The 123,529-nt window shown below is 39.4% G+C and overlaps 8 protein-coding genes across 16 annotated transcripts; 7 read left to right on the forward strand and 1 right to left on the reverse strand.

The window, feature by feature from the left end:
• The first annotated feature begins 13,639 nt into the window (after positions 1–13,639).
• zfpl1 (zinc finger protein-like 1) lies at positions 13,640–17,734 on the forward strand. 5 transcript variants are annotated; one of them, XM_044222195.1, is made up of 8 exons: positions 13,640–13,823; positions 15,082–15,194; positions 15,288–15,399; positions 15,571–15,764; positions 15,944–16,022; positions 16,254–16,364; positions 16,525–16,648; positions 16,755–17,734. In XM_044222195.1, the coding sequence occupies exons 2-8, from the start codon at positions 15,093–15,095 to the stop codon at positions 16,939–16,941; spliced, it is 909 nt and encodes a 302-aa protein (XP_044078130.1). In that variant the 5' UTR covers positions 13,640–13,823; positions 15,082–15,092; the 3' UTR covers positions 16,942–17,734. The 5 variants fall into 5 exon arrangements, with proteins under 5 accessions (XP_044078130.1, XP_044078127.1, XP_044078129.1 ...); XM_044222192.1 differs by having other exon boundaries at positions 13,642–13,823; positions 15,087–15,194; positions 16,176–16,364; XM_044222194.1 differs by having other exon boundaries at positions 13,642–13,814; positions 15,087–15,194; positions 16,176–16,364.
• A 3,480-nt stretch (positions 17,735–21,214) lies between these two features.
• On the forward strand, positions 21,215–29,855 carry si:dkey-273o13.3 (filaggrin). 2 transcript variants are annotated; one of them, XM_044222196.1, is made up of 8 exons: positions 21,215–21,296; positions 21,817–22,085; positions 22,561–25,174; positions 25,538–25,566; positions 25,825–25,986; positions 26,651–26,717; positions 27,708–27,812; positions 28,074–29,855. In XM_044222196.1, exons 2-8 carry the CDS (start codon positions 21,937–21,939, stop codon positions 28,878–28,880), a joined length of 3,933 nt encoding a protein of 1,310 aa, XP_044078131.1. In that variant the 5' UTR covers positions 21,215–21,296; positions 21,817–21,936; the 3' UTR covers positions 28,881–29,855. The 2 variants fall into 2 exon arrangements, with proteins under 2 accessions (XP_044078131.1, XP_044078132.1); XM_044222197.1 differs by having other exon boundaries at positions 28,167–29,855.
• A 2,985-nt stretch (positions 29,856–32,840) lies between these two features.
• Positions 32,841–38,057, forward strand: rom1a (retinal outer segment membrane protein 1a). The gene is made up of 5 exons (XM_044222204.1): positions 32,841–32,987; positions 33,260–33,493; positions 35,434–35,864; positions 36,009–36,255; positions 36,746–38,057. The coding sequence occupies exons 2-5, from the start codon at positions 33,344–33,346 to the stop codon at positions 36,953–36,955; spliced, it is 1,038 nt and encodes a 345-aa protein (XP_044078139.1). The 5' UTR covers positions 32,841–32,987; positions 33,260–33,343; the 3' UTR covers positions 36,956–38,057.
• Positions 38,058–38,781: 724 nt separating this feature from the next.
• frmd8 (FERM domain containing 8) lies at positions 38,782–50,385 on the forward strand. Its single transcript, XM_044222200.1, has 11 exons — positions 38,782–39,190; positions 40,302–40,399; positions 40,569–40,736; positions 41,260–41,361; positions 42,930–42,988; positions 43,215–43,381; positions 45,781–45,996; positions 46,124–46,247; positions 46,412–46,561; positions 47,272–47,497; positions 47,621–50,385. Exons 2-11 carry the CDS (start codon positions 40,309–40,311, stop codon positions 47,731–47,733), a joined length of 1,416 nt encoding a protein of 471 aa, XP_044078135.1. The 5' UTR covers positions 38,782–39,190; positions 40,302–40,308; the 3' UTR covers positions 47,734–50,385.
• Positions 50,386–51,548: 1,163 nt separating this feature from the next.
• Positions 51,549–58,150, forward strand: vps51 (VPS51 subunit of GARP complex). 2 transcript variants are annotated; one of them, XM_044222198.1, is made up of 12 exons: positions 51,549–51,616; positions 51,907–52,114; positions 53,362–53,491; positions 53,598–53,744; positions 53,841–54,060; positions 54,398–55,313; positions 55,524–55,739; positions 55,961–56,044; positions 56,155–56,289; positions 56,408–56,529; positions 56,994–57,081; positions 57,171–58,150. In XM_044222198.1, the coding sequence occupies exons 1-12, from the start codon at positions 51,564–51,566 to the stop codon at positions 57,429–57,431; spliced, it is 2,580 nt and encodes an 859-aa protein (XP_044078133.1). In that variant the 5' UTR covers positions 51,549–51,563; the 3' UTR covers positions 57,432–58,150. The 2 variants fall into 2 exon arrangements, with proteins under 2 accessions (XP_044078133.1, XP_044078134.1); XM_044222199.1 differs by lacking the exon at positions 51,549–51,616 and adding an exon at positions 51,637–51,694.
• Positions 58,151–58,290: 140 nt separating this feature from the next.
• tm7sf2 (transmembrane 7 superfamily member 2) lies at positions 58,291–70,447 on the forward strand. 2 transcript variants are annotated; one of them, XM_044222201.1, is made up of 11 exons: positions 58,291–58,727; positions 59,732–59,814; positions 60,559–60,755; positions 62,512–62,566; positions 63,039–63,233; positions 64,708–64,811; positions 66,779–66,898; positions 67,107–67,275; positions 67,369–67,449; positions 67,686–67,808; positions 69,819–70,447. In XM_044222201.1, the coding sequence occupies exons 2-11, from the start codon at positions 59,742–59,744 to the stop codon at positions 69,977–69,979; spliced, it is 1,278 nt and encodes a 425-aa protein (XP_044078136.1). In that variant the 5' UTR covers positions 58,291–58,727; positions 59,732–59,741; the 3' UTR covers positions 69,980–70,447. The 2 variants fall into 2 exon arrangements, with proteins under 2 accessions (XP_044078136.1, XP_044078138.1); XM_044222203.1 differs by having other exon boundaries at positions 58,291–58,515.
• A 4,289-nt stretch (positions 70,448–74,736) lies between these two features.
• Positions 74,737–87,442, reverse strand: cnih2 (cornichon family AMPA receptor auxiliary protein 2). Its single transcript, XM_044222205.1, has 6 exons — positions 85,758–87,442; positions 83,610–83,678; positions 80,413–80,460; positions 78,785–78,897; positions 78,563–78,706; positions 74,737–78,394 (listed from the first exon to the last, which is right to left on the reverse strand). Exons 1-6 carry the CDS (start codon positions 85,836–85,838, stop codon positions 78,367–78,369), a joined length of 483 nt encoding a protein of 160 aa, XP_044078140.1. The 5' UTR covers positions 85,839–87,442; the 3' UTR covers positions 74,737–78,366.
• Positions 87,443–95,450: 8,008 nt separating this feature from the next.
• slc8a4a (solute carrier family 8 member 4a) lies at positions 95,451–116,669 on the forward strand. Of its 2 annotated transcripts, none has more exons than XM_044222207.1 (9): positions 95,451–95,750; positions 96,782–96,857; positions 99,011–100,429; positions 100,576–101,093; positions 109,683–109,789; positions 110,019–110,137; positions 111,110–111,209; positions 112,157–112,429; positions 114,818–116,669. In XM_044222207.1, the coding sequence occupies exons 3-9, from the start codon at positions 99,086–99,088 to the stop codon at positions 115,195–115,197; spliced, it is 2,841 nt and encodes a 946-aa protein (XP_044078142.1). In that variant the 5' UTR covers positions 95,451–95,750; positions 96,782–96,857; positions 99,011–99,085; the 3' UTR covers positions 115,198–116,669. The 2 variants fall into 2 exon arrangements, with proteins under 2 accessions (XP_044078142.1, XP_044078141.1); XM_044222206.1 differs by lacking the exon at positions 95,451–95,750 and adding an exon at positions 95,757–96,442.
• The last annotated feature ends 6,860 nt before the right edge of the window (positions 116,670–123,529 follow it).

Consider the following 123,529-nt stretch of genomic DNA (forward strand, 5'->3'; position numbering starts at 1 on the left):
AAATCAACATCTATTGGGTTGAAATTTCAGTTCCATTGTGCATCAACTGGATAGCCTTCTGTTACCTTTGAATTTCATCCACTTATGACAAAGTAACTTCCTAATTTAGTAAAGTTGTTGCATTTGCAATACAAGTGAGTACGAGTCAGTTAATTAAAGACTGACTGATGCTGGCTTTTAAGAGTAACTCACAGTAACGCCAGCTTGAAAAGCAATGTTTCACTGCCCTCTCTGACTGAACGTTTCAAGTCTGTGTCACTTCTGACCACATTCAGCATCACTGAAGGGTGTGGTTGGGTGTGGTCAGAAGTGTGCTCTGTTGCACATGTTACCACACCTAACAACCCAACTGCAGCAAGGTGAGAAGTTAAACCACTGGTCAGAATAAAAAAGGACTTTCACAATACTAATGTGTTGTGAAAGTGGTACTGTCACAATTTATTCTCTGCTATTGAGCATGACAAGAAGCGAAACATTTGTCAGTTACATTACTGCAAGCTGTAGACACAGAAACAACCCCTCACATTTAACTCCTTTGCTTGTAAACAGTGAACATTGATTGAGTAGAAATTTAGAATCCATTGGCAGCCTTTGTGTACCCACAGTCATGTTGTGTTTGGCTGTGTCAGAGGAAAGCTTATTTCTAACTCCTATGGTCTAAATAATAGAATTACTGGGTGTTGGACTGAAAAGGCACAAGAGAACCACCAACTGTTAACTTGAGGTACAAAATATTGAAACTCCAGAGGAAATCAGCCTCCTTTTGTTGCTTTACTGCCACTGTTTTGTTTTTGTTTTATTTTCCTTCTTCAATGCAACTTAAATTTCTTGCTGTCACACATTTGATTGCCATAGAACTGCAATGTGCTGCCATACTGTCTATGCCCATGGGAGTGTGGTAGGTCTGTGAGAGATTTAAAGTGGATCACCATGGATCAACAATGTAACTGCTGTTGCAAAGGCACACAGTTTGGTGAACAGTTTGTAACAGCAGTTGAATCCCCCATGCAGTAAAGTAAATGGAAAAGCACACGACTGCATTTATAATCTGCAGGTATCACCTCCTATTTGACCAGTTTGGTCTGGTTTCAAAGGGGAACTCAACAGATTTTATTCATCAAAGTATGTTTACAGGTCTTAAGGAGTACTACTGCATATGTGAAAAACGTTGAATAAAGCCTTTTGCGAAGCTGCGTGAAGTCTGCTAAATGTCAAGTGATGTCAACTGAGTCAGCGTCAGATGGGGCTGAAGACTACAAGTTTGAAAGTGAAAGATATCTGGAGGTGTGGAGTTAGAAAGAAGTGAGCTTACCAGACCTCTGCAGCCCGCTCCTCATCTCTACTCGAGACTAGCAGCCCGAGGCTATGTTGGTCGCTACTAGCATTACACACTCAAATCTCCAACCGAATTGTCAGCAGGCAAGTTGCATTGTGGGTAATGTAGGCACCAGGTTTTGACAAGAAAGAACAATGCATGGAATAAGTAGATATAAGTAGATATAAGTAGTGGACGTTTAAGTCATAAAAACCTGAATAAGGATAGTCATAGTCACTAAAAGAGAATTTATTGTTGAAAAAAGTTTAAAAAAAAATAAGAAGAGGCTTATGAAGAGCAACGTCACTTTGGAGATAACACGCTTCCATCAGAAATCAGTGGCATTAAAGTCAATGATCAGTGTGGAGAGTATGTAAACTGGGATTGCATCAAGAAAGATGGTTAAGAAAGATCCTTCTTTGCCCATTGCAGCCTTTGTCTAAAGGTTTAGCCCTATCTGGCCTCATGGTCACCAAGGAAGGCTTCACTGCCAGCGGTACATATGTCTCTGCTGGTCTTGGACAGTGCACTCCCCCTCTCGAGCACCTTTTGTGCTCACAGAAATGAAAGAGTATCCTATTGTCATGGTCAGCTGGATCACAACTCAAATAACTGTGACCTGAAGGTTGGGCAGTAACCTATTTCTTGCCTCACTCCTGGACGATTTAAGGCAGTCCTCTGATAAAAGGTGAGGGGAATGAAATATGAGAAATACGATATTGGAAATGAGGCCAAAGGGTTGATATTGCAAAGAAAGAGATCGTGGAGATGTTGGCAAGGAGGAGTCTCACAGCAGATGGGCTTGCTTGGTTTCTAACGCAGATGGCTTAATAATATTTTTCCAAGATTTCAATAGTTAAGGGGTTGATAAGCTGGCAGTCTGATAATCTTGGATAAGCGTAATATAATACTGCATGGATTTGGGAAGGAACACGTTGTCTGAGCCCTTAAGAAGGAGACTGCAGTGGCTACACTCACAACATAAATGCTAAAAGTAGAGAGACAAACTGCATTGGTGGCTCTCTGCAGGGTAAGCAACATAGTCATCCCACACTCAGTATTAAGTTTTCCTTTTTGAGAAGTGGTAATAGAGCAACCCTGGACCTGGAAAGACCAGTCATGACAATGGCACTGGAAAGCCTGCAATGTTACTCTCTTGGATTGCCATTTCACTCTTGACACTAACCATGCACCAACGGCCTTGGGACGTGCAAACAAACAACTGCAGATTGGCAGCTGGACACAATCCCTGTCCTCGAGAGAAGTAGCTGAGCTTGTTAGCTGGAGCTCACTGGTTTGACTGTGGCATGAAGTGGACCTCAGTGCTATGTATTGGAATTACAGCATGTGTTCTTGAACATGTCTTGGCTTCAACTGAGCTCTAATTACTAAATGTGATGTGTTTATAAAAAAGTAAAAACTTTAGTTTTAAAGGTCTCACAGTATGTATTTTATTCATCTATTTTAGCCTGTGATTTTACTGTCTTTAAGCGATATCTCAACATTTATCTGCCAGGATTTCTTGCCTTCAGACATTTTATTACTGCACAATGATTCTACAGTAATACTATACCAGCCCACTCCTGTTATTATTGTCTGTTCCAATGTCTCAGAGACTGTCTGTGGCAAAGATTCTCAGAAATATGTTCAGCTTTAACCTGCAGATGTACTGTGTTGTTTTCTTGATTTGCTACTATTAAGCTTGCATTCTTTTTTTAATTAGTTAATGTAGGAGAGAAATACTGGAGACAGAATATTCGTGTAAGTGTGAGAGATTTTCTCCAAGAGTGGACTGAAGCAGAGTATTACCAAAGACAAGTTTACTGCAGAACAAATCTACTGTAGGTTGCCTGACATCTGTATGAAGTGTGCTATTTATTCTGAAGTGGTAGTAATCACAGTGATGTGGCTCAAATTACTGAGGTGGTGCACCAGACTGGAATAAAATTACATTTTGGAAAACCAATTTAGCCTAGCTGTTTTACAATTAGATCAGGGGGAAATTACTGACACAGTTGTTCTGGATGGGTTCAGACAGTAAATACATTCTACAGAAGTCACTTAATAAAACTCATACCCTTAAGAACCACCTTATATCTATCGATCAAGCCAGATGAAACTAACCAGTTAGCTAAACTTCAAGCATGCCTTAAGGACATAAAGACCTGGATGACCTGCAATGTTCTAATGTTAAACTCAGACAAAACTGAAGTTATTGTACTTGGCCCCAAACACCTCCGAGACACATTATCTAAAGATATAGTTACTCTAGATGGCATTGCCCTGGCCTCCAGCACCACCGTAAGGAACCTCGGAGTTATCTTTGATCAGGATTTATCCTTTAACTCCCACATGAAACAAACTTCAAGGACTGCCTTTTTTCACCTACGCAAAGTTGCAAAAATCAGGCACATCCTGTCTCAAAATGATGCCAAAAAAGTAGGATGGATTATTGCAATTCCTTATTATCCAGCTGCCTGAATAAGTTCCTTAAGACTCTCCAGTTGATCCAGAATGCTGCGGCACGTGTACTGACAAGCACTAGGAAAAAAGATCATATTTCTCCAATATTAGCTTCTCTGCACTGGCTCTCTGTAAAATCCAGAATAGAATGTTCCTCACCTACAAAGCTCTTAATGGTCTGGCACCATCGTATCGTAAAGATCTCATAATACCATATTACCCAACTAGAACACTGCGCTCCCAGGATGCAGGGTTACTTGTGGTTCCTAGAGTCTCCAAAAGTAGACTGGGAGCCAGAGCCTTCAGTTTTCAAGCTCCTCTCCTGTGGAATCAGGTCCCAGTTTGGGTTTGGGAGGCAGACACCATCTCCACATTTAAGAGTAGGTTTAAGACTTTCCTCTTTGATAAAGCTTATAGTTGTAGAGCTGGCTTGGGTGAGTCCTGAACCATCCCTTAGTTATGCTGCTATAGGCCTAGACTGCCAGGAGACTTCCCATGATGCACCTGTTTCCTCTCTCGTTCTCTCCCTCTTCACCTGTATGCATTTTTATCCCATTAATGCATGTTACTAACTCGACATCTTCTCTCTCCCGTAGTTCTGTGCTTTCTCGTTTCTCTCCTCTCTCCTTCTGTGGCTTTCAGCAGGTATTTCTGCCTCTGGAGCTGCAGAGTCTGGATCTGGCGTTGTGGGCCACCTGCTGCCCCTGTGTCCCTGCTCGACAACTGCTACCAGAGTTGCTGTTATTGGCTCTGTTACTAATACTGACATTATTTTTCCTATATCTGTCATTCCTATTATTATTAATTTATTAATATTAAAACTACAATTACATTTCTACTATTTTAAAAATTCTAGGTGGTATTTGCATTGTGCCTCCCCCCTCCCAAAACCTCTTTCTAAACCTCTCTCTCTCTCAAAACCTAACACGGCAGCGGCGGATGGCCGCCCACCATTGAGTCTGGTTCTGTCCAAGGTTTCTGCCTCTTAAAGGAAGTTTTTTCTTGCCACTGTCGCCAAATGCTTGCTCATGGTGGGATTTGTTGGGTCCATGTAAATAATAATATAAAGAGTACGGTCTAGACCTGCTCTATAGGAAAAGTACAATGAGATAACTTCTGTTATGAATTAGTGCTATATAAATAAAATTTTATTTAATTGAATAGAATTAAGAAAAAGCTTATGTGCATGCTGGCAGAATTTGGACAACTTGACCACTTGAAGTTCTTAGTATTTCTGTACAAATCACCTGCTGTTACAATCACAGGGATTGGACCAGCAGTTAGCAGGTGTGGTGGTCTGTGTGTGTGTGTATTCATGCGCAAACTTGGTCTGGATAAAAAAAAATATTAGAGAGCACAAATGAACCATGCTTCTGGAATCTGTTTCTTAATATTCTGTCAAGATTTCTAGGAAAACTGTGCTCATCAGTGTTATCATCACATCTTCCCACTGCCAAACCGGCATGAGTGTAATTTCAGCTTTCAGTCAGACAGACAGCTTTTCAAACAGGATTATCTGTTTTTCTTCAAACTTAGAAAAACTATTATCAGGACATAATAATTTTGTCTTTTTTGTCTAACCATATTTAATTTGTGTGTTTTTGTAAATGACTGCCTCTGAATGATCACGCTCTTCCTTTGTTGGACACTGAGGGGAAAAGAAATATTTTGTAGAATGGATGAGTCGTTGCTGTGTGATTAAATGTGAGCTGGTGGATGGAAGGAAAAGTTAACTTTGGTTCCTTAACAAGATGGCTTTTTATTATTGTAAAGTTACTTGAAATTCAGCACTCAAAGTTTAGCACTGATGAAATTCAACATGTATAATTCTATTATACAGCTATTGGTTTTCAGTCATTCTTTAAAGCTGTCAGTAGTCAGTTTGGGTCTAAGGATGTTGGTCTGTTGGTTGGTCCAGACATTCATGTCCCTCGCAGGATTATTTGTAATTACTTTCCTCTGACTTTCATATAGTGTCATCATCAGTTTAAAATTTCAATTTGTCCAATACTTTGGTTTATGACTAAATACCTGCAAAACTCCCATCAGCCTCAGCTGTTTAATTAGCAAATGTTAGCATGCTAACAAGCTAAACTAAGATGATGAACATGGTAATACCTACTCATGCTATACATCAGCATGTTAGCATTTGTCGTGTTTAATAACAGAAATTTGATTCAGTTTATTATACAGAAATATATGCTCAATATAGCAACCTGTTGTTTTGTAAGTAGCTTTATGATCAACATGTTCTCTTAGGATGCACTGAATGAATTTAGGATGTTTTAGTCTTTGCAAAGATGAATTGCTGAAAAGAAAATACTGGAAGCACCCTGGATGCGTGTAGAGGAACCGTTGATTTCCATTGCTACAGTCTCCCTTCCCTCCAACATTTACACACCAGCCCAGCTGCTGACATCATTCTAACTCCCACAACCCCTCCACCACCACATTCAAATATAATTACCCCCCTTCTCATACACTTGTCTTGCTACATTCACAATGTGCTGTACACATTTTCATACACTAAAATTCTAATCAGATTGTTTCTAACCAGTCCAATTAAAACTCAACAATAGAAGGAGTGGCTGCTGAAAAATGTTGGCAGTAGGTGTTTGTAAGGCAGCAAAGAGAGTAACAGTATAACAACTCTTTAGTGACTGGCCCACTTTGTGCAATCCAAATGGTCTGTCTCACTGACTCTCATGTAGGTCTGTCTTTCAACAGATTTATTTTTTTAAAAATCTCAGTGGATAAACTGATGACAGGCCATGAGTCAGAGAAATATATGACAAATTCACAGTGACTGCTCATCTTTATATCAAGAGTTGTTTTCTCTCTACTACAGATCCAGTGGAGTGTTCACTTTTAATAATTTGAGACTTGAGCGGTGCTCTGATATTGTCGACAAAACCATCGTGATCAAACACCTCAAAGGTAGGTGGTGCTGACACATCACTTTAATGGTTCATCTCCCTGCGCTCTGACTGAACAATTCCATTACACTGATCAAATCATTGTCATCAGCTGTGCTAAAAACAACTGTATTTCCATGGTTTTGGCTCCCATCCTTTTCTCTCTACACTTCCCATGAAGGAGCAGAATGTGTGGTGGACATACAGTATCTAAACAAATAAACAGGGTTTTAGCATGATAGATGTCTTTGGTGTTAACGGTACTTTGACATTGAACGGTCATGTGCAATTTAAGCTTGGTTAAGCAAGGCCTACCAGAGCCACTGGGTGAGGCGAGTCACAGATGGCTCACTAACTCTCAGACAGCTGCTGGACATTACATCAAACCAGAGAGTTCACAGATCATAGCCAGCAAAGCTGTGCATTTCCCCCTGTCCTATATAGGAAGATAAACAACAGCGCTATCAGTGTAATAACCATGGATCAATAGAATCTACCACTATTCTTAATCTTCACACATAGGCAGCAATTGTGGTGAGGGATCTGCTAAACAGGGCTCAAACTGTTCGTCAGCAGTGTTTCAGAGGCAGAAACAGCCAGCAGTGGGCCGAGGATGCTGATAGGTCAGGATCTGATTTTATCTGGTTTCCAGAGAGTGAGTCAGTACACACCTTGAACAACAGCATAGTAAGACTTCTCTGTCTTATTCTGTCTCTGTGAAACAAAAAACAATCTTTGGAAACAATGATTGGCTTCCATACCACTGTACTTGCAAAGTTAAGAAGCTTTCAAGTTCAGTGCTCAGCAGCTAGATACAGAGATAGAAAATGTGATTCATCTGGCCTAATAAACGCTAACACAGCAGCAAATACAATGTTCTTTTTGGTGAGCTTCAGGAAATCCTGCGTGCATGTTAGCATGCTGATGTTAGCATTTAGCTCAAAGCATCACTGTGTCTACAGCCTTAGCTGCTAGCGTGGCTTGTTATTATGACCTCAGTGACTAGATGACAATGGTTGGAGAGTCACTGATGATGCCCTGCACCAGATCAAAGTGTCTCACCCAACTGTTCTTATTGTGTTTTATTTATGTTCTATTCTGTCAATCAATTACAGTTGGCGTGGACCCCACTCTGTGACACCCTACCCAAGGTTTCTAACATTTCTTTGTCCATCATGAGAGCTTCAAGGGAGCTTTATCTCATACTCACTGAGGATCTCCGCACACATTCACTCCCAGAGCACTTGACCAGAGCACTTGATCCTTGCCTGCATGTCTTCACAGGTGAAGCTCCACTGTAAACACCAGGTGTCCCCTGTCTTTATTTCACAGAAAGGACGGGGACAAAATTTCTCTTCTTTTTTTTTTTTTACCTGCAGAGCTGTATCTTCACTTTCTGTCTGTCATTACAAGAAATCTGGATAACTGAACGTTACTCGATCTGGTCACTATGCGCTTTGGATTTGAATAAAGCCATGCTGGGGCTTCTTCCTAAATGGCTGAAGATGTTTATGGGATTTTTTTCAGTCTTAAACGGCAGGAGGACCGAATAATAAGGCTGATAGGGAGTGAATCCTAGGTGGAATATAACACATTTTAGCTGATTAATACAAACTTTGCGGAATTCTCTGCTGGGAAAATGCGCTGCTCAGAGTAATAGTATACAGCAGGCATCTGTCAAAGAAATTATTCCTTAGAAAATGCTGGTGTCTTTTCTCTGTCAGCCAATCAATGTCTGTGTATGAGTGAGTGGGAGAGAGAGTCTGGTAGTCAGACAAAAAGCACCTCACCACCAACCATTCATTTTTATTCTTTGTTAATAATTTTCTGTGAAAATGCAGCTCTGTCTATTTGTTACACCAAATGAAACACAAGGAAAGAATTTTGCACAAATACACTTTATATGCAGACCTGAGATATGACATTTGTGCAGCATTGATGTTTTCTGTTTTTTCTCCCACTTTCCTGACCGAGCTCAGTGACGAGGACAGTCTAAGTGCTCCAGACCTCTCAGTCTTTTATAGAATTACAGGGTCCAAAATTAAATAGAGGCATGTGCAAAGGTTGGAAGGCCAGGGAGGAGTCACACAGGGCTGAGGTAATGTCACTGTGTTTCTGATCTTTATTGGAAACGACACAGACTATGTAGCAAGTACAAGTACACAAACACACACTGTTACACACACACACACACACACACACACACACACACACACACACACGCAAGTGCATTTCCTTGTATTGATTAGTTGAGAAAAAAGGGTTGAGGTCAGCAGGCATATGTCTGAATTTCTTTCTCTCTGTCTCTCACACTCCATTTATCTCTGTCTGATTCAATACTCTCCTTCCCCCATCAGGGGGCCATACTTCATCCATATATCTGCGACTCCCCTCCCCTGACCGGCTCTCACACTCTGGGTTTTTTTTTTGTCTGTCTCTTTGCCCTTCACTTGACATACATAAATCAATCAGTCAGTCCAATTTCATTCAGAGCAAAACCTGATGGATTTGCTTCTGAGCCACCGTCCTGATAAAGTAACAGGATCCACAGTGTAATTACATTCCAAATGAAATGATGTGGTTATGACCATGGATTTGATTTTGCTTCATTTTCAGTTATCACACACAAAAGTACAAGAGGAACAACAAATACAGTCAGAAAGAAAAACGTAGCTGAAGCACACCCTTGAAATGGGGTAACCACAGTAGCGTGCATCCTGGAGACTGGGACCCCTAGAGGGGTGCTAGATTGTTTCAGGTACTCGAGATGATTATGGAACAAGAATAAAACACACTTCTAATTTATAAATGTATTGTACATTTTATTTTTTTCAGATATTTCCTCTCAGATAAATGCTGATTGTTTTCACTGGTTCAAAACTCTTCACACAGCAGTACAACAGGGCTTTATGTGCACCAAACAATTAATTATTTTTTCCATTGTTTTGACTCTAAAATGCATTCAGCTCATTCAAATGAGTTCACTCAACAATATTTGCATTCTCTCTTTTTAAAAATAGATGCACATCAGCTCAAATCCAAGCCTTGAAAAAGCTTTTCAATTGCATTGACATAGTATGGCTGTACCATTCCTAGTGTTCCTGTCTGTCTGTCCCCTATTGGTCTCTTTGTGTGTGTGTGTGTGTGTGTGTGTGTGTGCTGTGGGGCGCGGCCTCCGAGGTACTGCCAATCAGCAACTGACACACCTGCAAACCATCTACTGCTGCTCACCTGTTCCCCATCCACAATCACACCTGACAGTATATCTTCCCGGCTCTTCTCACCAGTCTTCGCCTGATCGTCTGTTTACTTCAGGGATATAACGTGTCGGCTCTTGTCGGGCCCTGCTAAGTAATTACCTGCATGCTATCAGAACGTCTGATTAACCTGTTTAACTTCCTGTCACCTGCCTCCGCATTGCCCACCGGCTTTCCCGGAGGAAAAGCGCTCACCACAGCGCTCACCTGCCTTGCTTCGGACCGCGTTCCTGCCTCAGCCTGCCTGCTCTCCTCAGCCTCGTGGCGGTCTGCTGACTGCCTCCAGTCCACCGGCTTCCAGCCTTACCTCCACACTCCTGGTTCCTCATTGTGTGTTCTTCTAAATAAACGGAACCTACTACTGTACACTCGCTGTCCTGGTCATGCTTTTGGGCCCAGCCCCGGTATACCATAACATGCATGTCCATCTATAAAAGAAGGGACATCTTTTGAGTGATTTTATTCGTTTTTATTTGCTCTATGTGGCATGTCCATGATTTGTTCTTGTTCCATATACTCTGATATTCTACACACGGAAGATGTGCCATTATGTTTTGTAATGGAAAGTTTGTTGAAAGACACTTTTAATGCTATCAACAATAAAATCACCATTCATCATTAGCATAAACATGAACTGTAACAAAGTGTGTTTTACATGAAATTAACTGGTGTGCAAAACTGGTGTAGACAGTAGCAAAAACAATTTTGGAAACAAGAACTGGTTATTGTAAAATTAAACAAATTTAACTGAAACCTCAGTTTAAAATCCAATAATTTTTACACGTTTTACACACCAAAGTAACCCAAGTAAGCAACAGCCACCACAGACTGGATTTTCAGCGCCCCTCTGATTTAGGGCCATTCCCTTTACAGTAACATCAGTTAACCGTTTCATTATACAAGCCATGCCTGTATCTTAACGGTTTCCCTCACAGATAGAGCTGATCAATAGTTACCAGACTCAATCAATTAATGCCCCCCCGCCCAACCCGACAACCTCTCCGGTCACTTCAGACCCAGCTGCCTCAGCTCCAGGGCTGATTAATTCTCCATTGCCTCTGTCATTTGTCTTTAGATTTCCCTTCCATCTGATAGCTCCAGTGCTTTTCCAATGCCCTTTCCACATGTCCTTACCTCCTGTCAGTGATTTATATGTGTCCCTGGTCGTCACTGAGGACAAGTCCATGCTCATTTGCACAGTCATTTTAGTCTCATATTTATTTTTTCTCAAAGAAGTCGAACAACTTGCCACTGAGAGGATCCCACATTGAGTTGTTTAAGTGCTGTTTAAATAATTGCCTATACACAGAAATGTCTTGTAACAAGGGGGGATGAGACTGATTTGCTCTTGCACTAATGCAAGCAAATTAATTGTTAAATATAACTTTATTAAAAGAATTTGAGCAAGTTAATTAATTTGTAAATGTGAGGAAGGATTTTTACACTCAATGCTGCATTTAACAACTTTTTATTTCATTTCATGCAGCATAATTAGATTCAGCGCTTTAGATCTAGTAAGAGGTACAGAACATCTCTGACTCCTTCCTTTGTAGCTGTTTTTTCTTCGGCTTTTTCGTTTTCTCATTTTACTCTCATTGCTTTCCTCCACAGGCAATTCACATGTGCAGTGAACTGTGAAGCAAAAGATTTGTACTCTCATTCTCAAATACATGCATGGTCATTTGCACACTCAAGCATACATGCATACTGTAAAGACAAAAAGTCATTATTATGCATGAAAAGGCAGCAGCATGCACCTCGATGTCATTACCATGCATTTAAAAATTGCTTGTCAAAGCAGGATTGAGAGCTATTGTGGCTGCCATGTGCAAGCTGGGAAGTCCCAACTTTTTAAAGCAGCGGCTCTGAATTATTGTAACACTGTTGATATCTGTCAGGGATTTTTATGCCAAGGTTTTCATGACAGTCGTTTCCTACATTTACAGTCCCTTACTATCTATCTCTTTGCATCCATTTAGATTTACATTTATGACATTTGGTGGACATTCTGCACCAGACCGACTCAAAATGCTGCTCATTATAAAGACAACACCAAAAGATAAAATGAAGACACAGATTTTGCTGCAATCAAATCATCCCAGTGATCTGCTGATTAAAAGTGCAAGAAAAACTACACTGCTCCTCTATGACATCTGTTCTTCTTCTTTGTTCTTTTACTACTTTTGATTAAGTCATTGCAGTAATTCACAAGCTTATGATCATAGGCCCTTGCGATCATTGATCATCTATAAGATCCACACATACACATAGAAGATCAATAATCTATATCTGCAATAACTACATTTTGGTGTCTGTTCTGCTGATGAAAGGTTGATATCTTTATCTGCACAGCCATTGCTGACTGGTGAATGATTGAACCCAGCATTCTGTGTACTTTTGGTAATAGCCAACACTTTATTGGCTGTCAGTTTGTACACCATCTGCTGACCAAATACACTAACTGCAATGTGACTCAAGCAAAACAGGGCGCTTTTTTTGCTGCTGTCTTGCATGGCAAAAATGTTTACGTGCGACACTGAATAAAAAACTGAAAAGCATGACAGTTTTATCACTTTGATGCCTCTCCTCCACACTACTGCACATAGATGTTATTTGCTACCTTGGATGAATACACAAAAATATATATATATTCATTCTTCATGTTACATATTATATATAGTAGATGCTCATAAATTTAAAAAATCTGGTTTTGAAGGTTACTTACCTATACCATGCATCTGTTCTTATACTTACTTTTGCCCGTGTGATCACTCATTAAGTTTATCTTATTTACATTCATTTGATCAAATGTTTTCAAAATAAAGAGAGGCTTTAGGTTATCGTTATTAAATCCAGCTTTGCTGAAACTTCACAGCAAAAAGGGACCAGGAATACCAGATATACAAAGTAGCTTTAAAGAAAAGTCAACTAGTTTTAGTTTTAATATCTGTGTTGGATTATAATTTAATTATAGAATTATCTTTATGTCTATGGTTGTCAAATGTGCCTAAAGTCTAGATGTAAAGTATGTTTTATGCAAAGTAATGAACATTTAAATGTGTGTAAATCATAAGGTAGCTCCCACTAGAATCATGGAGTGAGAATCTGATACAAGAGAGACATGTTGTGTGGTGGATAAAGAAGTAGGCTGTTCCTTGTAAATAGACCACCTTTTAGTCCTAAATCTCTCTCTGGATACACAATGTACAAAAGATTGAAGGTTGTGATTCTAGGAGAAACTGGAGCACATACTGTATATATGAGGTCACATATTATGTTAATTCATATAATTCACATGTCAGAGTATGTCTTGCACAGACAGTTTGGATGCTATTAGGCACCTGTGTATGTAAAATAAAAAAGAGCCTCCTCCATTACAGCATGAAGCGGCATACTTTTGCCTTTTTCACACTGATTTGGGATATGCAGTTAACAAGAGAAGAAGAAAAAAATAAAATGGCGGCGTGAAGATGATAAACAAACAGCTACTTGCCTACATTACACATTTAGCTAAATCGTGCGCCATATGTCTAATGAGTATTTTTTTTATAGTTGTCACTTGTATACATATACTACGAATTACCTAAATTTAAAAAAATCGGCGATTATAAAAAGGAATCTAAAGGGACGTGCACTCCGGCTCAGTAGATGGCAGAACGCTCCTGTCGGTTTTCTTATAAAAACACACGAAGAAGACGCAGAAGCGGAAGAGACGTGGCACATAAACAGAGAGAGGACGGAACCAGCTAGCTGCAGTCAAGTTTACTGATGACAGCTCCTGGGGTGAATTGACAAGGAAGCTTAAATGACAGTTGTGCAACATTACCTGAAACGAACGGGACTTGAGTAAAGTCTGTTTGACAGGTAACACAGGTATTTATTATTTGCGTTGTAACTTCCTCAAGTCCACCAGCTAGCTAAATTAGCTTGCTAACGTTACCTTACCTGATAACTTCCAGCTAGGGTAGCAGCTAATGTTAGCTCAGATAAATGTGGGGTGCAAAAAGTGCCAAAAGGTGATATCGCTGACAAAACGTGTTAGTCGGTGTTGAAACATGAAGTTAGAGCGGAGAAACTGACTCATGACTTCCCGAAATGTGTACGATAACTTAGGTCAAGTTCGCAAAAACCAAAACAGTCGATGTGCTGCCAGTTACAGTTAAAGAAGTAACCTTAAAAAAATCACGTCCACAGACAATATGAGTAGCATCTAGTGCTGGGGGCCATTGGTAACCAGCTAAGTCAATTATATTAAAGGTTAACCCAATAGCCTGTCGATATCGATAATGTGGCGATGATTTGACTGTCAAAATTGCTGCTCTTACAACATTAAAATTGACTAGTGCTGTTAGCCTCGTTTGGCTTATAAGTGCTCCACCCACTATTTGTGCCTGTGACATGACAATGGGGTAACATTAGTATAGTAGATATGATGAACACGCATGAAAAGGCCTTCGTAATTAATTTCACCTAGCTAGAACAAAAACTAGCAAACAGAAAATGTCACTTAAGTGGGGGTAAGATGATTTTCCTGAGCTTATTTAATTCTGTAAGCTCAGGAAAAGACAATATACTGTATACCATATCACAATGAACAAAATCCCAGGAGGTAGTAACATTGGAGTGAGCAATATGGCTAAAATCCTCAGCACAGTATATGTAATTTTGAAATCGCAATATTGCAGTATAACAAGATGAGGTCAGTTCTTTGGAAAAATCAATTGAGAAACTGTTAATTGGATAAAATAGCCAGACATGAATGCCAGTATTTGGCTAAACCAGCAAATGAAATACATGACAAAAAATAAAGATACCTTATCACACTGATTCATTCAGAATATAAGGAAAGTGAGGAAGCTCACAACAACAACAACAACAACTATTGTGTTGCTCTAGTCTAAATTCAAGAGAACATTAGCCACACGATACATAGATGTAAGGCAAACCTTTTAATGTCACATGCTTTTGCTTGTAAATTTTAAGACATATTCTTCTTGCTTCAAGCTTCTGCTCATACCAAACAGACGGGCTATAATTAACAGAATGATGAGAACTAGGATGCTCAGTCTGAGGAATTTTTGTTGTACAGATCCGTAACAAACCTGCATTTGTTTGTGTGTCCCCAACACAGCGCAGGTGGCTATGGGTCTCTGCAAGTGTCCGAAGAGAAAAGTGACCAATTTATTCTGCTTTGAGCATCGTGTAAATGTGTGCGAGCATTGCCTTGTCTCCAACCACAACAAGGTCAGTGGGTGAACAAGTATCACATAATTTATGTATGTACACAACTTATTAACATCACATTAAGATTCTGTATTTCCACTTGCTGCCCTTCAGTGTATTGTGCAGTCGTATCTGCAATGGCTTCAGGACAGTGATTACAACCCCAACTGTACTCTGTGTAATAATCTACTGACTGCTCAAGACACTGTCCGACTAGTCTGCTATGGTAAGATTATCAAGTTTTTGTTTATTATAAACTCATTGGGAATAAATTTTTGTAACCAAATTACAAAAAAACATATTTTTCCACTTACCCCTAGTTATAGCTAGAAATGCAAAACAAGGAGACAAATGGAATTTTGTTGCTGTGACATGAAACTGTTTTTTGTTTCCACAGATGTGTTTCACTGGTCCTGTCTTAATAACTTGGCATCTCAGCTGCCCCTCCATACGGCTCCAGCGGGATACCAGTGTCCCACCTGTCAGGGTCCAGTGTTTCCCCCTTCCAACCTTGCCAGCCCAATTGCTGATGTGCTGAAAGAACAGCTGTCATCTGTTAACTGGGCTAGAGCTGGTTTAGGGCTGCCGCTGGTAAGGGCCTATTGTTGTTAAATCCCTTGTTTGGTGATCTCACAGACAGCCTTCCTGAAAACAAATCAAGTGCGAAGAAAATACGCATTCAGAACTGCATTTTCTGGTCGTACTGAAAAAGCAAATTGTACAGATGTAATGTTCTAAGATATTAATAAAATTTCATCTTTGACTGACAGATTGAAGAGCCCATTGGGGTCCTTGAGGAGACCACAGCTAATGATGTCACTGATTATACTGACTGGTCAACATTTGATGGTGAGCCTTAATGTTTACTTTTCAGTAATATACAACATGTGCATATTTATTAAGGACTGTTATGTAGGTGTGTACACAGTATTATTTAAGTGGTTTCATCAGAATCTTTTTTTTTTTTTTTTTTTTTTTTTTTTTTTTTTTTTCTTTCCACAGCACAAGAACAAAGTAACATTTACCCCAGCCACTCTTACACCAGCCTCAGCCCACCACCAAATTCTGTCTCTCCTCCAGCACAGGAAGACCTTGGAGGTCCTCGTAAAAATGGGGATCCAAATATGCAGGAGCACTCTGTGATCAGCTTAACTACTGCCACTACCTGTGACACAATTACAATACACACAGGTAAAGCAATGGAAAGCCCTCTGAATCTACTCTCTCCGACTGCTTTGCAGCTTTGTCTGTCCTTAAGTTTTTTATGTTTTGTGCACATACTGAACATTTAACATAGTGTGTTGCTTTCCGTGTTGAAAGATTAACACACCTATTTGTTGTTATTCTCCAGCATCGTCACCAAGAAAGATCTACAACACACGGGACATTGGACACAGCTCTGTCACACAGATTGACATTGATGACGACAAGTACCGGCGACGACCAGCGTTAAGTTGGTTTGCTCAAATTCTCAAGTTAGTATCATGATCTGCTGTGGAACTGGAGCTCTCTTTTATTACTTTGTCACTAGGAGTAACTTACTATACAAATATCGTTGTGATCTCTGTTTTATCTCTTCAGAAATCGCACAGGTGGAAAACGGACATCTCTGTCCTGGAAACAGCGGGTCTTCATGCTTCTTCTGGTCGGCGTTCTGGGATTCTTTACGTTGATAATCATCATGGCGAAAGTTGGACGTGCCTCCGCTGGCTCAGACCCCAATTTAGATCCTCTTCTTAACCCCAACATCCGAGTGGGGAAAAACTGATAACAAGCATTGATTTCTTCTCTTACATTCTGTGTTACACAATATAAGCCTGTGTATAACAAGCTGAAATGGGACTTTCCAATACATGGTTAGCCCAACAGAGGGAGCCGTTTACTCAACTTGAATGGAAAAGAGAAAGAGACGCTGCACCTCTTTAGAATGGAGGCAATCTCTGGCTCCATTCATTTACATCAGGCAGTAGGAACGTGCCAGGGCCCTTCACAGACCATAAAAAAATCTCACAACATTTAGGAGCTTTCCTGTGATCCAAGCAAAGCAACCCACAAACTCCAAAGGTGACCAAGGCCTGGTGCATATAGAGGAATGATCCAGTAATTATTGCTTTGAAAAGCTAATGATGAAGAGGGGGTATTTATATTTACAATTCCAGCTAACATTTGTCAGTGATCTCTTAAGTTGATTTTTTTTTTTTTTTTAAGTTCAGTAGAAACTAAATAAACACTGTCGATGTTGGAAAAAAAACATATTTTGCTGGCAGACAAGTCAAAATGTATATAATCAGCAATGAAACATTCAACATTCACGTTTATAAACTGATTCCACTTGTTGATTTGATTTGAGTGGACTTTCACAGTGCATTTCTCCTGTAGAGAAGATGTGGCCTTCAGAACTGAAATCAAATATACCCCAAACATAATTAATACATAACTATTTATGGATGTCTGCATTACTTCTGAAATTGAGTGCATTGCTTTTAGATTTGCCATACATAATGTATGTACATTTTCCTGATGTTTTTTGACTGTCTATTAAATGGGGATAAGTATTATAATGTTTTTGTGTTTTTGAAGTCAATGACCATTATCTACTGCTCTGCATAGGCAAAATTTAAGAGTGAAGAATTTCTGAAAAGTCACTTGTGTTATGCATTTTCAATGAGAATGAATAATATGTCTTTAAACATTAAAATATATATTACTATTGCACATGTGAGTGCAGAAGCGCAGACAAAAATGTTATTCCATCGCCCAGTTCTCATGAAGCAGCATATTGATGCTATCACAGACCAGTGATAAGAGTAAATAAGATCCCAGACAATAGATGCAGTGTTGGGCTCTCTGTGTCCTACACTGCAAGTTGTTGCACTTCTTTTCGAAGTAATATTTGCACCAAAGTGACAACATTTATGAATAATTTAAAAAAACAGAACAGAAGGGGAGACAGCAAATAACCACTCACTTTCCATTACAGTTTCTCACTGTGGCAAGACACCACGTGTATGTCTTCAAAAATAGTTTACTTTCAAAGATAATTCAGTTTGTAACTTATTTAAACAAGTGGCAGGTAAAAGTAAAGGTTTCACACTGATGCATTAAGCTCAGACCACCTTTGAATAACTACAATGCTGTGCTGTAAATACGAGCTCATACAGTCAGGTGTTGTGGTGGGATACATTTCATAATGATCAATTTGTTGTCAAGTTCTGTTTATTTTGTGAAAGGGCAGCCCCACTTGCATTTCAGACTTCATCAAAATGTTTTTTTTAGAAAATTCAGATTGCCGACATTGTCAAAAGATGCAGTGGTGAAATTCAGAAGGCAAAGGGGAAAATAAGATAAAAGCCTGTTTTTTGTGCAGACAACAAACTTCATTGAAAGTTTATTTTGTGCATAATGTCATTGTGTATCCTAGATGTAAACAATTCTTGCGCAAATGGTGAGAAATGGACTCTAAATAAAGAAAAATGTCTCATGTCCAATTATTTTTTGGAGGAGAAATTGGATATTAGATACTCCAACCTTGTGCTGAACATCATGTACTTGGACTCTGAGGAAGAGCAGGCAGACCTACCCCTTGGATAAACCCTGATAAATGGACTCACTGTGGTGAGCAGCCACGTCACTACTCTTAAAATATTTTGCACACTACTCCCCCTCGTGGTGCATCCAGCTCAGGACTTCCCCAGTAATGTCTTGTGGCAGTCAGTGAGCTCAGTGATAGGACAGAGACCAGGGTCCTGTCTGTGGACAGGCTGTTTTCAGAACTATCGCTGCTGCTTCAGTGCCTTTGAAGGGCTGCGGTTCCCAGTGAGATTCTATACTCTGCACTACACACATAAAAACGTATTCATATTAAACTTCCGTTGATGACATTGATTTCATTGTTTGTCAATTAGAACTTACAATGGCTATATACTGTGCTTATACTAAGATAATTAGGTCAGGAGTTGGGCCTTTAAATTAGCAGCCAAAATTATATTTTACTAATTATTCACTAATTCTTCGTCTTATACTGTATTCATTCTATTAGAAATAGAATAATCTTTCTGCATACTACTCAACATGCATGAGTTAGCTCTCCAGAAAAACAATCTTTCTTGTGGTTGAGTTTTAGATTTTATTTTTGTGTTTTTATTCATAGTCATTGCCCATTAGTTTTTTCTCTTTTGCTTGGTGTTTTCTGCCTTCTTTTTGTAATATAGTATTGGTTGGTATGTTTTGGTGACACATGGAAAACTGGCATTTAAAACCTCACAGGTCAACAAATTAATAGCATTACCTTACCTTAAACCCTTTACTACTTCAGTCAATTTACAATTTAAATTCAAATTCACTATGGAAAGTTTGTGGTTTTTAGCGGTGTATGGGTCTGTACTGCATGTATGACGCACTACAGCAGAGGGGGGCTGCGTGTTGATCTGTTCAAAAGTCTTGTCATCACATCACAGTTCTCAATGACTCAATGAGTGACGCTGGATTGTCCAGATCTGACGTACCAAGTGAACTTCCTGAAAGTAAAGCGGTGAGGAGGTGATGTTCCTTCACCTGGAACAGAGTTGGTGTTCATGTAGAGGTCATATTTCCTCCTCACAAAGTTTAAGTTATACTGAAAGCTATAACAATTAGTTGCATGTGAAAAATGCATTCAGTGAATAATTCCACAGGACAATAGCAGTGTGTCAGTGTTTCAGCATTATTGGGCCTATGATGACATCTTGTGTAATGTAACTTTGTCACATGCTGTCCTTGGGAATCCTCGTAATAACCCTGCCAAGTGTAGATATCGTTGTTATAAATATTCACCAATCACGTGTTTGCATGTGAGCATTAGTTGCCTCGTCTAACTTTCCATTGTGTTTGCCAAACAGTCACAGCAGTGTAGGTTTGCCATTGATTGTCAGTGGATCTGAGCCGTGTTACATTGATTCAGGGAAAGCTGCCGGCGGCAATGAGGATACATGCTGAAAAATTACAACGAGGATGACAGATCTGGCACTTGTATTCACCACAAAGCTGTGGTTTGTATTGTCTGTCATATTTCTTGACACATGAAAATGGCAGTAAAGTCCTGAGTGGTTTAATATAATGTCCTGATGTCTTGTGATGTGTAATTGCCTTTGTCGCTCTATTGGAGTTCAATGTATTTCTCAGTAACTGAGTTATTAGATTGCCCATTGCACTGACATAATAAGGACATCCTGATCAATAACTTGACACTTTGTAGTTAACATGCATACTGTAAGCAGCACAGTTTTCTGTAACCCTGCTCATGAGAGAGTATTTTAGAGTATGTGAATATTCTAAAAACTTAAGTAATATAAGAATATAGTGGGTGACATCTGACCCCCACCCACCACCATACAGGCTCATTTCAACAGCAGAGTTTACCTCTGCCATTTTTTCATCTGCTGTTACTACCTTTGATGTTTCACACTGAAGGGACCCCTGTACAGTTTGAGGATTGAATGCTACAAGCTAGTGTGTTTTGGCTGGTACAGTGACTCAGATCCTAAGACATCCATATATCACTATGTGGTCGGGGCATCTCCAAATATAAATATCACTGAGATGTGCTGAGATACTCTGGAAAGCCAAACTGCAAAAAACAAAAAACAAAAACAAAAACAAAAAAAACTGTTATTACATTAATGTTTGGCAGTTTGATAGTTGAATATCTTAAAATATTCTTGAGTGGATTTGATTAAATATTTGGGATAACTATTACTTTGATGTCTTTAATCTTGCTACCATTGTCAGAAAAGCGATGAAAAGAAATCCAAATTGTTTTTGTTTTTTTATTGATCATCTGTTGTGTTTGAAGTTCTACTGTATATGTACAGTATAGTATGTTACTCATTCATGCTGGTATCTTTGAAATACATGCATAAGTCATCACATACAGAATAGTATAAAGTTTAATAGTTAATACAGTTCAAAGTAGCTGCGTGCAACAACTGGCCCTTCTGTCATTGGATGGCACAGGAGTATATATTGATGTGTGAGTGTGTGTGGGTTTTGCATGTGCTTCACAGTTCAATTAGAAGGTGCATCACTGAGAGAGAGTCATTGTGTTTCAATGAACACACTGCCTGAGTCCTGAGCTTCTTTGAGAACGTAAGTACAGATTTTGACTGTATAGTAGATTACAGACAAATATTTGAATTAACTTCACTGTAGCAGCTCTCTGAATTACAGTTAACTTGCATTAGAAACCTAGAACTTGTTTTATAATTTAATGTTTTAGAGTGTTACCTGTAACTTTGTATATATATATATATATAAATAGAAAACGTATTTATATATATATATATATATATATATATATATAAAAATACGTTTTCTATTTATACTTACGTAGTTAGCAGTTTGGAAATGATGTGCATAAAACTGATCAGCAATGTTACTTCTGTAGTAAACCAGTATAGTTTAGTAAGTAGTAATTATTAATCAAATAATATGTAATGACATTTTCATCATAACCATGTTTTTTCAAATTTACTGCAATAATACTATGAATTAAAATTAAAACAACATTTTCTATTTTTGTGGGAATTTTGTAAATGGATATTAAAATAATAGTCACTGCACACTGAATTATGTAACAAAGTTGTAAAAAAGGAAAATATTTCCCCAGGGATTACCATTGCCAGTTTCTAAGGATGACTCTCAGCTGCAGCACCAGTTGATGAAAAACTATTTCAGACCTTAACATCTTCGTCAGAACACCAGAGGCATCAAAGATCATAAGTTTGAAATGTGTGATCCTCAAGAAAAAGACCACAAGCACAGAAAGACTGCTAACTCAAAATCTCATCAAATGAAGCACCATCACCAAAACCAAGGCCATCTTCATCACCATGACCAGCAAAAGTTACATCAGTCAGATGACAATGATAGTCATGAGTAAGTTTAGACATTGTTTCCACAGTTACATGCCTGTTCTTATGTATGGAGTCTGTGCTTAATTTTAAAATATATTGTTTGTTGTAATATGTTTAACAAAGTACTACTAATTAGAACTAAACCAAAGTACAGCTTAGGCTGATGGGAATGTCTTTAGTTTCGCAGGTATTTGGTCATTAATCACTGTATTGGACAAATTTTATATTTTGACCTGATGACACCGCTAGATGAAAAGTTATTACAATTTGATAACAATCCATCTAATAGTTGTCGAGACATTTCACTGAAAATCACAAATGTCAACCTCAAAGTCACAGAATCACCAAAGTCAGTAGGCTTTATCCTCCAGGGAACATGAATGTCAATGGAATTTTGATTCATAAATTTGCTCTGCTATTACAAAAGTAATTATCATTATCATTAGCTTGTATTGGTATCCAGTGTGTCTTTAACACCTATTTTCTTTTTAAAATAGCACCAATTCAACAGCGGAGGACAGTATTTTCAGCGATCATCACCCCGACCATCGACATCAGTGTGATAATGACAAGACTCATCATTCCCACTGTCACCATTACCATCGCAAGCAAAACCATGTTTCTCATCCCAAAACTCCCTTGAGTGATTCAACTGGTTCCTCTTCATCCTCCTCTTCTTCTTCATCCTCTTCATCAACATCCTCCTCCTCTACCTCTTCCTCCTCCTCTTCCTTTTCTTCCTCCTCTTCAACGTCTTCCTCTAGCCTGTCCTCTGAGACCAGCAGTGAGTGTTTAGATAGTGTTCCACTTAAGAAGCCCCAGCATTCACAGTCCTGTACTGACATTTCCAGGAAACATAGATACTTTGAAGAAGGAGACGACACAGCCCCTTTGATAGATAAAAAGGGTTATCTAAACAGGCTCCCTGCCAAACAGGAACGAGAGAAAGGCAAGTCCTCCCACAGGGGCCCTACTCAGGGCACCCTGAAGAACACACAGAGGATTACAAGAGGCTCGGGAAATGATGGAAATTTCCGCAAAGCCAAATCAATGGAGGCTCTCACTAGACCCAAAGAAAGTGAATGGCATGGAAATGAAGATGAAAATGAATCAGAGAGGAGCAAAGGGGAAGCCAGGAAGAATTTAATGAAGGAAAAAATGAAGTTCTCTGCCTTCCTTAATGAGATCACTCGGCAGGTGCTCAGCCCGATGAGACTCACCACTCTTGGGGTTACAGAGGCTCAAAGACCCTGCAGTCCAGGGCAGGCCTCTGTTAGATCCAGTAAAGTAGACAGCAGCACTGAGAAACTCAGACAGCAGAGGAGTCGGCCTGCCAGTGCAGACTCAATTAGCTCCAGCAAGTACTCCCATACCAGCAAGCACTCTTCTCAACTTTCTCACTCTAAATCTTTCCACCACCATCATAGCCACTGTTCTGCAGACTCACCCCATCACATGTATCACAGGCCCAGAAGCAGCACTGATGTTAGCTGTTTGAAAAGAGGTCACTCCCATTCGCCTTCTCATAAGCACCATCACCACCGTCACCAAGGAGACCATCGCACTTTTAGTCGTCATCATCACCATGGTGACCGCAACAGCCCAAGGAATCTCCATCACCACAGAGACCACCACAGTCCTGTCTATCATCATGGAGGTCACAATAGCCCCACTTATTCCCATGGTGACCAACACAACATTTCTCATCACCACAGAGACCATGACAGCACAACCCATCAAGATCACTATGGAGACTATCATCGTGGAGACCAATGCAGCCCAACTCACCACCATGGAGAGCACTGCAGTGAAACTCATCATCATCACCATGGAGACTATCATAGCCCTGCTCGTCACCATCACCATGGAGAGCACCATGGCCATGCTCATCACCATCGTCATGGAGACCACCATGGCCATGCTTATCACCATCGTCATGGAGACCACCATGGCCATGCTCATCACCATAGGGATCATCCTATTACAACTCATCATCACCATGGAGACCACCACAACCCAACTCACCATTGTGAAGGTCAACACACCCCAACACATCACCATGGAGACCATCACAGTTCAGGTCACCACCGCCATAGCACACACCCAAACATTGAACGCCCTACTACACCACGTCACCATGGACTCCACAGCCTAACCAATGACTGTGGAGATCACCAAAGCCCAACAATTCATCATCACCATAGTGACCACCACAACCCAACACATCACCATCACCATGGAGACCACCACAGTCCAGGCCATCACCATCACCATGGAGACCACCATAGTCCAGGCCATCGCCATCACCATGGAGACCACCACAGTGAATCTCATCAGCATCACCATGGAGACCACCACAGTCCAGACCATCACCATCATCATGGAGACCACCACAGTGAATCTCATCAGCATCGCCATGGAGACCACCACAGTCCAGACCATCAGCATCACCATGGAGACCACCACAGTCCAGACCCTCAGCATCACCATGGAGACCACCAATGTGAATCGCATCAGCATCATCATAAAGACCACAACAGTGAATCGCATCAGCATCATCATAAAGACCACCACAGTGAATCTCATCAGCAGCAGCATGGAGACCACCACAGCAAAGCTCATCGGCATCACCATGGAGACCACCACAGTGAATCACAACATCATCAGCATGGAGACCACCACAGTCCAAGCCATGAGCAACGCCATGGAGACCACCACAGTCCAGGACATCAGCACCAACATGGAGACCACCACAGTATAGCTCATCGGCATCACCATGGAGACCACCACAGTGAATCTCAACATCATCAGCATGGAGATCACCACAGTTCAGACCATCAGCATCACCACAGAGATTACTATAGTACATGTCATCACAAAGGACATCACCCTGAATCACAGCTCAACCAGCCCCACTCCAAAAACAATGATATTGACCATGATGACATTGATGACCACAACACTAATTTAAAGGGGTATTCTGCTGGCAGTCCGCCTTCACACAGGAAGCTGGAGTCTCTTTCCAACAAGGCAGATTCACCCAGGAACACCAGCAGCTCCTCCAGTCAGGAAGAGGAACATACAAGCTTCACTGGCTCATCATTACATAAAGTATGAGATTTCTCTTGGGGGATTCATTCATGAAATTCTGTATTACAGTATGTCCATAAAGTAATTATTGGCAAGTCAATAGTTGCCTGTGTTATACATGCTTGATTAATTGGTTATGTAATAATGTTCCACTAATTTGCTTGCCTATTGATTTGGGCACCAATGTGCATGTCACTGTGGACACTAGATTAGTTATTATAGAACAATAGATTAGTTATCATGCACAAACTAATGGTAATCAAATTGACATTTGAAATTGTTCTTTGTTCTTCTTTGTTCTTGTACTTTATTCTTTGGGCATCATTAATATTATTTCTGAATGTCATTTTTCTTGTCAAAGTAATTTTGTTTGCTTTAATACAGGAAAAGCCACATGAGCTGGGTAGAATCATGTAAGTGTGATTTGGGTTTGTTAACTGATAAAAGTTATAATCCAAGTGACAACCATGGCCGTGATATTGTATATAGATTAATTAGTTTCACACTCTAATTATTGTGAATGTCATAGAAAACACTGACCTGTGTAATTTTACACCCAATGTGTAACATGAGAGTAATGAGAGTGATGACAGAATGTGTTCTTAAATAAATTCATCAAACGCTCATGTACTTTGACTCACTCAATTTCATTTCTCTGTCTATCCTGACAGGATACTACAGGAGCAGAATGAAGGTCTGCATCAAAGTTTGCTGAAGACAGCAGTGAGGATGGAGTGTTTAGGAGAGGAGTTCATGAGCAGCCAAAAGCTTTTGGAGGCAGAACTCCAGAGGACACGTGTGGAGCTTAGCAACCTCACAGAGAGGTTTAAGAGGTAAAGAATGCACAGAAAGCACTTTTTGTTTAACCTCCTCCTCCTCCTCCAATATGCTCAAAGCTTGTGAGCCAAAAGCTTGACTCAGAAAATGAAGCTGCATAAAAAAGATTACATCAAATTCCTTTTATGTTTTAATAGGGGAATATCAACTTATGCTCTTTAATAGACAGTTTAGGATTCCACATGCTATACTTACTAGCCTGTCAAATTAATTTATTCCTCAATCAATTAACCTGTTAAACATAAAGTTGGGCTCATGCAACGTAAACGTTTTTCAACGTGCAGTTAGTCAGGAAATGTAACACAATGGGTACTATGGGTTTGATACCTATGTTTGATAGGCACTGAAAGCAAGTGAATGAAATGCACTGCAACTCTCTGTGATGTATTGTTGTTGTACCTGAATGTATTTATCTATACAATGGAAATATATACAATTTCAGAGATCTGAAAGTTGTCCTCAGAAATAGCTTTGAAATGAGATTTGATCTCTGTTTTTACTATCTGTCTCAAGTTTTAGACCTGAGATGATAGTTGTGAATGATGCATAGCTACTGTATATTACTTAATCTCAAACAATGTGGGATATTGCATGTATACTGCAATGCATTGTACTATTGTTGAGTAACTTCTCTCTCTCTCTCTCTCTGCCATATTTTAGACTACACGACAAGTGCTCCTCCACACAACAGACTAATAATTTTCTAGAGCACAAGCTTCATTCAGTGGTGAGATTGGAAGCATTTCTATGTTATTTGTGCTTAACCCTAAATTATTAGAAACTTGGTTATAAATGGTTATAACAGACTGAGCAGTTATTTAAACTCTTGGGAGGGGATACCGTGACATAAGTTCGCCACTTACTGAAGGTCAGTGATGGAATGTAACTAGTACTATACTCAAGTACAAATTTGAGGTACTCGTACTTTACGTGAGTATTTCCATTTTATGCTACTTTATACTTCTGCTCCACTACATCTCAGAGGCAAATATTGTACTTTTTACTTCATTACATTTGTCTGACAGCTTTGGTTACTAGATACTTTTCAGCTTACAAATCTTCATACCCTTCCTGTCCAATGAAAACCATGTATCTCCAAATTTGGTGATTTTAAATTAGAATTTTTCTGATGAACTGAAGGATGAAGTGTTCCTTTATGGGTTGAGAAAATTCGCATGCTTAGTTAAATAAACTATTTAAACCCCCCGTTGGATTAGCTGGAAAATGAGGCTGTTTTTCTGAACTCATGAAAAGTTGACTTTTTAGAGATACATGATTCTCACAGGACAGTGACGCTACAAACATATGATGATCTTATAGAATGTGATGCATTATTGTAGATTAAACTACCCAACAGTATATAAAGTTGTTAAAATTAGCTCAACCTTAAACATCTACAGCAGTAAAATGCAACATACACATTAATTCAGCAGTAATAATAATCCCAAAACATCATATATAATAGTAAAACACTGACAGGGAACATTTACTGCAGAATGAGTACTTTTAATTTTGATACTTTAAGTACATTTAACTAACAATACTTACATATTTACACTTAAGTACAATTTTGAATGCATTACTTTTACTTGTAGTGGGAGTATTTTTACAGTGTTATATTAATACTTTTACTTAAGTAAAGGATCTGAATACTTCTTCTGCCACTGCTGAAGGTTTATTTGTTATTATTTTGTGCTCCCGGTGCTTTCTGTGTCAGGCTCAGAGTATGGAAGACGAACGTGAGAGGTTGAACCGGCGTATTTCAGCACTGACGGAGAAGCTTGCTGATGCAAAATTTGCCAACAGTCTGGAAACATTCAATGTAAGATCTTTACCTCCCTCTTAAATTCTAGGCAGACAGTGGCAAACACATTGAGAGGCAGGGGAGGAAAACTGGAAAAGGGCAACGCCACAATGACTGAAAAATATTCTGGTATTCCTCATGATTCCTATTACGGGCAAGAAAAGACAGGCCAAGAAATACAAATGAAATACTCATAAGCCTCTGTGAAATTGTTTAGTGCACATGCAGCATTCAGCACGCTTTTTTTATTCATACAAAAACCTCTACTTACTACTGTAGGTAACATCAGTGCTACACAGAACCGACCTCCATTTTCAGTCAGATGATGCCATTAATCAGGTGGTTCTCCCCATCACTCCCCCTCCGGCTCAGTTCATGGACGGGCAAAACTATGGAAAGTCCAAAGCCGGCGGGCAGGAGCAACCTCTAGGGTCAGTTCCAGAGGAGGAGGAATCTGACTGGTCAGAGATGGGAGAAGAGACCCCACGATTTATACTGACAGGATCAGACAGAGGTCAAGCGTGGAGACACCGGGAAGGAGACGTGGACAAAGACAGCGAGTCAGGGGTCGAGGAAATTGTCAGACGACACTCTCCACGCGCCCCCCAGATACCTCATCTCCAGTTCACCATTCACAATGAGAATCTGTCTGATGGCATGAGAGGTGAGGGCACTTACAGGATCACCACAAGTCCAAGCCTTGGCTCGGCCACCCTCATCCGGTCAGCTAGCCTGGAGGAAATCCCTCTAGCACGCCATCACATGCAGAAGGAGCTAAGAGGCACAGAGGCCATGATGGACCTCCACCACCAAGGGGACGAAGCTATTGAGGATTTAGATAATGAGATCATTCATCACTGGAGAACAAGCAACGCCAGGGATGCAGCTATTGGGAGGCCGATAGAAAGCAGGACGTCAGAGACAGATAGCAGCCTGACCAGCCTGCAGTCAGCTGAGCTGATGCTAAACCACTTCATATGTGAACCGCAGCCGGGTGAAGGAAAAGGTCAGGGCAGGGCTGAGGTGCACGGCTGGACAGGAGGGATTCCAGACAAGGTGTTGAGAGGGGAGCGAACACAGCTGTGAGAGAAACAAGTGCACTGTTCACTGTGTCTGAAATCATAATTTACTGTGAGCTTTATTTACTCGGAAAAGTTCAATGGAGCTCTTTTTCAGTGGCTCAGTGGTTCAGCCTCAGTACTTAACATGTGGTTTGAGGAGACTTTGAATTCAAACTGTAAGACTTACTGGATTTACTTGCCTGTCTCTAACTGACACTTTTCAGACAGCACATTGGGCTCCCTCATTTGTTTCTTAATAAAAATCTACACTTAAATAAATAATCATATTACATGCATTCAACACACGTTTGCAGTTTTAACCAAGCCTATAAAAAATGAGATCAATACACTTAACATTTGCCAAGTGGAATTGGAGACAGATGAATAATATATGTATTTAAACATAAACTATATTTTTCTGTACCTTGAAACATCCTCTACGGCTTAGATTTGGTCATTTAATGGTAAAATGTAGATGTGTATTTTTGTTATAAATGCAGATATAGCCATTTCCTTTTTCTGTTCTTTCATCTCTGTGAAATACAAAAGGTAGTTATTCTGTTTATCTGTTTGCTTTATTGCATGAAACATCATATATTCATATAAGGTGTACTTCTTGAGTAGGTAGCCACAATTATGCATTGTTGAATGCATGGTTTAATGCCATATACTGCAATCTAAAAACATCCTAAAATATTTTTTTTTCAGTGTTTTCCTGTTAATCAATTTACCTGTTAGTCTTAGTAGGCATATACTATATAACATAATGAATACTTACAGTCACAATACAGTTTTGAAATAGCTTTAAATATGTTTATAATGAAAAACTATTGTCCTGTCTCTGTGTAAAACATTTATTTCCTCTGGTTGCAATAATTATCCTGCCAAAGTAAATGCTTACTTACTATTGAACAAATTTCCCAAGCTTGTGTAAATACCATCCATGTAACTCTGTCTTTGTAACAATTAATAAACCAAATGAAGAAACAATGAGACATAACTCCAACTGTCTACATTTGTTTTATTACTGATCAGCTTTCCTTCAAAAGGAATAGATACAGATGAAGACAGATAACAATGATAATAATAACTGCTAACTAGCACCTTTCAAAACAAAGTTACAAAGTGCTTTACAATAAAAGCATATTATAAAAGCAAATAAGATCCAGAACTTAAGATATAAACATGATAAAATAATTTAAATAATTACAACAAATACCATCAGATTGAGAAAAAGCCATACGATAAAAGTGAGTCTTAAGACGAAATTTAAAGGAGGATACTGTGGTTGCCTTCCAGGCAGGGAGTTCCACAGAGGGGCCCAGACCACAAACGCCTGGTCACCTGGACAAGGCGAGATTTTGGAACCATGAATAGAACCCTGCCAGGGGATCTCAAGCAGCGATCAGGCTCATAGGGAGTCAGTAGATCACAGATATAGGCAGGAGCCAGACCATTCAAGGCTTTAAAAACAAGCAGTAAAATCTTAAAATCAATTCTAAAACTCACAGGTAACCAGTGAAGGGCAGCAAGGATCGGTGCGATGTAGTTGCTTCTCTTAGTCCGCGTTAAAAGCCTGGCAGCAGCGTTTTGTATCGGCTGCAAACTTTGGATATTTTGCCTGCTGATACTGAATAAAGTGCGTTGCAAAAGTCAAGTCTGGAAGAGATAAAGCATGGATGACCTTTTCTAAGTCTAGAGGAAAGGAATGACCTAATATTGATTAGCTGTCTCAGCTGTGCAAAGCAGGACTGCACCACTTTAGTCACCTGAGCATCAAAGGACAATTCTGAATCAAAAATGACACCTAGGTTGAGGGCCTCTTTTCAAACATTACTAGATAAGGCACCCAGGCTAGAGGAGAGATTATTTATGCTGCTAGTACGGGGGCCACATAGATCTAGGGAGGAGTTGCTCTGAGTTTAACAGGGCCACTGTTAGAAAGAGGAGGAGATATTTTGCTGAACTAAACTTGCCAGTTGTTCTATGAGACATGTTTTGTTGATGACAGGCTGTAGAAATATAGTTGACATGACTAGACACCTCACTTGTTCAGCAGGCAGAACTGAACAGTCTGAAAAGTCTGAGCCCATCTCCTTAAAGGAGGTCATTGAGATTGTAGCTGGGTTGGATGTCAGGATTTTTCCAGCCACAGGACTGGAAATTATCCAGGTTTCAGAGCAGCTCCAGCTCTTTGCTGTTTCACAGTTAATCAAGGGGTCAAGAGAGTTGGCTACTCTTTTATGCATGTGTTTTATGAAATTTGACATCATGTACATGAACATAGCAATGCAATTATTATTGAAATATATTCTTAATGTACTGATAAGTCATTGTTCAAACCAAAAACTATGCCCCTGTGACAATTTGCATGTTTTTCCACACTGCAAGTAAGTATTTAGCCCTTGTTGGCGGTGTGGCTTTGTGGATGGCAATGTCTGTCGGTCGGTCGGTTTGGGCCACCACTTTGGTCCCCATTGAAATATCTCAACAACTATTGGATGATGGAATGCCATGAAATGTTGTACATTCATGATGTCCAGAGGATGAATCCTTATGACGTTGGTAATCCCCTGGCTTTTCCTCTAGTGCCACCATGAGGTTCACATTTGTGGTTAAAATTGAAATATCACAATAACTCTCGGATGAATTGTTATGAAAATTGGTACAGACATTCATGGTCCCCTCAATATGAATTGTAATAACTTTGTTGATCCCTTAATTTTTCACCTAGCACCATCATCAGGTCAAACATTCCCATCAGCCTCAGCTGTAATTTGTACTAATTAGCAAATGTTAGCATGCTAACACGCTAAACTAAGATAGTAAACATGGTAAACATTAAACCTGCTCAACATGCTAAAGTTAGTATTTAGTTCAAAGCACAGCTGTGCCTAAGTACAGCCTCACAGAGGCATGGCTGTAGACTCTTAGTCTTGTTCGAGTATATATATACTAAAAATTGTAGTGTAGTTAGAAAAAAGTTTAATTCTACCCATAACAGAATACTTACAATGTACTGGCGTACCAAGTGCTGTAAAGTGTACTCTATAAGTACTAAATAGACTAACTAAACTTTTTTCTACTTGAGTGGTTAGAAGCTCTGGCTAGTGAAATATTTGAAATGAACTCATAGTTAGAAGTGTTCAGTACATGTTGGAACAAAGAGTCTTCAAAAAAGGCAAAAAGTGAATGAACTACAAAAATCAGTGACTACAAATCTGAATTAAACTGATGGAATTGATTTGAATCAGCAAAGTGAACATGATTTTCACCTCTACTCACAGTGCTCCAGTGACTCTGGGTCAGATACAAGACATGGACTACATCGCCCAGCTGGCCTCAGCGGGCTAAAGGAAGCTGCCCTGTTGTTGCCCTGACCTGGATAAGGAGGAAGAATATGAAATGATGGATCATGTACCCGGCTGTGTAGGTAGTGTCAGTTTCAGGGTGGCAGAAATACCCTCTTCCTGCTGTCTTGATTTTGCCTGAAACTTCTCTTACTGCTGTCTTGATTTTGCCTGAAACTTCCTGAAATTCTGCAGACAACCCAATCCCTCTGAGATCCTCGAGGGGTATAGGAGCATTTCGTTAATGTTGATTTTATTTATTTCACTGACCACAGACAGTAATGTTTTTTTTTTCTTTCAACTCTTCCTGTAAAATTCACACATACTTGAAATGGGAAATAAATAAAATAATTGACATTAAAGTCATTCTGGTGAAATATTTATATAAATTATTTATTTATCTGGATACATATCTCTTTTCTGTCTCTAGTCTCATTTTCTTTTAATCTCAAATTTATTCCAGTTTTTGTGTGCATTTGAAGTTGTGTCGTGAGGATGAGTATTACACAGTTAATGCCTCATAATAATATCCATCTCCCTGTCAGGTTCAATTTGTTTTGTCATCCATGTCCCTCTGTATGAGTAATGGGTGCTGAGCAGACAATGGCCTGGATTCACAGACCAGTTTAATAGGATAGGTAAGCATTAGTGGTAAGACACTCCCGGCATCCAGGTTTGCCAAATCCAGTGTGCCAAATCCACTGTGTGGCACACTGGACGGTATACAGTGGTCGGTGGAGATAACTGGACTTTTTTCAGCACTCTTTGGGGAATAAAATAAGGTGAACTTTGATGCACTATCATCTGTTTTATTAGAGATGCACCACTTGAGATGTGAAGATCTAAAACTCTCGAAGGATTTTGCACTAACCTCTCTTGACTGTTCATTTTTGGATAAAAGTTTGCTCTCACAAAGCTTTTTCAGTGTGTTTTTAATTGTGCTTGCTCTGTTGCCACTGGTTTATATTTCAAATTCAGTGTTGAATTTCATTTTCGTGATCTTCATCTCTGAGCCTTCAGAGTCATGCCTCTCACCTCTCCTTCTTCCTCACAGACAAAGCACAGCATCGTCCCTCGTTGCCTCGTCGTTCTCCTTCCCCTATTCCCCCGGTAAGACTGAGATTCCTTCGCTGCAACCATGGTGGTGATGAAGATGAAGTTCCCCTTTCAGAAAAGGGTGAAGCTAGCCCAGGGACTGTGGCTCCTCTCCTGGTGTGCCACAGTGGCTGGGGCTCTCACCTTCAGCCTGGGGTGCATCCTCAAGATAGAGCTCAGCAGGAGGGCAGAGGTACTTTTCAACTTTTACATGCTAAGACTTTGAAGCTTAGTTCATAATTCCGAAGCTTTGTTGTTTTTGACTATTTTTTTTGTAAGTTAACAACAAACTACAACAATCAACAGTGTAATTACTTATAGTTTAATTGCAAAAGTGAGTGGCATGTAATGACGTCTCTCAGTGTAACCATATAGTAGTATGTGTCGTCCAACTGTGTTCATACTGGGAAGAAAATCAATACGCCTCGTTGCCACAGAGAAAACAGATAAAGTATAAATTGCTAACAATGATTCTGAACTCTAAGTTGTAAGGTGATACAGTTGATTACACATACCATCTGTGCCTGTCTTACTTTCAAACTGTTGGCACAATCTTTTTGGGAGAAAACGTGAAAATGGGAAAAAGTGTCTTGAAAAGATAAATTAAATGTGATAGCGTCAAAGAAATGTCCTTGACCAACAAGAGGTAGATACACCTGTGACCCAGTTTGGATCCTGACTCATCATTTAATAAACCAGGCTCTGTCAGTCTTAATCACCCTAATCCCTACTTCTGAAGGCTGCCATCACAGCTCTTTATTATTAACAAACCTACATAGTTTTTAGCTAATTTGGATGTTTCATTATTTGCAGCCTCAAAAACATCATATTTGCACAACTATGCTATTACAGCTATTGCTATGTTATTCACACTATTTCAGGTATTTCTAAAAGTACCAAAATACTGTATTAATTTTTATTTATAAGAATTTCATGGCAAAAAGAGTTCTTTTTGACCTGTTTTGATTGTTTCATTCTTTGATAGCTGTGGTTATGACAGTATTCTGTTTGCATGGCTGTAAAATGTACATATGATGAATGGGAAAAGAAAAAAGAAAATGAAAGACATACAATAAGTAAACAAATAAATCACAGAATATATGAGGCTTGCACAATTTTTATCATGCCATGTCTCTATGTATATTACATTGTTGTTTACACTACTGATTTTCATCCCATCATTTTACTCTGGAGGAAAATCAATGTAATTGGATAAAAGCCCATCAGATTCTGTGGAATACTTTGGGTGTCTTCCCTACAACAAAAAGGGCTTTTTCACAAATGCTTAACTATGCAAACTTATTCAACTATTGTCTTCTTACTGAAATCAAGCACTTTAGATGTCACTTTGTAAGAGAATTTCTGGCTTGTGCAAAGATCCTCTGCATAAACCATTGGAATATGTTAGTTTACCATAGACTTGCGTACACAATACAGAGTCTCATATACTCTATGATCTCACTGGCCAATACTACATTTAACAGGGGACAGGTCATAACTGTGTTTTCATATATTTTGGTTTATGTACTTGCTTGTACAAACATGTTTTTGAACAGTGTGGATATGAATCCTGCTGGCAAAATTCGGACTGAGTGAGTGAAGGACATGTGCTCTACCCCTCCTCAGCAACTGCAGTTAGTGTAGGTGCCCTTGAGCAACACAGCTGAGCCTCAACAGCTTAAAGTGAGCTGCTCAGTGCTTAGTAGACTCTGATTAAACTGAGATGCTCTTAATTGTGAATTATTATGTGACTGACCAAAATAATGGTGATGACAATCATTATATATGCATTTAGGAGATCGCCCCTTTATGAATAAAGGGTGAACTCTTAACCCTTCACATGTTGCATGGTCAAGCATTGTTCAAACCCACAGAACTTTAACTTTAAATTCAAGACTGTAAAGTCCGGCTGAATTAGTTGGATATGTTTATAAAATGAGGCACAAAACATTACGGCTACATTACTTCTGTCAGGTACTATATTTTCTGATACAGCATATTTTCATCCATTTGCTGAAAGATTATGCAGCATTTTTAACAAGGTATATTCTGATGTACTGCATGTTCCCTTGCTTCCTTACAGCAAACAAATAGAATTTAAAATGAGTATATTATTGTGTGACTTACTTACAGGTAATGGATAACGCAGACATTCATGTTGTGCCCAATACCCTCATGATTGTTGGTCTGGCCTCCTTGGGTATCAACTACTTTGCTTCAAAGATCTGTCAGGATGCTCTGGATGCCGGGCGATTTCCTCGCTGGAAAAACTTCCTGAAGCCCTATTTTGCCATCTCTTGTTTCTTCACTGTCCTCATGCTGCTAGCTGTCATCATGAGCTATGCAATGACGGGCACTCTGGAGTCTTCTCTGAAGGCTGGCCTGAGGAACGGCATCCGCTTCTACAAGGACACAGACACCCCAGGCCGCTGCTTCCAGAAACAGAACATCGATCGCCTGCAGATGGAGTTTCAGTGTTGTGGAAACAATGACTTCAGGGACTGGTTTGAAGTCCAGTGGATCAGCAACCGCTACCTTGATTTCAACTCTAAGGAAGTGAAAGAGTAAGCTGAGGACAATATTATAGCGTGTAGTGGGGTGGGTTTCCCATCTGTGAATATTTATGGTTACAGTACTGCATCTAAAGATGAACAATCATAAAGTAACATGTTAGCAATCTGAAACATGTCTTTCACTTGCTTCCTTAGCCGCATCAAGAGCAACGTGGATGGCCGTTACTTGGTAGATGGAGTCCCGTTCAGCTGCTGCAACCCCAGCTCTCCACGGCCATGCATCCAGTATCAGCTCACCAACGACTCAGCGCACTATAACTATGAATACCAAACAGAGGAGCTCAACATCTACCTCCGAGGCTGCAGAGAGGCTCTGGTCAACTACTACATGGGCCTGATGAACACCATTGGGGCTGGAGTACTGTCAGTCTTCCTCTTACAGGTATACTATGAGAAGAATTGCAGTGGTTTTACAGGGATTTCAGGCAAAGCTGGTGGTGCTAAGGTGAGCTTTTAATTTGGAGAATGGTCAAGGCATACCATTGGCTCTTTAGGGATTTGTACAGCTGCCAAGTTGTTATTAAACAACACTAAATTTAACATTGTGTTATGTCTGTACAAGCACATGAAAAATTGTGCTGCAATATCCCACCATTCTGTAAGCTATACACAGCAAGCGCAAGGCTGGAGGCAAACTTAACCAATTCTTGCAGTTGTATAACTCAAAGATTTCATTATTGAGAATCCTGACTTGATTGAGAGTGAACATTGATTCCTCATTCATTTGCTGTGTCTGATGTGAACAACTGATGCAATATCCATCAATCACCACTTCCCTTTGGTAGTCTATGTGGATCCTTGAAGATGCTCTCCAACGGAATCTGCTGTACATCTAACTTGCTCCCCCATTTCTCCACCTCCCTCCTTCCCAGGGCTCTGTGCTGGTGAGCTTGCGGTTCCTGCAGACCTCCATGGAGGCAGTGGAAGGGAAGGAAAACACAGAGATTGAGACAGAAGGGTACCTGCTGGAGAAAGGAGTGAAAGAGACCATCATGGAGTACATCGACCCTTTGCTGAAGCTCCTCCTGCTTACAAACCAGGTGGAGGAGGGCACCCCAGCTGCTGCCCCAGCTACCACCTAAACCACAAATGACGTACACACATGTAAATAATTTTTACACAGAAAGGGCAACTAATGGATGATTATTTAAATTTGAAAAATATATAACCACAAATTTCTGAATTTCACAGATTTAGGATAGTATTTTTTATTGTCAGATGACTATCACAGGTAAAGTAAATGTCTACTATATATAACTGTGCTTTTCCATTCAAATTCATATGTTGAACTGATACCCACGACCCGTTAACCACATACTGTATAACATCAGAAAAGAACCCACAGTTATTGTAAACCTGTGATTTCTATTGTTTTTCAGATACTTTTCAATACTCCTTAAAGTGAATAATATGCTCATAATCACTATTTCTTATTATTTCTCAGTTTTATGTTTTCCTGTCGAGGCAGTGTACAAAAATGATTTTTTGTCTTACAAAAACAAGGATGTAAAGCTGACTGTAGAGAGGCATGAGGCACAATGCTCTGCTGTGCAACAGGACTATGACACAATATAACTGATGACGTATTAAGTTACTAATTGCCTTATGGAGTGGAGTCACTTATTGCTTGTTTTTCTAATGCAATAACAGTACATGCAGACATTACAACACTTCACATGTCAGATGTCACCCTCCATAACAGGTGCTCCAAGTTGCTAATTTCTTTTGCCTCTCTTCACCCTGTCAGTGGAAGGAATAGGATTATGAAGATTGATTAATCGATGTAATTAATGCAGTGAAAGCTATTAAGTGTGTCCTCTGTTCTGACACCTTTGTTAAAGCTTTTAATCCCATTTGTTAATACTCAACCTGCTGCCCCTGCAGTTAGACACCTGCGTCAGGTGGATGTAAGATGCAGAGTGAACTATGTCAAGGCTCTGTTTGCTTATAAAAATCTAAATACTGAACAATAATAATAATACTACTGAGATGTAACTTTTCAAAAACAAATACAGTGTCAAGAGTTTGTGTTCTTCACCCAAGTCTCTGGGCAGTTCATTAATTATAAAAGAGAATAATTCTACACCCTCTTTATTGCCAGAAACAAAAGATTGGTTCATATCGGGAATCTATTTGTAATGTCAACCCATGTGAATAGCTTTATTAAAGGTCCTTTTAAAAACATGCCTGTGTGTTGAGTGATTTTCTGGGGCTAGGCAAACCTCTTCTGACTCAAAACAAGCAGCACTTCTATGTAGAATTAAACTGAACATATCTGGGTCTAGAATCACTAATGATCGCAGAGGCTTCCCATGTATTCCTATTGCAAAAGCTCCAATCTGTACATCTTAATAATGCAATTGTAATAATCAATGTTGGTTAGCTTCTTGGGTCTCTGGTTTGTAATTGCTGTTATTCATGCATTATCTTGTCCTTTTTTGAAGGCGTACTGTTTATGCTCACCACTAGATGTCCAATATTTCCACCATATCATTTGGTTATACTGTACATAATACAGTGTAAGTTGTTCATTACTGTTCAAAACTGATATCAGACTTGGCCATTGTATTCTATTTGCAAATGGTGGCAGGTTATAAACCTGTCGATCAATATTACAATAAACCTACTATAAGTCAGAGCCATTCAATAAATGTTACTTTTACTTTAGTGAAGCAGAGAGGGAATCGGTTTATTGACAATTTCATATTCAAATTTGAATAAAAACATGCTTTAACTTTGACTGCAAATCAGCCTACTGTTTGTGAATGAATATATCAGAAACAAGCTAAAGCAGATAAATAAAATTAATCTGCTGCCTGAATGGAACAGATGCGATGACGTTTTGGTCACGTGACGAGACGACGACGCGCTCTCTGATATTCGAATCATTCTTCGACTCAGTCTCACGATCAGACCTTTTTGAACCTGTCCCGTGTAAAACCGTTCAAAATGTATCGAGCCTGTCAGTCAATGTTCTTTCACGTGATCTGCCGACCACTTTGGAATATTTGCTCTTAGCTGTTTTAATGGCCCCTTCACGCACGAAAACCTCATGTAAAGTGGTGTTTCAAATCTTCCAGAGTGACTGTCACACCCAGTAAAGAGTGGTTCAGAATAAGCGAATCATTCACCAATCACACACTTTAACTGTTGCAGCTGCCCGGAAAGCTAGTTTCAGACAACTGGCTAGCCGTAGCCAGGGGAATATCAGGGAATAGTTGACTAGCTAATGTATTTAGCTACAGTATTTACAAAATTAGCAGGATCCCATTCAGAGCATAAGCAGCAAGTGGAGGAACATTTACCAGAAGTGGCAGGTAGGTGGACAACAGATACATTTTGTTCCTTCACTTTCTATGAAGAACATGTTGGGCAAAACACCAAAAGGTAGCTAACTAACTAAGCACTTTTAGTTAGCATAAGTGACAAAATCGATGTCAACTGATGACTGGAAATATATTTAAGTGTCACTAAAGTGACGTTTAGTGACACTTAGCTAGCACTGTCGATTCTCCTGCCTTTTAGCTAACGAAATTAAATTTAGTGGCGTTGAATAGTTCCCTGGGATATTTCAACCATTGTTTGGGATTGTTTGGGCATGCATAGGACAATCCTGTTAAACTTGGGTAGCTAGCTAGCTAGCCTTTTCCAACGGGCCTCGGGATATTGACGTTATGTCTCTGCATTTACTTCCTCTCTGTATTTAGGCTATTATATCAATGCTCGAAGCCCTCTTAAATATCATATAAATGGGGCTGAATAACAGTGACATGTTTGTGCAAAACGATAATTCTAGTTTAGCAGGGTGAGGTCAACAGTAGTCGACTGGGATGTTCTGGTTTTACAGGGTCTATTCCAGTCTAATACCACATGGTGGCGCTGGTTCATAGTGAGACCTGGACTAAATTAGCCTGATTACTTGTTTATTGAAACATGACTAAAGGAGGTGGATGAAGTGGCATATGTCAGTGAGGAAGGCCCACCCACTGATATTGCTATCTCTGAAGCAGTTACTAGGTCTTTATTTGAAGGTATATGAGACAAGTGTTGGTATGAGCACCACATACACCCCTTTACTGGCTACTCCGGTTTGCCAGCTGTACATAGATAACTTGTTGACAAAATACCACATTTCTGTAGTTGTCCCATCCCATCACACATGTAAGGTTAGATCAAAGGAGACCCTCCAGCATGGCTAGATAGGAGGGAGCTGTAGACATGCCGCCAATGTTGGCATTTGTGCATCTTATACTTTAAGTGACAGCCGAATACTGTCACATATGTGGAGTTTCCCCTTGAAATATATGTCAGCTTTGAATACTTTTCTAGCCCAGGCCATTTCTGAAATATGTTGTGACTTGTGATGTGCGTGTTATGTCGCTGTGTATATATTTTTGACTGATTTTGAGTTTGGTCATTGTGTTTCAGATTAGAAATGGAAGGAGATGACTGCAGTTTTCTTCCAGATTCATCGGATGATCACTCGCAAAGAGGAAGTGTTGCTTCTTCTGCAACACTTTCCCGTGGTACGGTGCAGCAAATATTCTCATGCAGGATAAAATCACCCCTCACTGTTTCCTAACATGCACTATTTTTATTTGTAGCACAGTTTAAATTTTGATGCGGTGTTGTTTGTCATTGGCTGTCTTGTCTTTGTAATTTTGTATTATTTTGTATATTTGTTTGTTCACACAGCTCAAGATGTGCTTATATACATGTTTGGTGACAGTGCAGTGCACTTATCAGTAGAAGGGCTTGGCAGTATCACTGTGCAGGAGTTGGGCCGCAGTGTTCGTGAGGCTCTCCATATTCCTGAGTCTTCACAGGAGGCTTTTGCCTTCTGGCTTTGTTCTCCACTGCTCGGTGAGAACGTTTTTCCCTGCACTTTTTACACTCATAAATGCTGTCACTCTTCATCTGGGAATGCTATGATATAAGAATGTTGACATGTATATGGATGCTTCTTTCTTTAAAAAAAAAATCATAGTCTGGCCACAAAATATTAAATAATATATGATATTTTTGGCAGGATGTTAGGCAGGATATGTGTTTAGATGCCTGAATGATATAGCCTTCAAACAGTACTGTGCTGCTTGAATTAGGAATGAAATGGTACAAGCATGGTTCAGCAATGGTTTAATACAGTATATTTAATTTATGTAGTCAACTGTTACAGCAGGAAAAATTAAGTTTTGAAAATTAGGTCAGTCACAGAAAATTAATTGCTTTTGCTTTGTGACTTTTCCTTTTGAAATGGCCATTTACTCTTTAAAATGATTGTAACTTCCAAGCAGCTCCGGTATCACGATAGCAAATGGCACAAGAATCAGAGCAGGAAAACAGACACATCTCACTGTGTTACATTTGCCTCCTCCTTACTTCTCAGATTTGCAGTTAAAAGCAAGGCATCAACCATACAAACTGTGCCGGCAGTGGCAGGACTTGCTGTATCGCTTCACTGAGGCTTCAGAGGAAGACATTTCACAAGGTGAGAGTTTGGTCTGTATGTTGCTGTGCTTACATGCACTAATTAACTGCATTATTGTCAGCTTTCCTCAATAAGGGTTTTTTTTTTTTTTTGGGAAGTCGTCTGAACAAGAAACCTGGTTTCTTTAATCGAGGTAAGGATTAGAGGACTTTGTTTATAAAACCAGATTTCTGCTTGAGAAACATGATCTCTTGGCTATTTATACTCTTAACCTGGTTTCTCTCTGAGTTCTGACAAGAGCACTTGTGAGAACAAGTCACCAAACCATCAGTTCTTTTTCCAAAATTTTACAGTTAATTAATTTAAGTAGAACTGAAACAATCTGTCAATAAACTAATTAGTTGATCAACAGAAAATTATTTGGCAAGTATTTTGATAAATGATTAATCGTTTCAGTCATTTTTCAAGCGAAATTACCAAAAATAACCCACATCCAACTTCTCGGATTTGTTTTTTCTTTGTCTTATGTGATTGAATGTCTTGGATTTTGGACTGATGGTTGGACTAAACAAGCAATTTGAAGATGTTACCTTGGACTTTAGAAGATTTTTTTTAACCACTATATAGTACAATTAATCAAGAAAATGATCAGCAGATTAATTACAGCGAAACAATTTTTTGTTGCTATAATTGTTCCTCCTGTTCATACTGGCTGTGAAAACATTCCCTCCTAATGTGATTCCAATGTAACTGACACAGTCCTAAAACTGCTTTCTGAAGTTGAGCTTAAGCTAATATGATGCTTCTAACTTTCTGTTAGACAAATCAAGTGGGTATCTTCCAAAATCTATTTAGTGCAAAATTCCCTCTTTCTGTTACTATCCCTCCACCACAGCTCCACCAGGAAACACTGGTTGAGGAAACACAGACTGAATTTTGTACGAAGAGGACCTATCCTTTAAGTGTGTTGCAGCTTACATGAATCTTGTATCTCTAAAGTGTTGTATATACATAATCCATTCAATTGCATGCATAATGCATTATTGGGGTTTACTACAAACCTTCATAATGTGTTATTGTGTCATATAACAGTCGTAAAGCATTACAATGGACATTACATTAATGGACTTCTGGTGAACTGTAACACTGTTTTAATAAGTTGTAAATGAGGGTCAGGCACTCACTCAAAGTCTGGTGTTATTTGTCAGCCCACACCTGTATGTTTGTGGTGTGGCAGGTCCTTTTAGAAGAACTGGCGACACTGCTGCAAAGTGCATTGCAAAACCCCCCCCAAAAAAACCCCACACTGACAAAACGAAAAAAACCGACAGCTTACCATTAATTCAACAAAAAAGTATCACAACACAAATGTATTGCATAATCACTTAAATGCTGTTATGTTTTTTTTGTGGAGTAGATGGGTCTTCCACCCACAGTACAGGACGATGAGCCGGAGCAGAGTGGGTTGGAGGAGGCTTGAGTGGTAGATACCACAGTCTGTGTCTCTATACCCTGACACCCCCACTCTGGGCAGTGGGGCTGAATCTCACCCAGTGACAATGGGACAAAGTGAAAATACAGATGGTCGTCTGACCCTAATGTGTCATTGTCCTCTGCTCTTTCCTCAGATGAACCATATCTCCAGTTCCGTCGGAACGTGTTTTATCCTAAATCTAAAGAGCTGCAGGTACTACTAACCCTAATTCTCTGCAATAACATTCATTAGACATTGTCGTACATCACTTTAATAAACCTGTTGAGTCACAAAATGCTGAGTGGGCTTTAATGAAGATTTTTGGTTAATGTCTGAAAGTTCTGTTCCTTTTCTATTCAGATAAGATATCAGACTAACTCTGAGCTAATTTCCGTGATAACTGTTGGATAACTGTTGTCATCGTCTCACTCCTGAGCAGATAGATGACGAGGGAGTGTTGAGGCTTCTGTATGAGGAGGCCAGGAACAACATTCTCACGGGTCGATACCCCTGCGATCCCGAGCACTGGACGGGTCTTGGAGCCTTGTCTCTTGCTCTTGATGAGGGAACTGGTCTTGACGACCAAAAATGTACTACTACTATCAGGTAAGTTAGAAAGCTTGGTTAAATACATGTTTGACCAAATTCTGGATGCAGGTTTTAAATGCTCTTCTAATTTTTTATTCTATAGAGGATTGCTTTGCTGACTTTTCAGTTTCTCTTAAAGGAATAGTTCGATATTTTGGGAAATGCGCTTATTCACTTTCTTACCAAGAGGTAGCTGAGAATATCAATACCACTCAATGGAAGGCTACAGCCAGGAGATGGTTAGCTTAGCCAAAAGAATGGAAACCGGGGTAAACAGCTAGCCTGGCTTTGTCCTATTGGTTAAAAAAAATAAAATAAAATAAATAAATAAATTCTGTCTACCAGCACCTCTAAAGCTTACAAGATATCACATATCACACGTTAGTTTTTGTTTGTTTAATTAACTAAAGTATAGAACGTATAGAAACACAGTGACTTCCTTTAATCTCCACTGGTTGCAGTGCAAACCTCATAGTATCGACCCTAAGAAGTCACTGCACATGCACAAGAAATATTCCAGCACATAACCCCCTGTAAAACCAGAACATGGCGTTTTTCCTCCTTGGTTTTTGTACAGATTAAATGGTAGGCGGATTTGTTTTTACCTTTGGTGACAGCCAAACTATCGGTTTCCCCCGGCTTCCAGTCTTTATGCTAAGCTGAGCTGACCATCTCCTGGCTGTAGCTTCCTGTTTAATGGGCAGACACCTTAAAACAATTTAGCCTATTTTGAAGTAAATTACAGATTATATCTAAAGTTGGCAGCAACCTATTATGGAAATAGAAACAGGAATTAACTGTAACTGTGGTGTAACCATATGCCATACACTGATGTTGACTTGAAAGCGAGCCAGTTGTGTGCTCAGGATAACAAGACACTTTGAATTTGTTTGTCAGCACATGATCCTACTTGGTTTTCTGTACTTTGGCTTCAGCATTTGCGTAAATGAACACTTTGTGAAATTCACAGTTGACTCAGTTTTAGTTCACCTTTTTAGAAAATAAAGAAGTATGTAATGGCCCCTGCTGTTAATTTTGTCATAATGGTAAGATGACGTCTCGCTTCAGCTTAATGTACTAGAAAAAACTGACACTGTAACCAAACTCTTGTCCCTCAACCCACATATTCTAAAGGGCAACTGGTAGATTAAGAGCTTCAGGTACTTCTGCACAATCAGCGTTGCAATTTGATGAAAATCTGCATTGTGAAAAAGGTCAACAGTGCTTTGTCTATTTGCATGTGTTTTCTTAAGTTGCAGTGCGTTTTCTCTTGTCGGCCACCGTATGATTGTGATTAAAGGGCTGAGAAGTCCTATATATCACTGCAATCACTGTTCTTATTTTAGGTATTCATGACACACGTTAGGCTGCCTACAGTTAGTAGCAACATACTTCTGAATAGACATTTATGAGGAAGTCTCTATTTGTTTGCTTACAGTGATCAATGTCTTAGTTTGTGTCTGTGGTTTGTGTCTGTTGTGTCTACTTCCCTTTAACTGTTTTACAGCTTCTTGCTGTAAAAATATCTTTCTTTATTTGTTGTTTGATAATTATTAAATCGGAAATAGACTATTTGAGGTCTGCACTGCATCAAAACGAACATTAGGAGTTTATCCCAAAAATCACTTCTTGTTTTCTATCTTTTTCTCTAACCATGAAACTGAACATAATGTTCCAAATCTTCCCAACAATAGAGGAGACACTTAAAGACACATAAATAACATGATGTCTGACATGTCCTAAATACAATCGACTCTAATCCTTCAAGATATGACGTGATTGGACCATTGAGGAGGAGAAAAACGCAGCTATTAGTGTGATAATCTTTATCTACTGATGGAATCGTGCTTTTTATTATAATCACTGTTTGCAAATTATATTTTAGACCAAGAGGTTCTTTTCAGAGGTTCACTAGGTAATATTCAGTTGATGTCTTTTATGACGCTGAAGAAAAGAAGCTGTCCCACTTACAGACATTTTTTTCTGTCAGTAGTAGAGTGGTAGTAATTGAGAAAAGGAGTTCAAAACTCCAGCAACACTTGTACTATAAAGAACTTTTATTAGATCAACGTGTTTCGGCTTGTGGCCTTCACCAGGGTCATCAAACATATTATGACGGACATTTAAATGGGATGAGCATGAATGGAAAAAAAATATGTTAATTGAGTGACTGAGGAGACGTAAGAATCTGTAGCATGGCAACACCTGCAAGAGTGAAGAAAACAGGATTTAAGGAGCAATGTATTACAGTGCAAACCGTACAGTACAGTAGCACAAGAGAGTAGATTGACACAATAGATTGTTTCAGCATCCTGTTAATCATACAGACAAAGCAACCGAAGCAAAGGACAACATGAATTGCACTGTTAAGATGGACTATATGCATAATACAAACTTCTCTTATCTGCTTTCCACAGAGAGAAGAAGCTGTCTTCGTTTCTGCCTGCACATGTTGCCATGGGGAGTGGAGGTTTGCTCTCCACTCTGAGAGGGAAGTCGAGCCGTCAGACAGGACTGGAACAGAACCTCTTGGAGGCGTACAGAAAGATCAGCGCATCTGCTGGAAACTCTCCTGAGCCCACACAGCTCCTACACCAGTACCTCAACACATGTCACACTCTGCCTTATTATGGGTAAGGATTTGGGTAATGAGCCATTTATACTCTATATTTGTCTACAAAACTTTTACCTCAAATAATTCACATACCTCAAATCACCTCATATTTATTAGGTTTTAATTAACATCTACTACACAAACAGGTGCGCTTTTTTCCTTGGAGAGATTGACAAACCAGCGCAAGGGCTTCTCCAAAGGGGAAAACGCAAAGCTGTCAACGTTGGGATCTGCCTGGAGGGAGTTTATGTGATGGATGTCAAAGAGAAGGTGAGCACTGGATTGTCTTTGGCTGACAGCTCTGTAAAACAACGACATGAGGTTTCTCACTTTGTGTGTGCGTGTGCATACTTGTATGCTTGCACTGTATAATCGTCGCACACACCGCAGAAATGTTGAAGTTGATTTCTCTTGTTGAACACATTGTCTTGCAGCACGTGCTGCTTGGTCTGCGTTTCAGTGAGCTCTCCTGGGACCACAGCTACCCTGAGGAGGAGGGGGACTCACACATTCTGTGGCTGGAGTTTGATGGAGAGGAAGACGGCACTCCTGTCAACAAGTTGCTAAAGATCTACTCAAAACAAGTAAGAAAATGTTTGTGAAATTTGATTAAATTCACACATCATCTGATATGATAATACACCTGTACATACATTATCATCTGTATGGTAGAGTGTCATGGACCAGCACATATACTATGACTTTAGACTGCCTCAGAAGTGTGTTGTGTTATGTTGATTGGCAGTTTTTGGGTTGCACCTGTCGTGGTTGACAACTCTGCCGTCTCTGCTCTGCAACCTCAATTTAAGAATGTCTTGCTGCTGGAGAGGGTGACAGATGTAGTCCTCTTATGTGTGTCTCACTTCAAATGTTTTCAACAAGGAGAAGGGATATGCAGTCATCTCTAGAGAGCGCACTGCACCTGGTGTTTTTGAGAGCTTCAGGAACGGGTGCAGCTGCCATGCCCATTTGTTCTTAGAGGAGCATAACTCTTGATATTAGTGTTGAAAACTAATAGATTCTAAATAATTTTCTGCACTCACATGTATATCATCCTTACTCAGTGATTGTTAGGTTGAAAAGGACTATCTCAGCCACCAGATGAAGAGATGTTACATAAGGGTAGAGGCAGTAATACATAATCATACCAGGCCCTAATCCAAGGCTGGCAATGTGACCCTTTATATTCCTGTGGTTCACTAATGGACCATCAAAAAGTAAAGTACAGCTGTTTATTATGTATTCTTCTAAGGATCAGACTTAATAATTTGTCTGGGTTTTTTCTGTCAACCAGGCAGAGCTAATGAGCGGCTTCATTGAGTTCTGTGTGGAGCTGAAGTCTGCGTCTGAGGGAGGAGCTGGAGCTGACATGGACGGGGAGGTGAGTCTGTCTCAGCCTGCTGGGCAAGATGGCAGCAACAAGAACGGACGCGGAGGGCGGCGCGGGATGCTGCAGAGGCAAAGCAGTGTTGTGTGCAACCGGGTCCATTCACTTAACACTATCAGCTATGTGGACAATGGTGAGTCTAATGGTTACACTTAGTAGTCCTAGCCTACTAACAGTATAATCTTTCTTGAGTGAGTTACTGCAAGTAACTTCAATCGGAGTAATTTTTCAATATTCGTCCATTGTTGTCTTTCAGGAAAAGAAATCAAACGCTTGAAGCCGAAAAGAGCTGCATCCTTTTTCACCCGACAGGTGTCTGCACCCACATACTCTGCTGTGCAAGTGACCGAGAGTCTGGAGCAGGGTTAAACTCCGTGATGAGCTCTGCCCCAATGCCTCTCAAAGACCAAACCTGAACATTTATCACTGAGATTAAAAGAAAAGACATTTAACTGATAATATATGAACATGCAAAGGACCAAGCGAGGGATCTAAGTGAGTGACAATATTTATCTTTTGAAGTTGTGTACATTAAGAGAGTACAGTAATGTGAAAAACTAAATGATCTATTAACAGCAATGCTTTCAAGGTTCAACTGAAGTGGCTATACATTAGATGGCCGTACATAAAGAAAGTAGTTCTTCTCTGAGCACCATATAATGGACCTGTCTGAGTCTGAGACAAGCCTTAGAGAAATCCTCAAACAGTGACTCCAATCGATGACTGTATGATATCTCGTGACCTTTTTGACCTTTCTGCAGCGCTCAGGAGCTGTGTTTACTGCAATTGTTAAAAAATGTTAAACCTCATTAGAGTATAACCACTGCATTACCTCTTTTTACTTTAACCCTTATTGCATCGTAATATATCCCGATATAACATTTTCTAACTCCTCCTCAAAACTGAAAGAGTTATCGCAAACTCTTTACAGTCAGCATGACAAACATTTCAGGGGACGATCTAAGGGCGTGTTGCCACTATTCTGCTTTTTCAAACTGCCAGTGCCTTGTTCTCATGAAAGGGTGAAGACACTGTAGAAACATTTAGTGGTTACTGATCATAAAGAGTCCGTATGGGAGCACATTTTCTGTGTTGTGGAAGTTTCTTGTAAGTACATGTTTTCAAGAGTTTGACATGATTAATATTTGCTGATATTTGCAGCTGTTTTTTGTGGATAGAGAGCGCAGTTGGCATATCCCACTTTTTTATTTGTAAAATAAAATGTGAATGTAGTCTAAACATGAAAAATAACAGGATAAAATGTTTTACAGCATCCAGTTGTAGAAGCTAAAATTACACACAGTATCAAGTCCTCGTTGGGGAGCCTGAATTGGTTTGCACCAATAAAAGAATCAAATTTGAGTCAAAAGAATACAGTAAGTTAGTAAAAAGAAGTCAAAATGTATCTAATAAAAGCATCCTAGGCAATGAATGCACCACACCGCGCTGTTATTCCTGAATGGTCTCCATTTATTGATGAGTTAGCATGTTGTATTCGTTGTTTAACTTCCAAATCGACACCATCGGTACAAATGACATCCATGCAAAGGTCTTGACTTGACTATTACTTGCTTTGTCAGACCTGATTAGCAAAGTAAAACTGATGCAATACCACGAGAGAGACTAAAATAAAGAAAACTTCCTGTTTAGCCGTTATCAGCACTAATTTAACCTACTCTCATAAACAACTCTGACAAATTCAAACTGCTACCTGCTGCCTAACTTCTGTTAGCCATATGAAAGGATTGTTTTTGCAAACAAAGTCATGGTTGACATTATTTGAAAGAAGAAGGAGAATACTATCTTTGTATAAAAGTGTCGTCGAAGCCGGTTTTCAGCCTTGTGACAATGCATTTTTGAATACTCTGTTTAATGAGTTTATTAATGGGTTATTTAGTTTAAAAATAAGAATTCTCAACCCATAAAGGAACACTAAATGCTTCAGTGTATCTGAAAACCAAGAAATTCTGAGAAACATGGTTTTCACTGGACAGCGACTATATGCTCTGTGCATATGGCGCAGACCAACTGACCAAGACCTTTTGACTATGCTGTTGAAGTCTCAGTCTGTACACCAAAGCAAGCCTATCTAACATGCTGCAACACAGTATGCTACCTTAACGCTCCAGAGTCAGACTCCAGTCTCCACCACGTGGCAGAGTCCTCCAGGTGTCTCTCTGAACTTCACCCTAATGCTGACACAGGCACTTCCTGTCTTTGCTGTACATTTGACAAACAAGCTCACCTCACTAATGGCCATGAGAGAAGGTATACATCTTTATGATACTGCCTTCCACTTGAACGTATGTCCTGATTTGAGATGTGTCGGCATCTTGTATTCTTCCTGATTCTCCTGAGCATGCAAACTGCAGAATGTTTTTACTTTTCTATGCGTTGACTTATTATATGTCAGCTGCTGTCTGTAACCTAACTGCAGAAGTCCAATATATTGTTGCTAACTTACACTATGCATGTCACATTGTAGAATAGGCATTCCGACAGACTACACATCATGTGATACTGCACTATTAATACTAATACACTGTTTATAAATCTTTTACATCCGCAGATGTTTTTGTATTGTTTGTTAGCTTTCATGAGAGAATATTTTTACTTTCATTTTCATATACTTGTCAGTGTTGTACACAAGAATGAAATGAAGAAATAGGTCATTTTAAGCATTATCTTCTCAAACAATCACTTTGCAGAAGCATTAAGTGCCTTTTTGTTTGTGTGAGTTGACATCTGAATGACTGTTGTGGTGCTTGGAAACCAGGAATGGACATTTTTTGTTATTGCTATAGTTTAGAAATTGAATTGTGTTTTGTAATATATTTCCCCACATTTTTGACTAGACAATGCATTTCTCCTTTCCTAGCTGATGTGAGTATATTGATATACTGGATAACTACACTGGCCTGCTGTTGAACAGTGTGTTGTGGTTCCTCTCAGTGGGGTGGTCTGTTCTGCCTTCATTACAATACGTCTGATATGCTTTTTTAATAAACACATGCAAAGTGGGCCCATTTCTCTGAATATCTGTTAACAAGAGTGCTTACTACTTCACTACCTACGGCCTAAGCGTATTGAAGCCATACTTATTTTCACTAACACAAACTGTTACCTTGTGTGTGATTTTAGGTTTTTATTTGGCAATGCATGCTTTGTGCCTCTATACATTTTGACCTGTTCTACTCACCGTTTAGCCAACCTCTTTTTCCTGCAACTCTTTATTTAGCCACGTGTACTGCTCAGATACTGTAGATTTATTTGACAATGAAAGCAACAACTCACTGCTTAGACCTCCTGTAACATTTCAACTAGGTGTAATCAGGGTTGAAAATGCATTCTAGTGTTATATTTAATATTGGTTATATAATGTGTAGGGATGTAAAAGGAATATAACACTGTTAATGCATATTCAGACAGTTCCTTTGTGATTACTCCTATGGAAATGGTTTTAAATGCACCTAAAAACTCTTATAAATTATTACTAATAGCTTTCAAATACCTGAAGCGAGTCACACGTTAGTATTCCACTGTTACAGTATTGTCTATGTGAATCAATATAGATTTTGAATCTTTGACCAATAAAATGAAAAGTGTTTTCTCTGAATATGAAACCTGCTGCACTTTAGCACTTTTCTGGCTTCAAATGTCTTCTTTTCTTGATTCCTCTTCAGCATTTCAGCCTGAGGTTTTTGTCTTTTAAGGCAAAAACACATCTGTGTCTTATTTCAGCCACAATTTAGCCTCAGGAATTCATGGTTGATTTTCAACAGCAGTCAAGAAGATCAGACTAAATATGTAAAACTTTCCTGGTTTCAGCAGTTTTCAGTAGTGTTGATTTTTTTTATGTTCTTCCTTTTTTAAAACAGTCCTCTACCATTGTTATGGCAGCATGACAGCATTGTGCAACCCATCCCCCACATTCATCAAGGAAGAAATGTCCAAATCATTAAGTGGCAAGATGTTAACTTTTTTCAATTTATTTCAAACGTGAATGAAATGAGATTTTATTATTGTTATTTTGTGGCACATCATCATGCACACATGAGAAATTAAGTTTGTTAATTTCATTGGAACAGTATCAGTTCTGACAATCTATAGAAATGTCCATATTTAAATATCCATATTTATTTAATAAATGCATTTATATCTGTACTCATGGTTCAGTTAACTACTGAAAATAATATGACATGCGCAGTAGTGCACTTCCGAACAGTCAGACCAGAGCTACAACATTTCTGATGTAAGTCAATAGTCAATTCTCTTGACTACAAACACTCTTTGATGACGAAGCGCTGGATAGGCTGCACACCCGGAAACAGTAACGTTTTCAAGCTAGCTGCTTGTGTTTTAGGAGAAATAACATTTTCTAATGACTTATTTTGAAAAGCCTTCAGACTAAGTGCAGACAGCTAAGCTACACTAGCTTTAGAGCAAAACATTTAACGTTTTCAGGCAGTGGTTGTCAGTTTTCTCGTGCCAGCTGAACGCTCGTCATCTTTGGTTATCGTCATTTTATTTGTACATTCTCAGCTGGCCGGCGTACAGGATGGACGGTGAGGCGGACGACACGGTGTCGGTGTCGGAGGACTCCGGCCCCGGCAGGAGGCGTAGGGTGCACGGCATGCTGAAGCTCTACTACGGAATGAACGAGGAAGGAAAGGCCGAGGAGCAGCCGGAGTCCCTGGATCCTTGCGACATCAACGGGCCGCATTTTGACCCCGAGCACTTCCTCAACAAGGTTTGGGACCACTGCTGTCATGTGAACTGTTTCCACAGTGATACAACACATAATGGCTTCTGCACTGCATGCTACTAACGCTGCTGTCAGTATCAGTGTTATCTGGAGCTGCTAAATGTATAGGCCTAGTAACAGGTCTGTTGATAAATAAGATATTTAGAATATAAATTAAACTTTTTTTTCTCGATTCGACATGTGTTTAGAAAAAAAAAAAAAAATTTAAATGAAAGGAAATTTGAGTGTCTAGCATCTGACGATCATCAGCAGTGAAGTGATGACACACTAGAAAGCACCCTTCAGTGTGCCAGGGAATATGGACCCCAGTAAAAATGCAGGCAGTTGTGATTTGATATGAGGTCTTGGAATAAAGGATAAATTACCACAAAACCAACTGGGAATATAATTCAGTTTTCATTACCAAGCAATGCATAAATTAACCAGTGCTCATTCAACTGACATTACATCTCATGGAAATGGTAAAGAATTAAGTGGACTGAACATTTTAACCACATTATACAACAAATTACCATAATGGCTTCTGCACTGCATGCTACTAACGCTGCTGTCAGTATCAGTGTTATCTGGAGCTGCTAAATGTATAGGCCTAGTAACAGGTCTGTTGATAAATAAGATATTTAGAATATAAATTAAACTTTTTTTTCTCGATTCGACATGTGTTTAGAAAAAAAAAAAAAATTTAAATGAAAGGAAATTTGAGTGTCTAGCATCTGACGATCATCAGCAGTGAAGTGATGACACACTAGAAAGCACCCTTCAGTGTGCCAGGGAATATGGACCCCAGTAAAAATGCAGGCAGTTGTGATTTGATATGAGGTCTTGGAATAAAGGATAAATTACCACAAAACCAACTGGGAATATAATTCAGTTTTCATTACCAAGCAATGCATAAATTAACCAGTGCTCATTCAACTGACATTACATCTCATGGAAATGGTAAAGAATTAAGTGGACTGAACATTTTAACCACATTATACAACAAATTACCAGTAAACATACAGTAACATCTATACACATATTTGACTGTGGGGAAATGGTAGTGATTGAATGTACACACATTTACTGGCAGTGGATAATAATTTAACACTGCTTTGGTTAAAGCAGTTATGAGGAAAGCTGCTTCATAAATAACAAAGATATACTCAATAGTGTGTCAATTGACCTTGTATTTTATATGTACTGTTTTTAAGTCTGACTGTGACCATTGTGTGTTTTGTATCCAAATGCAGCTCAGAAGGGAGTGCTCCCTTGCAGAGTTGATGGACCAGGAGACCTGCATGGTTAAGCAGATCCGCTCTTTGGACAGTGACATGCAGACACTGGTGTATGAAAACTACAACAAGTTCATATCCGCTACAGGTGACGGAACTTCTCACTCTCTGTTAAATTACTGCTGAAATGTTGTCAGGTTTTGTTGAATTGTGCATCTCTGGATAGTTGAACCGTCTTTCCATGTTTTTTCCAGACACCATAAGAAAGATGAAGAATGATTTCAAAAAGATGGAGGATGAAATGGATTGCCTGTCTGCTAACATGGCAGCAATCACTGAGTTCAGTGCTCGTATCAGTGGTACTCTTCAAGACCAGCACGCACAGATTACAAAACTCTCAGGTGAGACCTAAACTGGCAGCTTGTTTTGTTGAGTCACTTGTGGGGGACTTCATGATGGTTATTTTCACATTTTTGTCTTGCCATGTTCCTCTCCAGGGGTTCACACTCTGTTAAGGAAGCTGCAGTTTCTGTTTGAACTGCCTGCTAGATTAAATAAGTGTCTGGAGCTGCAGGCCTACGCTCAGGCAGTGAGATCTCACCGCCGTGCCCGCTGTGTGCTGCAGCAGTACAGCCACCTGCCCTCCTTCAAGGGAATTCAGGACGACTGTCACGCCATCATGGACAAGCTGGCTCAGGAGCTTCGACAGAAGTTCAGGTGGGAATCTCCCAACCTACATTCAGATTAGAGACGCCACATAGAAATAAATTAGGATTAAATATAATAGAATTAAATACATTGAAAATGACAAATCCTCATATTGTTCCTTCATACTGTTGCCATTATTTTGTCCTGATTTAAATCAAACTAATATTTCAAATTTGCTATATTGCATGCTGATCATCTAAAAAGTCAATTAAGAAAGCATTTGCCGTAATGCAGATGTTTTGTCATTATTGAACGTTGCCTGTACAAAATCCTTTTTGCAGTTAGAATTTCAAAATGTTTAAGGAGAGATTTATTTGTGTCTAATTTTTTTGTTGTTGTCTTATAGGGATGGTGGGTCAAGCGCCAAAGATTTATCTGAGTGTGTGGAGCTGCTGCTACAGTTAGATGAGCCAGCGGAAGAGCTCTGTGATAAATTCCTGAGCCACGCGCGGTCTCGACTTGAGTCGGACCTCCAGGGTCTGGAGGCAGAGATAAGACCGTACCCGTCTGCCTCAGCCATGAAAGATGCTTCTGCACGCAGGTTGTCATCTACTGCAGCCGCCGGATCTCCGACTGATAACTCCCCTAAAACGAGCGCTATACCTTCTCCCACCTCAAACACTGACATCCTGGAATTCATTGACAGAGGCTGCAATGAATTTGTCAGCAGCTTATGTTTAGTAATTACATCCTATCAAGAATTATTTATCAACCATTCTCAGACAGGCGACCTAGCATCCAAAAATATTCCTCAGATGGCAAATGCTAAGTTGCATGCCTTTGTGGATGATCTGGCTGCTCGGTATTTCTCGCTGGTGGAGCGGAGGATACAAGAGGAGAAAGGGGTTGCAGATAACTCCCTCCTGGTCCGCGCACTCGACCGCTTCCACCGTAGACTTCAGGCCGTGTCCAAACTGCTGCCAGGCTCTGCCGTGCAAAACCAGGGGACTGAGATTGTGATGCGGGCAGCAACAGAGAGAGTCAAGCAGTACCTCTCTGCTCTGCAGAGCTTCTACATGGACAGTTTGACAGACGTGAGGCAGGCCCTGGCGACACCTCGGCTCTCTGTGGCCAGTGCTTCAGTGGCTGGAGGCGGCGCTCATCTAGGGGGGCCGGCCTCCTGCAGAGATGCCCCGACCAGCCTGCCAGAGCTGCTCTCCTCTCTGTCAGCCTCTATTCTCAATCAGATTAAGTCAGTATTGGCATCGGTGCATCTCTTCACAGCTAAGGACATTACTTTCTCCAACAAGCCGTACTTCAAGGTGAATAGTTTTTCTGTTTATTTGCCAGTAAATTGACAGTTTTCCCCCAAAAAATCATTTTTTACTCTACTCCACATAGTAGCTAATAGCACTACTGCACACACAGGGAGTGATTAAATAATGACTGAGTTTTCATATTGGCTATTGAACTATTCCTTTTAATTGGTGACATCCTGCGTAATTGTAAGTGACAGCTGTTTCTGTCTGTAGGGGGAATTCTGCAGCCAGGGTGTACGCGAGAGGCTGGTGGTGAGCTTTATAAAGTTTGTGTGCCAGTCTTCTCGGCAGTTTTGTGAGAGTGCAGGAGACAAGGGAGGTTCGACTCCTCCGGCTCTTCTCTTGCTGCTGTCTCGCCTCTGCTTGGACTATGAAACCTCTACTATCTCCTACATACTCACTCTGACAGATGAACAGTTCCTTGTGCAGGTAAATGGCTTGCCACCTTTATAAATGCAGCAGCATGCACAAAAGACCATATTACACTGTAAAAATACAGTATTTAACTTCAGATAGATGTTTGAAAGTTGCATTTTAGTGCATCAGTCCTGAGAAATATAACTAATCCGTAATGTTTTTGAATGTATTTTTTAAACCTGTTCTACTGCCAACTAAATACACGTCATCTTCTTTTTTTTTAACTTTCTCAGCACCACAGTCCCGTAACACCCGTCACAGCTTTATGTGCAGAAGCCAGGGAGGCGGCACAGAAACTACTCAATCATTATGTAAAGGTAGGTTTTCACCTACAGCATTCACTGAGTTACTTTTCTTACTGAGGGGAAACAGAAACACCTGTGCAGGAAAATACTTTTCTCACAAATTCTGTTGCTTGTTTTTGCAGGTTCAGGGCCTGATTATCTCCCAAATGTTAAGAAAGAGTGTCGAAACACGAGACTGGGTTAACACCATCGAGCCACGAAATGTCCGTGCTGTGATGAAGAGAGTGGTAGAGGACACCACCTCGATCGACGTGCAGGTCACAGTTTGAATAATCACAATATCGGCATCAGCATTATGTCCTCAAGTCCTCTCATTGTGCTTCCACCACCATGTATGAGTAGGCTGTCTTGTGAACCTTCTGTGCTCTTCCGTAGGTTGGTCTTTTGTATGAAGAAGGTGTGAGGAAAGCACACAGCAGTGACTCCAGCAAAAGGACTTTCTCTGTCTACAGCAGCTCAAGGCAGCAAGCCCGCTATGCTGCCAGCTACACTCCAAGGTACATTAGCTGCAAACAGACTGGCGAAGTGCAGTCCTCTAGTGGTTTTGGTTTAATGACAGCATTCTAATATATTTACAACAAATCATACTCTGTCGGGGATAGAATGAACACGTCTTGGATGTGTAAGACGCATAATTTCCTCAAACTAAAGCCAAGATCCATCACTACACACTCTTGACACTGTCACCACTTACACATATACACCATTAATTCTTCTGCACAGGGAGAATTACGGTATTCAATGCCAGAGTAAAGTAATGCCATACTGTCCATATATGAGTGGCTTGGTAAGATATTGTGTGTGACAGGCATACAAACAGATGCAGGCAGCTAATTTATATTACCTCCTTCACTTCCACTGCGGGGGGGCGATTGTTACTGAGTTGTCTTTAATCAAAAGAATAAGGTTATTGTTTTAATTATGGATTTACTTGAGTGATTTGTCTTTTGTCTGTCTGCAGTGCTCCCATGGATACTAATCTACTGAGCAACATACACAAGCTGTTTTCTGAGAGGATTGACATCTTCAGTTCAGTGGAGTTCAACAAGGTGAGTGCAGGTCTTTGTTATGCTGTAGTGTAGTCTTCATTGAAAAACATCTCTCACACGCACGCTCACACACCCCTCCACTGTCCCAGGTCTCTGTGATAACAGGAATTATCAAAATCAGTTTAAAGACATTCCTGGAGTGTGTCCGCCTGCGCACCTTTGGCCGTTACGGGCTGCAGCAGATCCAGGTTGACTGCCATTACCTGCAGATGTACCTGTGGCGATTCGTCTCTGATGAGAACCTTGTACACTTCCTGCTGGATGAGATAGTGGGGAGCTCCGCCCACCGCTGCCTGGATCCTGCCCCGATGGAGCAGAGTGTGATTGAAGTCATCTGTGAACGAGGTTAAAGAAAAGAAAAGGAATTACAATATACACTGGAATCATGCATCCAAATTTAAACACTCTTTCTTCAATCACTGTTAAAATGTTACATTTATTGATCCAAATTCAAATTATACTGTAAAAATGTTGTTGTGCACAAATGGTAAACATAAACATTTGTGAAGATCTAAATACTCCTCACAAGTCAGCTAAACCCCAATAATTACGAACCTCAATGAAAAAATGATGAAACTCTCTGCATTAACAGTCTATTCTCTTGTGTTTGAGGTACAGGGACAGCACTTTTACTACTGTAAACATATTAAAACTCCCAACACTAAAGAAAACCAAACAACACTGTTATGTTGTAAAGAAGATTAAGTCACTGACTGACAGTGAATTTGGGGCTGATCTACATTACATTCTCGACACTTCCCATACAAAGTGCCCATTAGCCTTTAGTACTTAGAATCCGAAAGACTTAAGAAAAACGTTCTGTCCAGTGGAAATCTCATGTATTAATAAATCCTTTTAGGGGTCTTTTGCTGAATAATTTGCAGTCTGAATGTCATCTGGTTATGTAATCCATGTCTAACACTAAAGTAACTACAGCAGATTTATGGTATCTCTTGCCTTCAGGTTGGTTGATTCTCTGTTTTCTGTGCATGTCTTCCACAGATAAACAGTATGTTTAGGAATGATTTAAATGTGTATGTGTGTCTACAGTAAAAGGCTATGAATGTGAGACTCAAAATGTGTCTTCCTTTACAAAATTGTGTCTTCCTTTACTCAATGTTGACAGACATGTTTCAGAAGTCGCTTACCTCAACAATATAGCTATATATTAATGTAATTCAGGTGTATTTCGCAACATCTGCCACCCGTTCCCCACTGTAGTACGCAGCTGACTGTCGCCACCTGATAAGCTCATTTGATTGGCTTAATCCTCTTCTCTCCACCCTCTTCTGATGACCCCGGAGCGATCTGATTGGCTGAAAGGCAGCTTCGTGCTGTTAAACGTATTTCGGGGGCGTTTCCATGTGGAGGCTGCTTGATCGATGCACTACAATATCATTACAGTCCCGCCTACACCTCCCATGCTTTACACCGGTAAGACGCTGTATTTATTGTGTTTCAAGACAACAGCTTTATGCTCTTTACTTATTTCTGCAAAGCCTCAGTTTCTCTCGCGTTTAGATCATTTTAGCATCTGCAGGTGATGGGACGGCAACCAAACTGCCTTTCGCTTCACGTTTCATAATAGAAATGTTACTGCATGGACACACAGGAACTAATTGCAGTTTCACCTGAACTTTGTCTCGGTGAGTTATTACAGCAGTCGCAATAATACAACAGTAGTATATAAAATAACAGCAATTTAAAGTATTTCACACAATGTTTAAAAATACCGACATACTTTTTGTTGACACTGAAACATCACATCTCTGATTATCTTGCCCTTCTTTCAAAATTCCCAGTTATTTGTCATTTGTTTGACCGGTCATTTGTGATCAACTGTATTTGGATTTCCCTGCTCAGAGATGCCCACTTCTGAAAGGTCTGTGAGAGAATAATTGTCTCCACTGACCAGTGGTGGAAGACGTACTCACATCTTTTACTTGAGTAAAACTAGAAATACCATTATGTAAACATACCATTCAAAATTCAGCTAAAGCAAATGTACACAAAGTATCTAAAGTAAAAGCCCTGAAAGTGGCAGAATGGCACCTTTCAGAGTGTTACATATATTAAATGAGTGGATTATTATTACTAATGGTTAAAAGCTATGCAGCATTTTAATGTAGCTGGTTGAGTGAAGCTACTGTGAATCATTTTATAACCTGTTGGGTTGGCCTAATTAGCTGCTATTATGTAGGCATTAATCTATAATAATGCATCATATTATATTGTAAAAATTGATCATATGATGTGTATGTAAAATCAAAGTCACTGATAACTATAGCTGTTAGATAAATGTAGTAAAAAGTACATAGTAACATAAATTGGAAATACCTAAGTAAAGTACAAATACCTCATGGCTGTAAGCACACAGCTAACCCAGTTTAAAAAGGGACACTGGGTGTTAATATATGCGTTTTACTGCAGATTATACTGAGGATTATTGTAATTGTTGGATACGGTTCACTCTAGAAAATGTATTTAGCTGTTACAAATAAAATTCAGCATCACAATCAGAAGGTTCTGTTACTTTGGTATTACTCCTGTCATTTTTACTAATTGGCATTACCATCTAATTACTGCTATTAACTTGTTCCTCAAATGTCTTTATTTTGACTGAAATATGTCTACCTTAATATTTTCACAGGAGACCAATAATGAAGCCAAACAGTCAAGCACTCAAACACAAATCCTCACATGACACGGAGAGGGAATTTGGAGGAACCCTGGGTGAGTCGCAGCAGACCAGACCGCCTATTTGGAATATATAGACATTGTCATGATATTTGTTGTTTCATAAAATTGCTCATATCAGGTATTTCTTAGGCAGCCTCTTTGGTAGATCATAAAACTGCTGCCACAATAGAAATAATAATATGACAAAACTCACTGCAGTATAGATTACTAGTTTCACAGCAGGAACTTCATTACCACAGGAAATTTTCATTACAGCTCTAATTGAGAATCATCACAAACACCCAAGTAAGATTTGTCATTGTAGACATGACATGAAGTGAGAGAACAAATACATCACAGCTTCTGTGTGTGTGTGTGTGTGTTTGTGGTGCTTCATCTCCTGTGGTGTTCCTTAAATTGAGCATCACATCCAATTTGCTCTCCAGTTGTTTTTAAAGTAAAATCACGTTTTGAACACGACGGCTCAGCTCTCTGCAGACTACAGATCAGAATAGAGAAGTGAACCACGCATTTTGTTGCACCCATACTGACAGCTAATCTAATTGTTTTGCTACTACGCAGTTATTTAACATGCTTAATTATTCACAGTTAACATGCATTTGCTATATTAATCTGGTAGGCTACATTAGATAGTCTCACTGGTCTGTTATTAAGTTTCCCCTGCAATGCTGCTTCACTTCTTTTTATAATTTCAGTGCTTCTGGCTTAGTAATGTCGGCCAGCTTGTCTAAACACACCCTGTCTGTCATCTCACTTTTATCTGTAATCGTCTCTCAGGTGCCATATGCATTCCCATCCTTCTTCCGCTGACGGTGCTGTTCCTGATCAGTGTAAGTCGATCCCCTGAGGCCAGTGTGCTCCAGTGGCCCCCTTCCCTCCCCTCTACTGACCAGCTGTGGGACCCTCTGGCCCTCGTGCTTCTGCTGGGCTGGATCGCTCTGCATGCCCTCCTCTATTTGATGCCATTAGGAAAGGTATGACACGTTCATCAGCCTGGTTCAAAGTTAAACTTAAAATAAAGCCAGCTGTGGTGACGAACACACAATAAGATGTTGCCTCTGGAAGCTTTCTTTAGGGCGTATGGGGACTTGGGGATGTTGCAGCCACCCATAGAGCCATCTGTTGTGTGTTAAAGTAAATCCATGTATAATCAATGATAAACATTGATTTGTGGTGGCATGATGTTGGGCTAGGTGATAATTAATACTAATAAATGAAATAATAATTATTGTCTACTCTCTTTAAGTGGAATTGTGATAATGTGATCAGATAGTGTAATCACTGTTTAAAGGAATGATTCCAAGCAAACTGTAATTAAAGACCAACAAAAGAAGCGGCCACTGTGGCCACAAGTGGTGATTGCAAGATAATGGCACTTTGAATTTGCCTTTAATTTCCCAACGTTCTCTTGAGTCAGCTTACTTAAAGGTATAGTTCGGCATTTTGGGAAATACGCTTGTTGGCTTTCTCGCGGAAAGTTAGATGAGAGGACTGATATCACTCTTATATCTGTCTGTCAGATATGAAGCTACAGCAGCCGCTTAGCTTATCTTAGCATAAAGACTGGAAACAGAGGGAAACAGCTAGCCTGGCTGTTCAAAGGTTACAAAATCCCCCAACCAGCACCTCTAAAGCTTATTAATGAACACATTATGTATCTCGTTTGTTTTGCCAGGGGTTGTGTGCCGGACTGTTTCTTGGCCCAGTTCTTGGAGTAGTTCCCAGGTAACCAGAGGAGACTACATCAAGTTAGTGCTCTCGGCCAAGAAATAGTCCAGCACACAAGCCCGTTTTTACACTTCAGTTTTTGTACGGATTACACAAAAGAGATATAATGTGATAATTACTGAGTGGAATTTGCTACCTTCGGACAGAGCCAAGCTTGCTGTTTTTCCCTGTTTCCAGTCTTTATGCTAAGCTAAGCTAATTGGCTGCTGGCTGTAGCTTCACATTTAACGAACATGTGGGAGTGATATTGATCTTCTTAACTCTCTGCAAAAAAGCGAATAAGCGTATTTCCCAAAATGTTGAACAATTCCTTCAACAACATCATCATGTGTATCCGTGGCATGATAAAATGTAGTGTAAACAGCAAACTGCTTACTAATGTCAGTTAGACAACATTGATTTAAATTTTGCTAACATTAGCCACCACAGGCTATATAAGACCAAGACAAGTATAATGTCTTGTAAGTGTAATGAATAGAGCAAAGCTGCATTTAGTTGTTTATGAATTCAGCTTTTCATTTGTTGGAGGAGGAATGTGTTATTTCTTCTTTCAAAAGTTACATAGTCTCACTTTTAAGTTTTTGTTTTCACACGTGAAGAGTTTTTTTATGTAATGCTTTAAAAGTGGGACACAGTTCATTTAATCAAACATTACTTCATAATTTTATATGTGATTTAGCATATATTTGCATGATATATACTGATATGGGAAACTATTCTTGTTAATATAGTGATATTAATTTCAGCCATCTCACCTAGCCTTTGCATGAGGGTATATTATATGCATATAAACACAAAGCTGTACATGAATTGCACAATTTTGATTAGTTGACTTTCGACCCAAATATCCACTACTAGCAGAGTTATAAGATAAGACTTTATTATCACATACAGAAATGTCTTATCTGCTTTGACTGAGCCTATGACTCTGTTCCAATTATTAATATGTACACAGGATATGTATTACGTGTTCAGATTCAAAATGAGTGTATTTACCTGCAGGTGTCTGAAGGATTAGTGCTGAGGGATGGAACGCGTCTCAAGTATCCCATAAATGGTATTGTTGGGCTTTGGGGAGAGGGAGAGAGGGGTGTTACAACACATCATATGTTTTGTTTTTATGATTATTTGAGTATTTATTATGAATATGTTCAAGGCACAGTTTTTATTGTATATATTATATATATTTTAAGTGTGATTCTATGAAATGTTGTTGACCAACGACTAGCTCTGTGAGTAATGGAGGACAGTTGTGCTCTGGAACATTATTGTCTCTAATACTGCAACTGCCATTTTATTGTGTTTATTTTAAGGAGTTTCCAAAAGTCATGTTTCTCTATGTGTCTTTTAGTTTATCCTCCACACTTTTTGCCTGATCTGACCTTGAGCCAAAGTTTACTTAAGTTACAGAATCTGAAGTTCCACCTCTAACTTCCAACTTTTACCTTTTTTTTCCCCAGCCTCTGTCAGTCTGCTTACCTCTCTCCCCCGGGCTACAGCATTTAGTTTTGTTTGTTTCTCTCCCTCAGGTTTTCATGGCCTGTGCATCAGCGGTGTGTTGCTGATGTTGTTACTGGGGCTCAGGGCTCCTCTGGGGTATCTGTTTGAGCTGCTGTTGCCTCTGGCAGTGTGTGCAATAGCAGTGTCATTCATGTTCTCCATCTACCTCTACATCCGCTCCTTTTTGGCTCCTTCTAATGCTCTCGCTTTGGGGGGCAACACAGGTGAGAATGGAGGTTCATCATTAAAGGAAGAATCCACCCTAAAATGCTGTTTAAAAACAGTTACTGGTGATGTACTGTACTTTTGTAGGCCTCTTTTCTTGTTTTGGTATTCCTGTGGGTAATTATCTAACAGCCAAGCTCTTCAGGAGCCTTCAGGCATCAAGTGAACACTCTCTTTCAAGTAAGCTGACCCCGCTACACTGTGCACTGCTGCATCTGAAGGCAGAAACTTGAGAGCAACCAGTATTGTGATTCACCTTCTACTCGCTGATGATTACATTCATCCCAGTTTGTGAAAAGAAAAAATGAGCAAGGCTACAACACATTGTTTCCAGTGCCATATTATAAAATCAAACGGAAAAAACCCAACCCTTCGTGCTGATTCAGTTAACATGTAAAATAGGCACATTCATGTATGATTTACACAGAATGTAGGTTGGAGAAAGCAAAATAAATTAAGCCAGTTTTTAAAGAGATGGATGGCCTTTTAAGCCATGCTAGCAGCAAACATTCCTACAAAAACTGACGTTCTCATCTGCCTCACCTGTATTTTGTGTTTAGTGCTAATTAGCCAAATGTTATTCGTTAGTTCCAAATGTTTGTTAGCTTGATAAAAGGCTAAACGTGGTAAACATTATACCTGCTTTTGAGCACGTTAGCATGCTGACATTAGCATTTAGCTCAAAGCACCGCTGTACCTAAGTACAGCCTCACAGAGCCGCTAGCGTGGCTGTAGACAAAATATAAAAAACATTAGCTTCAGTTTACCTGAATGATTTTTCTTGTCAACTACAGAAGCTCTCAGTCCATCATTACTGTTCCTCTGTCTACATACATGTATAAGCAGCCTGAAGCGACAGAATGCAACAAATTCATGCTCCTTTTCTGGGTGTTGTTAAACGGCATTCTGGGAAATGTAGAAAATTGCTGAAAATTTCTGAAATAAAGTCGAGATGTGTAGGTGGAATGTGGCTACACAAAAATCACTACATCACCTAGTAACTGATGCAATAGATTGAACATCACAGATCGATATAGGCCGTTTTCACAGCAGACATAATTGCGAGATAAGCACATAAGGAACTAATACTATTAACAATGGCTCTGTTCCATTTAAGTGTCCCAGTAAGCCAATGCCAGTGAGCTTGCATGCACAATACCTGGACCTTTGAACTCGCACATCTAAATGGAATGCAGCCATCAATTAATGTTGTTGATCACAGCTGTGCTTTTCCTACTGTGACATGTCAAAATGTCTGCTGTGACAAAGGCCTACTGTATTCAACAATGTGAGTGTATCAGAAAGTGGACTGAATTTAGCTAATAGACATAGACAGCTTTTGACTAAAAATAGGTGTCTGCTAATTGCTAATGAACTGACTGCTACCTGCAGACACTAAAAGCACAGAATTACTGTATATGTCAAATCCTCTTGTGGATTTTTTTAATGCATTCGTCCCTCTGTCCTGTCTAGGAAATCCCCTGTATGACTTCTTCATTGGACGGGAGCTAAACCCCCGGATTGGAAACTTTGACCTTAAATATTTCTGTGAGCTCAGACCAGGTCTGATTGGCTGGGTGAGTTAACCTGCAGGAATGAACAATCACTTCGCTTTCAAATCCACACATTTTTGAAAGTTTAAAATCCAGACACTGATGAAAATTTCTATTAAAATGTTCATATATTCTGTACCATATTTTGGAATAAAAAATTTGGAAACTGTAACTGCTCAAGTGCAAAGAGCAGTTTTATATGATATTTTAAGTGAAAATTAGTGTGCTTCATTGAATTTTCCACCAACTTACATTTTACTTAATACAGAAAATGTTTTGAGCCCTAGCTGTCATTTTCTCATACAAAGAGAAAATAATGCAGTAAAACAATAGAATTTAATTTAAAAGCAAAAGATCTAAAAAGAAAAAAGATTACAACAAATGTGACATAATCATGTGGTTATTAAAACACAAAGCTGATATATCTAATTATGTTGTGATATGTGGAGTGTACTGTTTAAAACAAAATATTTTTGTAATGTTTCACTTCATTTGTAAGTCAGAATTTTTTAAGATACGCACTTGTAAACATTCATTAACACTGATGGTGATCTCCATTAGAGAACCCAACAAAACCAACAGGTGGCGATGTTGCTCTCCCCTGATCTTTCATAGTAATTTGCAGTCAGTGAGTTCTTCTGACTGACACAGTCAGAATCAGAAACTTTTCTCCCTGACGACCTGACCCAGTGAGACATTTGTTAGAAGACAGGGATGCTCATCGTTATGAGTCACAAGACAAAATATATAATTTCCAGTAAGAATTACAAATGAGATAAAATTACAACAAGGTTCTCTTTCTTCACTAGTCACAAAAAACACATACAGATAGTAAAAGGATCGAGTCATACTGGAAAATGTTGATGTAATGAGTCCTTTATTTACATTTTTTTCCTCTGTATTTACAGCATAAACAGTAAAACCTTTGCACATCTGAATGTTTTAAAGCCAGGTGCGTAGGAGAGGACAGAAAAAGCTCCCACCAACTGGCTACAGACAGTGTGTGGGAGATTTTTGCTTCCTGTTGAATGTTAAAACTATTTACTTTTGACTTTCAACATCATTACAGTTGCTGATAATGTCCCCAAAATGTAACATTATAAGGGCTAAGTTGCCTAAATTATTCAGTGTTTTTTGGATGTAAATCAAATTCAAAATAATCAAGAGCCCAGTTAGAGTTACAGGCCTCGTTATGAATAGAGTATTAAATGTTTAGTCTCCTTACATTTACGTTTATCATCATCTCAGATGTTATTGCATGTTTGATATAAGACTGTTAAGCATGGAAATATAATGTAATATGTTATAAAATATAATATGTTACTCTCCATACTGTATGGTGGTCTAAAACAAACTAGATTGTAAAACAGTAGTTCACAATAAAGTGAAGTAAACAAGATTGTTCTTCTATTTTCACATTGAACAATCCAACTTAACTGATATAATTTGTGCTATTCATGACATGCAGTGATGTTGTTGTTTTGATGATTCCAACATTTTGACTTGTAAACCACCAAACCACTCTGTTCTGTTTCGTACAAGAATATTAGAAACACCTCTGAATATAATACAATGCAGTATGAAACTATCACTAACTATGAGCTCATTGCTAAAACATAATTTAATTGAATGAACACCTCTACGACCCTAAACATTGTTGGCATCATAAAAGTAGAATTTATGGCAGAACGGTTGTATTGGATTGTATAAGATTACATTGTACTGAGTATAAATGCCACATGTCTGTGGAATGAATGCAACCACTCTGGTTTTGTCTGTTAGTTACAGTTTCTGTGTCAGTCTCTGCTGGATTGATTATTTCCTAAACATGTTCTCAGAAAGGTATTGCAGCTTCTGTATTGACTTTTTGTAGTTATGATCCAGTTAATCATATAATGAATTTCGTCTACCAATAGTTGGGAAGTGCAGGTGAAAAATGCTGCCTAACTAGTGATGTTAATCAGTATTCACTTCACCTGCTTTTCTCTCAGGTGGTCATAAACCTCGGCATGCTGATGAAGGAGGTGGAGCTTCGTGGTTCCCCCTCACTCGCCATGATACTAGTCAACAGTTTCCAGCTGCTGTATGTTGCAGATGCTCTGTGGAATGAGGTGAGGGGTCAACAGAGTCCGAGATAAAGGTTACGCTAAGTACTGTAGATCCTAATGTCATACGTGAATTCACCCTTAGTCCTGCAGACATTTAAAAATTGGCACACCGAAAGACTACTTCAGAGTTTTTCAGCATTGCATCTTTGTACTTGTAACTATTATTATTTGTTTTTTTCACTTAATCTCATGCACTTTTGTGTTATAACAGGAGGCTGTTCTGACAACCATGGACATTGTGCATGATGGTTTTGGCTTCATGCTGGTCTTTGGGGACCTGGCCTGGGTTCCCTTCACATACGGCCTGCAGGCTGCCTTCCTGGTTGTGCACCCACAGGCCTTAAGTTCACTCGGAGCAGCAGCTATAATAGCACTGAATGGTAATCATGTGTCAGCTCTATTTCATTAGTCTGTAATATGTTGTGTCTCGTGGTTAAAAATGGCGATGTTGACATTTTTCTCTTTTCCATCAGGTATCGGATATTATATTTTCAGAAAATCCAACTCACAGAAGAACCAGTTCAGACGTGACCCCACACATCCAAGTGTTGCAAGTCAGTCGTTTTTTTAATGTTGTCTGAAGTCTTTTTAATGTATTCTCTAAATCGAGACAAATACTCTTTCACATCTTATTTCTAATAATCTATCTCAAATCATGCTGTATATATGAAGAGAAGGAAAATGCATTTCCTCTTTCTATCAGAATGAAGTGCGAGACGGGGGCGTTGATCTCTGAAGTGACTTGCAAATTTTGCTCAGAAATATCTAAGTTTTCCACGACTCCTTGCAGGACTGGAGACCATCGCCACAGCAACAGGGAAACGGCTGCTGGTGTCCGGCTGGTGGGGTCTCGTTCGTCATCCCAATTACCTCGGTGACCTCCTCATGGCCCTGGCGTGGTCCCTGCCATGTGGTAAGACAGCTTAAAAGCCACCGCAGGGCTCGTTTTGAATTAGAAAATGTGGATGAAGTCATAGATAAGAGGTTAATGTCAGGCTAAGTATTAATCATATCCTGCCATATTTATCATTAGAACAGATAGATGGGTTTGATCTAAAACTCATTTCAAAAGCAGCGCTGCACATTTTTATCTGACATGTATCATCACTTCATTCTGATTAGTACCTGCAATCCAACTTGACTACAACACAATTTGAGAAGTGTACATGCACCTCTGTGTGGATCCTAGTGTCACTACTCTCCATCTGTGCAGTGGGTGGACAGAATAACAGAAACAACTGCAATACAATCCTGTAGCCCTGCAGTAAATACCAGTAAAGCTTGGTGAAGCTAGTAATGTTAAGTTTTTGTCAGACGTGTTGATTCATCTAAATGTTCAGTTTAAAGACTTTAAGTTTATAGTATTATTAAATACAGTACATTTTCTGTCAAGTGTCTTTTAGTCAGTTTTGGTTCCTCTTTATTAATACAGCTTTACTAATGCCATATTGTTACAAAAACAATGTACTAAATAGCTTTTTCTACAAAACCCTTTTTTATTTAACAAAAGGAGCTCAAGTTCTCAAATGTTACATGTTGTCTAAAAAAGTGCAGCTGTTCAAGAACTTAATAATAACATAAAATAGCCTAAAACTGGCTAAATGTTTTATTTAAACCTGCAAACCTTGATTTTTTTAGTCTCCTGGGGGCAACAGAAACAAGCTGTGAACGCATCACCGACATAACTATCACCTTGATATGGCAAAGTTGTTAGCAAACAGTTGCTCATTTTTCACTTAAGTAGATAAGGAGCAACAGTAGCATTCATTAGGAGTCATGTTTGTAACCACCTGAAGAAGGTAATACCAATATTTCACTCTCTATTAGGTCTGTTTTTGGTCTCCACCAACTCCTGATGGAAATATCTTTAGCTGATAAATGCTCCACTACTGTATGTTCACCAGCTAGTTGTTAACTTTGTCTGTCTGCTGTTTGGTGCTGAGCAGGTAGTGGACAGTGGGTTTTTAGAGCTTTTCACCGAAAACTAGCTGCCTGCTGCGGCCGAAAACAACGCTATGAGAGCGGTGAGACTAAACCAAAATAGAAAGTTGCAGGCTGGAAAACCAAAACAATGAGCTTAAAGACGCTAAAAAGTTCCGTAGAGCTGAGGGGAACTGCAGAGTCATGTCATAATGATCTGTGGGTACAAGCGACCCTTTTCATATACAAATAATCATGTGATCCATTGTTGCTTTAAAAATATTGATTTTACAGCCGCTTTAAATCAGGAACTACCTGACCAACCAAAATACAAATCTGACTGAGCATTCAATGCACACTTCTGTGCTATCGAGACATTTTGGTTGGTACCAAAAAAGTACTGAGGTTTGATACCCAGCCTTAGCCATTGTGATTTTTGTCGGATTTCCTTCCTGTCCTTATTAGATAATTAAACCGTGTATGTGACTGATGCAGAAGCCATAAAGGCATCAACAATCTGTTCTCTTTGTTCCTCTGTAAGCTGCCTTATTTTCACTTGAGAACTCACTTCCTAAAATGGTGACTGTCAGACTTTTGTTACAGCTGACACATTCTACTCATTGGTATTCAAACTATATGTGACTCAACTTGTGTAGCTGTCTTTGTAATTGAGATGTACTGTAGTTTCTGCCTTAATTGCTGCTGCAGAAGTCACAAACTGCTAAATTATGCACTCAAAAACAAGAAATCATAACAGCATTTTTCAGATGGATGAAAGCTGCACTGACAAAGAGGAACAGTAGTCACATCCAGACCCTCACTGACAGACAAAAAGGTATTTGCTCAAAAACACTGTACTATAAAGTGCAGTGTCAAAAAATTAGCATGGAGATGAATCAACACTTGGAACATTATTAGCTTAATCAAACTCACTGCAGGGCTTTTTATAATTTATAATTGTTTGCTCCTGCTTACAGTCTTTGTATACTTCTCTTTTCTTTAGGATTCTCACATCTTCTGCCTTACTTCTATGTCATATATTTCACCGTCTTGCTGATTCACCGAGAAGCCCGTGATGAGAGACAGTGTAGGGGCAAATATGGACTAGCGTGGGACACATACTGTCGACGTGTCCCCTACAGGATCTTCCCTTATATATACTGAAAAGGAAAGCAGATGGGTGGAACGGGACCAGAAGTGTCACACATTGTCCTTGTGACTCTTCAAGTCCACACAAACTTGAGCTGTAAATCCATTTTCAGTTACACAAAGTAATAACACATGCTGCTACTGGGAATCTGCAGGAAGCTCACAGTTTTAATCAGCCTGATTCGTAAGGCTACAAAATGATGCTCGATGGATCACTTTTTCTAATGCATTGCATTTTGACTTTAAACCCTCACAGGAATCTGATATAGGTAAAGTCAGTCTGCATTACACATGTCTCTTCTGCTGTGTTTCAGCAGCTAATGCATTGCAGCATAAGAGGCTAACGCTGTAGAAAAAACAGTGTTGAGTGTAATTCTTTTCTCATAAAAATGAGACAATTTCTTGTAAAAATGAGGGGAAAAAACCATCTTATTTGAATGAGAACATTTTTTTATCTGAATAATAAATAAAAATCCATTTCCATATAAATAGCAGTGCCTTTTTTAATGAAAAGACTGGGTCCCAGCATTTTTACCATGTTTCTGTTTTTTACAATGTCTTCTTTTTTTAAGTGTGTTGTTATCTGTGAAATACATTTGAAATAAACAAATACAAAACAGCAAACAACACTTGATCATGCATTTTAATTGGACTTAACACACAGGGAAACACAAAATAATACTGTAAAAATAAAGGTGGGGTAGGCGATTCTGGAGAAATCCAATACCATGACAAACACCATGATACAGAGCAAACAACGACACAGCAAGTAATGTAACTAATGTTAGCTAGGTTGTGGGTTAGCAAACTGTCCCTACAGTTGCTGCTGCGAAGCTAACAGCCACAGAGGACGAGACGGTTTCCCAGAGCCAGCAAACCAGCTCCAGACAGCGATACTCACAACTCTCCTGCTGCTATAGCAAACATCACAACAGCAGCATATCTTGGCAAACTAGACAGTAAGCTGAATGTCCGTGGGCAAGTCATTTAACGTTAGCTGACACACAAATCATGGCAGGAATGGCCCATTTACAGAGCCAAGGCTGTGTACAAACACCAGATTTTTTTTCAGCGCACTCCCAGAAAGGACAGCTAGTGGACCAAGAGGAGATATTCGCTGAATTTGACAAAAAGACGTCATCTTCACAAGCCTGTGAAGATGGCAGCTAGTAGCTGTGTCAGTTTTTAATAACCTTTTCCAACCTGTTATCATCATCCTGTTTAAATGGGTTTTCTTTCCAGTGTACAGGCCTTAGTAGCAGACGTTCAACAAGCCTCTGGGCTTTTTTAACGTCTGTCAGGCTTCAGCTTTGAATTTGCTCTGCTCCAAATTACTCTGAAGGAACAAAAGGTACACAGGGTCTACTAGTACAAGTAAATGCAGTCAGAGGCTCCTAAAAAATGGCCTCAATCAGCATTAAAGCAATGTTCCTTCTTGAAGCTTTGCATCAGAACAGTTTGAATTTCTGTGGAGGTGAAAGGTGGTCGTATTGTTAACGGACTGCTCATTAAGTAGTCTGTTATTATGGGCAGAAACTTGGTTCATATTTGTTTGTTGCCCCTTTTCCAAACAGTTTTATGCTGCTATTCTATTCAGAGGCAATGCAGTTTGCCTAAAAATGATGTGCATCAAATTTGCCCTTTTCATTCTAAATCACCCTGCATTTACACTGCAAATAATATTTGTCTCACATGCAGTGAGGTGTACAGATGACAGAGCGCTCTGCTGATGCACACCTTCATTTTTCACCTTTTACAGTAAGGTTGGCCCATGGCCTCGCCTACACGGCACTCAAGCTATTTTGTGATGTTTTTCATATGATAAGTGCTAATTAGGAATGCGCTTGTATAATGCCACGGTGGTCTACATTGTGGCTGGATTTATGCTGAATTAATATAAGCTTCTTAGGTTTTATGTATATGTATATATGTGTGTATGCGCTGTATCTATATGTATTTTTTCCCCTGATTCTTTTCATTTTATTGCTGTTGTACCACTTTATATAAGTACAGTTTTGACGTACCTGTACTTTACTTGACTGTTTCCATTTTATACTACTTTATACTGTAAAAATATTGTACTTTTTACTTCTACATTTATTTGACAGTTATAGATACTACTTACTTTTCAGATTAAGATTAACATTTTGTAAAAAAAAAAATAATAATATATTTATTTAATACAATACAACCTTTATAACCTTTTTGACTATTGAGAGATTACAAAAAAAAGTGAGTTGGTGCCCCTTGTCACAGTTGTTCATGAATTGAAAAGAGGAAAAGGTCAAATTATCCAATATTTCACAACAATATCAAACATCAGGATTAGGATAAACTATCTAACTTTATATGAAGTACTTAAAGTTAGCTCCACCTCAACAAGCTACAACAACAAAATGCTGCTTAGCGATCTTCCAAGTGTTTAACCTCCGTTGTGATCAATATTTCAGTAGTCTGTCATAAAGTAGTCTGGGGTAAAATTAGACACTGCCATGATCATTACTAAGAGCAAAAGGAGCACAGCAGAAACCTCAAATATAAAAGCCTCAGGGCCTCATTCATAAAACATATACTGTGATTTGATCTTAAAATTGAATCTTAAAATTAGTTGTGAGCACACCGGTCTGATTAAAAAGACAATTACAACTGTGCTTAAATTAGCCTTAAAAGCACCTAAGGAATTTGACCATATATCAACAACCTTCATGTCCTACCTGTCCCATGTAGTCTTAACTGGACAAAAACACCAGCATGGCTACAGACGGATGGGATTTTTTATTCCAGTACAGATGAACAGTCTATAAATAACAGCACTGATTTGGTTTTCAATTTTAGCAAAAACACATTTTGAAGGTCACATTTTCTAATTTGTTGAATAATTTGCACCTAATTGACAAATTAAATGTCAGGATTTTTTTAATACATGAGGCAGTTAATTGAAAATGAACGCAGTATTTACAGTTACAGATGAAAGCGATGGATATTTTTATAAATGAGACAGCAGCTGACAGTCAGAGTGAGTCACGCTCAAGTCTCTGTCTGGACAGACGATCCACAGTCCAAATAAAAACATAAGTGCGAACAGGTCTGACACATTCTCGGACACAAACAGCCACTGTTAAGAAAGCACATCTGCTCCTTCTTCTTTCTTAGGACGAAGTAAAACAAACACAACATCTTAATTTTGTTATGACAAAATGGAAATGATCCGGTTATAAAATGATCACACAAAATCTATTTAATGACGAGCTGATTTTCATTTATCAGTCTTCAAGTGAAAATTGCCAAAAGTCTGTGTATAAAATGATTAAACAAAATTCATGTGCCACACAACCTTTCTCCTTTTTCCTTTTTAATTAATTCTCTTCTTTTAATGACATAGTTCACTTTTATGTTGTTTTACTTTCACTTCTCAGTCTCTAGTCTTTCCTATGTATGTGTCTCTATATAGCCATGATAATATGGAACATCCCAGAGTGCCTTGCATAATAATGAATGAGCAAAGTGTGTGTGTGCGCGTGTGCGTGCGTGCGTGCACCTCTGTGTGTGCGTGCACTTGCCAGTTGTGTATGCCAGTCGTGACGTTTCAGGCCCATCAGTTGTAGCCAGTTTCCATGGTAACACCTCTCTGAGAGCACAGACGTAGGAGAGTGGGGAAAGGAGTTGAGACAATTATCATGGTGAAGGGTGCTGAAAAAGGAAAAGCCCGCAATGATGAGTGTGAAATGGTGTGAATCGTGGGATGAGACAGAACGAGAAACAGATGCATGTGTTGTGAGTGAGCGTGTGTGCGTGTTCCTGTGTCGGTATGTGTGTCCGTATAACTGGGATAAGCAGGTGTCATGGATGGAAGCATCGGGGTTGTGGTCGTCTTGACCACATATGAAACTGTTATATACATTCTGGATGTAATATAAACTGAAAAAAATGCACTGTGCGGAAAAGCAGTGCTGCCAGGCATGTGAACCAAGTTGAATTGGATTTTTCTGTTTTGAGTGAGAGCCTCAGAGTGAGTCAACAGGAATCTCTAATACAATTTAGTTTCCATGGTGACAGCGGGGAATGATATGTCCTTTTCAAACAGAGGGAAAACGGCAGCTTGAAGCCTTGTTGTTGCTCTGCTTTCTGTCTGAATCATTATTTAGACAAGTGATAACCTGGCAAACCTTACACACCCTGCAAATGAGTCCCTGAGCCTGCTTAGAGACATACTCAGTATTTTCTGCTGTGTTTCTTTTTCCCTAGTGAAATCAGAAGAAAAGAAAATGTTGTTGAGCATAAAAATGCCCGAACATTTTAAATGTAATTTATTACAGCTGCAGTGACATTTTCATCAGTAATCTCTTTCTGTGGAGATGAACAACTTAGTTTTGTTATGCAGTCAAATAGGCATCCAGTGCTCTGTAATTTGATGTGTTAGTATTCTGGAGGTACAGACATTTATGAAAGGCCATCATCCTCTTTGCTGCCTCTCCAGTAGAAACTCTTTTCACATCAGTGAGGCATTTTCAGGGAATTCAGTTATTTTGGTGGTTTTTAAGAGGTTGTGTGAATGTCTCTGAAACCACTTCTAAATGCAGCTGTTTTTCAACAGCTTTCGATGTGGCAGTTCGACTAACTACTTATACTCTCTTCACTTATAAATTCATCCTCAGAGTTATATTTTTCTCCCCTGGTACATCTCTGGTGTTGGTTGAGCATCACAACTGCAAAACTCCTCACAGCCAAAAACTGACCCTGAACAGACAGGGAAATAAGAAAACTGGAAATGATCATTTTGGCATTACTGTTTTATTAGAATATGGCATGAGAATCGCTGTTTATTAACTGTACATCATAGTGTAACCTAATAAATATAAAGTAATCCACCAAATTTACTATAGCGTACATTGATGATAAATGTATAAAAGACAGATACAAATAGATACTTAAATACAATTTTCTAAAATGCTTTGTTTAGAGCAACTACATAATAACATTCAACCGAGCTGTATTCCTCCTCCTTTCCTCTTGTTCCTGTGCTTTAATAGTGATTGTCCAGACTCAAGACACTCACATTGTTGGCAATGTTTTGAGGTCTCAGTGTCCTGTGATTACTTCAATGGGAACATCATTTGGCACAACATTTAGGCCTACTGTCTACTGTGTGTCTTCAAGAACACTGACAATTAAAGTTACTTCAGTCAAGTAATTTGGTTGAAATTCAAATCACACAAGCGGTTTGAGTTGCTCCCTCTAAACCCTTCATTAGTACCAAAGTGACATGAAACAGACTGTGATTGACACAAGAAGTGTGTGTGTGTGTGTGTTTGGTGAAGGTCTACCATAGAGGTTTCTTAATTGGTGGCATTTCATTTCTGTAGTGATCAAGAAGGTTCTGTCACATACGGATGTTGCTGGACAGCAGCAGTGAGGACACAATGTCTGGAAAAATCGTCTGCAGTGAAGCTATTATGTGGCATTTTAAAATAAAAAGAGTAAGGAAGCTTCCTGAAATGTAAAGCATATGTACTGTACTGTATGAATCAGTCACTACAGATGAATTTTGAACACCATTTGGAAAGCGACGTATGTATCACTTTTTTAAACAGTTTTTCATTGGGAATGAAAATCTTTTATTTAAAGGATAAGAGTGGTGATATTCTGTATTTTTCTTATTGTCAACAAATCCTATGAAAAGACCAAAACCGACAATGCCTGTGTAGCAAAAGCTTGATCTAGCTTATTCCTCTGTGCCATAGAGCCTCTAACTATTAAAAGCACATCAATGAGCCCCGCTGATACCCTGGGTGAAATGTTCCTTCATTACAATCAACATGGGCACTGTAGTTTATTTTGAATCAATCCCACACACCGTCCTGCTGCTGGAAATACTCACCAGTGCGGCATGTATTATCCGCTGCTGAAAATAGTCCCCAAGAGATTCACTATTTACTTCTGTTTGAGTGGCATTTGCTAAAAACTACAGTGCCCAGCTGTGTTAGAAAATTATTTAGCCTTTTTAAAAATTAAACAATATATCGTGTTTTTAAATATTTACATCTCCACTAGAAACAAATGGGCATGGGGCTGAGTGCCACAGACTGTAAAGGGAAGTTGAAAATATTGACACATTATTGGTTTTAGTTTTTTCATGGGATTTGTTGACAATAACTAAAACATAGAACTATGCCAGCCTTAATTAATATTGGTATCCATAGTAGAAAAGGTTTCAATCGTAGTCATCTGGACACTGTTTTCAGAATCAAGATGTTTCGGCTCCCATCCGGAAGTCATTCTCAATTGTGAAAAATGGTCTGAGAACTCAGAAATTTAAACTAATCTGTGTTACTTAAGCCCTGCCCTCAGGAAGGAGATGGAACATTCCTGGACGAATGAGGGACTACACCATCTTATTGGTATCCATAGTTATACGCTTCCAACTGAAATGTAGTTAAACCTTTCTTAAATATATATAACATACACAAAATGTACAGCAAATTTATTTGCGTGGTTGTACAATAATATTTACTATTCTGTGTTCTGTATTTAAGTTGCCATAAGTTATTTTGCTTGTTTATGAAAAAAAGAATGAACAAAATCCTGAATATTAGTGGTGCCTATCATTGAATCTTCATACAAGCTCATGTTAAGGTATCAGTTTTAGTTGTAAATCTTTTGACATAATTAGAAACTACTTCAATAGGCTGTGGTATTCAAGATGTTTTTTTCCCAAGTGAGTCCCATAGTATATATACCAAACGAGTTATAACCACCATTTACTACGTGTGGAGCCGGCGTATGACAAACTTCACAGTTTGTTCTCAGACTCCAGAGTTTCTGTTTTTCTACTGATGTTAAAATCACATATTTGAACCATCACTTATCTACAAATAGATCAAACTACTAAACACATGATAGCAAAGGCAGCACCAGCTGAGGAAAGGCTTTGCTGTTTACAAATCTTGGTCATCAGCAACATTAACATCTTACGTCTGTCTCTTGTGAAACTGTATGATTGTAGATGTATTGAGATGACTTCACTGTCTTTACACTTCTGAAATAACTGAAACATTGTCATAGAGTCATTATTGTCTCATCTGCCACTTGTGTCCCACTCACTGTTGTTACATACACTGAATAACACAGCATCGATATGTCTCATGAATCATATTACATTGCTAGTTTGCTGTTTTTAATTGCTTTTTGTACATGAGATTTCTATATTCTACCTCGGATCAGAGAAAAGTTGCTGTGCTAAAATGACTATAGTATAGATGCAGATGAGTAAGAGTAAACTTCACTGGAAATAGGAATAAGGCGCTCCCTGCACACTAGAAAATACAACAGAACTAAGTTTTTTTCTATTTTTTCAAGAAAAAAAACCCATTGTGCCAAAATCAAATGTGTCTTAAAGAAAGTGAAAATAAAGACAAGGCCTGGCAGTGTCTTAGCATGCAGATGAAGATACTACAAGCCTCATCTTTTTTTCTTCTCACTTGTCCTAACACCTTCACACCTAATTGACTTTTTAATTTGGCACAATGTTTTTCAGGTATAAACTTTTGGCATTATATGTCTGAGCATGAAGCTCTTTGGAAAGCATGAAGCTAGCGTGTAGCATATAAAATACGTCCTTACAGCTATGGACATACTTATTTTGAATGCACATTACAAGCACTGACACTTGAAGTCAAACTTGAAAAGTCAAAAATGTTTGATTCCTTGTTGTTTTTGTTACGGTGTGAAATTTGACTTTTGGCAAAGGCTGGCGTCAAGGAGATGTTGTGTTGGTCTACGCGTCATCTCCATACACACCAATGTGTTATTTCCCTGCCAGGCCTTCTGCATTTCTTACAGTGCTTTAAAGGTATCCTGTACAATTTAACCTGTTTCTTACAGTTTTATGTACCTGTATTAGAGGTGTCTATCATCTGAAATACATGGAATGATACCAAGACAATCCTTTTAGTACATTTTCAAAGTCAAAGAATACAGACGTATTATTTTGTTTTCCAGCCCCCAAGTGTTTGGAGATTCACAGTGAGTTGAGCGACTGGATCAGTAAGAGCAGCGTGGGAAAAGTCCAGCCCTTCAGAAATATATTGTTAATTCGTATAATGGGTCAAAGGCAATACAAACACCCGCTGCGTCCTCTTTCTGTTTGATTTCAGTCCTTCAAAAAATGTGTCCAGCCGTCCGACAGCAGTATCTTGGATAAAGTGATATAATCGAGCGGAGGCAACACCTTTACATTCACATTTTCACTCAGGTTGGCCTTCTTGTTTTGTCCAAGGTTAGATTGTTGAAAACCCAAGCCAGTGATGGGAAGGTTACATGGAGAGAGGAAGAGTTGATGTCTCCATTTGTTCATCTGTCTTTCTTACATATACTTCCTTTTGTTTCTCCAGATCTTCTGCCTGTTAGAAGCTCACCAAGGCGTAGACCATACTTCAGCCGGAAATAGATTGTGACGACATAACCACAAAAATAGAGAGAAAACAGTAATTGTGTTGCTTTTTTGTACCTTTTACGAGTTCATACACAACAAATCTGAAAGGCGTCACTGAAATCTTATCAAGCAACAGTGTATTGAAAAGATTGTGAATTTACACTTACCTGTAGAGATAATAGAAGAAAGAGAGCAGATAAAAGCCCAGCTTACACCAGGACTCCTTCTGGCAATAATTGAGAATGTCAGCATTCATCACACTGACAGGATCATACATGACCTCTGACCCGTCAGCTGGCCGATGCAAAAACCTGAAAAAGCAGAGAGGTTTGGCTCACACTCTCACCGGACCAACAGAAGCTTATCAGACATCTGTTATGGGACTGTACCTCCACAGATGGTAGAAGAGCAGCGGGATATTTAGGCCAAGTGTGACCCACTCTCCAGCACACATGAACATCAGGCAGAAGAGCCCATGGATGGAGTACTCCGGTACCACCAACTAATGAGACACAGGGAGTCAGGTTATAGGTCTGCATGTTATTTAGAAACTGAAATGATTAAGGAATAACACTGCAACAACTCCTGGGAAAACACTGAAACAGTCCTGGGTTGCATGTTGTGATATACTGTGACTACAATCTATGAAATCAAAATCACACTGCGAGGCAAACACTTTCACACAGAAGGTGTTAATGTTACTCATGGCGCGCTGCTGTTACGAGTACAAATATAGTTTCAAACACGTAGACTGGTTTGTAGATGTTGGTAGAAGTTGATGTAGTTTGACATGGATGGGTCCTTTTTTCGATTAAAACAGCTGCCTGCTGCAGCCCAAAACAACGCTAGCAGAGCGGTGAGACTAAAGGAAAAACCAAAACAATGAGCTGAAAGTCACTAAAAAGCTCAGTGGAGTTGAGGGGAACTGCAGAGTCGAGTGATAATTCTCTATAGGTTAATCACTATGAGCGACTCCTTTTACATACTAGTAGTTATTTATTTCCATTGTTAATATAAAAATATTGATTATAGCCGCTTTAAAGAAATAACAACTTTTAAATAAATTAATATTTTTTTGTTTGCCATGGCAACCTTTAACTGCTCCAAGCGACCCCTACAGGTTCTCTGTTGGCTGACGATATTGTTGATACAGCATCCACATTTGTGAGCATTCTCATGTTTTTTTTTTTAGCAAAGTAAGTCCATGTTGAAGATGAAATTTGGACTCTCTGCAACAGTTAAAGCAAAAATATTACAAATATGTAGAATCTAATTTAATTTTCAGTTATATAGTGATGGAGTGGGTATGTATCAGTGGCACTTAGGTTCCTTGCAGTGTACCACTGTGGAAAATAATTAATCAATAAATCAAACTATCAGTCAATAGCAAATATCTGCAAATGAGTAGTTACATACAGGTAAACCTCCAAAAAGCATGTTCCTCCTTTTGAACCTAATAGACTTTATTCCCATGACTGCCATTTTTAACTGACTAACTGTTCATTCAGTCATAAAACATTTATATTTTCACAGATGTAAAACACATTATGGCTCATGATGATCTCCGAGCTAACCTTAATATAATACTGTGCTCTGCATAAATATATGGGCCCTAATAGTGCAGTTAGCATGCTACCTTCCCTGATAAATGTGTATTTATTGATATAATAACTTGAGCTTATTTGAAGTCCTCTATTGAACATTTTCCAACACACACATGTTCAAAATGGCCTCCACAGCAGCTCACATTTCAGGGATAGAGTTCTCTTTCTCAAAGCCTTGAAATGTTAAAAAAACAACATCACAACAAACACAAAGCTTTCTTGACTGTCTCAGTGTTCTCCATCTCTGCGTGTCTGCAGAGCAGTGACGGTGGGTCGTGGGGATAAGCTACATGTGAATTGAATCTGTGCGTCATGGTCCTCACAATGGTTGGAAAGACAAATGATCATGCTTGTCTGAAGCCCCCCTGTTTTAGTCATCCACCAACAGCAGGTGAAAAACAAGTATTACTCACTCTGCGAAGCAGGTTGCAGATTCTTTCAATGTTGAGAATCCTTTCCCTCTGTGGAGTGGATGTAAAGAAAGTCTGATTAACAGTCTGCATATTTCTTCATGGTTTTTACTAATTATGTCTATCCATGAAAACAAATCTCAAGGCAGAGATAATACATGCTTTTCAGTTTCAGAGAATTGTGTTTTGAGGGATTTCAGCTGACAAATTGTGACACATTTCGGTGACACATCAATAAAATGCAAAAACTATACCTGGTGAGTTCAATACATCGAGATTCCTGCTTAATATATAAAACATAAATATTATGGCTATAGTAAAAAAAATCCATCTGTACAATATATTTTAATTCTCTTTGTCCTACATTTCATACACCCCTACCTCAACCACTGAAAAAATAGTCTTAACAGCTAGTATGAATTAATGAATAATAATTGACTGAGTAAACAACTTGATTTTCTGTCTCAAACTCTTAAGTCGTTTTCCATTATATTGTTAAAATATCTTTTTTTCATGCAACCATGCATGAAAAATAAATTGTGGGTTGTTGAGAAAGCCAAACTGATTGAAACTGTTCATCAGTACAAAACGATGGCAGCTACATTTGAAGCAGTGATGTTTGGTGTCTCCTGTGAGCCATGAGAGCAGGCCCAATGATCCGTTTTTAAAGTGAAAGCAATCCATCGTCTACGGCCAGCAGCTAGTGGCCTCTTATGGTGATGTTTTATTTGGGTGTCTATTGATTAGCTAGCAAGGCAAATGTTTTGCTGTAGTTCATCCACCTAGATCAATCTGTTTCCCTCACCAGGCTAAGAGAGCAGGTAAACAAAATTACCAATAGTCGGGTAATTAACAAACGGATTGTAAAATTTATCAAGTGGATAAGCAGGATGGATATGCTCCTCTGTATTTAATGAAGCCTCAGTTGCAAAGACTCTCATACTCATTTTGTGACATATTGAGGCATCTGTCTTAGTTACAGGATGATGGCTTCCAGTATTGAGGCCCCTGTAATATCCATTCCCTTTAGTTGACATACATTCAAACTCTCCTGGTGACCTGAAAGTGGATTTTGCCCTGAATCTACTTTATCCAGCCTCACTGTTTATTTGTAGTTGTTGGTTTTGGTCTATGTACTGTAATTTTCCTCTTTTTGCTTGCTTTGTGCGTCACATCCTTCCATGACACTGAGCTTTAAAATGTAAAGAGCACAGTGCTGCACCTGCCAGCTCTCGGCTGGATTTTACAGCCTGGAGCCTCCCTGAGGTGCCATAATTACTGTCAGGCCATCCAGTTCACTAAATATTTAATTGTTCCAACGAGGAACATTAATCAAAGGCAGTAGACATTTCACAATATAGAGAACAAATAAAAGAGCGAAAAATGCAAGGCAAGTACAGTATGTTGTTCGGTTAGTAATCTAATCAGGCGACTATTGTCAAATGATGGCAGGTAAGAATAAAATAATTTATTTAATTTGACAAACAGTCTATGAAATGAAAGAAATGTCAAGAGCATGACTTGTAATTTGTTATTTCATGAGGAGAAGTATAATACTGCGGTACAATAATACATTGCACTGCTCTTTATTAGGTGATTCACCTTTAAAGGCATTTCAAGAGGAAATAATTCTACATTTCAGTCACTTTTTGTAAACCAGCAAATTACAGTGCGTCATACAGACTGTAGACTGTAACTGTGATTAATGGCTGTACACATGAACCTAGTTTGGAAACACATGTTTAGTCTCCCGTTTTTCTGCAATTTCTCTCTCACTGACAAAAATTTACTTCTTTTTTGTAGACAAAGGCAGTTGAGTGAACACGCGTTGCTCTCTGCTAACATCAGAAATAATTGCTGTTTATTTTCCTATGCTGCTGCCATGTATGTCTTCTTCTGTTTACTGCTTTTGGGAGAGACTGGCGGCATCACATCCTGGCAGATGATTTTCTTTCCAAACACATCTGACATGTTGACATCAGGTAAGATTACAAGTTCAGGTTGTTCGTTATAGATTGAAAAAACACCTGTACAATGTAAAGCAATCCACTACAGTAGCCTTGATACAAATCCTGCTGCCATGAAACTTGTAATGTGCAATATTTGTTGATACTTTGTCAGAGAAACCAGCTCTCCATCTTTGCTCGAAGGGGGAAAATAACACATCCACTGAACTGAACATTCACAACAGTATAAATTGCAGAGCTACTGTTTTCGGTTGCATTATATTTTACAGGTGTTGCAGTTATTGTGTCCTCCCCCTGTAGCTGGCGTGCCTCCACACTCCCACAGTCTGCTTTCACAGTTTCCTCTCCCACTCCTCATCACTCTCACTTTGTAGTTCAGATGCAGGTTCACATGATTGCTAGAACATTAGCTAACTTGTGAAAAAGACATTCACAGCTGCTGTTAGCTTGCTAAATGAATAATGGCACTCATTATTGACTCCTGATAATGTTTAACGATTAAGAAAGAAGTATGCACACTACATTATATCATACTATTGTTTTTCACTTTAGAGCATGGGTTGAATTTTCAAATGTGACTCAAGTGAATAAGTTTGTTCTTGCTACAGTGAGGTGAAACGTATCTGCACTTTTATTTTGGCGACAGCACAGTATCTCATGGTATAAACAGCAGCTTCATTTGCATCATTCTCTTGAATTGATTAAGCCAACGAGCCACTGACTTTGTAAAAGGATGATTGCTTCAATCTGCATACAAAGAGGATCCTGCCTGGGTGCTACACTTGCAGTCACCTGGAAGCTTGGATTAGTAGGAATTGTTTACAATAGTACACATATTTGATGTTAAAAAATTAATAGAGAGGCTGAATGTAGCTGAGTAAAACATTTGAAAGATTTCAATCAAAAATACCTTCATTCACATGATGAAATGATGCCTGGTTTGCCAGTATGATTACAGACATTAAATGTTAGTATGCTGTGGGTTTCTCATGAGAGACTGTTCTTTATAAACTCACTCTGTTTATGAGGAGTTTATGAACTCTGTTTTGGAAATGTGTAATACTGACTGACTTTAGGGTCATATGCAGCATTTTTGGAGTGAAAGCCTCAATTTGTTCTCAGTCTTTATGTGTGGCTCATTGAGGGTTCTTCTTGGAGCTGAAAAGAAGGGATTTCTCGGTGGACACAAGGGTTTGATCATTCTTGAAAGAAGTGAAACAGCCGGGTTCTTACCGCTCTGGTGGGATTGCTCTGATCAATGGGGTTTTTGAAGTCTGTGCGAAGCTCATCAAATGCAATGATCTGAAAAATAACAGACATGTGAGTTTGTTTTCATTTAGTTACCTTTAGAATACCAAGAATGCACATACTGTAACTGCAATGTGTGTAAATATATGTACATGTATAGCAAATAAATACATAGTCTCAGCCTGGTGATGCTGCAGATGGTAACTTGGAACAGTTTACTGTACTGCACACTCGCTACATCTGGTACAGCTGCAGCCACATTGTTCACTTTGCCCAAGCACACATGGTGATTAAATGGTAAATGTCTACATGTGTAATTACTTACAGCTTCGCTCTTTACCTTTACACTGTATATGAGCTCCTATTGTGTTTATACCATGTGTCATTATGTAGTTTCTTACTGTTTAAAGAGCTAAAATTCTGATTCAAATCCTCCCCTTGTGTTGTCACACAGTGTTGGTTTTGATTTGACCCTGTCTCTTTTTATTTAGCCTAATAATGAAGTTCACATTAGAGACTATAGAATATCTGTGGAGACATAGACAGCTGTCAAAGGAACTCATGTTTAATGATAATTAAACAATAAGCATTTATTTATTCATAATCTGGCAGGATTAAAACAATCAGTGCAGAATACTGGAGGTCTATATTAAATCTTGCATAATTTTGTTTTTTTGGCCTTTTTAGTAAAGTATCAAAATATATTAAATTGAGGACACTGCTCCCTGTGATTTGAGTATGAGTGATATTTTTTCTCACCAGCTCCCTGATTAATAGCTCTATAAAAAATACTAATAATTCTCAGAGTGAAGGCCACCTGCTGCGCTTATCATCAGTTCAGCTTTGAAACAGTGAAGCTTCACTTTGACGGAAAGCAATAAAAAACAGACATTATTTGCAGATAAATGAGCATCTGACTTGCGTCCACAATGACTGATAATGTGCAAACAGAACACTTCTATCTGTTTGAAATAGAAACAGTCCTGGTGGTAATTTCCCAATACGAGTCTATATGGCTCTCCCTCATCTTCTTTCACACATAGCTCTGTTGTAAACAGATGCAGTTTCCATGGCGACATGGTGAGCCCCTCAGTGGGCTCCATGGTTACTGTAGCAGTGAACAAATGTTCTGATTGGTTGAGAGCCACATAGAATCGGGGTGCTGTACCCGTGGGTGGAGGCAGACTGGGGGAAGGGGTGAACAAAATCAGTTTGATAAGCGTTTCAATCACATGGTTGAGTGCTGAGCCAGACACAAGCTTCTCCCTCGTCTCTTTCACACACAGACACACTGACTGACTCATATGTAGTCTCACCCACTTAGTCAATTGATACGTTAGTCATTTCAAGTCTTACATTCATAATGATATGTTTTGTATTTCACATTATTCCTGCCTCCATGGATTGAATGTCAAAGGTGAGAGATCAAAGCAAAGTGTTTGGTGAGTCTGCCCTTGTGTAAACAGAAAACTGAGTGCACCGGTGTCCAGCGACATCTGTGCAAATTCCACTCAAAATGCTGCAGGTGGACAGATTCACAACAGCCTGGCAGTGATATTTACGATCAGTGTTTTGCTGCCTCCCTGTACTCATTACATGCAGTTTGCAGAGCCTGAGCACCTTGTTTGAAGAACTGTTTATTGTCAGTTCTCTGGGATCATAGGTTGTTTTAATGTGCAGCAATGGAAGAGGCGGTTTGAATCTGTCTTTTTGTTGAATGTGAAAGGGTCAGACGAGCTCCAGTTTTTCAGGCTCGTGCATCTCCTGCAGCTCTGTGGTCTGTTTCATCCAGCTCTTTATCCAACTAATTATGTGTTTGCAGCTAGGTGTTTGAAATTATAGGGAACAAAGTGTCTTTTGGTGGCTTTTAAGAGGCAATCCAAAATGTCACTCACATATAGGTATAGAGGTTTTCTTTGAGATTCAGCTGACACATTTATGCATGTCATTACCTCTAGAGGACCTGAGCGAGGTGTGCATATGCTGCGTTCCTGTCAGTGTTGTACAACTGTGTGTAGATGGATGTGTTTGTCTGCCTGTGTGGGACGGAGCGTGGACGTTCACAGGCCCTACATGGGCCCGTTTTAGTTTCAGTGTGTGTGCGGTAGTTCCAGTGTGCACAGTGCTACTCACCTGCCATATGACAAAGAAGATGAGAGCAGCACACAGCACCAAGGTGAGCATGTAGCAGAAGGCCGCAAAGGTGAACGCCATGGCTGTGCTAGCCAGCCTGACGACGAGATGGGTCGAGAGAGAGAAAGGGAACTTGCCCCCTACTCTCTTTCTCTCTATTGGCTATTGCCAACTGTCCCTCCTTTTATTGGAGGTTATTGTCTGTTTTCCCCGCCGACGCAAGTCTGACGAGTCTGTGTTGTCCAGGTAGGTGAAGCACTCAGTTTTAGTCACAATCAATAATCAGCTTGAGCTGTGGATTCTCTGCTTCCACTCATCCTGTCTTTGTCTCTTCTTGTATATCTGACAGCAGGACGACCCCTTTCTCACTTTGATTTAGGAAGCACTTCTATATCTGTTGTCTGTCGTTGGCCTGATGCTCCTCTTTTCAGTCTCTGACAGGCAAAATGTCTGTCTCCTCCTCCTCCTCCGTGTAGTTTCTCTTTAGACAAAGCCTACACATTTTTTTTTTCTCACAGTAACGCAAACCACGAAGTGTCTGACTAACACGCTGACACCAGAAGCACAGGATTCTTATCGATACTAAGCACAGCACTGTGTTTTAAAAACAGTGAGGATTATTGTCTAAAATGGTTATGGCTTGTGATAGTTCAGTAGTTTGTCGTATGGCTTTCAGTTCATCTGTTGCTCTAAATCAAGAACACCATTAATGACGCATATTTCTAAATTATATTTAACACATTTGTAAACAACCATAGTTTGCAGATTGGCTGTGAGTTATTATTTACAAAGACAGTCTCTTGGTATATTACTTATTTTATTACTGCATTTTTGAAAAATGATTTACCTCCACATGAATCTGATCATGTGCTGAAGATACAAGGTATTGCTTTGCACATTAGACACGTTATATTCTGACAAAGCAAATTACTGGTTGCCACTTTGATTTTGCAATAAAATAATACAAGTATAAATCAATGAGGCAGCAAATATTGGAATCGGGTTTCAAATGAAACAACTATTTAACATTAAAATGCCAATACCACACAACCAAGAGGACTTACAAACACAATATCAGAGTACAATACTGATGATAGTTTCAGTTAGCATGGATCAATATCTTGACTGATCTTAATATCGAACAGAGAATACCTGTGTCTGGTTGGAGACGTGTCTGCCACTGAACAGTCCACTCTTTCCTCGTCTCTGTCAATTTGTGTCGACACCATGTCAGAATTCTCTGCTCTGCATCTTTCTCTCAGACGCATCCCTCAGATTTCTCCAAAAAGGTTTAGATTTGTCTTTGCTGATGTGCAGGGTAAATTATTCAATTGTGGATTGAAACCTGCAGAACATCTACATGATGAGTCGCATTTATTCTGATTTTGAAATCACTCCAGTTGTTAAGCAAAAATCTCCACAGCCCTCAGAAGCCATAAGTTAATTAGTCCACCTTTCTATTGTCTCCCCCTTCCTTATTTGCCTTTCTTCCTTTTTATCTCTTCCAGAGATTTTGAAAATAGACCTTATCGTGTTTCCTGAGTCTACTGTCTCTGTCTGTCTCTTCCTCTATTTCTTAGACTGCGAGAGAAATATTTCTATCACGCTTGATGTTATAACAGTCAACCAATAGCATCGCTCTGTCTCCCCCCCTCTTATTTGCTCTCTCCTTTCTCTCTCTCTCCCTCTCTCCCTCCTCTCTCTCTCCTCCTCCTTGTCTGTCAGTCTCTCTTGCATTTATACATTTCCATAATCCCTTGTTCCCCAGAGAGTGATGATGGGGGAGGGCAGGCTGCAAATGTTTTCTTTTGTCTGCATCTCTCTCTCTCTCTCTCTTTCCATCTCTCTCCCTCCCTCTGTCATTCCCTTTCGCCAAAGCATTCAGTCATCCGTCATTTCATGAAATGTAAGTTTGTTTCTTAGAGGGTGTTGCTCTCAGTCACATGTCATTTCTTTCGATTCTCCGCTCCCTTTAGTTAGTCACTCAACATCTATTAAATTGCTCATTTCACTTTTTGTTCATTCTCATTTTTATTTCTTTTTTCCCAACCTCAGCTTATTACTGAACAGATTTCAGAAACCACTAGTGCCATCTAACGTGCATTGCTGCCAACTCTTTTGTTAAAAGCCTCCAATATTATCATCACTGATTCTTCATGCATCTGTACATTATTTCTTTGACAAGTGCCAAAGTCTGTAAGGATCAGTTGCATCACAAAAGCACCAAATACACAAACGGCAATATGCCACCACTGTCTCATTATAGTTCTCTGCTGTTAAATTGAACTGTCAGGTCAGGGGTTACGTGATGATGTAATGCAGTGGTTCCCAACCTTTTTAATCTACGACATAGCCTACCCACAGCCCTTTCAAATAGCCTACCCCTTCATCGATACCACCCGTTATGATCCAAATATGTAATGAATGGATTATGAACTGGTTATTTAACACTATTAGTTACACAAAGTGGATATTGTTACATTTTTTCAAACAATTGAATTGTCAAAGTTTGGTACAGCTTGCATTTGTACTACCACTTGGAGTGGCAGAAGCTGGTCGTTTACCCATTACTTTTAGCTAACTATGTCAACTGTTTAGTCATTACTTTTAGCTAACTATTTCAATAGTTTAGTTCAACCAGCTAGCTAACTATTTCCTTTTCTCTGCTCTCTTGCTAACTGCCTTAACACACTCACCTGGCCTTATAATGTGTTATGATGATTCCAGCTGATGGGCAACTTACTAGTTATTGTAAATTTACTTAAGATCAGCATCACTTGTAATCCTATTTGGCTGTTTATTTTCCTCCTCCACCATTTCAGTTTTTTCCCAATTAGTTGAGCTTTCCACGTGGAAATGTGTTTCTGTCCACTTGATGAATAAATCCAATATTCTCTCTGCTTTTTGCTCTGTTTTGCTCACCACCTGATAAAAATATCTGTCTCTTTAGCTGCTAAATGCTTCGCTATGTTAACTCGTTAACTTTGTCTGTTGCATACAGTGGGTTTATCATAGCTTTTAGACCTGAGGGGAACTGCTTCAGAGTCAAATGATAATTCCCTGTGGGTTCATCACTTCAAGCGACAACATACAAGTAGTCATATTATCCATTGTTAATATAAAATTATTGATTATAGTTGTAGTAAGAAAAACATTGGGTAGATTTTGGTCGTTTTCCTTCTCTTCCTGACTGTAACTGACTTGTGACAGAGAAACTGACAGAGCACCAGCAGTTAACAATAATGTACATAATACATAGTATCAAATTATTTGTTAGGGAGTTAATTAGTTAAATAGCTACGGTGGCCGACAAGAGCAAACGCAATGCAACTTCAGAAACCACATGCAAATAGACAAAACACAAGCAAATTAAGAAAACATCGACATCAATTTGACAACACATGCACAGCATTTAGGAAACACGCTGCAAAGACACACGACACAACCAAATACACAAACACGCTGCAAATACATGGAACGACAACGGAAGTGTTTCCAGAGGACACTAAAACAGTTTGTGACTCGCAAAGTGGTCAGTTTCATCCGTTCATTGTTCTTCTGTTATTTGGTTTTGTAGGCAACTGTTTCTCCACATTGTGAAGTCTGATCTGCAGCTGCACTTACCTCGCGGGAGTACACAGATACAAAGTTTGTAAAGCATTTTTGAAACTGAAAATTAAGGTAAATTTGAAGGAATAAAAAAAAACATTGGAAAACTGCTGTTAATCAGAGATAATAACCTGGTTCATAGGTGATGACGGAGGGACTGTAGCATGTTATAAACGTTGGCATGCCCAAGTGCACATAAATAGTGTTTCCTAGGTTAATATCTGTCATAAACACTAAATCTCACAAATCATTACAATTACTTATGGCCTAGAATTCCACTTTTTTGCTCTGCAAGGTCTTGCGAAGTACATGCAGCGGTCACACGCAAAGTAGAGCAGTGGCAGAAGTCAGAAACCCACAACATAAACGTGATGATACATAGACCCGACTTCAATAACTTCATGAATCACAAACATAGACTGTATAAAACAAACCGTGGCAACAACAAACGTGTCCAACACTTTTTAGTGTCCTCTGGAAACACTTCCGTTGTCGTTCTGTGTATTTGCAGCGCGTTTCTGTATTTGGATGTTTTCTTAATTTGCTTGTGTTCTGTCTAGTTGCATGTGTTTTCTTAAGTTGCAGTGCGTTTGCCCTTGTCAGCCACTGTATATAGCTCCTATAAGAGTAACACTTTATTAATATATACATGACTTAACAGTAATTCTTTTTGGAATTCAGGATTTTTTGGCACTGATCATCAGAAATCAATTAATGTCAAAGTGAAAACAAAATCTCTGCAAACTGACTGAAATAAATGAAAGAAATAATGTCATTCTGCATGTGTCCTTCTGGATACATTGCTGATCTACACAGTTACATGACTGTACAATGTGTATATAGCCTGGTTCCAGACCTCTGAATTGCCGCCCACATCTTGAAAAGAATGGCAATTCAGTCTGATTATCAGGCGAATATATACAGCACATAGCAGTGATGGCTTGTCATGAAAACATGGTGTGAAAAATGCAATCTGGGTTGCAGCACAGAGCAGTGAATGGGATGTTTTCAGCTATCTGGGTTAGTGTGTTAGCTATCTAATGGTTAAGTAGAGGTTGCTGGTCTATTTTGATTTACTGTGTTGTCAGTGTTTGGGGATTCCCTGCAGTCTGGTCAAACTGTGTCAAGATTTTATTTTTAATTAATTAAAGTAAATTACTTTCTCCCTTGTATTATTCCTAAAGCAATTTGGGTTGTTTAACAGGCAAAGCCATAACATGACAGTTGAGAGAAACACAACTGGAGTAGTTCACCTTCTACCAAGGTTTGCTACCAAGTTTCCTCCATCTGTCACAGTGAGACTCCTGACATAGTGTGCTTATCAGTTTCTTAGTTTAGTAATATGGTCATATGAACTGCAGTCAGATGCCACAGGTGCTGAAGGCTGCCAGACAGCCCTGGACTGAAAGGGTTTGGCTCCTTCTTGAGCCAGTAGCTCAGAAATCATAAACACCACATGAGTGTGTCTGGGCCAAAACCACCAGAAGAAGTCCAAGAAGGTTAGTCCCCTGGCCCTCACAGTGAACACTTAAATTCCCTTCAGCCACATAATATTATCAACTACAGTAAAGCACCTTAAATGTATTCTGCAAGTGTTTGCTGCTTTCTTTTGCAAGTTATTGTGGAATTTGACCCTGGCTTTGACATTGGTTTGCCTGAGCTACCAAAGGACAATCCACAATTGCTGGTCTCATGATGGCTGCCACTATACACGCTTTGGTGTGAAGAAAGACTGTGTATAAGGAACGTGGAGACAACCTCAGACACCATCCCGATAAAGGCAAGATAGCTGAAAAATTTACATTGATCAAGAGAAGATCTGATTATATGAATGGAACACCTTCAGTGCAGTGCATCATTCACTACATGCAACAACTGCTGTACATGTTATTTCAGTAATCAAACCTCTTGTTGAGATCTATAGGATGTTTTGTCTCTTGTTGTCCTAACCCACAGAGTATGTAGACTTGCTGTTGTCTCATTGCTGGCTTTAGGCTCCCCACTAGTGATGCTAATAAGTGACTGCAGCTCCTGATGTACTTTCATATTCCTGTCTGTCCCACTGCAAAGGCATGACATGAAACCTTGTGTGTGAACAGTGGTGGAAAGTAACTAAGTACATTTACTTAAGTACAATTTTTAGGTCATTTTATGCTTCTTTATACTTCTACTCCACTGCATCTCAGAGGCAAATAGTTTACTTTTTACTCCGCTACATTTAACTGACAGCTTTAGTTACTTTCAGATTAATACAAAACATACAATCACCTTATAAATTAGATGTATTATTATAGATATATGTATATAATGTAATAAATAAAATAAGAAAATGTTGCTGTCCCTCTTTATGATAATGTAAATGCAATGACCGCCACTGATCACTGCTTTTCAGCTTTTAAGCCAGTTGTGCAGATCTAAATATCATGGTGCTGTTCATGGCAAAATGAGATTTTTTATGTTATTATCACGAGTCTCACAGTAGACTGGTGTGCTCACTGCTACATCACTGAAAACTGCTGTTTTAACACACGTCAAAAAGCTCAACAATCATCTGCATTACTGCAGAATAAGTTTAGTTGGACTTCAAGGACAGCCGTCAGATCAGCTGTGTTGACTGTTACAGCTTCTACAGCAATGAAGACTGACACTAAGTCGTCTGGTTCAAATCTGTATGTGGGATCCCAAGAACATTTTAATTGGTGTATTATTGCAGATGAAGACTGACAGATTTTAAATTGTCCACAAGATGGCAACATGCGAGAGGCAGAGGCAGCAACAGATGGTCACATTAGGTGTCTTAACAGCAGCATTGATTTACAAATGACTCACTCCCAAGGCAGAATTCTAATTTCCTCCTATGGTTTTATTTGCTGTACATGTAGGCTTTGAGGCATCCATGCTAACTCATTTGATGGAGAGAAAGTATCCTCATTGATAATGTAGATGACGACCTGCAGAAAAAAAAATTATGTATAAGTGTAAGTGTATATGTAAGTCATTTAATCTGCACCTAGATGTGAAGAGCTACAGCAGGACTATTATGACTGCAAGCTGAGTTTATGACTCATTAACCCCAGTCACAGCACCTCAGTGTGAATTAAGGAACAGCCTGGTCACAGCTGAACAGCTGAGGGCAGTGTTATAGTGGGATATTGCATCAATTACTACATATCAAGACAGTCAAGGGTACAGAGGGGTGTGAAGTCATCGGCTATGCTACCAATACACTAAGAAAGAAGATGGGATCAATTTAATGCCTCTGACCTGCTGCCTGTTGGGCCTAAATTAAATTTAGTTTAAACAGCCTTATTGATCACTTCAACCATGAAAAAAAATCTAAATAAACTATCAGAGCACCCAAAGGACACAGTGTTGCATGGAGGTATTAAAACCTAATGCATAAATTCCAGCTTACAGCACTTCACTGACAGGTTTACAATAGCCAAAGGCTTTATATTGTAGTTAAGAAGCTGTTGGATACTGGTGTTAATTGTGCATGGATGCTGCCAGTCAAGAACCTCCTGGGACTTCTTGTCTAACAGGATGCAGTATGTCCTGACAAGCCCCCTATATCACTGTGATACAGCAGGATTATGATGCATTTCTAACTGCCCTTCATGCCCTACACACATCTGGAAAAACAAAAAAACACTAACCTATCAAGTTTGCAGATGATGCCCTGTTGGTTAGTTGTGTCAGATCAACAAAAAAAGACACAAACAAGCATTAGTGTGTTGATGGTGTGTTTATCATGACCTCATGGCAACAAAGAGACTACAAAACCTTTTATTGACCTTGATGCAGGTAGGCAACAGAGACTACACACAATTCACCATTGGCTGTCATGTAAAGCAACAATACAGTAAGCAGTTCACTCAATATTATCACATTTTTAATTAATTTATTACAAGCTAAAAATACATTTACAAGTGTCTGCCAAAAGAAAGCTCAGCAGGACTGCAACCATGAGGACGTCCTTAACATCCATGGATACACAGTAGCAGAACAGTTACCATAGCAACAAAAACAAATCCAGTAAGGTTGCTTTTCAGCCTCTAACCAGAAATCAAATGTTTTGTGCCCTTTAAATACTGTTCAAATAATCCTGGAAGACGTGTCCATGTTTTCATGGAGGTTAGCTGTTGTTCTGCAGTAACTTTTCTTCTCTACAGTTATTGCAAAACAGTGACTGAAATATGAAAGATGGATAGTGACATTATCCGAGCTGACTGGCCTGTGACAGACATATCTGCTAATTTGAACACATTGGAGAACGCGATAGTTTATGTGAGTGTATCTGGGGAAGTTACACTGAGCAGCATCTCTTCCTCTCTTAAGCTATAGGCACACACATCACCATATGCTCCCATTTACAATGAATAAACACAATAGTTACAATGGTGCTATGCAGTATTTCACAAGATACATTCTGCTGAGATGAAAAAGAAAGTGTAAGTAGTTCTAAGAGCAGCCAGTGTTAGTTGTCAATTCAAATAGCACATGTATGTATTCATACACATATTTAATGTGATGATACACATGATTAAATGTGTTTGAGTATGCCTATTTTTAGTTTTAATTTCTGTTGTCATTTAACCTTTTGGCTGTGACCCATACATTTGCAACACCAATGGGAGGGTCAATCACTTGACATTAATGAGGGAGACTTATGTTTAGAAGTTCTCTCTTCCTTTAATAGAACAGTGTGTGTCAATGTTGCAGAAAATATGTGCACAAAGTCAAGAGGACACTTATGAGTGACCGTATTGGGCACTTATCTGTTGCACAGGATGTGCTGGAATGAACACAGTGTTGTAAGTGACTTGTTCAAGTGAAGCATCTCCACAGGTAACAGTGCAAACTCTTCCACAGGTTTCATCATGTGTTTTTAAACTGAAGATTCCAGTGCGCTGCTCCTCCTTATGGTGTTTGCGGTGTTTCCCCTCCCCCGGTGCTTTCTGTCCTCCAGATCTCAGTCTAATCTATTTTATTTCCCTCCGAGGTATGCCATCATCCCTTCAGGTGGGCAATCTACAGCCTCCACTCCATATTACAGGCAATCATCCACCAATAAAAACAAAGTGAATTTTATCCAAATGAAAGCTATATTTTTTAGCTTGCACACACTGCTAGCAACGGATGTTGTTCTGTCAGTCAGTGGTTCAACACTTCCAGAGTCAAAAACTGTGGATACCGACATACACGGTAGAGGACTCATCCTAATGATGTTGGTGATCACCTGACAGATCTAAATTTGCACTTGTCTAATATTTCAGTCAATGACTAAAGACTGAATTCCCGTCACCCTCACATGTACTTTCTGTAAACAAGACTCTAAACAAAGCATGTGAGCATGCTAATTCTAATATGCTAAATGTAACATGCTAAATGTCCGCATGTTTACACTGAATAACTGTATTCATGCAAGTTGCCATACATTATGCCAAACATTATTCAGCTAAAAGCATAGTTAAGCCTAAATATCCTAAGTACAGCATAGATTAATAAAGGTTTAGCCAAGCCTGACAATATAAATGGATACTTTTCTGGATTAATTTAAAGGGTAATCCAGCGATTTAGTATTGCACTTCCATAAAGTTGGGGGACTCGCAAGAGACAGATTTAACAAAGAACCTTTGCAGCAGAGGCCAATAAATCCTGACTTTTAGCCCCTATGGCTCAAACTCCAAAAACACTGTATCCTACAATTCCCATAATGCAACTCAATCACATCTTTCAGTAGACCTACCCTTGCTTCACATGCTGAGTAGTACTCCTCATAACAAGTAGACTGACCTTTTATGTAGTGTTAAGGCTCAAATTGGCAAACTTGACTCTCCATTTTCCACCCATCCAGGACTCTTATAATGAGCAATATGGATGGGGCTGCTATGGCCGAAAGACTTTTAGTTAGTTTAGTTTGTTTGTCCCAATAATAGATCCAGTTTCTAACTTCTGCCAGTTTTATACATTAGTGTATATCATGAATTCACATTGCAAAAAAAAAATGTTTTCAGGGTAAAATTTAGAATATGTGTTTTTCCTCTACTTCATCTCTGTCTACCATCCAGACTACAACAAACATCACACCACCACCCCACAACAGACCTGCAGGCAACAACATGTGGGATTTCTGAGTCTTAAAACGAGGATCAGATCTTCAGCTTTTAGCTTACAGCAGGTTAACTGTGCTGATAACGATAATGAGCAAATTCTGAGGATTTAGGACTGAAATGGTCATTCATCCTGGACTCCTGATGCGCAGTCAGGAGGACCAGCCGTGCGTGTAGCGCTGTTTCTGAACGTCTCCTCCCCTGTTTCTGCAGTGTTACTGCTTTTCCCTCTCGCTCATCGTTTCTTGTGCCAATGCTGCCCACCGCAAGAGTAAGACAAGACTTTCATTTGCATAACACCACACTCCTCTTTCTTGTGTGCCACCATCCCTCTGCTTGATATCCATCTTGTCCTGATCCGTGTACTGTGTGGTTTGCGTCCTCTCAATCCTTCACCATTCATTCACGCCTACTCACATGTGCAGTCCTGTTTGGGTCTTTGCGTTATCCAGCTCAGACAGTAAAGCAAGGGAACATTTTCACTCAGTTTATTTTTCGGATTAAAAAAACACCCTTAAAGCCTTTTAGAAATTGACAGTTTTGAAGAATTTCTGACTGATACAAGCGGGACGAATGAGGACAGAGTCAGACATTTCATTTATTATTTTACGCATCAACAATCGCACGTAGCCTGGAGAGGATAAAGCTGAAAACGCATTGTGTTTTTTGAAAAATTACTTAGCTTTGCGGAAAGTGTCGCCGCGGTGGAACAAGGGGGATTTTAATAAGAGGAACTAATCCGACAGTGTTAAGTTTGCTGAGGTAGGGTAGCCTACCTGTCAGGAAAAAAATAGCGAAGAAGCACCGTGGAAAGCTACGCGTCATTTCCAAGACACCAGCGCAACAAGCCAACACCATTACACCAGCCTGCTGTGTGAATGGCACACGGGGTGTCTTCCTCTGTTGAACTGGTGCAGGGGAGCCACGCTGTGACCAGGGTCCAGCTGAGATTCAGGGCTTTCTGTGAGTATCTGTGGGACTGTTGTGCGCACTAAATGGACCGGTCTATTTGTCCCTCATGCACAGCCTACTGATGGGATAATCGGCTTTTTCCTGCATCTGTATGTCCAATAATCTAGTTGCCTCAGAACCCATTTGCAACTTAACATTTTGAATTGTCTCTAGTCTGCAACAGTGATGTTTTATTTGTATTTTTTCTCCAGTTGCCAGCTGGCCCACATATATGGCTTTTAATAACCTTCTTAAAACTCTCTAATGTGGAATCCTTTCCGGCTAGTTTTCATGGTGATTATGAAACTCTCTTTACAATTCGTTAATTTAAGATAACCTGTCTTTCTACAGAGCGATATGAAAGATAAGTTCATCTCCTGAGGCCACAACTTCCACACTGGGCTGACTCACTGACAACTGCACCCAGGTGAGTAATGCACTTTCTTATATTAAAAATAGGAAATATAAACATAAAGCATATTCCTGCATGAGCATCTTGGGTTTTCTTAATTGTGCTGGCCTCTAAAGATCATAGCTGCGTACAAACCAATAGCACATATTTTATCGTCGATTTTGCTTAGATTTCTGTTTATTGATTGTGGGGGGTTTTCGACACAAGCTCTCAAGGAATTCATGTTTCCTGCTAACAATCTGTTTACACATTGTTTCTGCTTCATTTACCTTCTGTTTGTTATTTTTATGACTTTTCATTCTCAAGATAGTAGAAATGACATTTATGAGGAGTCTCATTACAAATTGAGACTGCCACCATTTGAAAAAAAAAAACCCACCTCTCACAAAACAGTGCTGGCATCAAGGTGGTTAATCAAAAAATAAATGGTAAATATCAGCAGTGCAGAGAATTGTAGTTTTGTACTGGTAGACTTCCAGCAATGGGTTTGCATCCTCACAATCTAAGACCCAAGATTAGCAAATGATCAAAGTAAGGTGAAAAACTTTCAGCCTTGGTAGTTGTGTTGACTTAAAGAGCCTGTATTCTTCGGGGAAGAAGGCAGATACGTTTCTGTACCTTGTAAGCTTGTTGCTACCTGGTGATTTCAGTGAGGAACGCATGTCAGTGAACAGTGTATGGCACTACTAGAACAGATGAAAAGATGTAGTCACCTTTTGTCTCTATAATATTGTCAAAAAACACGTTTTAGTCCTGCATTCCCACCATTTGGAGAGCTTGCTTTTACCATAGAAACGTCACCCACTCAAAATTTGTGCAGGGTCGTGTGCCAGATGAAGGCAATATTATATTATATTGTATTACATTATATTATAGGAAGGAATCAATGATATCAGAATGCTGTCAGTGAATATTTAATGCTCTCTAAAGTACACATCCTTGCACTCTTGGCTCTAATATTATGGACTTGTGATTCATATCAAAGCTTTTACAGTTTCAAATTCCCTGTATCAGTAATTTCTGGAATGTCTTTGATGAATATGGATGAAACATCTTTTGAAAACCAGGCTGAGGGTCACATGTTTCCTGTATCGCTGTGTTCCTCCTGCTTGTTGCAGGAGTCACTGTCCATGATGCTGATCTTGCTGATGTTTCCCTCAGTCTGATCAGGAGACAGGTATTGAGTTGTTGCATAAAGCTGTTAAATGACAACTTAATTTCTACATCTGTGCTGCGCTGCTTCACCCTGAAATGTAGGCTTGGAGGAAAACGTGCACTCCTGTTGTGCAGGTCAGAGTGGAGAATGCAGCTTTTCTCTGCTGCATGTCAATGAGAGCATGTGCTGTACATAAAGCATTGTCAAATCTCCTCTGCTGTAGGTGGGCAACCTATTTTTGAGATAGTGATGGTTTTAAAATTTTAATTAGGAAGCACCAGATTACATTCCTTGGCGTTTCCCCTCTCTTTCTCTCTCTTCACATTGATGCAGATGTTAATCCTGCAATGCTGCTGCCAGGAAACCCACTGTGAAATTATTTTAAGTTGTCCCCTAACATATTTTAAATAGGTTACATAAAATAAAATAAAAAGTGCTTACTACATTTTTTAGCATTAAACAATAAATCGCAGACTATAGTTATAGAGAGGCATGCTGCATTTCCACAAGACCGGGATTGTATCTCCTTTGATTAATCTTATAATATCTTTATCAATAGGTCTGGGCTGCCTAAAAACAACTGCTCTTCTCTTGTTATACTCATTGTCAGTGAAGATTATTTTTGGAATCCCATCTCACTTGACAGTACATGGTGGACTGAGTCAGTGTTTCCCTAAATACTACAGGTGCAGAGGGTAACAATTCTACTGCTGCTGAGCACAAAATGACCACCTTATATGTGTGGGAGTTTGACAGGGTTGTTCAATACCAATGACTCAACGATTAGTAGGTGCCAATATTTCTGGCTTTCCAAACTCAGACCAACCAAACTGTTGGATCCGACGTCATTTGCATACAAAAGAGTATGACTGTGAGTGCTTTTGTGATGTTAAACCTTTGCTTGTAGAGATTATTTCAAGAATAGAACTCTGAATGATGTACATCTGACTGAAGTGAATGTGACAATCTCATCCTCCACACAAATCTCAAGTCTTTTTCTTCTGTCTTTTAGAGGTTTGTATAGACCTTCACATGTGACGTGGATTGAACTCCTGCACTAGAAGACTCCAAGCGTCATCACACTGCAATGTTTCTGCACAAGCGTATCCTGAATTTCACTCCACCTTTCACACCATGTATGTTCATGTCCATTCTGCTGGTTCTGCTCCCAGGAGTCACTCATTTCTCCCAGGGCAGCGCCAGTCATGAAGATACTGGCAGCACACCCGGCAACTGCTCCAGTGAAGATAACTGCTCTGATGGTGTGGTGCTGCCTATGTGGAACCCCCAAAACCCTGCGGTGGGTGACAAGGTGGCACGCGCCATTGTTTACTTTGCAGCCCTCATATACATGTTCCTGGGCATGTCCATTATCGCAGACCGCTTCATGTCTTCCATTGAGGTCATCACCTCTCAGGAAAAGGAGATCACCATCAAGAAGCCCAACGGTGAGACAACGACAACTACTGTGCGCATCTGGAATGAGACGGTATCCAACCTGACTCTGATGGCGCTGGGCTCATCTGCACCAGAGATCCTGCTGTCTGTCATTGAAGTACTCGGCCATAACTTTGAGGCTGGATCTTTGGGTCCCAGCACCATTGTGGGCAGCGCTGCCTTCAACATGTTTATTATCATCGCTATCTGTGTCTATGTGGTGCCAGAAAATGAAACCCGCAAGATAAAGCACCTGCGGGTGTTTTTTGTCACTGCTGCCTGGAGCATATTCGCCTACATCTGGCTGTATCTCATCCTGTCTGTGTTCTCCCCCGGAGAGGTGGAGGTTTGGGAGGCCGTCCTCACCTTCTTCTTCTTTCCCATCTGTGTGCTGCAAGCCTGGATTGCAGACCGGCGCCTGCTCTTCTACAAGTACGTCCATAAGCGTTACCGTGCTGACAAGACCCGTGGCATTATCATCGAGTCAGAGGGAGATGCCATGTTCACTAAAATGGACTTGGAGATGGACGGCCAGGGCATGAACTCCCACACTCACCCCAAAGAGGCTCTGGATGGGATGCTGGAGGGGGTTGAGGAAGGTGGAGGGATGAGTGCGGAGCAAGATCAAGAAGAAGAGGCCCGACGGGACATGGCTCGCACACTGAAAGACTTAAAACAGAGGCACCCAGAGAAGGACATGGAGCAGCTGATTGAGATGGCCAATTACCAAGTACTGGTCCAACAACAAAAGAGCCGGGCCTTCTATCGCATTCAAGCCACACGTATGATGATCGGAGCTGGGAACATCTTGAAAAAGCATGCTGCTGACCAGGCCAGGAAGGTGGTGAGCTGTCATGAAGCAAGTGGGCAAGAAGAGGATCCCAACACCATCTACCTGCAGTTTGAAACCTCTCACTACCAGTGCTTTGAGAACTGTGGCTCACTAAAGCTGTCAGTGAGCCGGCATGGAGGAGAAAGTGGCTGCACTGTGAAGGTAAGAAGTAATGATAGAAGTATTAGAAATGCTCAAGGTCAGTTTTAACTGCTTGAGTCATAGACAATATTAATAATTCAGCATTTTATTATAACTCAAGACACTCAATATTTAATAAAGTTTCTTTATTTGCTTGTGCCACACAGGTGGACTACCGTACAGAGGATGCGACTGCCAATGCGGGCTCAGACTATGAGTTTGCTGAGGGCACTTTGGTCTTCAAGCCTGGTGAGACAACAAAAGAGTTCACTGTTGGCGTTATTGATGATGATATTTTTGAAGAGGATGAGCACTTCTATGTGCGCCTAAGTAATCCGCGTATCGTGCACCGAGCTGAGGTCTCCGTGCTGGAGCCAAGCTCCATCACCTCCAGCAACAGCACGGTGGGCATCTCCTCCCACGTTCCTCCGAAGGCAGCCCTGGGTATCGCTCACACTGCCACGGTTACCATCTATGATGACGACCACGCCGGCATTTTTACGTTTGAGAGTAACTCCACGAGGGTCAGCGAGAGCGTCGGCAACATGCAGGTGAAGGTTCACCGGACGTCCGGGGCGAGGGGGAAGGTGGCGGTGCCCTACCACACCGTCGAGGGCACCGCCAAGGCAGGTGAGGACTACGAGGAGGTGTCCGGCAAGCTGGAGTTTCAGAACGATGAGACCATGTGAGTGACAATTCTTCTTCTTCTTCTTTGATGTCATGTCTTCTTGTTGCTTCTCATCACTTGATCAAACATCACAGCCCACATTTTGGTATGTTAAACAGTCCTGCTAGATTACTATAACTTAGCTATTCTGGTAAAGGATAAAAGGACTATTTCCATGAGTCATAGATATGTTCGCTCTGAGAAGTTTAGATCTTTTAGAGGGATGACGTGGGAGGATAAGAGGATATAATTGTGAGGCAGATAATGAAACATTGTGGCTGATGTAAAAGAAGAAGAAGAAGAAGAAGAAGAGGCATAGAAGCAGCTTTCTGTGAATTAATTAACATGCAGCCCTATGGGATTTCTGTGGAGGTTATATGGGAGTTCATTGTAGTGCGAGTGAGAGATGAAAACTCCACTGCAGAAAACAAAGGAAGTGTATGTTAGTGACAAAGAAAATCCAACAGGTGACTTACACAGCAGCGAACAGAGGATGAGTGTTGAGCGGCTACTGAAACAGGTGCATGTGATGATGCCTGTGTGATAATTTCAACAAAAGGATTCATGGATGCACCAGCAGAGAGGCAGATAAAAAAGAGCAGGGAGGAAAGGTACAGAGAGAGCGGTGAAAGTGTGATGTTTTTCCAGCTTTTCTCTTGAACGTTGTGTGGAAGGTTTGGCTGAATGATGAGTACATGTGTAGTGTTTGTTTTATGATGTGATGACCTGGCAGTTATCCACAGCAGGGATTTTTTTTTTAACTTAAAAAAGTAAATGCCCTTAACCATATCAAGCTCATCACAAAATGATTTACAGCACATTGAACGACAAAACAAAGGAATAAAATCTGCCAGATGAATCCTTCTGTGTGAGGAGGATTTCAGGGCTTGTGTGTAGGTGTATTGTGTAGGTCGGATGAGTGGGAGGAAACGCAGGTGAATACATGGTGTCAAAGAGAATGCAGATCTCCCTATTTGTTTTTTTTTTGCCTCAGTGCAGGTGAAATTTGAATATATTTGTCAGTTTGCTTGTGCACATTTATCTCTGCATTTGCTTCCATTTTTGCGTGTTTGTCTTTGTGTATTTTTAACGGTGTTCATGTGTATGTCTATGTACTGAATCCACTTTAAACCCACATCAAACAAAATGTCGCTCCAAAGGGGAACTAAAAAGGGCTTCTTGAGCATCCAAAGCAATTAAAGAGAGTGAAGAGAGGTTAAAGGAGTCCCAGAAGATCTCCACATTGCACAGACAGCTACAGAAGATGCCGTTAATTAGACTATAGTGTATAACAATGTGAAATGAGAGGCTGGCAGCTTGTATCTGCATTCAAATGGAGATTGAGCATTAGATAAAATCCTCACCTAATGAGCCAAGCTGACAGTGACACAAGCATCTACACACTTTATATTATCTGGAGTCATGCTTGCCTCGACAGTCAGCGTGCAGCAGGAGAGGAAGAACTGTGTAGAGCAGGATCCAGCAGAGCAGGACAGCTTTGCTACCAGAAAACCGATGAAAAGAAAACCCAATGCAAGGGGGAATGCCAAAGCTGTGCTCAGCTGCTCCGGTGCTCCTTTGAATAGCAAGCAAGGACTTAAAGGGGAATGCAGGAGCACTCTGATCATAGGTACAGAAGGTTTGACTCCTATCTTGAGTCAGAATTGCCAGGGCCAGTTGGGTCAAATCACAGCATCTTAATAATTTTTTTTAGCCAGCTGAATTTTGAATCTAAGATACCTATTGTCAGAAGGTTAGAGAAAGACATTTTATTCCCATAAAAGGAGAGCGTTCATCTCTGTTTGCCACATAAAGGTATTTATCAAAGCTGGTGTAGAGCCATCGAGGCAAAGTTCCACAGCTGAGCAGTCTTTCTCCAATATCACATTTTGTTCCTGCTTTATGCTACTCAGATGCTCGAGTCAGACTGAATTTTTTATGAGGTTGTTTAATTTGGAACGTTCAGTCAGTCCTGTTAAAAGATGCAGGTGAACCTCCATCATGCTGTATCTTTGCATTGTCATCTTTAAGCATTTTGGCTACCGTTGGTACATATCTATGCATGTATTTGTGTCGCTGAACAGACACACGCCTGCACGTGCTCTGTGTTAAATGTATCTCTGTGCTCCTGACTGCTCAGCAGGCTGCCAAAGTTCATCCTTCAAACAGAGCTGGCTTTTCTTACGCAAGTGTTCAGGACAAAGAGCTGATACTCGGCAGCAGGCCTCCAGGCAGCTCTGTATGTGTGTGTGTGTTTGTTACAGTGTCTCTTGCTTTGTGTGTCTTTGTGTCTGTGTACATCTGCTTGTCCTGGTCGATGTTTGAGAAAGCAGAGGAGCAAAAGAGGAGGAAGGCAAGTTTTTAAGCTTCTGACATGGAGCCAGGAGGAACGGTTTTAAATCCAGGCGTGCAGTTAAATAATAATTTACCATCTAAATTCGGCACTGCAGTAAATAGATTATGATGAACACAGACAAACCTCTGAGCCGAAATAAACAGGCTGACATAGAGAACCATTTTACATGCTGTGTTTATGGATTAGAGGAAGATCTGCACAGACCCTTTGATGCTTGTGTGTAGCTTCCTCTTGTATCTGTTTTTGTTAGCACCTCAAAATGTGTGGCACTATACACTAGTTGAGGCTGAGGTGGATAACGGTGCCAGTTACATAAGCTAAGATGAAAGAGATGTGAGGAGATCACTTCTGTAAAGGGAAATCAATACCCTGATATTCTTTATTTCTCACGCTTAATGTAGTCAGGATCAATAACATCCTTAACTTCCTGACAAACATAAAGCGCACCAGCAGAATCAGGGTTGGGTAACGTTAACACATTTGGAACCGTTAAAATCTTTCTCAAATAGCATGCTTCCTGTAATAGTGAACATGGTAAACATTATACCTGCTGAACATCTGCATTTTAGCATTCTGACGTTAGCACTTAGTTCAAAGTACCGCTGTGGCGAAGTACAGCCTGACAGAGCCGCTAGCATGGCTGTATGTATGCTAGAAAATAACTAGCTTGTACGACATGTTGTCTGAACACGTCAGGAATCAAAAATGTTTATAGTTCCCAAACGGCCACACTCAAGAGTGGATTGAAAAGCGAGCCATGATAGAGAGGGTGAGATGTTTAATATGGGGATTATGGCGAACATTTTCAGACAGTCTCTCCTGGAAGGCATTCACAGTGATGCACTTGGCTGTTTACATGAAAAGAAATAGCTGTGTAAAGAACGAAAAAAGAGATCTTGAAAAAGAAGTCCAAACCCTGGCTCCTTTGTCATCGCCACAGACCTGACCAATCATGGCGTGAAGTGGGTGTGATTGTCATTACTTCAGAATATCATTAAGTAGCCCTACTCTGTTATGTTGCCGCTCAATATTTGCAAGTACAAGTTATCAAAGGTAGGGTCATATATCATTATCACTATCAAAAACCTTTTGCTTCCATATAGATATCCTGGACATATTAATCCAACAACACATTACAGTGGAGACAATATAATGTTAATCTTTTATCTGTAACAAATTAGGAATGAACTTATAATTAATTAAAGGTGCTACTGATAACACTGATAACATCCAGCTAGATGACGCACTCCCCCTCCCCCCTTCCATTGCAGTGGTTGCCAGTTCGTTGTACAACCTGATTGTTTCATGGTTGAGTGGAGTGAGACTCAGACATAGTCATATCAAGTGATGAATCTTTCGTGATAGAGTAATGAATTCATTTTGCAACATACATACATTAGCTATAGATTTAGGTGACTTTGTGTGGTGGTGTTTCATGTAACGTTATCTATGGTAATCTTAAGATATGGCTAGCTAACTTTAGGTAACCCTTTTTTCTCCATCATTTAATAATTATAGTGGACCTATTGCAACACTTTCCGTAAAACGACATTTCAGTCATCCTTATACTATAAGACATTAGGTAAATATTTACATTTTAATCCAATCAAAGAGTACAGTAACTTACAGTACATTTTAGAGATGCTATTAAAACCCACAGCGCTCAACATTAGACAGACAGCTACAGTAAAAGTTGACGTTAGCTAGTGTTAGTGTTAGCGTAGTGTTGACCTAACATTAGTCGAAGTGTTTTCTTGCTGAAAGAAATCTCACAGCGTATTATAAAACACAGCTGCACAACACACAGCAACAATGGCTACAAGGAGAAAGGACGACTGTATGATCTGATGTCAGTATTTTCTGATTTCTATATTAACATGAGTACCGTAGCTGTTGAGCTCAACGCAGCTGGCTACATGGCTAGCTTGCCATAAGTACCTCAGCGTGTCTCATAATAGGGTTAATGTTAGACTGCTATATGAGATGACATCCTCAATAACAGTCGCGTTTTGGGTCTAAACACTATAATGAGCAGATTTACAATAGTTCTGAACTTTAATTTACCTTCGACAAGACACATTGGTAATATATTGGGATCCCACGTCCACTCCGTTCTTAAAGAAGAGTGACCGTCTTTTCATAAGCGGACCAGTCCGCCACTGGCCCAGACGGACCAGTGACTGGTCAATCAACTTGCCCTGCATAAACTTGTACTGGCCCTGGGCCATCAGTTATGTTGGACCCTGGCCCACTTCTAAATCCCATCTGATACGTTACATTGTTTGAGGGTGCTATAACGTTAGGTAACTGGATGTAGTTGTCACTAACGTAGCTCTTCAGGGATTGAAGCTGTTATTTTTCTAATTTTGACCATCTAACCGATGACAACAGATATAGTTATGGTTTTAAGGACTATGGCTGCTGGTAGATGTTGTTTATTTTGTTTAAATATGCAGAACTGTAATTTAATGTGTTATTGTTGTTTGATCTATTAGGCTAAGATAGCTAATATGTGCTAACGTCAGTGTACCAACGTCATTATACTATTGGTTCACAAGCCTCGTTAGAAGCAGGAACCAAACGTCAGACATCGCACACAGAGATAAACGAAACATTCATTTTGGACCTGTCAATTTTTTTTTTTATTATTCATTCACAATGATAATGGAGAATTACTAGAAAGCAGACTAAGAGATACTATATTAATGAATCATTACATAATGATTAGTTCATGAATATCTGTGAATTGGCATACTGACCAGTCTCTCCATGAGTAGTGCCTGATTAACTCTGAATCAGCCACTGAGCGGCACAAAACTAGTAACGACTCATTAATCACTCATTACTTAGTCATAGGTTACTCTTTTTGTGCACCCCCAAGTAAAGCGATACAATATACTGAGTAGTTGCTAAGTAATCCCTCTTACCTCATGATTACCACAAAAAAGGTAAGTAATGCTCAGGTAGTTATCAGGTCGTTCCTGATTCGTTCCTCACTCGTTCCACAGTAACTACTTACAATTTAGTGTACAGTATTGTAAAGTGTTACCCTTTTATCTGTTGTAGATATGAGAAACATATTTCTTCATGGGGCTGCTCTTTTGTGTTCATATTCAGCTACAAGGCAGTCTCTCTGGAGCTGGGAGAGAATTAGTATCTTGCTCAAGGACACTTCAGCAAGGCAGATACACACTGGTTTGATCCAAGGTTCTTTAACTGAATGGCAGTGCCCCGTTCAGTCGTCGGCATTTGACATACTGTCACACATTTATGCATTCACTCATTCTGCCTACTGGCTCTCAGGAGGGCTGGAGTCTATCAGAGCAGAGACACTCTCCCTGGGTGAATATAGAGGCATAAAATCACTCACACTCATACCTGTAGGCAGTGTGGAGTCTCCAGTCCTCATGATTTACTGTACATGTCTTTTGACTGTGGGAGGAAACTAGAGCATCCTTACCAATCCTACGCACAATGTGGAAGAGAGGGAAACTCCAAATAAAAAGGTCACACAGCTGCCTTGACCTTCTTTCTAGAGGTGACAGTCAGTCTGCAGAGCCAAACCACCCTAGGGCCCCATCTGATTTCCCTTTACTCAGCCTTAATTTAACAGGTTAATCCAAATTAATCCAGAGAACTCATTTACAGACAAAACATACACTTTTTTACAGTCAATAGGCAGTCAGAAAATGTGAGAAAGAGAGAACAAAATTTTTAAAAAGCACTGATGCCTTCAACATTTTTATTAGAAAAAGAGCCAGTCAGACTTTCTGCAGTCTGCAGTGTATTCCACACATGCAGCAGAGATTATGGTTGTTTCAGGTGGAACACAGATCAACCTTCAGAGCTCAGACAATCCAGTCCTGTCATTCACAGTTGTGTGTGACAGATACAATAGCAGGGTATGTTACCCACTATGGCTTCTATCCCAGGAATGGAGCCGACAGGGGGACAGAGATGGCCGATACACTGTGAAATGTGATATGCAGTAAGTGACAGCGTTACAGTCTTGGTAGAATCCAACTGTGCCTGTTGTAGTTAGAGTTTACATCGTCCTGCAGAGATACAGGGCTCAGGAAGCAGAACTGAGTGTTGCTACTTTAACTGATTCGTACAGTGACCATTTCAAACTCACATTCAGGAAGACTTACAAATACAAGCACCTCATGAATTTATTATTTGTTACATGCTGGAACAATTTCTTAGATATCACTGGCCAAGCCAATAAATAGTTCCAGCACATTACTCCCCACAAATTCATAACTCTCTGCAAAAAAGCAAATTTCCCAAAATGTTGAACTATTCCTTTAACTAGTTTATTAGCCCACTGGCTATTAGCTAGCTTCCTTGGTTAGTTTCTGGTAGTTTTGCAAGACCAGACCTCAAACAGAGACAACAAGAGTTATAAAGTCTGAGAAGCCACATAGAAGTATTTTTCCACACATTTATTTTTAATTTGAACCTTAGAAACATGGGAGCCACATACCTCTGCTGGGTTGCAATATGACCATTGGTTATAAATACTTTTTTAGTTAGTTTGGTATGTTAATTGTTGATTGCCCATGAGCCTTATTGAGCTTCATTGGACATTGTAGCAAATTCAGAGTTATGGTATTTCTGGCAGTTCTGATTCATAACTTATTAAAAATCCAAACTGAATTGATTATTGATTAAGTCTACGATGTTCAACTTCTACCCTCACCCCTAACACCTTAATACAATCCTCTATGAGGTTTGTAGTTGACTTGATTTTGAACGTTTTATTATTTTATTGAACCAGCATCTTTGAATTTTCAATGCAGTTGCTCATTTGTTGTACTTAGGATTCAATAAGGTGAAAAAAAGAACTATTTTACATGTGAGACTAATTCATAAAACTAATCTCACCTCAGTCTTTTTTTCCCCGATCTATTTTGGAGTCAGTTTTGATTTGTTCACCTTTTGTGTTATTATCACCCACCTTTTGTCTGAAATGAGTGCAAATGAGCATTAGACTCGGGCAGGGGTTGAGATTTAAATTGGCACCTAATCAGCCTAATGCAGTATGTGAACCTACGTCCCTGCTGCTTTTTGACAGCCTTTCATTTATAGTGTGCATTTTAGTGAGAAGTCTGCAAAATGTAAATGTTTGTCTGTTATATTGTGCTCATCTTTATACACTAAAGCAGGACAAACAGTATTGGCCTAGTGTGATGTAACATCAAAATGGCTGCTGCGTGAATATGGTTCATAGCAAATGAACCATCACATTTTATTTGATGGGTTTTTTAAGGCCTTTCCATGATGCTTCCTGTACATATTGCACTTGAAATAACATCTTGTTTAAAAGATAAACTCTTTTGTTTCCATTGTAAGGACTCTAGGCTATACTGCGATTCCCTTTGCTCCCACTGGCGTGACTTTCCCTGACATTAGACAGCCGACGACGGTATCATTCATGTTTAAAATAAACTTCTTCTCTTCTGCAAGCAAAAGCTCTTCCTGCGTGTTGTCGAATCCTGAGCGTATAAGTGTAGACAGAAATAGACAGCCACCCACATATCATTAGGGAGATGGAGGGAGAGGGCGAGAAAGACTCACTGTGACAGTGTAGGAGAATGAAGCGGGCTGAAGCAAATATGTCGGTCACAGTTTGACACCATATCCTCACGTGTTTTTGTAGCACTCAGATTTAACAGTACCAGCTGTATTTCTAAATCATTCTTAAGAGTTTGCTTTAACCTGCATGGATTCCTAGATAGGTGGTGCTTAATTTCCACTGAGAACAAGATAATTATTCAATTTCCCATGCCTTATAACTTCAAGTGTGTGGGAGGGGTGTGGGCTATTTCACTATATTTCTCTTGTGCTCTAACGGAATTAATGGTGTAGAAGGAGTCCGCCCTCTTGTGGGGTACTGGAATATATATATATATATATATATATATATATTAATTGTGTACAAAGTGTTCTGTACTACAAGATATTTGTTAATTTCCATCTTCTTATCTAACATCTCTGTTTCATGATTCATTGTGTAGGCAGTCTACCTCTTGGCTACAGTGTTTTTATTTGAATGTGTACAAAATGGGCTTAGCATTAGAAACTACTGGTTGCCTGGGATATATTTTTGATTTAACTGAGGTAACAAATGCATACTGCAGGATAACTCATTGACAGCTGCTGTTTTCCTTAAATAATGCTAATTCATTCATTCATCCATCTCTGTTTGGCTCCATCCTTTCCTTGTTCCTTGACCCTTCTGCTTTTAGGAAGCTGTTGAATGTGAAGATCATTGATGATGAGGAGTACGAGAAGAACAAGACTTTCACAATTGTGCTGGAGGAGCCCATCCTGCTGGAGGTGGGACAGAGACACGGTGAGCTGAGGACTGAGCTGCATGCTACAGCAGCAGAGTGGTTTTCCTCATTATTTTATGGCTTAAAATACTTTTTACTTTGCATCCACTCTCCTTTATATTTCATTTGAATTCTTGAGCTAGAGCAGTTTGTACAATACAGTATCTTATTTTGTACCAAATCTCTTGTTACAAAAGCCCATGTGGGAAATACTGGCTGATAGTTTACACACCTGTCCGTCTGTCGCAGGAGACACCAATGATAACAAGACAGCAGAGGGACCGGAGGATGTGTCAAAGATGGGCTGTCCGTGTCTGGGTGAGCACACTAAGCTGGAGGTAGTCATTGAAGAGTCCTATGAATTCAAGGTAACTCAAAATAAGCAAATTTTATTTTATTTTTTTTTTTTTTTTACCTCAGAGCGAACTCACCTATCACACTGATGTTTGCATATTTTGGAGCTTCTCACAACCTGATATGGGCTGATGAATGCCAATATTTTGTTTGTTCTTACAAGATTTACCTGCTCTTTTCCTACTGAATATCCATCACAGCAGTTCTTTGGACTTCAGAGAGGCTGTCACATGTCCTTCAAATCCTTAAACTATTTTATAGACACTATGAGAGCGCATAAACAAGCCAAACAACATGACATTTAAGAATTATTCTCTATTAATTATCCGCAGTGTTGACTCAAAGTCCATCCTGACCTCATTCAGTTTATTTGTTTCATTCTGCAGCTCAGTTGGAGCTGGAGGATAGTGACAAAATGAAACATTGATATTTATGACTCTTACACCAACATCAGTTATGTCACAGTATTTTGGGTATGACTGTTGGATGTAACTAATGGCTCTGCCAGTGGAGTCATTCACTCATCATTTCATCCAGCTTGAATAGTCATATAAATTGAGAAAATTGTATCATTTAACGGAAATGTAGCCTTTAAAGGGGTACTCCATCGATTTTGTATTGCACTGCCATAAAGTTGGGGATTTGGGGGGTCTTGTGTGAGACAAATTAAAAAAAAGAAATGCTCAGAATTGATGCAGCAGACTATAGAAATATCCTGTCAGAGCAACAGAATCCAGTTTTCCAACTGTTTTGTGTAGTAATCCTCATAAAAAGTAAACTAATCTTCATGTGTAAAATTGTCGGTGTGTCCCTTTAAACCAAATTCAAGCTGTAACATGATATTTCACTGATACTTTGGGTCTCGAGTTTTAAGCAGCTTTACGCTGGCGATGTGCCTTTTTCCTGACGGACAGTGGGGGCAAGAGATGGCTACCACCAACTTGTCCTTTTTCTTTTTCTTTCTTTGTCTTTGTGGCCGTCTGCAGAGCACAGTGGACAAGCTGATCAAGAAGACGAACCTGGCTCTGGTGGTGGGGAGCAGCAGCTGGAGAGAGCAGTTTGTTAGCGCTGTCACTGTCAGCGCAGGTGAGTCGCGGCGTCCTGAGATGTCTCATCGGTTCATCCCTATGAGACCGGACCTGTGGAAGGCTGCAGGCTGGATCCGGCCCACCAGCTGCTTCTCACCAGCCTCACTGTTGTTCTGGGTTTTTTTTAGATACTTATTTAATAAAATCCCAAGTGCTCCAGCTTGACACTGGCAGATTTTTTTTTAAAAAAAAGCCTAATTTAACAGATTATTAATGAAAGAGCTTAAAAAAACAAAGCCTGTTTTAATATATTTTGGCAATTTTGTGCTTATTTGCTGCTTCATTTTAATCCAGACAGTTTATTAAAAATGCATGATGTGGTAAATTCCTCATGTGGCTCACCATAAAAACTAAACTGGCCAGCTCTGCCTGGACAATTAATGGCTCTGAAGAATTCATGTAGATGTACGTGGTATGGTGAACCCTTTTTATTTTGCCCTTTCAAAAGCCATTCACTTGGCTTTGTGAACCTTTTAGATCTGCACTAGTGCACAAAGCATTTGGGCTAAAAGCTGACTTAGACACCAGGGATCTGTCATTTTGTTAATACACTCTCATTTTCTCTCTTTCTCTCTCTGGTTGAGGTCACTCAGATTTTCATGCAGAGTGTACATGTCTCACGTACAGTACATATAAATAGAAAGTACGCTTGCTGCCTATATGTATCCCTCAGTCACTGAGTCATAGCTATATTTACAGATTTAATGTAATGATTTGAAAAGGTTAGCTCCCACACATTCGTCAAATGGCTTAAATGTGGTGGGGTTTTGTATAGTCTCGTCTGGATTTAGCTGTCAGAGATGTTATCTAAGTTTGATTAAAGCATGACGCTGGAACTATTTACTGCTTCACCTGTCTGTATCAATCTGTCAACAGAGAAGGCAGAAGCAGCAAATGTTTGTACGTATATTGCAGGCCTTCATGCATCTCTTCTGTCTTTCCCAGGTGACGATGATGAGGAAGAGAGCGGGGAGGAACGTTTGCCATCCTGCTTTGATTACATCATGCACTTCCTGACAGTTTTCTGGAAAGTCCTCTTTGCTTTCGTCCCACCCACTGAGTACTGGAATGGCTGGGCCTGCTTCTTCGTATCCATTTCCCTCATTGGCGTTCTGACAGCTGTGACCGGGGACTTGGCCTCTCATTTCGGCTGCACCGTCGGTCTCAAAGACTCGGTCACCGCTGTGGTGTTCGTGGCCCTCGGCACCTCTGTTCCAGGTGGGCGTCTGTGGTGTCTGTCAGCTCTAACAGTGGACTTATTCTGGGGTTTGCCAGTGCAGCAGAAGCAGCTGCTTGGGGAGACTTGTGTAACCTCTGCCTCCGTTGTGCTGTCAGAGTAATTCTCTCCAGAGCTCTTGCCTCGAACATTAACAAGCTGTAAACTAAGAAAAACACAGTTTCACTTGTTATTCTCTCTGTGCTGCCTAATTGTATTCTCATTTCACTATGTCCTAAACGCTGCCACAGAGAGGCACAAATGAGAGTATGAAAATCAGGTTTTGACAGGTTTTAGCTCAGTAAGCACCACACACTCTCCTTCAAGTTTGCAGACTAGTTATGCTGGAAAACACCCTACATGAATTAATTAGAAGGCAATGATCAGCAAGTTACAGTATCTACAGGTAGTGGTCATATTAGCCTAGGTTATACGTTAAGTTTGGTGGGCAGAGAGTTTCAGAGACATTATCTTCCGTCTTCATTTGTTGTGATTTACTTCATCTACTAATGCATATCTGTGCTTTAGAAAGTGACTGTGTGGTGCTGGGATTGGCTTTAAAGAATATGTTTATAGAATAGTTTTGTTCCAGTTTAATGTGTAAAAGTTGCTTAAGATAAATCATGTACATGGTGAGGTCCCCATGAGGAACATATTGGTACCACTTTCTAACAAGGCACCCTTTTTTAAAGGTTTGTAAGTGGTAACAAATGGCTTTATTAATGGTTAACAAATCATTTACTAATGCTTTATAGATCACTCAGAAGCCATTTGTAAATACAACGTTTGATTGGCCATGTCTCAAAAAATCCTTTTGGCTGGTGTTTTTCCTCCTCCACATTAGTTTTGTCTTTTTGACCCAGGAAGACCTCTCCAATGGACCGTTACCCTCTGGGAAATGTTTGCAGAGAATATGACCAAATCCATTTATCAACAATTTAAAGGAATATTTTGACATTTTGGGAAATATGTTTATTCGCTTTCTGGCAGAGAGTCAGATGAGAAGATCAATACCACTCTCATGTCTGTAATGTAAATATGAAGCTACAACCAGGAGACTGTTAGTTTAGCCTAGCATATAGACTGGAAACATGGGGAAACTGCTAGCCTGGCTCTGTCCAAAGGTAACAAAATCTGCCTACCAGCACCTCTAAAGCTCAGTAACTAATCCGTTGCTAAACTAAATAAAATAAACCCATTTATTTAATCCGTACAAAAACCAAAGCGTGATTTGCGGTTTTACGGAGGGTTATGTGTCGGACTATTTCTTGACTGGACACAGTAACTTACTGTGTTACGTCTCCACTGCTTGCCTGGCACTGCTCAGAGCCGAGCTCCATCAGCTTACAACACACTAGCAGGCAGCAACCAGCTAACAACATGTTAAGCTAACTAGCATGTTGCCATCTCTGGCAGAAAATCGATTTTTCACAACCTGGCAACCTAAAACATATAAAGCATTAATAAATGATTTATTAACCATTAAAGCCATAGTGGGGGACTCAGCGGCCCGGGTTCGATTCCAGCCCGGGGCCTCTGCTGCATGTCATCCCCCTCTCTATCACCCCCCTTTCCTGTTTCTCTTCAGCTGTTCCTACCTAATAAAGGCAAAAAGCTTGAAAAAAAGTCTTAATAAAACCATAGTGGGGTGTTATAATAACAAACTTTATTTATATAACACTTTTCTTAACAATGTTACAAAGTGCTTTACAAAAAAGAAACAAAACCAGACAAGGCAGATAAAATGAGTATAAGGCCAAAGAACATGAGCAAGGAGGAAGTAAAAACAATCAAATGAATAAGACTAAATAAATAATAATAAATAAAACTGTAAAAACAATAAAAGACATATCAAACATTTCCAAAAGCTTTCAAAAGGAGAACAGTTTTAAGAAGAGATTTAAAAGAGTCTAGAGACTTAGTGTGTCTGAGTTCAGAAGGCAGAGACGTCCATAGTGTTAGGGGTTAAGACACCGACCATGAGCCGCAACAGGTTTGGATCAGGCCAGGGACCTTTCTCTCTATTACAGAATTGCTATCTGATAAAGGCATGAAATGCCCCATAAAATAATCAAATTAAATACTATTTTTAAAATGAAGTCATTTTTACTACTTATAAACATTTATTTAAAGTTGTACCAGTTTGTTACCAAAAACTTTTAAGCTCCATCCTTATTTTAAATTGTCTGACACCCTTTGTGCCCCAGAGTGACATTTTAAAGTTGTTTAATTTCATATTTCATTAAATTAAATATCTATAATTTTGGTCCTAAAGTCCATGGTAGTTGTGGGATTTAATGGAGGGTCTTAAGAGAATTCTGCCCCTGTCAGAGTCTGTGCACACTGATCTCCATCAGTATGCTTAATTCATATCTCTCTTTCTTTTACAGATACATTTGCGAGTAAAGTAGCTGCCATCCAGGACCAATACGCTGACGCCTCCATCGGCAACGTGACGGGCAGCAACGCAGTGAATGTGTTCCTAGGCATCGGGGTGGCGTGGACCATCGCGTCCGTCTACTGGCAGAGCAAAGGCAAGGCTTTCAAGGTAAACCCGGGCTCCCTGGCCTTTTCCGTAACCCTCTTCACCGTCATGGCGCTGGTATGTGTGCTGGTGCTGCTCTACCGCCGGCGTCCCAGCGTGTCAGGCGGAGAGCTCGGGGGTCCACGGACACCCAAGCTCCTCACCTTCTTCATGTTCCTCTCCCTCTGGTTCATCTATATCCTGTTGTCCTCCCTGGAGGCGTACTGCCACGTGCCTGGCTTCTGAGACAGAGAGAAACACAGACACGGCTCCTCTCCTTGTTTTTACAGTCTACTGAATGTGTTTTCTCTCTGTTTTTGTCTATTTTCACAAAGGTTTGTAACTATTTGTATCATTAGTTATTATTGATACTGCACAATATCTTATTGACTTTGAATCTTTGGACTTTGGAACTTTGCTACCACCCACTATGCTGTGAAGTATAGCTTTAGCCACTGAATTTGAACCTCTTCTCAACTTTTCTTTCTTTTTTGAAACATTATGTTCCACTGGACATTTATCTAATCATTGCTATCAGAATAAAATCGCATCAAACCTTCTGTCACTTGACACGTAAAACTTCTGGCATCATGTCCTCTCTTTGTGTGGACAATTATTTGAGTTTTTAAGTGTTAAAAAAGCACAAGATTAAAGCATTCAGAAGATTCCTTGTATTTTGAAGGGTGTTATAAAATGGAAAATTAAAGACGGTGCATGAGACGACATTATACTTGGCATTTACATAAAAGGAAAGACATTCCTGAGGCTGAAGTGACCCGTAAAACATATTTGTGTGTTGATATTTATTACTCAATCTATACATTAATTATTCATTGTATATCATGTAAAAGATTAACATTGTGCGTGGGAGTTTTGTGAAAGAGTAGGTGTGTTAATTTTTGCACGTTATGAGATTAAGAGTTTCTTGGTAATCTATTTTTAAGTACTGTATGTAATATTTTGACAAGGCTGTTGACGTGTTGATGTGTTCCTGTACATGTGAATCACAGCTCTATCATAATCTTTTCACTGCCTGGTCCTTTTCCCCACAAAACTTTCTCAATCAGTATCATGTTCCACAAAATGCCTTTTTTTTTTTACAACATAAATCCTGGTGAAGAGTGCCCACTTTAAATTGTACCATGAAGTATAAATTCTTGGAGCACATTTATGATTTTTGCGCGTGTGGTGTGTGTGTGTGTGTGTGTGTGCGTGCACGTGCGCTCCTCTGCTCTTCAGCACAAATTGGCGAAAGGCATGGCACGATCTCGTCACTGACTCCACAAATGGTACAGGTGTTCATGCAGTCTGAGTATGGATATAAAAAAGGACCAGTTTTCTTATCTCTCACGCTGACACTGTGAACATTTTGTGAACATCACTTTTAGAAAAAGCACAGCAGAGAGCAAAGAGCCACGTTTCAGATGACTGTAGGGAGACTTATTAGGTCCTGACACAATCACCGAACAGGTTCATCATTTGGGATGAAAAATGTGCTAAAAGAGAAGACATGTACAGTATTTGCTGAGAGTTTCTCCTTGTGTCGCACAGCAGTTGATATTGAGGTTTGTTTTTTATTTAACCTAGAATCTGTAGAGCCATATTTATTGTAACAGTATTACGGTAGAGGTATTTATATGATCAATTTTAGTTTTATTGATATGCATGTTTAATGTATAAAAAGTGGAAATAAATGTTGCTAATTTATGATGCCGTAAGATGCCTTGTTGTCTTAATTCCACATTTCAAGAAAAAAAAAGTGAACACTAACAGAAAACTGTTCTTTCTGAAGGTGGTTTCTCAAGATCATGTCTATACATGTTTAAGCCAAAGCATAAGGATTAAAATTCATGAATGTTACCTTATTTAGAGTTAGGATTTATCAGAACATTAACTCTTTTATTAAAGTGAGGTGTTACAAAACCAGCTGTATGGTTGTCTAGAAAAGTAGATAAACACCTGAACATTAATAACAGACAAAACTGGATTTCCTGACAATATAATGCAACCCAGTGCAACAGCTCTACAAACTACAGCCTTAAACATCACCACAGTCAAAACAAGAGTGGTTCCCAACCTAGGGGTTGGGGTCTCTCCAAAGGGTCACAAGATAAGTCCGAGGGGTCATGAGACGATTAATGAGGGTTGGAATGAAGAAAATACAAAGTTCTGCTATACAAATTTATTTTATTTTTGGACTTTTCTCTTTTTTTCTCTCTTTTTTTTAAATGAAAATGTTGGATAATTTTACCACTTTGGGCCTTGAATTATTATTTAAATGAAACGGTCTGAGAAGTTTAAAGGGGAAATCATGCTTTGGTGCAACTGTTAACAACTCATAGACATCTGAAGAGGTCACAAGCCAAAATGATTGGGAACCACTGGTTTAATCTTTAACAATGCATTGTATTTTAGAAACCTATTATATGTTAAGTCGTAATCTGAAAAGTAACTATTGACTATATCTGTCAGATACATGCAGTGGAGTCAAGAGTACACCATTTCTGTGAAATGTAGTGGAGTAAAAGTATAAAGTAGCATAAAATAGAAATACTGAAGAGAAATAATGAGATTGTTATCATTAAGGACACAGTCATAGGAAACTGGAGCTCCACTGATGAGGTGTGTCTTTGATATGTCTCTGAGCACTATTTAGGTGATTTTAGGTTTAGGTTTCATGAAGTTGATGATTGTTTATCTTGATGCTCAAAAGAAGCAACAAATTACAGAAAAATAATTGGAAAGAAAGAAAAACATGGTTTGATATGTGAAAAACATTTCATCACTTTCCGCTGTAGCTTACACAGTATCTAGATAATTGTACCATTTTTATTGCAAGCATAAAGATGTACTAATTCCAAACACATTAACACGGAAATGAATCTCCACTGTGCCAGAAGATGATTATTATTTCTTGTAGGCACACTGTCCCTTTTGTGATTTTTTTGAACTGTGAAATTACCCTAACTCTAAAAAAATGGCATTTTATGGATTCTTTGACAATTGAAAAAGGAGTTCCACACATTGTCAGGACTCTGGCAGGGTTTGTATTAAAGGTCTCTCCTGCTGTATATGATGAAGGTCTGAGGATTGAGCACTGTTTTGAATAAAAATGGTTGCAGCAGATGAAGCTGAAGAACTTCTTGTTCTGTGGATTTCCTTTTTCTTTTGCATCAGTCTTGAGAAGCTAATAGTGTGCAAGTTTGACAAAATAACTACAACAACAAAACAACACTAAATTCACAACAGTACAGACATTTAGCCAGAAGCAGATTATTTTGAACATAAATTTTCATTGTAATTTTATTTCCCAAAACTAAATAAATTAAATAAAAATGCTTAATAATATCCAATGAAAGAAGTGTTTGTACTGGTGTGTTCTAATGGCATTTAATAAAGGCTGGCTAGTCTAAATTATTGTTCTGTTTACAAAAATCTCTTTGTGAAACCATTTCGTCAAGGCTTACAAATATTGGATCATTTGTTATCCATATTTCCCAGCTCTACCATTTTGCTGTATTGAGTGGGGAATGAGCCATGGACTTAATATGCATACATATGCTGAGGCTGGATGGGTTTCTTACTTGCTGCCAACAGCATGCTGGGATATGCGCTAGCCCCAGAGAAGGAATAAGCAGGTAAAGACTATGGTTGATAAATAACTGGTAACAAATTATGTAATATGTCGTTGATCCTAAGTCCTCTGTTTTCTCTTTTTGTTTTTCAGGGTATGGTGTGTGTGTCATTGCAAAAAAAAAAAAACATTTGACAGTTTTCTGATCTGCCACTTCTTATGATTACACTTCTCGTGATTATAGTTTGGTTAAAGCTGCAATAATATATATATTTATATTAACAATGAATCAAATGACTAATGTTAAAGGTGTCGCTTGTAGTGATCAATCCATCTCCTGACTCTGCAGTTCCCTTCGGCTCTACGGAGCTTTTTCAGCATCTTTTCAGCTTTACTGTTTTGGTTTACGCTCTACGCTCTCATCAGTGTTTTTTCCAGCAGTAGTAGGCAGCTGTTTTCAGCGAATAAACCCTGATTAACCCACTCTACGGTAGCTGCCCAGCACCAAATCACAAAGCTGGAAATGCTGGTGAAGCATTTAGCAGCTAACAAGCCAGATATTTCCCTCAGGAGTTGGTGGAGGCTAAAAGCAGAGCTAAAAGAAGAGTGAATATTGGACTTATATTCACCAGGTGTGCAGAAACACGACTCCAAATAAAGCTAATGATGCAAATGTTCCTCTGTGTCAGCTGGATGTGTAAGTATGCAACTATTTGCTAACAAGTTCGCTACCACAACAACTTTAAAAGGGCATAATGTCCCCCAAGTGGCCAAAAAAACGCTTATTGCAGGTTTAAGCTTAGGCAACTAAAACTACTTGATAAAAGGAACAGTTTAACATTTTGGGAAGTATGCTTATTCACTTTCTTGCAGAGAGTTAGATAAGAAAATCAATACCACTCTCATATGTATGGTAAATATAAAGCAATAGCCAGCAGTTAGTTTAGCGCAACATAAGACTAGAAGCAGCCTGGCTCTGTCCAACAAAATCTGCTACCAGCACCATTAAACCCGCTAATTAACATGTTGGATCTCATTTGTTTAATCCACAGCACAAACGACACATGTAATGTAAAATGTAAAAATGACACATTATGGTTTTAAGGGGGGTTCTCTGGCAACTTGTCAGTGACGAAAAAGCTCGAGGAGGTTACTGTGGAGGCAAGAAGTGTTTTTACACGTTATTTTTTTCTTTTTACGGATTAAACAAACAAGATAAATGAGCTTTAGAGGTACTAGGATGATACTGTTACCATTTGGACAGAGCCAAGCTAGCTGTTTCCAGTCTTTGTGCTAAGCTAAGATAACCAGATGCTAGCAGTAGCTTATCGTGCCATCAATCTTCTCATCTAACTCTCTGCAAGAAAGCAAATGTCCCAAAATGTCAAACTATTCCTTTATGGTTAGAGAAAGATCGTCGTGGTTTCAGTATCAAAGTCACAAAGACACTTTGCATGGTCAATCATCCACACTGACCTCCTCCAAACACAAAAGGGGGGTGATCAAGAAAAGGTAAGCATAGTTGTTTTAAGCAGTTGAACAAATGCTGTTGTTTTTCTGCTGAGGATACTGTCCCTTACTGATATTTAGCATAGAGCCTACTTAAAACCCTCAATACAGGGTCTGTTTTGTTACTTCAACAAGCTTACAAGAGCACATGGGACCCGAATCAACAGAACTTTGGCCACAGATTGTGAGGTAACCTCCTAAACTGATATAAAGAGGTTAGAGAAGCATATTGAAATTCAACACTGTCCTTCCATGCCTTCTGCTCTGAAATGAAGATAACTATGCAAGCATGAACCACTCACAATGAAATCTGTTGTACAAGACGCGTCAGGACAAGATAAAATTCTTGAGAGGATGTTAAATCATTTCAGCAACAGAGACTGACAGATTACATATATTAAGGAGACAAGCTCTGTGTAATCATGAGTTATTTCTACTGGCTTACAGTCATTACCGCAGTGTTTAATTGTGATACAGATGTTTTCAGTGAACACTCACATTATCTCATTTACAGTGCAGGTGTCAAATGTGATAATTCACATCAACAGATTAACACATCATTACATTACCAAGTACAGCTTATCCACTGACTTGGGAGCTGTTGCCTGGCCTGTGCTGTTAATTTGGGAATCTGAAAGACTTTTCTTTCCACATTACAGTCACAGCTGTGATTGGGTCTGAATTGAGGCTGGTGGGTGAAGTGTCTCCAGTGTTGGCAGGGAGAGATAAGTGGACCGATGTGTCAAGAAGTAGTAGTATTTGTATACTAAAAGGACGAGCTGTGATTCTTCTCTGTGTGGAGGCTGTGAAACACACGCGTCCGAAGTGACAGTAGAAATGCGCAGCTCAAATGTAGCTATAATAGGGGAGGCCGGGTAATGTTTTATCATACCACTTAATTCCTCTAATCAAGGCTGCAAGTGGGCACAGGCAGTCAAAGTGCTGGCTGGTTAGCATACTGTTTGTGCCAAATTGCTGTTTGGCAACAGTTGGTGATATCTTTGTTGAACTAAAACAGCATCTATGGGAATCTTTTACGGAGCTTTTAAATATGGACTCAAAACATGGTAAGATGTGATGGTACTGGCACAGAGTAGAGACTGCAGCCAAACGGCTTCATGGTTGTGGCTCAAAAAGCAACAGGAAAGAAAAAAACCCACAAAATGTCTGTGTGTAGGCCACAAGCGATAGATGCATTCCCAAATATGTGAAAAACAAACTCAGGCTAAATGTCTTTCTCAGCAGCCATGAGCGCTAAAATGTCTTTAACTGCTAAAATTTGTCTGGAACTGGTGGCTCCATTCTACTTCATGATTTCACACGAGATAGGAAGATCATTTCCTGGTCAGCATGGCATCCGTGTCAATCATCTCCTCTCCTTGTGAAGAGAGAAAAGGGGAATTTTATGGTCAAGCTAAGACAGCTTTGCCAGAAATAACATACTGATACAGAAAATGGTGTCAGTGTGTGTGTGTGTGTGTGTGTGCATATTTCAGAATACTTTTAATGGAAATCAAATTAAAGACAGAGCGAGTGTGACAAAACTAAGAATACTAGTAATACATTTTTGTCAGGAAAATAATATAATAGGCATGTTGTAGGTAATACCTACAATAAAGTGACTCTGATGAAGATGATATACCCACTAGGTCTATCATCTTTATCATATTTAACAAAATGCATTCAGTAAAAAAAGCACAACAAATAAAAAGTCTAATTACCATATTTTTTTTAATTCATCATATAACACAAACGTATAATTCTTAAAGGGGCCACTCTGCAGCATAATAAGTACTTTTACTTTTGATACTTAAAGCACATTTTGCTGATAGAATTTTTGCGCCTTTACTACAGTAAATTTTTGAAAGCAGAAGTTTTACTGGTAATGGAATATTATTATATTAACTGTGGTATTATTATTTTTACTTGAGTATAGAACTGGAATACTTCTTCCTCCACAGATGATTTATCAATCAGCTAACTGAAAACCCACTAAGCAGATTAATAGAAAATAAAGGTTAATTGCAGCCCTACAGTATTCATAATGAAGACTAACAACTGTTCAAGTGCATTTTGTCACATATTTACTCGCATCTTAACAATTTACACAATAGCCAGTACAATTCAGAATCAACATAGTAAACTGCATTGGCAAAAATGTAATACCTTTATGAAAAGTACATATTTCTTTATGTTTCTGTGGTGTATTACATTTATTATTATAGCGCTTAAGTGTGATGAAGTACTCAGATCCTTTCATCAAATAATAGCAGCAATACAGCAATGTAAAAATACTCCATTACAAGATAAAGATGCATTAAAAATGTCACCTAAATAATAAATATTATTGGCAAAATGTACTTAAAGTATCAAAAGTAAAAAGAATCATAAAGCAGAATGTGAGTATCATACTATTAGCCTAGATATTATATATACAGTTAGGCCTGGAAATATTTGGACAGTGACACAGTTTTCATAGTTTTGGCTCCGTACGATGGATTTGAAATGAAACAATTGAGATGCAACTGAAGTGCAGACTTTCAGCTTTAATTCAATTCAACAAAAATATTGTATAAAACGCTTAGGAACCATTTTTATACAGAGCCCCCTATTTTCAGGGGCTCAAATGTAATTGGACAAATGAACATAATCATAAATAAAATGTTCATTTTTAATACTTTGTCGAGAGTCCTCTGCAGGCAGTGACTGCCTGAAGACTGGAACATCACCAAATGCTGGGTTTCCTCCTGTGTGATGCTTTGCCAGGCCCTTACTGCAGCTGTCCTGTTGTTGTTTGTTTGTGGGTCTTTCTGCCTTTAGTTTTGTCTTCAGCAAGTGAAATGCATGCTGGCCTTTCTATTCTTGAGGCTTACTAATGGTTTGCACCTTGTGGTGAACCCTCTGTATTTACTCTTGCGAAGTCTTCTCTTTATGGTAGACTTGGATAATGATGCCTCCCTCCTGTTCTTCACTTGGCTGGATGTTGTGAGAGGGTTTTTCTTTACCATGGAAAGGATCCTGCGATCATCCACCACTGTTGTCTTCTGTGGACGTCCAGGCCTTTTTCTGTTGCCGAGCTCACCAGTGCGTTCTTTTTTTCTCAGAACTAAATGAAACAGCTTTTGAGTCAACTGTCCTACTACTTTTGGTCCCTAGAAAAAGAGGGGGCTACATATAAAAAAGCTGTAATTCCTAAACCCTTCCTCCAGTTTGGATGTGAATACCCTCAAATTAAAGCCGAGAGTCTGCAATTTGAGCCCATATTCATTAAATAACTGTAACTTGAAAATGTTTTGGTAAACAGCTAAAATAACAAAAGATGTGTCAGTGTCCAAATATAAACGGACCTAACTGTATGTTATTATTATATGCATTACTATGTAAGTAGCATTTTACAGTTGTAGCTGGTTGAAGTGGAGCTAATTTTAACTATTACTATATTCGGTAGTTTAATCTATAACCATCATATTTTATTAACTCATGAATTCTGTACAT

Source organism: Siniperca chuatsi, linkage group LG14 (genome assembly GCF_020085105.1).
Source record: "Siniperca chuatsi isolate FFG_IHB_CAS linkage group LG14, ASM2008510v1, whole genome shotgun sequence".
In the NCBI taxonomy this organism is placed as follows: domain Eukaryota; kingdom Metazoa; phylum Chordata; class Actinopteri; order Centrarchiformes; family Sinipercidae; genus Siniperca; species Siniperca chuatsi.

Bases quoted from the DNA above. Each gene is read 5' to 3' on its own strand.
- zfpl1 (XM_044222192.1), top strand. From the start codon at position 15,093: ATGGGTCTCTGCAAGTGTCCGAAGAGAAAAGTGACCAATTTATTCTGC. The intron at 15,400-15,570 runs GTAAGATTATCA...TTGTTTCCACAG, and splicing joins TGTCCGACTAGTCTGCTATG to ATGTGTTTCACTGGTCCTGT. The intron at 15,765-15,943 runs GTAAGGGCCTAT...TTTGACTGACAG, and splicing joins CTGGTTTAGGGCTGCCGCTG to ATTGAAGAGCCCATTGGGGT.
- si:dkey-273o13.3 (XM_044222196.1), top strand. From the start codon at position 21,937: ATGTGTGATCCTCAAGAAAAAGACCACAAGCACAGAAAGACTGCTAAC. The intron at 25,567-25,824 runs GTAAGTGTGATT...CTATCCTGACAG, and splicing joins CATGAGCTGGGTAGAATCAT to GATACTACAGGAGCAGAATG. The intron at 25,987-26,650 runs GTAAAGAATGCA...GCCATATTTTAG, and splicing joins CTCACAGAGAGGTTTAAGAG to ACTACACGACAAGTGCTCCT.
- rom1a (XM_044222204.1), top strand. From the start codon at position 33,344: ATGGTGGTGATGAAGATGAAGTTCCCCTTTCAGAAAAGGGTGAAGCTA. The intron at 33,494-35,433 runs GTACTTTTCAAC...ACTTACTTACAG, and splicing joins AGCTCAGCAGGAGGGCAGAG to GTAATGGATAACGCAGACAT. The intron at 36,256-36,745 runs GTATACTATGAG...CCTCCTTCCCAG, and splicing joins TGTCAGTCTTCCTCTTACAG to GGCTCTGTGCTGGTGAGCTT.
- frmd8 (XM_044222200.1), top strand. From the start codon at position 40,309: ATGGAAGGAGATGACTGCAGTTTTCTTCCAGATTCATCGGATGATCAC. The intron at 40,400-40,568 runs GTACGGTGCAGC...TTGTTCACACAG, and splicing joins TTCTGCAACACTTTCCCGTG to CTCAAGATGTGCTTATATAC. The intron at 46,562-47,271 runs GTAAGAAAATGT...TCTGTCAACCAG, and splicing joins TAAAGATCTACTCAAAACAA to GCAGAGCTAATGAGCGGCTT.
- vps51 (XM_044222198.1), top strand. From the start codon at position 51,564: ATGCGCAGTAGTGCACTTCCGAACAGTCAGACCAGAGCTACAACATTT. The intron at 53,745-53,840 runs GTGAGACCTAAA...GTTCCTCTCCAG, and splicing joins ACAGATTACAAAACTCTCAG to GGGTTCACACTCTGTTAAGG. The intron at 55,314-55,523 runs GTGAATAGTTTT...TTCTGTCTGTAG, and splicing joins CCAACAAGCCGTACTTCAAG to GGGGAATTCTGCAGCCAGGG.
- tm7sf2 (XM_044222201.1), top strand. From the start codon at position 59,742: ATGAAGCCAAACAGTCAAGCACTCAAACACAAATCCTCACATGACACG. The intron at 59,815-60,558 runs GTGAGTCGCAGC...ATCGTCTCTCAG, and splicing joins GGAATTTGGAGGAACCCTGG to GTGCCATATGCATTCCCATC. The intron at 67,276-67,368 runs GTAATCATGTGT...CTTTTCCATCAG, and splicing joins AGCTATAATAGCACTGAATG to GTATCGGATATTATATTTTC.
- cnih2 (XM_044222205.1), bottom strand. From the start codon at position 85,838: ATGGCGTTCACCTTTGCGGCCTTCTGCTACATGCTCACCTTGGTGCTG. The intron at 78,898-80,412 runs GTGAGTAATACT...GTGTCTCATTAG, and splicing joins TCTGCAACCTGCTTCGCAGA to TTGGTGGTACCGGAGTACTC. The intron at 78,395-78,562 runs GTAAGTGTAAAT...TTCCGGCTGAAG, and splicing joins TTCTTCTATTATCTCTACAG to TATGGTCTACGCCTTGGTGA.
- slc8a4a (XM_044222207.1), top strand. From the start codon at position 99,086: ATGTTTCTGCACAAGCGTATCCTGAATTTCACTCCACCTTTCACACCA. The intron at 109,790-110,018 runs GTGAGCTGAGGA...CGTCTGTCGCAG, and splicing joins GGAGGTGGGACAGAGACACG to GAGACACCAATGATAACAAG. The intron at 111,210-112,156 runs GTGAGTCGCGGC...TGTCTTTCCCAG, and splicing joins CGCTGTCACTGTCAGCGCAG to GTGACGATGATGAGGAAGAG.